Source organism: Psittacula echo, assembly GCF_963264785.1.
Source record: "Psittacula echo genome assembly, chromosome: 11".
Classification (NCBI taxonomy): domain Eukaryota; kingdom Metazoa; phylum Chordata; class Aves; order Psittaciformes; family Psittacidae; genus Psittacula; species Psittacula echo.
Window position 1 is genome coordinate 1,521,136 of NC_137746.1, and position 121,896 is coordinate 1,643,031.

Sequence of the window (121,896 nt, forward strand, 5' to 3'; positions counted from 1 at the left end):
CAGTTTGTGGGAGCTGCGGAAGTGACCGCACAAACTCTGTGCACCACTTTATTATATATTAATTATATATATTATATTATATTATATTATATTATATTATATTAATTATATTATATTATATTATATTATGAAACTTCATGTATGATTATTCAGAATGAGAGCTTCCATAGAAAGTGTTAAACCGTGTTCTGGGCTGCAACCCCAGAGCATGAGCTGCAGGTCGAGGGATGGGATTCTGCCCCTCTGCTGCGCTCTGGTAATCCTGGTCCAGCTCTGGGCCAACAGCACAAGAGGGATGTGGAGCTGTTGGAGTGAGTCCAGAGGAGTCCATGGAGATGCTGCGAGGGCTGGAGCAGCTCTGCTCTGGAGCCAGGATGAGAGAGCTGGGCTGGGGCAGCCTGGAGAAGAGAAGGCTCCTGAAGGGGAGACCTTAGAGCAGCTCCAGTGCCTAAAGGGGCACTGGGACTAGGTGATGTGTAAGGTCCCTTCCAACCCAAATATTCTGTGATTTTATGATGATTCTGTGAAACCCAGTGAGTCAGAAAGTTGATGTAAACCCATGCTGAAAAACAAGGCCACCTCAGCAAGAACCCACCAGGGCACCCACAGAAACTGGCACCGTCCTAAGCCACATTAACCAAGGCTTGGCCATACATACCACTACCTATCCCCATCACCAACACCCCATCGGTGTGCTGACACGTGCCTGCACCGCCATCCGCAGCGGCGTACCCGCACAGGCAGAGAAGAGGCCTGCAACATGCTGCACTGCAGCTGAAGAAAACATGAGATGTTGGCCAACTCCCCCGAGAGCACCATCAGATCTTTCATATCCACAGAAAGCAGATGGCATCACAGATTTGAAACCTCAATCCAAAAGAAGCACGCGTAGGAAACCACACAGAGATAGAGCCTGGTTTATTCCAAGAGGTTTCTGCCTTGAATGTTGCACTGGTGAAGAGACTTCCCAGCTTGTGTAACCTTTATATTCTACATGCGCTGTTCAGCTATAGTCAGCCTTGTACAGAACTACCCACATCAGTCCCTATGGTTGATGAGGCTTAAATATATCAGCTTTAGCATGAGGAAGGCTGAATCAGCCCCCCTGGGATTCCAAGCTGCAAATTCAGAGTCGGAAGCATTTAAACCTGAGGACATAGGTTTGAACTACTCAGTCATAAATACATGCCCTGATGCTCATTATTCAGGGCCATAATCAGGTTGGACGTTTCCTTTTTTTTGCCTTTTCAGGAGTAGATAGCTCACTGCTGCCTTAGTGAAATGAATGGACATCACAATTCTCATGTTGAAGGAGAGGCAGAAATCATAAAGGATTTTAGCCAGGAATAACCTCAAAGAGCAACTCCTGAGAAATGCTGGAGACACAAGGAGAATGCACGGTTCTTGCAAAACAGGTACCTTTGAAGGAGCTGGAATGCGAACTGCAGGCACTGACAGCCTCTCTGGTTTCACCTTTCCACAACATTCCCCATTTGCACTAAGAATCTCCCTGCAGTAAGAAGCCGTCCTGCTGATATGCACGGATTTACTTGCCGTTGAGGTGGGATTATAGCCGTAAGGCTATAGCCACAGTGGTGATTAGCTGTGCACTGATTGACTCGGACATCGTAGACACTAAAATAAGAAGCAACCTGTAGATGCCTTCAGGAAGATGCTGGAATGTATCCTGAAGAAATGGGGAAGCAGTTTGTGTCAAAGCCATTCTGGGGGTAGCTGGAAGCAAACCACGGCCTAATTAGGCCATGTAGTTTGAGCAAGACTAATTCACGAGGGGCAATGCAGTTTCTTCCAGCTGCTTTCTCTGTGTGTTTGATTTTCTTAGGTGGGGAAAAGCTGTAGAAAGATGACGCTGTGGTTATAGCGCATGACTGGTTTTGCTTTCATTTCCCTCATGGGTTTGGGCACATCATTTCATGCCTCTGTGTGTTTTGACTCTTCTTCCAGTGCAAAGTGTCTTTTCTCCCGAGAGATGTTCTGAAGCTTGAAGTCATTGTTTTTCATTGACTTCCGCATGGGATGTGCTGTGGAAGTATTTGAAAGTGACTGAATGTGTTACAGAATTGCAGTAGAGAGTCTTCTGAAATCACTGTACAATAACACTGTACAAGCGTTCCTTTAATTGTTGGGTACAACTGAGCAATAAAGGGAACACTTTTCATCTACACTTTGTAATAAATATTGAACTCTAAAAGCTAAATAACAAACCCCAGAGGCAAGGTGTTTTAAAGCTAGAATAGTGAGAAATAAGCAGGACACCCTGTGTCAGGGCCTCACCACTCTCGCAAGGAAGAACTTCTTCCTTATGTCTCATCTCAATCCCCATGAGAGCCTCATCGGGAAGGGACTGGCATGTGTGTGTGTCCTCCAGAGCTGCCTGCTCGTGCATCAGATCAGCATGTTGGCTTGTGGTGACCCCCCAGCAAACTCCTAACTGGGATTTGAGTGTTCCTGGGAGAGCTAAGCAAGGAGTGAGGCTTGCAGGGCTCCCTTCCACATCTGCCCAACATGGAATCTTGTTTCTCCTTTTCTTATAAATAGAGGTGGGAAGGTAAGTGGAACATGCTGGAGCAGGGAGAGGTGACAGATGGTGGATATTAAAAAGGCTCTTTGATTGCAGGATTTGGCGAGAGGGGCCTTTATGGAGATAATTTTTTAATTGTTGCTTTTTTTAGGGAAAAAATCCCAGTGCTCCCAAGCAGTTCCCAGCGAAAGCCCTGGTCTCTGAGCACTGTTAACTCTAATCACTTCGACACAGAGAGAAAGAAAATGCTGTGCTTGTTAGAACTCCTTGGTTCAACTTCTTCTGCAGAGAAGTGTTTGTTTCCTTCCATCTGCTGCCTCTGCAAGGAAGGAAAATCAGCCTGCTCAGATACCAGGAAGTTCTTCAGCATTTGCACAGCTAGCTGGAAATGCAGAAACAATAACATGCATAAATTATCATACCTAAAAATATCCTGCTTGCCAGTCACACATATAACCCAGCCCTGGAGCGACTCCTAAGTAACATAAGACTGCATAAAGTATGCACATACACGGGATGTGGGCAGAACGGGGCAGCTGTGGCGGCAGATGCACGTGCCTGGCTCTCTTGTACCATTGTAGTTTCTTCCTCTCATCAAAACATGTTTTGCTTTTACTGGGAGCTGCTGGCTGCCTCCTTCATCTTTGTGCACTGTATCTGCCAAAGCCACTTGCACAGGAGATTAAAGCGAGAGCCAGACCCTTTGTGATCAGCAGAGTCCCCCAGCATTTAAACCAAATCCATCCTGACATTGGGGCTGTGTGAGCAGTGTGGTAGGATGCTGTAAGGCTGATCCTCAAATGCCACATTTCTCCTTGGGGGCAAAGTACTGCAGAGGCAGGGCAGGGATGGGTGATGGGTGTTCGAAGGCCGCTCTGGCAGCAGACAAACCCAACAGCCCCAGGGCAGGACACGGTTGATGTCCTACTGCTCTCTGCTGTGGGAAGTCCATCGTGTCTCTTGCAATCAGCTCCTATGTGCTCCATGTCTCCAGTAGTTTCCCCACGCACGTTTCCATGGTAACGCCAAGCAATGTGATGCGGTGACTGCAGGATTGAGGTGCTGGTGCTCTCTCCCTTGCAAGCCCTGCACCAGTTCTGGCTCTGCACACCAGAAGCTGCAGGTGAGCTGCAATAACTGAGTCTGTGGTGAGAACTGTGGTTCTTCACCACAACTCCCCTGTCAGTGTCAGGTCAGAGGCCATGCTCACCACATTCCCTGCATGCCGTTGGTGAATGAACAGCGTGGGATGTGTTCAGACCTCAGGCAGGTCCCAGTGGAGGTACAGTCCCGTTCAGCTCAGCACCTCAGTCCTGTGCCTGCGGACCCACCAGTGCTGCAATTCCTGCCACTGTCCATGGGACCAATCCCACCAACATGGGAACTGTGGAAATGCTGTTTCACCCAGAACCAGAGCCCAGGCTGCGCTGCACTGCCACAGCGACGAGGGTGCTGCTGTCAGCTCTTCACCCATCACCACAGCCACTGAAAGACTTCCCTGCCTGCTGGCCAACCAGTGCTGATGCACACACATGGCACTTTCAGTTCACTTAGTCTCTGTAGCCTAAAACTCTTCCCATGACTAATCACAGTCTGGCTACAGCCCATCACACCCTTCCTTTCTCATCCCAATGCAAACCAAGCCAGGATTTAGCACCCACAATGAGACCCAGTATGAGGAGCACTGAGGCAGCCAGGCCGTTTGCATTACTAAAAGCAGAAGGCACAGCCCGGGCTGGATCCCAGCACAGTAATCGGTTATTATGTATCCTCCTGATGCAAGTGAAAAGCTGTCTAACTGCAGCAAGAGCTTTGACCTCAGCACCCAGCCGAGACCGCAAGGAGAGGCCGGGCACGTTTCCACCGCGGTTGAAGGCAGCCGGAGCCAGAGCAGAAGCCAGGTCTTTTGGGGGTCCCGCTGTGTCAGGAGCAGCACAAGCGCCCGCAGGTCATGGGTTGCTCATTGTCCCTGCAGCTGAGGACCCAAATACCCCCAACCTGCCCTGAAACAGTCCCTACAAGGTGTTTAAAGCGTGACAGCTGCTCAGTCCTGCCCAGGGCACAGCTCATGGCTTCGCTTTAGGGATCACTGAAAGACACCCAGAGCGGCTGAAGGACCGAGTCGTGCAGATCCCTGCAGTGACAGGGACCCCTCAGCAGAAGCATGAAGGAATAAGGATGTTTTACAGAATCAGACTGGTTTGCGTTGGAAGGGACCTTAAAGCTCACCCAGTCCCAACCCCTGCCACGGGCAGGGACACCTTCCACTAGAGCAGTTTGCCCAAACACTTCATTACTGGCTGTATTTAACCACTTCTGCTCATTCTAACCCTAAATCCCGGCTCTGTGGGGGCCGGGCCGCGCTCGGACCCTCCCGCGGGGCTCCTGAGGCGAGCAGCCGCCGTGAGGGGAGGAGCGGAGCGGGGGGCGGCCCTGTTGGCGGTGCTGCTGCCGCGACGCCGGCTCTGGTTCTGGCCCTGGCCCTGGTCGTGCCCGCGGAGGGGATCGCGGGGCGGCGGCAGCGGGAGGCGGCGGCAGGTAGGTGGGTGTGCGGGTGGGCGAGCGGGGAGGCGGCGGTAAGATGGCGGCTCCCGTCAGCGCGGCTCCAGTCAGGTCGGCTCCCGCCCCACGCAGGCGGCGCCCGGCCCCGCCATGAAGCTGGTCATCCTGGAGACGTACGCGCAGGCCAGCGAGTGGGCCGCCAAGTACATCCGCAACCGCATCGTGCACTTTGCGCCCGGGCCCGGCCGCTTCTTCACGCTGGGGCTGCCCACAGGTGGGTGCCGGGGCCGGGAGCGGGGGCCCTTCCCTCGTCCCGTCCCCGGCGCTGAGGCGGCGGCTCCCCGCAGGCAGCACGCCGCTGGGCTGCTACAGGAAGCTGGTGGAGTACTGCCACAACGGGGACCTCTCCTTCAAGTACGTGAAGACCTTCAACATGGACGAGTACGTAGGTGAGTGACCGCAAAGCAGAAGTGTTGGTTCTCCGTGACCTGTTGTGCTCTGTGTGTGTGTCTGCATGGTGTGAAGGTCTGAAGGGCCTGAGGAGGGGCTGATGTGCCCCAGTGCTCGGTACCGCAGCCGGACAGTGGTGTCAGCACACGGTGGGTGCAGAGAATCCCACCTGCGGAATGTTCAAGACGGGAGGGATGACATTTGTGTTGGCCATGGGAGTGAACAGGACAATTCTGAAATCCATATAAAATATCATCAGAGAGCTGGAGCCAAGCTGGAGAATAGAAGGCTCCGTAAGGGGAGACCTTAGAGCAGCTCCAGTGCCTAAAGGGGCTGCAGGAAACCTGGAGAGGGGCTTGGGACAAGGGCCTGCAGGGACAGGCCAAGGGGAATGGCTTTAACCTGCCAGAGGGCAGACTGAGATGAGCTCTTAGGCAGAAGCTCTTCCCTGTGAGGGTGCTGAGGCGCTGGCCCAGGGTGCCCAGAGAAGCTGTGGCTGCCCCATCCCTGGCAGTGTTCAAGGCCAGGTTGGACACAGGGGCTTGGAGCAAGCTGCTCCAGTGGAAGGGGTCCCTGCCTGTGGCAGGGGTTGGAGCTGGAGGAGCTTTAAGGTCCCTTCCAACCCAAACCAGGCTGGGATTCTATGTTCCTATGAAATACTGAAGGGTATCAGGTGTCTGGTACAATACACACTGGACACTGCTGTATTTTACCTGAACTTAGGTACTGATTGACTAAGGATCCCTGCAATCTGGTGCAATATTAACTATCACCTTTGCTTTGCGATTATAAAGGTCACTTTAGCTTCAGATGTCTGACAAGGACCAACGTGTTACCTTGTGATTGCCCTCCTGTAACAATGAGCACTCCTGTTGAGATAGCACAGAACTGTTTCATTTATGAAGCAAGCTGTGCTGAAACAGCCTCTTGAGAAGAAAGAGTACAGAGAGATTAGTGACAAGCCTAAAGTTCCAAAGGTGAAAGACACACAGGCTAATTATTTGCTAACGCTGCTTTTGCTCTGGTCAAGATATTTTCTCCGAAAAATCCTATCAGGCAGCATTAGGGAACAGGCAGTCCAGGGAGGGTTTATAGCACTCAAGGTAGTAACAGATGAGGCACAGTGCATGCCTGCTTTCTGGAACATCTGCTGCATGTTAAGATGAGCACATACAGGAGCTCTTAGAGGAGCTACAGTGATTGATTTTAATTGTGCTATTTAAGGAAACAAAACCAATTCGTGGAACTTGAGGGAGTCACGAATGACAGCCAAAAGCAGAGCTCTGTTACTGCAAGGGCATAGAGGTGGCTTATGTTATGGGTGATACTCTTTCAGTTGGTCTTAGTCCTGTCCATGCTCTGCTGTTTCCAGGTCTCCCGAGGGATCACCCAGAAAGTTACCATTCCTTCATGTGGAATAACTTCTTCAAGCACATCGACATCTCGGTAGAAAATGTTCACATTTTGGATGGGAACGCCCCAGATCTGCAGGCGGAGTGCAACGCCTTCGAGGAGAAAATCAAGGCAGCTGGAGGAATCGAACTCTTTGTGGGAGGTGAGGCCCAAAAGACTGATAGTCTCTTAACCCCACTGGCAGGAAGCGCTGCCTTCCTCCACCAGCTAGCCCATGTACTGGCAGGACTGTTCATGTGCAGTGCAGTGGATCTGCAGTGAAAGCCACCCCATGCTCATTGCCCTGGGCACTCGTGTGCTGGCAGCTTTGCCTTCCAGTGCACTGGTCCCCCCAGCTGAAGTATTTCAATCCAGTAAGTGTTCAGGAAAGGATCAGCAGGAGAAACAGGCAGCGCTAGAATTGCACCAAATACAAAATGTATCGGTATTGCCAGTGCTAGCAGGACACTGACAGGAGCAGTCAGAGTCCTCTGAGCGCAGAGGAGCTGAAGGCAAGCTTTTCCCATCAGTTTGCCTGAGGATTCTGCCATCTGCTCTGCTCCATTGCTGTCCCATTAGGGACTGTTAGGGAAGAGTCTTTGTTGGCTTCAGAGGGGCTTTTACTGTCATTGCTACCAGAAGCTAATTTGAGCTTGGGCAGAAAATGGCAAGTGTTTTTCTCAGATGTGTATCTGTTCCTGGAAGCACTGAGTGTCCCTCTAACAGGAGTGCTGCTGTCTCTGCTCCCCATGACAACCAGTACAGCCACTGACCTTCTCAAACTGTCTCTGTCACAGGTATTGGCCCGGATGGTCACATTGCCTTCAACGAGCCTGGGTCAAGTTTGGTATCCAGGACACGAGTGAAGACCTTGGCTATGGACACGATACTGGCCAATGCCAGGTTCTTTGATGGTGACCTCTCCAAAGTCCCCACAATGGCTCTGACGGTTGGAGTAGGCACGGTCATGGATGCCAGAGAGGTTAGGAGGAAAGCAGTGACTCCATACAGTAGCTCTTGAGCAGGGCTTCCTGGAGCAGCTGAAGATGATTCGGTTTTGGAGCTGCAGTGCACCCTGCTGGTGTAGGCCAGCTTATGCCTTTCTTGCTGCAGACAGCTGAATCGTCTTGCTCTACTAACAGTTAGGTTTGTGTAACCCTGCAGTACGGTTGTTATCCACAGGGAGCTAGGAAGGTTCGGGAGGATGTGTTTGATTAAATATCTCACCTGGGGAAATAACTACAAGAATCACAGGTTGACTTGATGTTCTACCAGCAGATCATGAAACCTGGGACAGCTTTTAATGGAGTCTGTACCTCAACTTCATTGACAAATAAAATGCAGCCAGAACTGTGATACAGTGAAGTGCTTCTGTGCAGGATGATGGAGTTCTCCCCATTAGGGACCAGGGCAGCTGTCTTTGTTCAGCAGGTGGGGGTGTGCTCTGAAGACATCTTCCAGACCCTAATTGCCATCTTCTGTGTCTTGGGGTCCAGGTGATGATTCTTATCACAGGAGCTCACAAAGCCTTTGCTTTGTACAAAGCAATTGAGGAAGGTGTCAACCACATGTGGACAGTATCTGCCTTCCAGCAGCACCCCAACACTGTGTTTGTGTGTGATGAGGACGCCACGCTGGAACTCAAAGTTAAGACTGTGAAATACTTTAAAGGTGGGTGTTCGATCAGGCCAAGCAGCTGTTGTATTTAGTTTTTAAGAGGCACAAACCATGCTTTCATTAGATGTTGCTGATACTCAACTCCCAAAGGAGTACATTTCTTAACTGTAACAGCTGAGGTGTACAGCAATAACAGAAGTGCAAAGGTAGATGCTTAACTGCATGGGAATGAGAGCAAAGGAACAGGGACTGTAGTGACATGTAATTTCATTAGCATCCAATGAAAGAGGATGTTGCCTCATTATGTCTGCTGAAGTCATCTTTTTACTTCCTCCATCAGGTTTAATGCTGGTTCACAACAAGCTTGTGGAACCGTTATACAGCATGAAGGAGACTGGAGAAGAAAGAAGCCACTCCAAGAAGCCATACAGCGATTAATATGACTGTTCAGAGCAGTGCTGAACCAGCTTTCCTGCTGCAAACCAGCTGTGAAAGAAGGGAATTGCTGCATAAACTTGGATTTGTTCCTAAATTAGCAAAGTGATTATGTGCTGCTTCTCTCCATTAAAAACATGCCCAACACCTGCCCTGACTAACCAAATATGGATGGATCCAGTGCACTGCGTTCCACAAGCTTCTGCCACTGCCTTGTTCTCTGAAGGTAAAGTCAGTGGAGAATGAGCTGTTTCCCCCATGGAGCAGCTCTGCTTGTATGGACTGAAGGCTGCAGAACTTAAATATGGAGAGACACAAAAGTCAGTGTTGCAGAAACCAAATGGGTCAACGCTTTGGGATGTATTCCTTGCAATTAGGTCAAGCACCTGTGTGTCATTCCCTCCACAAATCACCCTGAGATGCTCAGACTGGATATAAGGAAGAAACCTACCCTGAGGACAGCCAAGCAGTGGGGCAGGTCCCCCAGAGGGGGCTGTGCAGTCTCTGTCCTCAAGAACATTTCAAGACCTGACTGGATAAAGCCCTGGCTGAACCCTGCTTTGAGCCAGACAAAGCTGAAGCAGTAAGTTCTCTTGCTGCCCCTTCCTGTGCTTTTCCTGTTGCTAGAGGGAAATGCCAAATAATCATAGAACAGTTAGGGTTGGAAAGGACCTTAAGATCATCCAGTTCCAACCCCCCTGCCATGGGCAGGGACAGCTCACACTAAACCATGCCACCCAAGGCTCTGTCCAACCTGGCCTTGAACTCCACCAGAGATGGAGCATTCACAACTTCCCTGGGCAACCCATTCCAGTGCCTCACCACCCTTACAGTAAAGAACTTCCTCTTTATATCCAATCTAAACTTCCCCTGTTTAAGTTTTAACCCATTACCCCTTGTCCTGTCACTACAGTCCCTAGTGAAGAGTCCCTCTCCAGCATCCTTACAGGCCCCCTTCAGATACTGGAAGGCTGCTCTGAGGTCTCCATGCAGCCTTCTCTTCTCCAGGCTGAACAGCCCCAGCTTTCTCAGTCTGTCTTCATACGGGAGGTGCTCCAGTCCCCCTGATCATACAAATAAGCTTCAATGAAGAACTGTTTCCTCTGGAATTACAGAAGTCCCACACTGCTGGACAAAAGCCTGTACTGACAAGACCCCATGAATTCTGGAACTTGATTCCTGGGTTTCCTATCAAATGTCACCATGTGAGGGCCAAGACAGAGAGGGCAGCATCTACTCCCTCCATGCAGAAGTGCTGTAAGCTGTTGCTCTGTGATAGAACTTTCTACACTAAATGTCTTAAGTTTTCTAACCACTCACGTTTGTACCTAGTGCTCAGTTTCACTGTGCTTATGAAACACAGAACAGTTGCTGTGGGTCAGCAGGACTGGGAACACAGCCTTTGAGGAGAACAAAACCTTCAAAGCATGAGAAAGAGCCGTCATTTTGCGCAAGCTTTCAGTAGCACCTAGAACCAAAGCTGTAATGAAAGAGTCTGGTAGGAACAGCCACTGCTGCTCCCTCCTTCAGGCCTCGACCAGTGTTTGCTGGCAGGTTTCCACCACACACCTGCTGTGCTCCTGTCCTGCCATATAAAAATGGCTCTTAGGCCTTTAAAGGAGAAGGAGGTCACAGCTGTCTGCCCAGTACCACAGTACTTGCACATAACCTAATGCTCCTTCTGTGCATGCAGAAATGGTGGTGAAGTTTACAAGAGAGGAGAAAAAACAAGGAGGAAGTAGCACCACAGTACCCAAGCTGCCTGCCCTGTTCTGTCTGTGAAGATGGGTTTGGGGTTATCTGTCCTGCCTTTGCAGCACTGATTGTCCTATGAGTGCAGTCCCCTCCTCAGAGGGTCTGTTCTCAAGTCCTAAGTGCCCAGAATTCACACACGGTGGTGACCACATCACCCCTCTTCCCCTCCATGCATCGTTTGTGAAAGCAGAGGTTTCACTGCAGCACCTTCAAATACTCCCCATTGCACTTGTGCTGTGGTGGCTCTGGCAGACCTCCCCAGCCACAGCTTTCCATTCCAACATACCCTCCAGTGTCCCAGCTCTGCCCTCAGCCCACCTCTGTCCTGGCAGAAGGGATGTGCCTGGCTTCCTGTAGGTTTGAGAGCTCCAATACCATCTCCTCCACTCAGGCAGGAAGCCAGGCTTTAAGCACATTCCTCTCCTTGTCACAAATATTCCCATCTGAAAGCAGGCAGCTTCTGGAGTTAAAAACTGTGGCCAGAGTGGAAACTACAGTGGGAATTGCAGCTCAGAGCTGGTTTCACCCTCTGCAGTAATCCCAGTGTGGCATCATGAACAGCCACCAGGTATCCGGGGCTTGGATCTCAGGGAAAACTTGAGCTCTTTGGATGCGAGGTCACTCTGAACATGAACAGCCAAACCCCTCAGCAGAACACACCCCGTGCAGGTTCACCCTAGAGCTTTGCACCAGCCCCACTCTGCTCTGTGTCATTCTGCAGTCCAGTGGCTCAGCCCCATGGCACACAGGAGCCAGCAGCCATCACCACCCAGGCACAGACCTGCACTGCCACAAACATGCCATAACAAAGACAAACAGGGAGACAACTGTGTTTGCTGTCTTAAAGTGAATTTAGTGCAGGTGAAAGGTGCAGGAAATACAATTTAAACCATACACAACATGACTTTTCCCTACACACTGTTGCACAGCCTAAACCAAGACAAGATCCGCTCTTATCAGCTCGTGTTTTTAATCACTGCCACTTCCAACAGTGCAGACCCCCCCATCCTGTGCAGAGGGCACTAAATCAGTACTCGTTTTGGCCAGGTATCTGAGTATAAATTTATTTACTATCAATCAAAGCTGAGTGACAGGAATTCACCTTGAGCCTTTAAAGAGCCTCCCGATGCCTGAGTTACCCCCAGCCCCTGCTCTTTGATTTGAACCGATGAGATGCAGTTTTAATGTCAACATTTTTAGACCATTCTGCACATGGAAAAACTTCTTCAAAGTGAGCAGTTCCCCCCAGCACTCACTGCCATGCTCCCAGCACCACTCACTGAGCTGCCAGGGAAACCATTTGGAGTTTGAAACAGTGTGAAGTGCAAGAACAGTGGAAATAAGGGATCTAGTCCAGAAGCAAAACTAGCAACTAATCAAATCTCTTTTATGAAGAGTTAGTAAAAATAAATTACTTCATCATCTGAGAAGGGCATTTCGGTATCTTAAAGAATTCAACTTATTCTCAGCTATGTATCCATGAACATGTCCTTCGGTGTCTGACTGATGCTTTCCACCCTCTCACTGGCCACTCACTTGGGTCAGTGCCTCAGCACTGGCAAGATAAGGAGAAGCAACACAAGTGAATTCATATCAACACTGAGACTACTGACTGGCTGCACCTGCCTTTAACAATCGAAAGGATTATCAGGGCTTTCCACAGTGACCCTGACCGCAGGATGGGTGAAATGCTCTCCTTTGGTTTTGGCCACAGCCTCTGAAGGGTGAGGATCCTGCAATGGTACCATTCTTGTATCACGCAATAGAAGGGGAAAGCAGACAAACTTGACATGAAACTGGAAGCACCCAATTCTGGTTTGCTCAGTGTTGTTGCTAGAGAGCTACTGCTCTTCATCTTCATCTCCCCAGTATTCCTCCTCATTAAGCATGGCTTGAAACAACCTGCAAGGCAGCCAGCAACTCACATCAGGGTGTAAAAAAGGTAAAACACCTACCAAAAAATACCAATCTAAATGGGACAAAAGCCACAAGTTTCAGTGTCTTCAGTATCACAAACCACTGGTGCTGCAGTGCCCCAGGTTGATCATCATGATCTGAACAAAGCTGCTCTGCACCTCTGCAGCACGTTAACACCAGAAAGCAGGGAGAGGCTCTGCACTGTGAGGGTGATGAGGTGAACACGTACCTGTTGAAGCAGGGGGAGGATGGATCATTGAAGTGCCTGTACGGGTTCACCCTTGACAGAGAGCCCATGCAGAGCCAGCAGAAGTACTGCATGCAGCCCGTGCATGTCATCTTGTTACACCCATCCAGTTTCTATGGGGAAGAAAACAAGAAATGGCAATAACCAAGTCTCACTGTGCCAGTCTTCAGGCCTGGCTCTGTTTGGTAACAGTCCTTAAAGCCCCTCAGCTAAGGAATACCCTGTACCCTGGCTCCATCATACCCCTGACGTTTTCTCCCTGTTGCAAAGGTCTAGGAGCTACAATCACAAATGGCACATTGGCTCTAATAATAATCACCATCATCATCATGCTGGAAATCAGCATTTTTCCAAAGCTATTTGTATTTCCTGGCTGTTGTTGAAATAGCAGTAGCCTGAAACACATGGAAAACAAAGGGATCCACAAGGATCCACAGAAAACCTGGATCATTTCAGTCCTGGAGTCTGAACAATCCCAGCTGCTGTATTTACTCAAGCCCCTGAGCTCCAGAAACATCACCTCCTTTCCCATACAACACAGAAAGGGAAAATGCTCTCACCATTTCCTATCAGTCTGCCCTCCCTGGTGACCCTGGATCCTACAAACCCATCTCTGTCCCAGCCTAAGCACACAACTGACTTCATCTGAGTTTGTGTGCAGAGTTACTACGACTCCTCCACCTCTCCCCTCCATGCTTACCTCTATGTGAGTACCACAGCAGGGACAGGCCTTTGAGTTCTTTTCCAGCCATTCTTTACTCTCTATCTCCTCAAGAGCTTTCTGAATCACCCGTTTGCCGTAGCGTTGTTCCAAAAACCTTTTAGTTGCCTCATCTGCTTCTAAATATTCATTTCGCAAAGCCATTAATTTCTCTGGGGAGTAAATCAAAACCAACCCAAATAAAACACAAAGGAAATAAACCAGGTTTTGTCAGATATTACGTAAAGGAGGCCAGCAAGTGACAGTATAAATACTCTCAAAGGGAACTAACATAACTGATTAAAAAGCAAGGAAGACATTGGGATACATGAGAATATTAAAACCTCTCTACCCCAAAATTCAACAGTTTTACTCTGTTATACTTTACATAAATATATTTACACCATTATAAAACAGGCCAGTCAATGGACTAGTCTAAAACATAGAATAAGCTGAAACATGGGAATGTTTTTTCTGAGCATACACTTAATGAAACTTTGTCACAGGATTCTGAGGCCAAACAGAGAAGCATCCCCCGATTCCAGTAACAACGGGAAGTGGTGGACTCACAGAAAGGGCAGGAAAAGGCAGAAGTAAAATTACTGTTGCCCTGCTGTGGCCTCTCAGCATTTGGCAATCAGCAGTTCAGGAACCCCCTGAGCTGTGAAGCATCTTCAGAGGACTAATCCTTAATTGCCAGCAGCAGAACAGCTCCAAATGAGACTGATCTTTGGGGAAGCTCACGTGGTGATGAGTGTCTCTGCTTAACTGCTGACTTTCAGTCTTTTCTATGCAAATCTTAACTGCTTCTCACTCCATTTCTGAAACATGAGACTCACCTGCGGTGACTTTACAGGGGGAGACCCCATGGTAGGTCATCTTACAGAGGGTGCAAAAGGCATAGTTGCACTGGGAGCACATGGCCATGGTGCAGCCTGGTTCCTGCATGACGGGGGTCTGGCAGCACGGGCGAGGGCAGTACACCACGTCTGCCATCAGGTCCAAGCTTGACTGCAGGAGCAGGCGGTCGTAGCGTGCAAAGAGCTGCTCTCCAACCAGCTCCTTCACCTGAACAAAGACTACAGACAGATCAGATGCGCTGGAAATGCTGAGCCTCCTACCTGCAGCCACAGTGAGGCAATGAAAGGACCTGCAGCTGGGGTGAATCTGCTTTGCATGCCCCAATAGCTCATAAAAAGACTTTTAGAAATGGTGTTGTCATGATTCATTAATGAAAGGAAGAGCATGCAGCATGAAAAGCAATGGGACATTGATTCAGGCCTCTGACCGACACCAGGGTGAGCAAAGTAGGCAAAACGTGTGGAGTGATCCAGTTTTAGCTCAGATGCCCCAGCCCGGCTCAGAGGATGCAAAAAGCATTTCCCCGGATCTGTTCACAGAGCTCCCCAGGAAAAGCCACGCCTCATCCTCTGTAATGATGGGTAAGGGAGCAGAACGCTACCACCACTGCTCACACACTGCTATTACCTGGCCTGGCGTGGCTACAGAGGAACACTTGGGTTCTGGGCAGTTGAGGCAATGGACCTGCCCGTCCCTGATCTGGATTTCAAAGTAGTCCTTGAGGCACGCTTTGCAGTAGACATGGCTGCACTCGGTGAAGTGCATGCACTCACTGCCCAGCTTCTCACAGAAGCAGATATTGCACAAGTACATCTTGCTGTTAAAGCACTTCCTCCTCTGGGCCTGATCAAAGTCCAAGATCTCCCTGATCAGACTCGACAGTGACTCCACATCCTGCACGGCTCTCGCATCCATGACTTCTTCCTCAGCTGCAGCAGAGCCTGCTGCACTGCCACAGTCCTCAGCACCGGGAGGGACCAAAGGTGTCCTGCTCTGCCCGCTCCCCTGGGGGCACACTTTCAGCTCATACGGGGAGGAAATATTGAGGTAACTCAGTGTTTCTTCCTTCAGAAACTGCATCCAGGCAAACAAGACCACGCAGCCTCGATTCTCTTCCCAGACATTGTCCAAGTGCTTGCAAAGGGCACTGAGCTAGGAAAGGAAAGAGGATTCCAGATTTCAATAGTTCTGACAACCCATTCCTGTTTTCTTCCCCTCCCATAGTCCTCCTTAGCCCATGCTGCCATCTCAGCCCCTGGAGCTTTAAATATGTACATAAAATACAAATACCACATTCACAGATGCGAACCTTCAATCCTCAGAACAGCAACCAAATTAAAACAAGTAGGAAACAGAAGAGCCAACTGAAAAAGCAATGTCATTGCTTATAGACCTGATATTTTAAGACCTTATATGTTGTTGTTTAAGGCCTTAGAGCAGCTTCCAGTGCCTAAAGGGGCTACAAGAAACCTGGAAAGGGGCTTTGGACAAGGGCCTGTAGGGACAGGCCAAGGGGAATGGCTTGAACCTGCCAGAGGGGAGACTGAGATGAGCTCTTAGGCAGAAGCTCTTCCCTGTGAGGGTGCTGAGGCGCTGGCCCAGGGTGCCCAGAGAAGCTGTGGCTGCCCCATCCCTGGCAGTGTTCAAGGCCAGGTTGGAGCTGGAGGAGCTTTAAGGTCCCTTCCAACACAAACCAGGCTGGGGTTCTATGATTGCCTTTCGTTTCCCCTCTCCATTAACACCTCTCAGAGCACTGTTAATTATGAACTTGTTCATGACCACAAAAGCTCTGTTAAAACGTTGTCAAACCTGGGCCTGAGAGAGCCATTTTCCACTGAGGGTGAAGGCTGGCGGGGAGGTGGAGGGGTAGTCTGGAGGGAGCTCGAAGTTCAGCACGAGGGGCGGCAGGAAGCAGACGCTGTACTCGAATCCACCTGTCTGGAGGCTGCCTCCGGAGCTGCCTGAACCTGAGACGACACCAAGAAGTGAGAACTGATGCCCCGGAGCTGCTGATGGCAGCACTGGGGGGGGGGAGGCAGGATCCCATCTGATAAATCTCTGGGCTTAGAATTAATTGATCAACACTAAATAACAAAGTTTCACGGGGTTGTAGCTACCCCATGAAATCAGTGACCACCAGAGCTGTGAAGTACCGGATCCTGCACAAACTGGGGACTTGGGAAGACAGAGCCCCAGGGAAAAGGAACAATAAATGAACTCGGTTATTCCACAGAAATCCTATGATTCATCTGTACTTTGAAAGGTCCCCAGGGAGGCTGAATGCAGGAGGGTGAAACCCCTACTCCAATACTCCAGCACAGCACGGGGCCAGGGTCCCTGCCGGTCACCAGGGTATCCCTGGGTCACGCCTGGTTCTGGGATAACACAAAACGTCTCAACTCACCACTCACAAACACTTTGAAGTTTTGGGGCAATTCCAGGCAAATTCTTGTTTCTCCCCCTTGGGCAGACTCAGCTCTCTTGAACTCATCTTCATCATAGATACTGGCCAGCGCCAGCAGCTCATCCTCCTGAGCTTCTCTGTCTTCTGAAGACATTGGAACCTCCTGTGGAGTTCAAACCACTCTTCAACACCCACCGAGTTAACGCATCCTATTCAAAGCAATCTGGGGTCTCTGTTTCACACTCCTGTAACACTTACAAACCCAAGCAACAGATGTAAGAGTGTCAAACAGAATTAAGCTTTCTTACAGACTGAAGGATATTGATGATGGTATAAAAGAAACCCCCTCAACACTGAGAAGTCAAAAAGCAAATGGTCTCTGCCAGTGGCTGAAACAGACCTGCTGCAAAAGTGACACAGGGACACTGAGTTAATGCTTGAAAGAAACCCCGAGGATGATGAGTCAGTAGCAGCATCCCTCCTCCAGTCTAAAACGAGCAAACAGCCCGATTTACGATTAAAGTTATTGAAGGCAGTAATGAGAAGCTTCCGCTCCTCCACAGGCACCTCGCAGGTGCCCTCCTGTCCCCTTTCAGTTCTTGTTTAGGGAAACAAAGCCGCGTTCAATGGATTACCTTGTCCTCACCACGGCGCGGGGGCAAGCGGCAGGTGCCGGTCACGCACCAGGGGCAGCGGCGGCGGCAGCGCAGGGTCCCTGCTCATTCCTCTGCGGCACGGCAGCTCATGGGCTTCAGCTCCGGTAAGGCACGAAAACCGCTGAGCTCCGTGGTGCGGGGTCCTGGCTCCGGTACCTGCGGGCAGAGGAGCGCTCACAGGCACTGAAGCCCTCTCCGTGCTCTCATTGCTCCATTGACAACCTGAGAGAGCTGGGCTGGGTCAGCCTGGAGACGAGAAGGCTCCTGAAGGGGAGACCTTAGAGCAGCTCCAGGGCCTAAAGGGGCTGCGGGGAACCTGGAGAGGAGAAACCCGCATTTTCAGGCCGTGCCTTCCCCGCGGCTGTAGCTCATTCCCACCCCGCCCCGCCGGGGGCTCTACGGCCGCCGGGGTGACCGGAGGCCCGGCCCCGCGGCACCCGAGGGGCCTGCTCCCCTCCCCGGCCCTGCCCGCAGGCCCCCTCCGGCCTCACCCTGCCCCTGCTGCGGCCTCAGACGATCATGCCCAAGGCTCAGCGCGGCGGGGCAGTCCCCGCGACAGGAAGCAGCTGCCGGGAGGCAGAGCCCGGCCCCGCCCGCCGCAGCGCCCCCGGCGGCTGGGAGGACCCATAGCGCCTGGCGAGACCAGCTCGGGCCGGGCGCGGGGATAACGGCGCAAGCCCCCCACCGGTACAGAGCCCCGGTCCAATATAGAAACACGGGGCGGTCGGTGCTGAATGGGGATGGGGCAGCCACAGCCTCTCTGGGCACCCTGGGCCAGCGCCTCAGCACCCTCACAGGGAAGAGCTTCTGCCTAAGAGCTCATCTCAGTCTCCCCTCTGGCAGGTTAAAGCCATTCCCCTTGTCCAAAGCCCCTCTCCAGTTCTGCTTCATTAAAGGGGTCTGAATCAGGGTCTGGCAGCTGCAGCTTCACCCACAGCAGCACAAAAGGGATTAAAGGCTTTGAGCTGTGCCTTGCACAGGTGGGAAGGACGCAGCCCTGCCTCTGCATTGCAATCAAGAGCTGGAGAAGGTGATGGGGTAGAATCCAGTGCATTTATTTCTTGCAGTATCTGAATGGGTGTTCCAGGTTTGGATTTAACAGATACAAATTAATGTTTGCAAGATTAATGACAATCAGTACTAGAAGCAAATCATTGCATAAAGTTCATAGAAAAGAAAAAAAAGCCAAAATGTGTCAGGTCTTCCTTTTCCTGGGGAAAAAAAAAAGCCAAACCAAACCCCAAGCATTCCAACTGAAGGCCTCATGGAAGCAAGCATATCCCCATGGAAGCAAGCATATTCCTTGGAAGAGTTAGGAGCAAGTCAGAGCCAACGCTCAGTGCAGGCAGCAGAAACACAAGTATTCACTCTTTCTACTTGCAGCTAATTTCATTAGAGAGAAGCCTACATTGTCTGATCAGGGGGGGTGCATTCATGGATCCACAGGAGCTCCTCCTCTCTGAATGGATGCCAGGGATGCAGATCCATGATGTGAGGGTACCCATTAACATGATGGTACCAGGCCCTGCTTTGCAACCTCGTGTAACCAGGTGCTGTTGGAGTGCACGAGTCAGCTGAGCAGTGTTAACACTACAGCAAAGGTTAGTGATGGAAAGGCTCTGCCTTAGCCTCTGGTGGGAGCTTCCCCCAGTCCCCAGCAGCTCCCACACCAGAGGACATGGCACCGAGTGCCACTGTGCCACTAGGGAGGGGAACTGAACAGAGAACCACAGACCAGGGGCACCTGCAGGTAGGATCCTAGAACAGTGCTGCTGTCTCACCCCTCTACATCAAGGCCAACTCACCATGGACACTACAAATAGAGAATGAGCTTAGGGCTGTTCCTAAAGGTCTAGTAAGAATACCAAACACTTCTAAATACAACCATAATGGCAAGAAATGCTGCTTATCTGAGCAAGACACTGAGCATCAGAGTTGACGCACTGACCGAACCTCTCCAGGAGTTCCTACGTGCACTGTGGTATGCACTTCCTTCACTCTGTATTCAGAACATACAAAGTTGACAACTTAAAGCTTTATTGTAGTTCGCCATAATATAAACAGGTGCTGAAACTCAGTCAATGTCCATCTCTGGAAGCTTCTTCTCAGCAGCTGGGGGGGCAGCAGCGCTCTGCTCGGTGGTGGGGGCAGCGGTGTTGATTTCACCCTGCCCATCCACAGGTCCATTGGGTTCAGGAGGCTTCTGCTCCTCCTTTGGGAGCTCAACTTTGGGTTTGGGTTTCCGGACAATAGGATTGCAAATACTTGTCAATTCCTGGAAATCAAGTAAAACACAGTTAGAAGTGGGTTTATCCAACAACAGCTCTACTTCAACCTGTTGCTCAGGTGAACTTTGCCACCAGCTAGATACTTGAGCCACAGGCAGATGCTCCCCAACAATTAAGAGATTAACACCCAGTCACCAGATTTCTTACCTTAGGGTCTCTCTGAGCACGACAAACTAGACCAATAATCAGAAAGATTCATGGAAATGAATTATATACGAAGACTTACTTTAATCTTGGCTTGTATGTCCTTAGCTTTTATCACTGGGTCCAACGTAAGACTTCTCTTGTTCTGGAGATTAAGGTGGTTGTTCATCCACTCCGTAGCTTCATTCGTGCTCTTCTCCACTTTCGCCACATCTGCTTCATCCAGGTGGTCATACTGTTCATCCTGAAACAGCAAATCAGGAGTAGCTGTTCAAAACCAGTATTTGCACAAGTGAGCTGCATGCTGATCTCCCCAGACTTGAGCTCCCACACACCAGAAAGACCCATTGAGCCAGGAGGCTTTTGGGGCCAGCAGAGCAGTTCAGCTTATCACCCACAGCTCTTACCAGAGAGCTGAAGTCCATGAGGAAATCAACACCTCATGGACTTAAGAGACTGTCAGGTTTTCAAGCCAACATCCACTTTTGAAAATACAGCCAGGAGGGTGCATCAGCTTTCTGAAGGAACTTACTTAAAATGCAGAAAAGATCTGTAGCACTTGCTTGTATTTGCCAGAAATTCAATACATAAATACCTTTGCTCTGAAAGCAAGAACAGTTTTCATGTACTGCTGAATGTGCTTCCCTAATTCCTCAAATGCTTTTGGTCTTTCCTCCGATTCTTGGTATCTTGCCTGAATAGGCTGACCCAGAGCCTGAAACAGAGAACAGCAGGTATCAAAACCCACACAGCCATGATCCTGCACGATCTGACAGGGTACATCAACACTTCTGAACCCCTTGGAACTTCTACTATTCCCCCTACTTACAGCAAAGACTGAGTCTCCCTCAACCCTGCACTGCTACAGGTTTACTGGAGACCTGGTTCCTCATGTGCTTATTAATGAGCAAACTAAGCAGCTTGTTAGCAGTGTTCATCACTGCATCAGCAGAGCTCTCATAGCTCCCCACCTGAACAAAGCTCTCCACACTCCCACTGGAACTTACTGCATCCAAGAACCACTTACCTTCAATTCCACCAACTTGTCAATGTAAATTTGCTTGGGTTGGTCTTCACCATCTTCATAAAGCCAATTTTCTGTATCCTCCAGCTTCAGTGTGAAACTGTTTCTGTCCTGAAGCAACCACACAAAACAGGTAGGTGAAATATTCTGTTAGATGGTATTAAACGATGCTCAGAACCTTTCTGGAAGGGTTACAGTCTAAAAATGTGGGAATTTGTTTGAAACTCTATTTTAATGAGAAATCAGATATCCTTCAATATGGCTCTGTGGTGGAGACCAGGGCTAAGGAAGAACCCTCCATCACAGTTTATACCAATACTGTCACACAGAAGCCTATTCCCCCCACCTTTATTTTTCTATTCACATTTTCATCAGTTCACAAGCAAGCCTGAGAACAGACAAACTCATCTTTAGTGAGGGAGTGATGAATCCCACTCAACTTGGCCCACTTCTGACTCTGATGGAGCTGCCTGGGCTCTACAAGGCAAGGCTCCCACTGCCATCAACAGGCATCCAGGCATGAGTTTGCAGAGACTCACCGGATTACCAGTGTCTCCTAACTCAGTTTTATTAATTACACACCAAGCTCCATTAGTACAACAAGGAAAGCTAATTAATAACACCATGAGATTTTTAGGGCAACCTGTCCAGACACAGGTACCCACATTTAGTCAGACCAACCCCATGATTTTGTGCCCAGGTAGGGCTGTCTTTGAGGTTTTTATTCTTTACACTACCTAAATACTGACGAAGAACCGGAATAGAACAAGATGCATGAAAAGCTTAAAGCCATTGTGCACATGCACCTAGTCTGTTTCAGTCTCAAAACATACACTCTGATAATACCTTAATTGATGCAACTGCTTTGGAAGAGAACACACCATGTATGCTGGGTACTACCTGCTGGTACTCAGGCCATATTTAAATAGTTATCTGCATAGCCAGAAAGTTTAAAAGCTATTTCTCCTCATTTAAAGTCTGAAGACAGTCTAGGTAAAGATAGCATCTGACACAGCTCACAGGTTATGACAATACAACTGCTGATTGTAGTGAAAGCCATCAGAAGATACCAAGTAAGCAATACTTACATCTTCATTAACGAACTTCTCATAAATACCGCAGAGTTTGTCTCTCATATCATACACATATTCTTCCACAGCATTCTTGGCATCATTCCTCTCCTTCTCTAGTTTATCCTGCATTATCATTTTACCCTGTGAATGAGTTGTCAAGTTAGTTAGCCAAAAAAGGTAGTTATTTAAAATATACTGCTAGGATACCTTAAAAGCTTAACTTCGACTGAAGATTTTGGAATAGTGTGATTTACAGAACTGTTCTAAACACAGCACATGTATGAAGATTCACGTCAGTTTTGGTGGGATACCCAACAAATCTTCCTCTGGTTGAGGAACTTTCGCCCTGATGGCAGCAGCCATTGAGCACCTTTAACTGCAGGTGATCTCAGAAGTAACCAACCTGTGAACTGACTTTCTGCAGAACCCCTCTTCAAGGAAAGTTACAGCATTGACTAATGGGAAGAAGATATCTTTACCTCACCAAAAACGCATGAGCCTTTCCATCTTTCCTTGATTATCCTTATCCATTAACCATGTTCAAACCGCAGAATTTCTGGAGCTCAACCAGTGAAATGTTAACTTTAGCAAGTAAGAGTTTACCTCGTTCTCAATGAATAAGTTCAGCATATCCTTCCCTATCTGCCACACCAACTGGTTCTCAATGGGGAGGTCCACAGTGGTTGTCTTTACTTTAGCCTTCTTGGCTTGAGGTGGTTGATCCACTTTCTTGTCTTTCAAGTCAGCCTGAGTAGTCTGCATTAAAGAAATATATTCAAGGTAAGAACATCACCAGCCAGTTCACACTGAGTATTCAAGACTAATAATAGAGAAAGTACAATTGAGTTGGTGCACCTCAGCATCAGAGCTACATACTACCTGTCATGCTGACAGTGCAGCTCCTAGTCAGAGGTAGTGAAGGCAACTACTGGCTTTTCCTAGGCACACTGAAAACACCCCAGCAGTGTAGTCAATAACTTGATACTTCTCTAGTATTTAAGTTATGGAAAGCTACACAAAGAGGAGAGTTCACTCATTTTATCAGTACTAGAACACTTGCCAGGTCTGCAATTAATTATCCATGCCAGTTATGCACTTCCAAAGCTCTAATCACAACGCAGACTACCCATACATTCAAAGTTCAGCTTCCAGAGCTATGACAAAAGCAGCAAATACACTTCTGGAAGATTCATAGGAATATGTAGTGTGTAAGTGTATCCTGTAAAACAGAAGTCTCAAATGTTGACATTACCTCCATTTCTTCTGACTCAGCCTTATTTTCAGGTTGGGCCTGCTGTTGTTCTTCAGTCTTCTGCTGCTCTTCCTGATCTATTTGCATCTTCTGAAATTCATAAAGATATCCAATTTGACATATTAAACAAGGCATATGCAGATCACTGCTTCAGCTCCTGGCTGCTCACATCACCTAGTGCTCTTTGGCAAAAGGAACAGAATGAAACCTAGAGTCTCAAGACATAAGTTACAAGCTTCTAATCTAGGCAAGCAACAGCTCCACAATTAGGAATTTTATTTATACCCCACAGTCCTGGCATCAAGCGGATCTGTCACTGGTGTAACATACTTCAATTAGTACTTGATCACATCTTTATTTTAGTTGTTGGAGGTATCTACTAAATCCTTACACAAGTATTAGAAACTTCCCAGAACTTAGAAGGCTGATTAAGCACAACTGGCCAAGTACTAAGAGCAACAGTCTACTACCTCTTCCTCTTTTGCATGCTGGTCTGTTTCCATAGGCTCTTCATTGTCATCAGATTTATGAACCTCCACTAAAGATGCACTTGAGACACTGAAGATACCGTGGATATTTACTCTGACTTTGACTTTCACTTTTGAACTGGATCCATCTGTTTGAGGAGTGACCTTCTGAACCAAGAAGTGAGCTAAGCAATCCCAGAGAGAAAAAAAAAAGATACCATTTGATTAACTTAATCACTAAATGTGAAGTAAAACCTGACTGTTGCTGACAACGGATCACTGCAATGCACTCAAGAGGGTATCAAATCCTACTCAAGCCAAGCAAGTCAATTTTTTTACTCAGCAGTGCTAGGATACACAGCTATTAGAATTCTCTATGGTGTGCTGTAAAACAACATTAAAGACAGCGTAACTCTCAGTGCACCACTTTCAGGTTTGTTCCAACATCAGGATGATCTTTATTTAGCCTATTTGTCCATAAACTTCGTATTACTCCACTCATCTTACTGTAGACCCATGACTTTGGAAACCTATCCCCACTGCACTTTCCAGACTATATAATCAGCCAGAAGTCCTGAAACTTTTACATAGCCATTAAGAAATGATTAAAGAATGGTCTTAACCTATAGCAGGATCTGGGTAAGGCAGCTCCTTGGGACAACTGTAGTATGCCTCCAGAGTAAAAGGCTCCTTTCTGTAGAAGGTGAGGACCTTAGAAAACGGGGAAGCATGGTTCTTGGGAAAGACCTCGCAGTCACTGCAAGAGAAAACAGAGCAATCCTTCAGTGCATGGCTAATGAATCTGATGAAGTTAACAAAACTTTTCTACATACCCTTATTCCTTACAGAAAAGCTTCTTTAAGAAGTGACAAGAAGAGTCTCCAAACCTTCTAGGTTAGAGTAAGGCCAACAGCCATGTAGGAAGTGCTAAACTGCCCTCCATTAACTTCAGAAAAAGTATCAGCATTTGATTTGTTAACTGAGCACTGCTCTAGAAGCATTATTTACTCCAGTTGTCATCATTCAGTTTTAAGCTGTACATAATCATGCAAGCAAACTGAACTTCTTTTTACCTTAACCCCTCCTCTGCTGGTGAATTCCATCGTAAAGAAATAGGATACGGTATCAAATCTGTGATAGAGAATTCCCTCACTTTGAAAGCTGGAGATAAAATAGCACACTGAAAGAACACAAGAGCCATGTTAAAAACATTCAACCTTCAGGTGAACAGTGACTTAATTCAGCAAGTGGCTATTTATGCAGCTTCATACGTAGATTTACTTTAGTTAAAGGGAAGCTAATAGCTGTCCTAATCTGATCACTCCAAAAATAGAAATACTCAAGTTCTGCCTTAGAGTCATGTTGTTTGGTCTGCTATGGTTAGGCTACTGAAGTGGGTTTTGTGCCCACATAAGAGATCAGGAAACCTCAAGTAAAGTTACTTTCTACAATGAAACAGTACCAGGCTATCTGCATACCCTAACAGAAAACTTTCTTTAAGCAGATCCGTACAGCTCATACCACTGACTGAACAGAGCTGTAACCACACGTTAAACATTTGGAAAGTGAGGTGACCAGAGCAAAATTAAAGTGCATTCAAGATACAGTAGCACTAGTAACTATTATTTACTACTGCTTAAGCCATTAAAGTGGCTGATTCCAGCTCAGGACACAGATTCCCATTAGCAAGAAGCTAAGCTTTCATTCCCATCCATGTTATTAAGCAATTGCTTAATATCACAAGTTTATCAGTAGTGCTGTAACAAAAAAAGGTTTTCCCCTGTTTAACTTGGGCCCCCAAAGGAGCCTGGAAGACAAAACGCATGAGCTTTATCAGACTACCAATTCCCAACCACACTGAAACATGCTCTCTGCTTCACTTCAACAAGCTACACTTATCTTCTGATTTGGCTTACACAAATAGCACAAAGGAATTGCTTAAAGCTGCTATTCTCATTCTTCCAACTGCTTTCCTGAAGCTTATTTGAATCCATTCTAGGATACACAAGAAGTATCCTTCATGCTACTTGTGGACCCTGTCTCAAATACTTGTGATTTCAGTAACAATACTCAGAGCTAAAACAAACAGCACTTGTTACCTGCAGCGCACACCCTCGTGCCACAGCCTCATCTGCATTCAAAGTTGTACTGACTTCTTTGCCAAAAAATTTACTGATCTTCTCTTTTACAGCGGGGATCCTTGTGGTACCACCAACTATCTCTACTGCATAAATATCCTCCTTCTTCAACTCTAGAAAGGAGTCAGACATTAGTTTTTAGACTGTTTTACATGAATATGCTGACATCATAAACTAGATGTTTACACCAACCATTACTTAAGCTTGTTGTCTATGTTTCCAAGCAATAAGACTTTCAGATGCTTACCTTGTGTGAAAAGGTTTAAAGCTTGTAACTGCTAAGCAAGAAATTGTTAGCTGTGCTAAATGCACCTGTCTGAGCCTTATCAAGACCCAAAGGAAGCTTGTGATAAGGATGTCTTTCCTGTATGCAGAACACAGAATGCACGATCACTTACTGGCTTGCTCCAGCACACTGCGAAGGGGTGGCTCTACTCTTGCAAGCAGCCCATCACACATCTCTAAAAATTTGCTTCTGTTGGAGGAAACCATAAATCAAGCTATAGCAAACCAGAAGTTAATACTGCAAATACAATAGGATGCCAAACCCAGAAAAATGCCGCTGTAGCTACATGCTGCAGGGTTTTCCCTCCCCCAGTCCTAGTTTTATACTTACGAAGTAAGTTCTCCCACAAACTTTGCTCTAGTAATCTAGGCACACTTGCAACACTCACAGCCCTTCCTCCTAGCTCAAGGCCACTGGCCAGCCTCTAAACATCATCATTCTTAGCAGCACCCCCACACACACTCTCTTACGTTTCCACCTCCTCCCAGCCCTAAGCACCAGCACTTCATACTAAGCTTGAAGTGCTAAGTTTCTTGATTGAAGCATTGTGAATGAAGCTTCGAGTATAAGCATTACCTGTTCATTGTTCCAGAGACATCTATGTCATTCATGAAGCACTCTATATTCATTGGGAGGTCAGAGGCATTCGCACTCATCAGCTTTTTCAGCTTCTCACACTCCTGGGACAGCCTCAGCAGTGCCCGGATCTTGGACTTGATGTCCAGTTTGTATTTCTTGCCAAATTCTTCACAGAAGTATTCAACTAACATCTCATCAAACTTCCTGCCTCCAAGTGTTGTGTCAAATGCCGTAGCAAGAACCTTAAAGAAATGGAACTCTTCAGTAATGGCACAGTTTCTCATTACTCAGTGACACCAGTTAGCAGTTAACATCAAAGCATTTCTTTGTTTCAAATATAGTCAATTTGAAATTAAAGCAAGTACCACAATGTTACTGCTGAGGAAGAATTACACTGGTGCAGCCACAACAGAAGAATCCAGTACAGGTCATTTTTCACTCTGCCCTTGCAGTGAGGAGTTTCTTTTGATAAGCCTCATCTAGAATCCCAACCTAGTCCAAACAATAAATCTCCCATAATAATGTCCAAATAAATGTCCCATACTCAGCTTTCACACTTCAGACACTGCTGGCAACAACTAAGCTATTCTATTCTATTTCAAGGCAACCTAAGTAGCAATTACATTACCAACATCTGCAGTAACAGATGTACACATCCTGAGATGCCTTTGGTCTTCTTTTAAAGCCTACCAAGTCTAAGCCATGAGCATCCTGTGCCTGTTGTAGCTGGTATCAGATGTGTTCAAAGTGCTGTTGGGAGACAGAACCACCATTACCTTGGACAAATTCTGGCACCTTCACAAACATGAGACCCCTCTCTGAATGGCAATTTTCACAGGAGAAAAACCCCATGTACCAAATGCTAAAAGCAGCTTTGGGCCCCCAGCCTTCCTATAGCAAGGTGACAACTTTCAGAGGCAATTTAGGAAGCTAGGGCAAGGCTCAGCAGCACAATCTGTTCAGTAGCTTGTACTGTAAGCACACCATCAGTTCCCAAATTCTGCTCAGCCACTGCCAGTTTGAGTCATCTCCTAGATTAATTTTTGATGCCTCATAAGGCCAGAACAAGCTAAGAATAAAACCTGGAGAGAATAAATGCTATTAACTCTCACAAATAGGTGCTCATTTCTGATGAGGGGATTATCTGCAAAGAACAGCTGTGGCCCATCCACCCCAGCTGATTCTGCACTTTAAACATGTTGGACCCGATTTTTTAAGGAACAGAAATCAGTGAAGTATCCCATTATTCTCAATACACCTCCAGACTAGGTTTGGCCTCTACACTGTTTTAGCTGCCTTGCTGCCCAGCTCTCCATTCTATACTCAGAGGCATCCCTTCCATACTTCTGTGGTTACAGTGTTTAAATCAGAGAAACACAAAGTAGGTCACATTTCTTTACAAGAGAAAACAGAACTTCAACAAAACCAATGCTTCCAGAACTCTTGCCCTCTCTGCATTTCACTGCCCTGTGCTTGAAAGTTTAGGTTTGTTTCTCCAACAGATTCAGTTACTGGAACTGCAAAAGCCCAGACTGTAATTGTAAAAAGGCCACTAAGAAATGCTGAGAACAGTAATGCTTTGGCAGCTCACACTGTAACTTGCTTACCTTCCACTCAAAGCTTAGAGTAATTAGAATGTTTTTGCTCTTTCACATGAGCCCCGCAGTTAATGTTTAAAACATGACACTTAAAGCATCCTAGGAATGCCTGCTTTCATGCTCACTCTCATGACTGAACTGGAGTATTCTCTGAAAGCAGCATCCAGTCAGATATGATAATTTCTGACTACACAGTTTAATTCAGGCTTTTTATTCTTTGCCAAAATCTGCTGATTAAGGCATGTTTGCTTCCTCCACACGCTACTCAAAAGCTCTCTAGTTCCCTGCCCTACTTTTAACTCCAGACAAAGAGCAACTTTAAGAGTAAGAACTGAGCTGTCTGGATGCACAGTGTAAAGACAAGCAAGCTTGCCTGTCACAGGCCCTGTACGCACTGGTGAATATTGCTACTGGTGATTAAAATGGATGCAGAACTGATTGTTTACTTTCAGCTTTCCTTTGTTGAATGCACAAACAGAAACTTGATATGCAGAATGCCCCATATCCACAAAAACAACATTCCGTGGCTTCTCTTCCAAGGCAGGCAGGTCTTGCTTATAGATCCCGTATGCCAGGGCAACTACACAGAGACAAGAAGCAGAGACTGTAGTCAGGATATTCAGTTCCGTAATTCCTTAAGTGAGTCATCAGTAAAGATAATCAGCATTTCACCTTCATTTTCAAGCTACAGAAACTGGTTTCTTGTTAAACAAAATTCCCACTGCTAAAGGGACATGGAAGAATATAAAACAACATAAGCCCCCCCCAGTAGCTGCATCAGAACAGGTACTCAGGAAATATCTTTATGCCTCTGTAAAGCAATGAAATAACAGAACAGAGCTCAAGGAACTTTATGATCAACTAATACATTGTAAGTTTACAAAAGCAGCAGTAACTCCAGAGGACACAGACCACTGACAGATTACAAGCCCTTTTATCTAATACAACTACAGTATTAAGCAAGGGAGAGAAAAGAAGATGCTACCTGCAGTTGTTTCATTTATCAGTCTCAGACAGTTGAGACCAGCGATCTGTGTAGCATCCATCACAGATCTCCTTTCTGCATCTGTGTAGAAAGAAGGAACCTGCAAGATGATCAGATATCCAATATAAGCATTTAGAATAGCCACCTTCAGCAAACAGCTGAAGTGTCTGTAAAGAATCAGTATAGAGCACACCTGAGGTACCCTGCAAATTCAGTGTTGGCTTCAGTTGAGACAAAGTTACTTCTTGTAAAGTTTTTTTCACCCTATGTCAAGCCACTCATTTTAGGAGCAAAGAACCAGAAACAGGTATCAAATATTACTTATGCTGCTGATTAGCAGCATTTTAAGACATTTCGCCATTAATGAAGTAAGTCTAGAGTTGAAGAGATGGGAGAAAGATTCATTTTAAACGGAAAAGACAAATACCTGAATATTCAAGTCTCATGGGCAATTTCATGCTGCCATCATTTCAGTTTATGATGCCAACCAAATAGGTAAGACCTGGTTACCATCACATACTTACAGAAACAACACAGTCAACTACAGGCTTCTTGAGCGCATTCTCAGCAGTCTCTTTTAGCTTGGTAAGAAGCATTCCTGTCACCTGTTCAATAGTAAAGTTTCTTTCTTCTTCCATATACATGGCCTTCAAAAAAGAATCGTGCACACAGGTTACACTACAGCACAACCCACGAGCTACACACATAAGTAACACATGCAAGAAAGAGCCTTTACTAAAAGCAAGCTCAGACAGTAATCTAGCTCTGTACAAGCTTCTCATTGAGGGCCTGGCTCGTGCACAGCAATTGTGAGATAAACACTGGAATGCACATTTCAATTCACATACACAAAGCTGCTCTGCACATTTTATGGTTTAACCCCAATTTGTAAGCAGTGCCTAGGATATCCCAGACCAGCAGGGATGAGGGTAAGTTCATCAATTATTGCTAAAATCCAAATCAGAAGATCAGCCGTTGTAGAAAAGGACCAATTTTTACCATTTCAGCTGAAGGACTAAGCTGACTTCTCACACCTTTGCAGTATCTGGACAGTAGCTAAATAAGTCCACTGGTCAAGTAACTTGTCTTCCAGATTCACCGTGGAGGGAAAGGTAAAAAGCACTGCTACAGCTGTTGGTGTGGGCTTTGCAAGGCAGTGAAGCTGTATAACTAAATGCAGTCTCACCTAACACCTGGAGAGACCATCTGCATTATTAGCCTTTCATTCCCTATTTGAGATTTTCCATTCACAAGAGAACAGAAACTACAGCAAGGAGATTTCAAATAAAGAGACTAAAGGGGGAGCTTTATCAGTTTCCTCCTCTGGCTCTTTTTCAAATCTGCCAGACTTACCTTGATGCCAGTTGAGCCTGTTGGCAGCTGGACAAGTTCATAGGCAAGGCTTGCTTTTTCAGCTTGAACAAAGGGATCTGAGAATGCACGACCATGAAATCTTTTAAAACTTTGTACTGTATTCTTTGCATTTGAAATAACCTAGAGGAAAAGAAATCTTTAATACGATATGTCAGGGCAACATCTGAATTTCAAACAGAAGACAGAGTTTTGTTCTCATGCCTCTCCCACCAGCAGAGCTTTGTCATTTGTATCTTGTATCAGGGCAGTTGCTAGAAGGCACCTTCCCTCTGATCACTCACGGAACCTACAGGAATTTGAGATTTAAAATAAAATGTATGCTAGGAAACTGAGCCAAGATTCTATCAACATCTGATTAAAACAGTACTCCATTGTCACAGTGTAATTGTAAATGTCAGCAAAGTGTCCTTCCCCTTTACCTGTTTCCTACACTCCACCTTTCTATCACAGCACAGCCAGTAATTCCACAAACAAAACACGTATGTTGATGTAAACTCCAGTTCAGGTTCATCACATGCACGTGACAGTTAACACAGGTATTCCCACAAAACAGTTCAAGGACATGGTCATGAAGCTTTAAAAAGTCAAGACAGCCCCAAGATGCTACTGTCAATTTGATTTAACTGACAAGTCTTTTATTAATAGCAGAGATCAGTGCAAATGGAGAAATGAAAGAAGTTACAGCCTGTTTTCACATGGTGAAAGTAAGCTTGTTTAATTCTTTAATTTACATTACAGCAAGACACCAGAGCAGTTCACTGAGCAGACAACACTGTACCATGTAACATTTACCTGTGATGCAGTTTTAGTCAAGTGTCTATTTTCCTACATAACCTGGGTTTGATGTTGTATAAGTTTAGTTTCTGCAGGACATACCTCATCTCTACTGGATCTCTGTATCAATGCTTTTCTTTAAGCTAAGCAGACACTCAATCCCAGAAAAAACATCTGTATTTAGTTCTAGTACAGTTGTTCTGTTCTTGAATAACATGGTTGTGTCCAGTCATTTTTGTATTCTAGATAATGAATCTTCACCCATCTCTAGGTATTTTAGGCTAAGAAAAACCAAGTGTTTGAATAGTCACTTCCTGTAGAGGACTTCAAAGAAAAAAATAGTCACATTTTATAGGGGTTTCACAGCAACACAAGACATGACACAGCAGGAGCCAAATGTGAAGTAGGACAAGTCAGCTTCACTTTTTCTGTGTCCTTCAATCATATTTACCTACCTACACCAACAGACACTCAAAGCATAAGCAAGAATGCCCGAGACAGACGTCTAGATTGTAACTCAACCACAGAGTCAAGAAAGATATATTTACACTCAAGTATGACCCCTTTCTGCCAGAACTATGCACTTAATGGAATTCCACAGAATGCAGTCACATAATTAAAAGCTATCATAAGACACACAAACTAGAATAAGCTAAGGTAGACTGAAGCACTCTTTGCTTTCTAGGTTGCAAATGTAAATTCTAATTAGTATTTATCAGCATTTCAGAAGAGGGAAAACTATGTATCTTTTTTTTTTCCCATACTTCATCATATGCAATGATCAACCCTGAGCTTCCTACCAAAGATGCCAGAGCAGCATTACATGCTGAGCAGCTGAATTCAGCTCAGCTGTTCACACATTACGGAGACACCAAGATGCCAGCTCAGAGACATCTGTCACCTTCCCTGATCAAACAATACATCCTGCTCCTCAGCTACTGACTTACCCAACCTACACACTCACCTGGCTTTTAGCTGCAGCACCAATAGAGCGGTTCTTAGGTCCAAAGGATATACATGACCTGTAATTAAAGGAAAGATTGACAGTAAGTGACTGGTAGAACTGCACTGCTTATCTTGTTGAGAAACACTGATAATATCACAGATTATAAACAGTATTTGGTCTGTTGAGGAGCTGGTCACTCACTGCAATATATGCACAGAAATTCTGTGAATTCTGGGAAGAAACAGGAACTTTCAGCTCAGTCAGAACAATGCTCTGCACAGCAGCACAGCACTGAACCCAAACTTAACTCATGCTGCTTCAAGCTGTACATCTATATAGTAACTGGGGAGACACCCTTTAACTCAGTAGTTATGTATCTAAAGCCACTCAAAGATAAGTTGTTCACTAATAATACAGGAAACATTCAACTGTTCAGAAGACATACAGGAAGTAAATCAGGTATTCAGGAAATCATTCCCACATATCTGTACCAAATGCTAACTCAAATTTTCAGTCAGAAAGCAAACCTGCAGAGAAAAATTGGTGCTTGAGTTTCATCTGCATTCACTGCAATAATACAGATTACAGAAAGAAAAACCATACTTCATGCCAAGCTACTTGTGACAGCCTGCAGGTCTGAAAAACACAGAATAAACCCCCTCCATTCTGGAGGGATTCCTGCTCCTATTAAGCCTCTTTATTTATATACTTAACAAAATTAAATCCAGCCCTCCAATCCAAGTTCCTCATACCACTGAGGTAAACTAACTGGGGAAAAAAGAATGCCATGAATCAAGTAGATTGTTACTATTCACACAACATTGAAACAGCACAATTCAACTGCTCTCTGTGCAGCAGGTCAAGAATCTGCTTTACAACAGGGTTCTGCCACAGGGCTGCCACAAGAAACAGATTCCATCCCAGCCTGAGGTTTAGAACTGGCCTGTCAAACAGAAATGGTCAAAACCAGAACTGAAGACCACAGTGAGATAATTGCATTGGGTTTGTATCTTCTTCCAATTTATGAACAGCTTAACAACTGAGGCAAAGCCCACCCCAAAGCAATGTGCTGCAACAGAATTAACACTTCTGAATGCATCTGTTGTTATCTGAAACAACTACTCAAAGGATCAGCTAAAGTGAGGAGGTTCTGTGCTATGCAACCCCTAAGGTCCACACTAAGGGTACACAAGCTGCAGAGCTTATGGTTAAAAAAACCTCATGAGCCCCAGGCTGGAACTTGGTTATTAATTTACTCTGGGCTCCAGAAAGGAATTAAAGACACGAACAGGAATTGCTGCTTTTCTCCTGGACGACAACAAGATATCCAGCTACTTCACTGCTAGGCTCACAAGCCATCAGCCCCATCCACCACAAATCCACTAATAGAGATCACAGAACTCTCAAAACCTGCCAGACTAAAAACTCAAAGCAGAAGTCTGTCTCAATAGAAGGAGACGGCACAGTAATCAAAGATATGGTATCTCATATTATGCGCAGGGAATAAAACCCTGAGGTGCAAAAACAGTCTTCTTGACTACACTTTATGAACAGGCAGGCTTCTCTGAGGAGCTGCAGTGGGACAGATGAGATTGTTCCCAGCTCCGTTCCTTCCCTTTGTGCCCATCCCAGCCCTTCTCCTCTCAAAGCCTCAAGCAGCCATATCAGGCCCAGGACAAAGCTAAGTTAAATTGCAAGAAGGAAGGAAGGAGGAGGCAGCCTCATTCCCCAAATCAGTTTACCACAGGGTCCAGGGTTAACTCATTAAATGTGAATTAGACTATTACACGATTTACTGGGAGCTGAATAACTAACCACAGCACCTAGAGCAGAGTCATAATCACACTGAAGGTCATCACAGGTCTAATGAAGCAACTTAAGCAGAGCTCTGAACTTCATTAATGCTCCTGCAGGCACCACTTCACACTCCCACCTGCTTCCACTTCCTCAGATGATATCTCCTGTCCCCTGACAGCACATTTCCTTTACAGTAAAAAAACCAGCACTCAACACCATAAGCTCAGTTACAATTTCACTTTCATCCTACAGAGATAATGGACGACCTCCCTCTTCCCCCCCATTTTTACCAGCTTTCTCTCTACCACTTCTCCATTTTAAGAATATTGTATTCAAAGACAAACATGTTTTGTGCTGCTTTTGGATAAAGTTCCAATTTCACAGGATTCTGGAAGAATCCAAGTGCAGAGCTGAAAGCAGATTCAGAGAGAACACCATTGTGCCACTGCACTAAATACAGTGCATTCAGCAGGGTTTACTTTACTAAAACAAACAATGACAATAACAGATACCTAAAAATCCTTCCCAAAACATGGATGTCATCATAGCAAATAGCCTTTAACCCTGACCATGAGCAGACTCCTGAGGAAACCTGCCACAACACCTTGCATGACTTCCCCAGAGCTCCCGCTACAGAAACACTGAGCAGTGGCTTTTTGAACCAGGCTGTTTCCAAGCCAAAGTCATTAAGTATTCCCTTTACAGATGGGTTTGCTCACACAATGGTTTCTGCATTCCCCCAGAACAGTGCTTGGAGATTAAGTCCTGTTAAAAACTCTTTTTATCATTTTCATTTTCCTTCTTTTTTTTCCAATTTCACTTCAGCCCTTCATAACTGGATTATTTCCTGAAAGATGCTTTATGCCAGGTCCTTCATACAGCTTCAGTGAGCCATATGTGTATTCTTACCTCAAATATATGCGAGCAGAACTTCGACTCCCTGAGGGACACATACCCAGAGCTTCTAGAAGAGGGCTTTGAAGTTCTTCACATTAACTCTTTTCCTAGCACATCTAACCCTTAAGCTGCCATGTTACTGACAACACATCAGAGACTATTCCTTACTCTAGCATATGGTACCAGATTAAAAACTTCCTTCTCCATTGATTCATTGCTTAGAGACAGCAACAGGCAAACAGAGCAGAGGTATTGTCTACTAAGAAGCAAGATCATTTTACTCCTCTTGTCTTTATAAACAGATGTGAAGGACCTAAAAAACCCCCACCTAAGACAATGTAGCTACCTCATTAAGACAGCTATTTACTTCAGCATCTACTTAAAATAAAGCTATGCTACAACGGAGAGTAACTTTTAAGAGAGCTTTCCAAACAGTTCCCTCCAGGTTTGAGGCACTGGAAGGTTTCTTTTCCATCTTTATTTTGCAATTTATTCTTAGAGTTTTATCCCAGTTCTGCCTCTCAGAAAGTTTATTAAAACCAGGCATCACACAGTGCTCCTGAGGCAAGTGTTGGGAGTCCTATTTAGAGCAGCAGAGTTAGAACACACCACACACGTTGTGAAGTGCGATCTGCTTCAAGACCGAGTTCACCGGCGAACTACACTATTAGCCAGGCCCTTTTCCGAATAAAAGGAGGTCTGGCTCCGCTGCTCACATCCCCCTTCCCCATCACTTGCCTGGTGGCTGGCTTCAAGTGAGAGTTTAAAAGCCTCAACACGAGCTCAGCGTTCACCTCCGCAGCCCGGCTGAACTGGGGAGAGAGAGCCTGAACTGCAGAGGAACAGGCAGGAATGCTATCAGGGATGTCGGAACACGGTGTAGAGATTTATTAAGAGTTAAGCTTTATTATTTCCAGCAAAGATGTGGTTGGCTTTTCTCGTATTCACAGACCCAGGTCCTTCAGTCCTCAGCCCTGCCTCAAGGAGCACACGCTGCTCACACTACACAGGAAGCAAAGGAGCAGCGAGGGGCACCCGCAGCTTTTCTCCGTGCCGGCCGCGCGGTACCGCTCGTTTCCTATCGCGTTTGTATGGCAAACCCACTGCCCCCAGCCCCGGCTGTCTCCCGTCCCGGCACACCCGGGCTCGGCGGCAGCGGTCCCTCCCGCTGAAGGCCGCCGCCTCAGCGCGGCCCGCGCCCCACTCACGGCGTGCTGCGGTCGCTGTACTCATTGGCGATGGTCTCGATGCCGCCGGCGCGGGCCACAGCAACATAGCAGCTCTGGAAACCCAGATCGATGCCCACCACAGACATGGCTGCGACACGAAGGGGCGACGGCGCCTGCGAGGCAGCGGCGGGGCTCGGCGCGGTTAAATGCGCGGCGGCGGCGGCGGGGCCTGCCCGAGCGGGGGCACTTCTCGAAGGATCCCGTCGGGCCGCGGCAGAGAAGAGAGCGCGGGGAGGAGGCGGATCTCGCGAGACTAACGAGAGGCGCGTGGACCGCGCCCGGGGGCGGGGCTAGCGCTGGCCACGCCCTCAGCTCTGTGCGCGCGCTTTTGCTTGGGCAAAAGTGAGGGGTTTTGTGCCCAGATTGCCTTTAGGTCTGAGGCATCACAGGCACGTTCGTGCCTTTCAGTGCCAATAGGAAGAACGTTTAAGTTAAGCTTTCCATTTTCCATATGATGTAATCACCGGATGACAAGGGAGGGGGCTGGGGGCAAAGAGCGTGCTTGTGAGAGTGATGGAAATGGATCACAGCTCCCGGAAACTAGGGTGTTGCAGAAAAGGACCCAAAATCCTGAGAAATTACCTTTCATTGTTCTGGGCCAGTGCCATTCACGTGCACCACGGTGGTGGTTCTGCCTCAGCGCCCCCAAAATGGCAGTGAAACCTATCTTCTGGTTTAGCAACCTCGAGTACGTTATATCCAACACATAAAGGGGCTGCAGGAAACCTGGAGAGGGGCTTGGGACAAGGGCCTGTAGGGATAGGACAAGGGGAATGGCTTTAACCTGCCAGAGGGCAGACTGAGATGAGCTCTTAGGCAGAAGCTCTTCCCTGTGAGGGTGCTGAGGCGCTGGCACAGGGTGCCCAGAGAAGCTGTGGCTGCCCCATCCCTGGCAGTGCTCAAGGCCAGGTTGGACACAGGGGCTTGGAGCAAGCTGCTCCAGTGGAAGGTGTCCCTGCCCGTGGCAGGGGTTGGAGCTGGAGGAGCTTTAAGGTCCCTTCAACCTGTTTGGAACAGTCTGGGATTCTGGGATTTTATGACACTTCCCGTTTGGGAATGCTTTTCATGCTGAGACAAAACACAACACAGCAGTGTAATGTGTTATAAACACGACGTTCCTCCATTCCCAGCTCTGTATTTCCATCACTGCTCCTTGTCTTAATGATCCAGAAGAGGCATGGCTGAGAAACTCAATCCTGGGAGCAGGAAGGGCTCGTGCCCAGCAGCAGCCCTGGTTGCCGTTCCTGGCAGGGAGCTGGCTGACGCCGCTCTGGCAGCTGCCGCTGCGCCGGGAATTGCATCACGGTGCCAGTGCCAGGGTAATCATGAACGGCTCAACCTCGGGCGTCCTTGAGCGTAGAGCGAGGTGCCAGGGAATGAGCCCAGCGCCGCTCCGCAGGGAGGGTATTGGAAAACGCAGCGAGGAGAGCATCACCTATTTCCCCTTTTCTTTCTGTTCTTCACTTCCATCATCGAAAGGAAAGACCCTGCCAGCGTGAAGGGACAGGAGCAGCGAGCCTGGTGTCAGATGGGACATTTAATCATTGAGACACAGAACAGTTAGGGTTATGATCTGTGTCCGAGTGCTGGGGACAGGATAGAGGTGGGAGAGTAGGGTCCCACCAGCCCAAACAGAGAGTTCTGGTCATCACATACAACCCCCTGGCCAGGGGAAATAGAAAGAAATGAAATCAGAACTTGAGGTGTTGTGATGTATTCATCTGAAGTGGAACAGAGCCCATCATTCTCCCTATTCTCCTCTATTTTCTGGTGTACGAAACATGAAGAGACTGGCATAGATCTTTCTAAGAAATAACTGGGATTCAATGACAACTGGAGGACACACAGCTTATCCTGAACTCTTGTTATATATATTATTTGATAGAGCTTTATTATTTCTTCCCTGGTGAAGTCTGGTTTGCAGGAGAGAGCGACTCTGAAATGAAACAGCAAAGTAACTCAAGGGAGTGGATTTTACCTATGAGTTTGACAGTTGTTGACTTTTGAAGGCATGATAAGTAGCTGATACTGTATATGCTGGGGTTTATTCTGTATTTGCTTTTTTGGTATTTCATAATTGCATCATATGGTCAAGACTTTGAGAATTCAGTTGTGTATTTGATCAACTACTGCTATATAGAAGAAAATTTGAGTCAGAGAATGTATACAAATGTAGTGATAACGTGGCCTAAACCTCATGGCTGTTTCTAAGGAAGAAGTGATTTATTGTTTGTAGACTTGATACAACCTCACTACTCTGAGCTGCAAACGGGCCTTCTGTAGCATGACAGGTATAATAAATAGTTAATCCTCAAAAAACATGGGTATAGAATAAAATGGGAAAAGACTGATGTGTTGCTGTTCATTTGTCTGTTCTTCAAAGTATCTTCATCGTGCTTTCATCATTCAATGGAAGTCTACTTGATCGGTGCCTTGCTCAGCCCTGATCTCAGTGTGCAGCCTCCAGACTTCCCCAAAACTTATTCCTCTGGGGAGCTTCACAGATGCTTCCTTGTCTGGAAGATGAAGCATCTCCTTTTCCTGTTATCTGTATGTGAAACAGAGGCTTGATTTCAGAGGGAGCACGCACACACCACAAATCCATGGAGCATCTCAGTGTACATCCTCCATCTTCAGACTGTTTACAGCGGCATGTCTCACAATTCATTAACACCAGCCAAACACGAACATTAATATGGGCTTAAAATAAGTCCTAGCTGATATCTGTCACAGGCTATTCTTTGGGCAGCTGTAAATAGCCATTGCATGTCACCTAACGCATGGTTCATAGTGCTATTCTGGGATATTCAAATAGGAATGGGCTTTGCAATCTCCTCAGCTGAGGGTATCTGGAGTATCATGTTGCCCCGAGCTCTGATATGAATCATACCACATATAATACCCCAGTTCTGAGAAAATCCCACCTCTTTGTATGAGGAAGGTTGCCCACGAGCCATTTTCACCAGTTATCTCATGAATTCGCAGTGAAATAAATACTGAAAACATGAATTTCCCTCTAATCTGGTTCCATAGCTTTCCATCAAACTTGAACTACAATTAGATTTCATGTGTTTATGAATTAAGCCATCACAGCTACTGAAGTACCAGAGCTGGAGAATTGCCCAGCAAACAAAACCCAAACCAACCAACTGAAAATACCCCACAGAAACACCACAAAAGCAAATGATAAAAATGAAGGAAAAAAGGAGGAAAACCAGAAACAAGGAGAACATCATTGGCAAGTGATGGGCACTAGAGCACCAAATGTGTAATCTAAAGAATATATAAATGTTTCCTGAAACAAGTATGTGCTTCTGGATGTTGGGTATTACACAGACATCATAGTTGTATAATTAAGTCTATATGTTTATGTTTAAACTATACTTTGGCATACGCTTCCTGAGTAACAGCGGAAATCAGGACCCCGGGGCAGCCTGCCCTCATGAATGGGTTTTAAACATACAAGCCCCTGCTTTCTCTATCCAGACTATCCACAAACCTCCCAGAAGTTGCAGTATTCTGTGTGATGTGCACACACATTTGGCGCAGGTGACAGCCTTCCCCTCTCATAGGATCCCAGCCTGGTTTGGGTTGGAAGGGACCTTAAAGCTCATCCAGTTCAAGCCCCCTGCCATGGGCAGGGACACCTTCCACTAGAGCAGGTTCGGTTGGGACTATGTCCCACACCAGCCATCAGCCCTGGCCCCTCCACCTGCCACTGTGGCTCCTTTGTACACGAGGGTCTGCTGGCTGCCTGCCCGGGGAGGGGAAAAGGCCTGAATTAGCAATAAATCAAGTTAATGCATTCCAGTGCCATGTTTAATGATGTAAGGTGCCACAAACCGCACATACGGATGACGTCCCCGCTACGTTGACGTGCTTCACGCTCCATTCAGGCTCTGTTGACACACAGATCCTCAGCATTCCCTGACGTGAGCTGTGGAGCTAAAAATAGGGCAGAGTTTTCTAGGCTGGAGCGGGAACAGTCACCCAGCAGGCACTCGTTGAGGTATAGGCAGAGTAACAACACCCCAGCCCCATAGCAACGCTGCACCAAGGCTACCCCCTCTAGGGAAAGGGTGCTCATCTCAACTTCACAGATCATAGATTAAGTTCATTTAAATGTATTTTAATAACAAAGCTTATTTTTTACTTTCTGTTTCAATGGGAACTGTTACAGATTTTAGGGATGCCCTATCCCTTTCAATGTTTTTTTACAACAGCTGCCCTACTGAAGGCTGATCTGATTTGAGGCTCAGATTTGGGGTCCCTTCACATCACTGTCAAGTAATGGTTCAAACTGGCATTTCTGTCTTTTTTCTTTCAGCTTTCTGTACTACCCTCTAATGGTCTGTTTAAATGGAGGATACCAAAGGAGACTGGCACTATGCAAGCCTGGAAATCTACTACATAGAGCCAGAGTCTGCTCTCAGTTATTCATATAAATATTGAGTATCTGCATTGATTTCATGAGAACAGACCTACATCCATACTCATATTAAATTATATATATTTAGACACTTTTATTTTTGCCAGATCTTCTATTGCCTTCACATAGTTGAAACAAATACTTCTTGTGACTCTGCCAGAAGACCCTTTTCACCATGAAAATATCATATGTTCAGCAATTTATACTGCAAGGAAAGTGTACAGAAGAGGGAATGAGGGAACCCATCTTTGTTTGGGAAGTTATGAACAGGAGAACAGAACTGAACTATTTTGAGTTTCTGCTGCTTTATTTTATGCCATTTTTCTGCTTCTCACAAGCAATCATCTGAAACACCACAACAGATGGGATCTCACCTGGAGCTCTCTACCTTGATGTGCTAAAATATGCTCTGATGAGGCTGCTCACTGAAATGCTCCTGATAGCACAGTGTGAGGAAACCATCAGTGCAGTGCATGGACAATGCTCTGGTGGGAAACAGGAGCTTTGCTCTTTATAGCACTTAAAAGGGACCAGCAGCAGGGTACCAGCTGGGTGCTCGAGGTTCACTGCAGCAGATGCTCGTCTCACTTGGCTGTTCTGGTTTTGCTTTTGTGATGAAGAGAAACACTGGGAGCTTTTTCATTGTAGGTTGGCTGTGTTTTAAGGAAAGCTCTGTAGGTAGAGGCAGCATCTTCCATTAGGCCAGCCAGTGTTATAAAAGGTAGAGAAAACGCTCCTAACTACCCGATTCAGTAAGTGCAGGTGGATTCAGACCCAGCCGAGGCATGCAGCATCCCAGCACCAACCCAGACTTCCTGATAAACCACTTTCTGTTGTGTCCTGGCATAAAGCTCAGCTGCCCTCCTCTTGGATTTCAGTCTGGAGCCGCACTACAGGTGTGGCATTGTTTCTTGGGAAGAGTTAAGCTGCTATCTGGAAATTCAAACTCCAGGTGCCCTGGCAAAGGAATCACATCAGGAAATGCTTTAATTAGAGAAATAAAACCTGTTTGGGGGAGATCGCTTAATTTCTGACAGACATTTTATATCACAGGGAGTGTCAAAGCTTTTCCTTTTTGTTCTGAATCAGGAAACACTGACAACAGAACAGAACACTTCCCAGTACTTTACACTGTGTCTGTAGTGCTCAGAGATACCTGAGCCAAATTTAAAAGCCAAATTTCTGTGCCCAAAAGTAGTGACAAGGAATTTCATGTGAGCTTGTTTCCTCCACAGAGAAGCAAATCAACCTGGCCAACTTTAATGTGTTACCTTAATGTCCTACTGTGTGTAAACTTGGAGTTACAGAAGGTACAACTGCATGGAGGCAGGAAATCCTAGACAGGAATGATTTAAATCTATTTACTGTATTCCTTATCACTGAGACTTTTTTCCCAGCCTACAGTTTCACTGGAACAAGGGTCTTCTGTGTTTCTGTCCCTCCCCTTTAGTCTGATGCTGAAAATGACAGCAGCTTTACATAGCCACTCGATAGCCAGTGTGGGTTGGTTATTTGGGTGGGGTTTGTGCTTCGGTTTGGGTTTTAAATGATTCCTGTCATTTCTGTGTTCAATTTGAATTGGGGTTTAATTTGTCATTGTCTCAGCGCAGAGCACACAATGTGACCAGTAACGGGAGTTACCCCTGGCAGTGGGGTTTTAGCCATTTCTTCATGGACTCAGCTATTCTTACGCCATGAAGAGAAAGCTCTGATGACATTTTCCAGCTTCACGTACAGACCCTTAACAAATAGTGTGGTACCTTTGTTTCATGAGCAATGCTTGCATAGAGAAGTGCTGGGGTTGGGAGCAGAGAACGGTCTCTGAGCAGCTGACACAGGCACCTCAGCCTTGGGCCACTGAACCTTCAGTACTTCCCCCCTGTTTGTCTCCTGTGTGTCCCCAGACCTCCCCCCTGTCCTGCCTAGAGATGGGCACACTTTGGACAGCAATCTCCCTGCCCAGCATATTTAGAAACAGGTTAATGACGCTGCACCTTTAAATAGTACCCAGCGGGCAGAGGCAGATTTATGGGCACAGGCAGTTCATTGAGCAGCTCCCTGGACCCGTCTCCTCGCCAGCCAAGCCAGCGCCGTGCAATGACTCTGCACATTCAGCCCACAGAGTCTTGAGGTCGCATCCTGCGGTGTGATCACCAATGCTGTGGGGAATTGCCTTGGAGTGAAAGAACAGAGATTTCAGGCTGTAGGAACGCATGGAGTCTGAACTCACACCACCACTTTCAGACTCCTCAGGGAGAAGGATTTTAAGGGGGTTGTTCTACTAAAAGATGCATCTTTAAAGCCTCTGTGTAAGGAAAAGCCCCTCCACTGCATGGTGTACACCAGCAGTCTTGCTATACTGGCCAATAAAGGCAACTGGAGTTCTGCTGCATTAACCTTAGGAGAGTTGCACAGGGGTTGGAGGCAGCAGATGTGAAGTAAAGTGCAGATATTGCCATCAGGAAGTAATTTACTCCAAGATTTTAAATGATAAATGGATCAGCAGGCAGGAATTTATTACAAAGCATGGATTATTATAAACAGCTGTCCTTGGCTATTTTGTATTATAAGGGAAATTTCTCAGTCCATCCCAAAATAGGGAATTCTTCTGTCTGATCTTCTCCATTAAAAGTGAGATGCCAGACATCAAAATTTAAATGTTGAGGCCAAACTCTGCTGTGGCTGTAACACCAGACACCACACATCAGAACTCAGCTCAGGTGCCAGAGATCATTAATCACAGGTTATTGTGGAGCATCATCCAAAGCATGACAATGATCAGGTACTGCAAGAAGAGACAAATATAAAGGAAACCATGTGTATGGGAACAGCCACTAGCATTAGATGTTACAATTACAGGCTCTGGAGACAGAAGCTACCAGCATATTCAACAATTAGTCACCTGGTAGTTAATCCTGATGAGTTGGTGTGTTTATGTCTAAGAGAATCTCTCTTTCTCCTATCTTCCCAGTGTGGTATCTAATTGGTGCCGTTGTACCCAGCAGATGCTGTTACCATCCCTGTTGTTACAAATACTGGGTGACACACAGCAGGGAGTGCTGGCTCTGGTATCTCCTGGCTGTGACCTGGTGGAGCACCACCAGGGGTGAACCACCTCTGCCACACACCAGCTAACTCATGACCTGGATACTCATTGCCTGAAAGCATCAGATTTTTGTGTGACATATAAATATAGTTTTCTTCCCTGTGAGGGTGCTGAGGCACTGGCACAGGGTGCCCAGAGAAGCTGTGGCTGCCCCATCCCTGGCAGTGTTCAAGGGCAGGTTGGACACAGGGGCTTGGAGCAAGCTGCTCCAGTGGAAGGGGTCCCTGCCCATGGCAGGGGTTGGAGCTGGAGGAGCTTTAAGGTCCCTTCAACACAAACCAGGCTGGGATTCTGTAAGTTTATACATCTATGAATTGGTTAAAAGATAAAACCTGTTCTCACGCCTGTTACATTCCTCTTCTTTCTCCCCACAAATTCTGTCGTACTGTGCTCCCACCTTGTGTCTTGTCTCAAGTGTGAGTGCCTCTCAGCATGGGCTGTCTTTTACCCTATTCCTACAGTTCCTCACACAGCAATGATCCAACTGGTACAGTTGGGGTCTATTGAACTTGTAGGAAGACACAACGTGTAATTGAATAACACCAACCCAAGAAGCGCATTCTGAAGAGCTACCTCACTGTTACTACAAGTTGGTAGCAGTTCATCTATTTCACTAAATGTAAATGTTCAGTGGAATGCCCATTTATTGCCAATAAACTGTCCCTGTGACAGGAAAGTTCTGAATTAATGCTGGAAATGGTTGGTTATAAAGTATTCCCAGGATACTAGCAGCAGGAGTAATTGCAGTTCAGCACTAAGAAATGTTTTGTGGAGGATTTTTGACATGAAATGTAAGGTACCGTTTTAAAACTGATCCCATGAGATAACAATGAGCGCTGATAAAGCCACATTCCTTGCTTCCCTCATCCAGGATATTGGCTGCTCTACTTGTGCCAGCTGGCAAAGCTTCCCAAGGGGCTGCCTGCCTGGTATGTGCCATCAGAAAGCTCCAGCCGCTGCTGCTCTCCTGTGCCCAGACCTCTCCTCCCACGTCAGAGACTATAAGGAGATGATGTAGGAGCCAAAAATACTCACTGCTGTTGGCAGAGCTGGGGGACTACGGCCTCTTGGGCTGAATGGAGCAGCAGAAAGAATCCGCCTTACAATTCCTAGATGGAGCTGAGCTGTATTTCCTTAAAATCAAGTACAGAACACATCGGGTCAGCATGAGCACAGCATATCGGTGTCCTCAGGTCCTGAGACTGTTCAATGGATGATTGAGCCATGGTTATGTACCAGTAGAGAATTCATCTTCTCAATTATATTGAGATGTCTTTTCCTGTCAGTGTGAGGTACATAAAAATCTGACCTGCTAAAAAGTAACATCAGTAAATGCTTGCATTATCCCTTCTGAAATCTACCTCTTTCTATCACTGTTTTGGAGCCTTCATGTTACGACCAGAGCACTCTCAGGCTGCCTGCATCTCTGTTGAATTATTCATGTGGACTAATGAAGATGAAACGACCCCAGTGTCCCTGCGGTCAGGCCTGCTCCATGGCTGAAGCAGCTCGGAGGTGGTGCCCTGTGGCAGGAGAGACGTGGATCCTCCTTCCACACCCTCCCTGCACGCTACCCTTCTGCCAGCTGCCCTGAGCGCCCAGCTATCCCCTGGCCTTGAACACTGCAGGGAAGGGCTTCTCTGGGCACCCTGGGCCAGCGCCTCAGCACCCTCACAGGGAAGAGCTTCTGCCTAAGAGCTCAGCTCAATCTCCCCTGTTCTGGCAGGTTAAAGCCATTCAAAGGGCTGCTCTCCATCCGAATCTAGAGATGGGTTGTCTCAGTCACAGCCCGTTCTGCTGCTGATTTGAGGTGTTTAAGACACATCCATGCTAAGAAAACTTAACATTTATACAGTGAGGGTCAGGTTGCCGCCAGCCTGTGACTGAAGGGAGGGAGAAGCAGCGCAGCAGCCGCAGTCCGCGGCTGGGCGACAAAAGGCTGAGGTGGGACCGGGCGCAGCGAGGGTCGAGCTCCCTGAGGAGACACTGGCCGCTGAGCCATAGCGGCCGGTAGCTGCGGGGCTGACGGGGAGGCAACTGGTGGGGAGGAGAGCGCAGGAACGGGGCGGCACGGACCGGGGCCATGAAGGACCGCCCAGCGCGGCCCGCCGCCGCCATGGCAACGCGGGAGGAGGCGAGGCGAAACGGGACGCACCGGAAAGCGCGGTCCCTGCGGCGCGTCCTCTCTGGCCGCGCAAGCGGTTCCTCTCTGTGGCAGCCGCTCCGTCCCCCAATGGGAGGAGACGGTTTACGTCATATCCTGGCATGCACCGCGGTCGCGCCTTTCTTTCCGGTGTGGCCGCTAAGATGGCGACTCCCATGCACCGCCTCATCGCGCGGAGACAGGCGTGAGTGCGGCGGGCGAGGGCCGGGGGTCCGCGGGGAGCCGGGGCGGGGGTACCGGGCAGTGCTCAGCGGCCCCCCCTTGCAGGGAGGGAGCTGCGGGGAGGCGGGGGCGGGCCCCGGAGGAGCGGGACCGGGGGACGTCCCGGTGAGGGGTCCGGGCACTTTCGGAGGCGCTCCGCACCGGCGGGCGGCTGCGGCTCGTCCGTAAGGAAGCGCGGCCGCGGTGAGCCGGTGGTGACAAGGCTGCGGTGAAAGGAGGGAATAGGAGCGGGGTTGGGGAAGGGGAACGGAGAGGGAGGCTTTGCGCTCTCGGTGCTAACGGTCCTCGGCAGCGGTGCGGGAAGGGGCTGCGGGCAGGCGGGGCCGCGCCGTGCTGTCAGCGGTGGGTAGCGGGTGCTGGGGCGTACGGTCACTGGTGTTCATCGGGCTTTCAGGAGTCAGATGGAAACAAGAGTTGCCAGCTCGTGTTATGGTGTGGGTACAGAACTTAGAAGGCAGTAAAAGCATAGACAAGGAAGCAAGTGTCCTTTACTCAGATACGCATATTGCACCGGAGTAATTCGCTCAGTACTAAAAGGATCTGATTGGAGAACACTGAATGAGGAAAAGCCAACATTTTTGCTTGCTTCTGTTGAGTACAGTAAATGCCTGCGTTCCGCTGCTATGTATTGGTTGCGTTGGCTTTTTGTTTATTGCTTTGCTGTTTGGTTTGGGTTTCTGTTTTTTTCTTCAGAGTAATTAATTTGTCGTGTCTCAGTTTTCAGCGTGTTTGGGTTTTATGGTCTGATCACAAGCGCTGGCTGGAGCATGGAGAACTCCTGCATTCTCTTGCCTTTTTCAGTGTTCAGTGTAATCTCTTTCCTAGTTTTTGCAGTGGAAAGTAGCAGAATTTCAATGGGCTTGTGGAATGCTTGCTCTTCTCAGTTGCTATTTTATGAGTCAAGGAATTACTTCTTCTCTGGTTATGTCTCTCTCTGCTTGTTGGGTATGTGCTGTGTTCTTAATGTGCCAGCCTTTGCCTCCAGATCATGGTTGTGGATCCTGTTGAAAGTTTCCTTCAGTCCCTGGTTTCCCTTAGTGTTAGAACTTGTCAGTGCTGATGAGGCGTTACAGCTCTGTATGTGTTGAGCCTGTTGGATGTTTTCCTGGTAACTGTTTTGAGGCTTGATCCTTATCTTTTTAGCTTGCCCAGAGTTGTCTGCCCTGGTCCCCTGAGTAGTGCTAAAACCCTGGCAATAGTGAGCTATGTTATTGTTGCCTTAAAATTCCATTCTGGCCCTATGGAGACCGGTCTGGGCTGGTCTGAGATGGAAAAATAAGCACTTTTGGAGGTTTATGTGTTGTTGAAGAGGGAGTTTTGTCATTCTGCTGATGTGGACCTCTTGTGGCAGGGCCAGAAGTCCAAGGTAAAACAAAGCAAACCATTCAATGACGTTGGGTTTTTGTTCATTACCAGATACCTGCTTCCTGTCCAAGTCTGAGTTCATTGTGCAGTGTGGGTTGTGAGTAATTAGTTTTGTAGTGCTGATTTAGGTCATTAAGGCAAGACGATGAAGCCAGATATTCTTTGCCTTGAAAGTATTGAATGCTCAGAACAAGATTCCCTTCCAGATACAGTAGAACTGTCATGAAAGCAGATGGTAGAGCTGAACGAGCAGTTCACACCTTGCCTTGAAAAGCAGCATTCCTGTTGAGAGGAGAATACTACTGGTCTGTAACTTGGTGCTCTCTAAATACTAAATGAAGAGTCCAGGAGCCTCCTCCCAGTTAAGCCAGGGCCGTGAGCTGCAGAGTTGAGATGGGCTGGTCTTGGAAAGCTGGTGTCTGCTTTCTGGAAGAAATGATACAGGTGGAAATAAGCTCCAGCAGTTGCAGTGAACGCCTGTGGGAGCTGCAGGGTCGTGATGTCAGTGCTGGCTCTGGAACTGCTTTGTGGTTCTGACCTTGAGCCAGGTTGCTTGACCCATGTGCGAGTTTCCTTATCTGTGAAGAAGGGGGCTGGCTGGGAGAAGATGGCAAAGCAGTTTCTGCAAAGCTTCAGAGTAGTGGTATAAGAGCTGGAACATGGACATAGAGTTTTCTCCCTTAGCTGGCTTTGAAAAAAGGTCAAAGGAATTTACAGCAGTGTGAGAACTGAAATGCGGATGTAAAATGCTCACTAATCCTTCAGGTGTTGGGGTGGAACAGAGCAATACGTGAAGTCTTGCTTGCTTTACATTGCACAAAGTCAGCAGGAATCTGATTGGGTTTATGATAAACCTTCTGCCAGGCTTGGATCGATCCCAGCAAGTTCAAATAGGCTACAGCCAGGAGCAGCTCTGAGTCCTGGGCTCTTTGTGAGGATTTGGCAGTTTGGTACTTGGGTGTGAAGCAGTTTCATTGCCAAATCCTAGAACTTGCTTTTTGCTAGCTGTGTTCTAAAATAGAGCTTTGATTATGTATCTGAACCACATGCAAGTACACTGCAGACAGTTTGCTGCTATCCAGTAATCATTCCCAATAGCTGGTGTACACATATATCCTGTAATGCTAAAAACTGCCAATTGAGTTGATCAAATAGAGGCTGCAAGTTAGCTGAGCAGCAGCTAGTGTAAAGCTAAAAGTGAAGTTCAGGTGCAGTAGATGAGTATGTTGGCAGCTGATGTCTGTAGCTCAGCATTCACTGCTTTAGCAGAAGACTTAAGCTGAAGTTTTGGAATAGAGGAAAAGTATCTCTGTTCTCTTTCATAAACTGTTGTATGAAAATGCTTTAGTAAATGGGAATGTGTTTGCCCAAATTCCATATGTCTATGGTGTTACTGTTCTTGTCCAGATTTAACCTAAAAGCTAAAGTACCATGAATGTCTGCTTTAATCATAACTACATAAAGCTGGTAAGAATCTGCATGATGTTTTCTCGATAGGCAGAACAGACTTGGAATCAGTCACTTAAGCAATTCTGCCTTTTCTAGGGAGGCAAACAAGCAGCATGTAAGATGTCAGAAATGTTTAGAGTTTGGACATTGGACGTATGAATGTACAGGGAAGAGAAAATACCTGCACAGACCTTCGAGGACAGCTCAATTAGCAAAAATCCTTAAAGAAAAAGAAAAGCAACTATTGCTGCAGCAAAGGTAAGTCCTCTCCTGAAAGGAAGACTAAGGGATGCTTAGGTGGGAGCAGATTTTAATCCTGGTTAAGCTGGGCTGGGTTCACAGTGGTCATATAATCCTAAACTCTCTTGAGCACCTTAACTGTGCTATGAGGGAGCCACTTTCAAGGATGAGGCTTGTTCTTCCCGGAAAGAACAACTTCCTAGGGCGTGCTTTTACTCTTTGCATAGCTTGCTTTAGAGGGTTATTTCTTGTCTGCAGAGAACTTGGGTCTGCTTCAGAGTACTCGTGTCATCATTTTTAAAGATCTAATAGTGAATCATTAACCAGAAAGCAAACAGAGCCTAATAAGGTTAATATTTACTTTTTGACAACCGCATACGTGACTTTTCAGCATTAACTCATTTCAGCAGTTGTTCTAGGATCCTCCTATTTGCCCAGTGTTGATCCCAGGATTGTGATGGATTTTATGGAGGTCTCACTTCCTGATGCCAGTAAAGCACATTGCTCACCCACCATGAAGTGGGAGTTGGGAAGGGAGGTGAGAAGATGCTTATTCCTCAGCGATGTTACTGCACCCAGCCAAAGCCAGGACGGCCCAACTCTTGGGTATGGTTCTGGAAACAGCCACAGGGAAAGCAACCAAGTGCTGTGACTCAGGTCTGATCTGCAGGGGATGACTGACCACTCTCTTGTGTAACCCCGGAGTAGTGAACTCCCGTACTCACTCAAACATTAAACGCTAGAGGGAGGCATTGCCCTGTGCCACGCCAGCCCGGGTTACTCATCCTGAATGAGGTCCTGTCTCATTAAAGGTGCTTTGCCATCTAATTCCTTTTACTTGCAGTGGCTCCTCTGACCTGTGAAACACCTGGTAACCTGTAGTAAGGGCCTTGATCATACAAGGATTATAGTGTTTTCATACCATATGTTTGAAAATAAAAAATGAGGAAAAAATCTAGTCTTTTCTGGCATACAAAAGGCATTGGGTACTTTTACTGAGCTACAGCAGAGTTTACACTGTTTCTTTTTTCTGCCCTTTTCTGGAGTCTTTATCAACACACTCTGCTGTCTGATCTCTAAATGAAACCTATTTGCATGTTTTACTTCTATTTTTGCATATTTAAGGTGGCTTCTAATAATAGGTTTCAGTTGAGGAAAAAGTATCCTGGTTCACAAGAGAACATACAACTTCCTCCTTGTATATCGGAGCATATAAAGTTTGTTGTAAGGGTCTGATGAAGGACTACTTGAATCCCACATGTTCCAGGTTGATTGATGTGCTGTGAATCTGCAGTGGATTGAGAGGAGCATGTGCCCGGTGGGTTTGACTGAAAGAATGTTATAAAAAAACCCTTAAAAATGCAGAAGTGACGACTGGTTTTAAACCCAAATCCCCGGTGTTTTGTTAAAAGAAACTTTCTTCTGGGCCATTTACCACTGACACTTTCTGTGAGTGTATGGATACTTGGGCATAATGCACGGGGAAAGCCACAGGCTAAGGCAGGGTTTTACCCTTTGTTTCAATCAATTCATTTACTGTTAAATGTGGGTATACAGAACTTTTTTGCATCCCATCCCCAAGTGTTGTTGTCCATATAATAAGAAGAGTAAAGAAGAGCACAAACTTAATGTGGAAAATGAGAGGTGACTTGCTGCTTTTTGTTGTGTTTTTGCCTTCCTGATCTGTAGCTGCTGTTGTTTTCTGGTTTGAACAGTGACTGAACCAGCCGCCAGATGAATTTCAGGCAGTGGGGCTCTGCCAGTGAGATGCCAGTTTCCAAGAGTTTAAATTCAACTCCACTGTGCTGCTATGGATTTCATTTTCCTGCTGTATTAATTAAAGCCATTGTTTTCCCCCTTACCTAGCACTGGAGAAAGTACTGCGGAAAAGAAGGCCAAGAAGAAAAGGTATGTGTGGGCCGGGGGTGCAGTGTCTGTGTGTGACCTTGCTCTGGTGTTGCAGCAGGAGCAGACAAGGGCTGTGTGGGGAAAGTCCACATTGCAAATACAGTTTAGATTCCCTTGTGTTTGGCTTGTGGCAGACATTTGCACAGACATTTGCTCCTCCCTGTCCAAAAGCTTTGTCCTCTGCTTCTGTCCCTACTGAATGTCCTGTCTCTACGTGATCCTGCTTTAACAGTAAAGATCTTGCCATTGCTGCCTCAGAGTTCATCACGTGTGTGTTAAATGCCTGTGTGAGGAACGGCACACTGTCTGCTAGCCTGTAATCACTCCACCTGCCCAGCTTGCTCTTCCTTTGGTGTTCCTTCTCTTCTCATAGCAGCTGTCCCTCTCTGAAGCTTTGCCCAGAGAATGAAATAAACCATCAAAACTCCAACCCTAACCCCATACAACCACCTCAATCCCAAAGCAACCCAAAAGCCAGGAAATAAACCTCCCCCCCACCCCAGGTATTCATTTGAGCTGAGAACTTACTGACATTATTTCTACTTCACTTTGCTTTAATGCTTCCTTGGGAAGTTGCTGCTGCCCTTGTTAGCAGAACTGTTTGGGACCAGCTGAACCCTGGCTGTAATACACATGCTGATTGTGTTGGGAGGTTACTTGTGGGGGGTGCCTGTACAGCAGCAGCCTCTTGCATTGAACTGACTGTTCTGTGTCTCTAAATCTGATTTAAGGCAGATATTTAAGGACCAGGCCTCTTGCTTTGTGGGGCAGTCATTAAAGAAGCTGCAGCAGCTATTTTAAACACGCCTTTATTTTAGGCTCCCAGGTGGAATGTGGCTTCATTGGAATGCTTCTTGGTGAGTGCTGTGGTGCTGCTGTCAGAGGCTGTTTCACCAAAGGCTCCTTTCTCAGTAGTGTCCCTTTATTGTTGGAGTTACTCAGGACTGGGGAGGTCAGAAATTAACTGATTTCTAACCAGTGTAGTTCGGACCTCTTCCTGCCTCAGCCTTCTCACCGGCTGCATTGGCATAAGGATTCTCAGAGTATTGAAGCTCTGAACCAGTGCAGGAATGAAAAGAGCAAAGGGATTTATGGGCGAGGGGGTGGTTTGGTCCCTTTTTCCTTTAAACTTTAAAACTCTTCCCTTTGCATTGTTCCCCTGTTTTTATGCAAGCACCAAACCCATCAATATAAACTCCTTCCCAGAGAGTTTGCTCTTTATATATTTATGATGATACAGGAAGAATTAAATATGGAAAACTCAGCAAAGGGTCACCACTGAGTGTGGAGGTTTCAGATTTAAAATGAAGAAGCAGAAGCTGGGGCTCTGGCAGCACTGGTGAGCACTAACCTTTTCCATAGTGTCTATTTGTTTTGATATAAACAGTAATAAGTAAGCTACAGGCTTAACCTGAAAAACAGGATCTGCTAAAGAGCTCTTGTACGATCTTGTGACCTCAGGTGACATGGAGCTCTCTCCTGGGTGCCTGTTGGCTCCAAGCTTTCCATACTCTTTGGTTACTGACTGGAAGCCCACTTTATGCTTGGACCACAGAGAAATGTGCCTGTCAGAAGGGTAGCTCATGCTTTAATTCCCTCCTTTCTTCAGGCACCCAGCTGTGATTGTCCCCAGAATGGTGGATGTGATTTGTGTTTAAAATCACAGTCTCAGAAGGCTGATAGCGTCTGTTACAAGATGCAGCAGTTCTGCAGTTGGTGCATGGGATCATAGGAGATGTTAACGCTTGGAAACTTGTTTTGAAGAGAATAAGTCCCTGTCTGCTGGACTTCTAAAGTGGTGTAATAGATCCCCAAATCTCAGATGTACCAGCCTATAGCATCTGGAATGTTACATTACCTGTCTGGGACAAGGGCAAATAGGTGAATTTTACTTGCTCCCATCTCCATCCTCTTTCTACCAACAGGCCACATATTGCATCACCTGAAAACAAGTATCTGCTTGTTTATTCCCTCATAGCTTTGTCTCCTGCTTTTCTCCATGAGAAGCAGTATTACGTGTTAAATCCTAATGTTTCAGATTCCAACCTAAATATTGGGGTGTATGGACTGCTGCTATGGATTCTGTGGAAGGTGCTCAGGAAAAGAAAGAGGATTCCCTGAATGAGTCTTGCCCGAATAAACTGGTCTCCACATCCAGTGGAACGCTTTGGATTGAAGCTGCTGGTCCCACTTTGGTTTTTTGTTTCCTCATCTTAAGGCTGTGTTTTCACAAACAATAAGCCGGTATTTAACCAAATTATGGCTTTATCTTTCATAAACAGCCGTGGTGTCTGCACACACAGAGATAACATTGCAGATGTATTGTAAAGACTCCAGTGGTTCACAGTGTAACGCACGTGTCTGGATTTGTCAGCTGATGTGATGAAAACAACATTACTTTTTCTCTAACAGCCTTAGCAGAGGCATTTCCTGAGTTGTAATATTTATCCAAACCCTCTGATAAAAACTGCTCCATTAATTTTCTAATGGAGATGTTGATCTTGAGAACAACAGCCTCAGTAAGGGCTAAGCTCGGAAAAGAAATACAGAGGCTACAGAAATCCTGTGGCAGTGTTCATAATTCTGTGTATCTTGGATTGTTTCCACCCCTTCTCCTCCACCTCAAACACAAGCATCCTGTAGTGGCAGGTACTTTGGGTTCTTTTGCCAGGAGTAATCTAAGAACAGTTTCTGTTGAGTACGGTTCTGACGTTTGAGAAATCACTGACTAAACTTCCACTGGCTTTCACACTCGCAAAGTCTCCTTCTGCTGTGGGGTGCTCAGGATGGATTTGTTAGCTTTTCCCTGAGGCTTCAGTAGCTGAGGACTCCCATGCTTCCCCTGCAGCCTCTGCCTTCTCTAGCCAAGCCTGTAAAGACACTCCTCAGTACTATCAACAAGATCCTTGCCAGCTTTCAAACCTCACCTTTTTGTGTAGTCCTGTTGTGGCTTAATTCATGCATGTGGTGTCACAAAAAAAGGGCGGGGGGGGGGGCACAGGACTTTGTCACAGATTGTCAGGCCTGGAAATTTTCAGACCACATCATTGGTCTTGGGGTTACAACCCAGTCTAAAGAGCCCTGTGTAATGATGCTGTCTCCAGCAGGCCTGCTCTCATCTGTGTTTGCTTGCTTTTAGATCTAAAAGTGTGACCAGCTCCAGCAGCAGCAGCAGTGCCAGCTCAGCTAGCGATTCCTCATCAGACAGTGAAGATTCTTCTACCTCCTCTTCTGATGATGATAGTGACAGTGACGAGAGCTCCTCTACTTCCTCATCTTCTCCATCCTCGAGTAGTTCCTCCTCCTCTTCAGAGTTTGAATCGGATTCTAGTTCCTCCACCAGTAGCAGCAGCAGCACAGACAGTAGCTCTGAAGATGAGCCACCAAAGAAAAGGAAGAAGAAATAGCGTGGTGCAGGGTGGACCTGATGGTTAGTGAGTGGGAACACTCTGCCAAGATGTCTTCAGCACACGGCTGCCAAACAGTTTAACCTGTCAACGTTTCTACTGCTGAACCTTTCTAAGTGTTTTGCGTAGCTGTTCATAGGCCATGGGAGGTGTTAGATGGCACGTGAGACTTCCTGAAAGAGTATTTTTGTGGTTTATCCTTTTATGGAAGATTTTACTTTTTTAGTTGAAAAATCTATCATCAGATTTGTTTATATGAGCTAAGGTCCAGTCACCTGGATGTTTACATGCTGGAAAACAAAAGCTTTTAACTGCACATCATGCTGTGCATAATCCACTACTACTCTGTTCATGACAGCTTCACTGATGGGTAGAAAACCCTCTGACTATTCAGAGCAGGAGTTTCATGCTGCTGCCTGTAGAGCACTGTTGTTGTGGAAACTTGAGTGTTGCACACAGAGGGCTTTCATCTGGCTGGTAACAAACGTGTTAGAGACACCGCTGAGCTTTTCCTGAGGCTTCCAGGTTGAGTCTTAACTGCAACATAAAACTAGTGTTCATGTGTTAATGATCAGTATGCTACTCACTGTACAGAGCTTTTTGTCTTTTCAACTCGCCTCTTTCCTTAGCTCATGTGTTTGTAGTAATTCGTGAGACCCAAAGTGTCTATTGCAGCAGGGTGTGTGTGAGGAAAGGAGCAGTGCACAGGGGGAGAGTTAGGACTGATGCTGCTTTTAGGAGTTTCATCTTTGTGCCTTTTTTTGTAAACTAAATGTATCCCAGTGAGAGAAGGGCTTCAGTGGGTGTTTTTCACAACTCCACTGGCTTTCTATATTGAAATAGGGTCAGTAAAAACAGAGAAACAGTAGTGGCAAACAAAAACGGGCACTATTTACAAGGAGGTAAGAAAAAGGCTGTTTTCACTGGATGCTCAGTAAGGAGTCGCCTTTAAATAGAGTTTCCCAAAGGAACGTGTTTCCCTTTTGATAGTTTTACAAAAACCTGTTGTGTGATGCAAGATGGTCATGTTGTTGGGCACGTGGTGACTGGTGTTAGTCTGCAGTGTCATCGGTCCATTATCTTCACGTGATAGTGTGCACGTGTCTGTGAAAATCTGGCATGGGAGAAGCAAGTTAGCGCAAAATCAAAACAAACAAAAGCAAACCCCAAACATCCTGTGCTGCGGAACAAGTAGTGCTGGTTGCACAGTGAGAGTTATTTGTTCTTCTGGTGGTTTGAAGCAGTTGGCATTAAGCGTTTGTGATGCAGTCTCCTGGATTTCTTATTGTTGCAGTGCCCTTTTCTGGGGAGGGGGTGTCACATGTGGAAGAATTCTTAAATCTCTTGTTTAGGTAAAATACAGTAACTAAAGTATTTTTTATATTTTTATGGACTAAGTAGTGTGTAGAGTTCCTTTGGAATAAAGTGTGCTTATTTAAATGTTTGATATGTATGTTGTGTTCGTCTGTAATCATTCCTGTTTTACAGAGCACTCTGCAGACTGTAAATAAAGTTAGCAGAAAATTGTTTGTTGTCTTGAGTGAATGTACCATTTAATGGGAAAAGTTAATAAATTATTAAACAGCAGTTGCTAAGTTCATGCTTACTGCAAAGCCAAAAGCGAGTAATACCTTAGTAAAGTGTGTGTGTGTAACCCCTCTGGAGCGTTGGACTGTGTGTAGTGCAGGGTTAGGGCCATCTCCCTGTTCCAGTAAGCCATGCGTGGTGACTGATGCTGGTATGGTGGCAAGCTCACCCTCTTCATTGTATGGGGACATGCTATAAAGAGCCTGGGCTATAGCTGGGTCGATGCTGTGCTGGATGGCAGCAGCGTGGGTATGCAGGAGGACTGCGCTGAGGAACAGGCGGTGGTTGGGAAAGGAGAGGATGAGGTCAAGGCTCCCTTCGCTGTCCTGTTAAGTCCATGCTGTATTTCATTTCTTTAATGCTGCTGCTGTTCTCATGTAGATGGTTTTGTTGGAAATGCATCACTTCACAGTGTAGCATTTCTCCACATTGAGTTCTCTGCCAAGGGAAGTTAGAAGCTCCCAAGCCCTAAAGCCAGTCTCTAAATTCGGAGGGTTGGGCTCTTCATGCATCTGTTTGTTTGTGTCTCCCTTGGACAAATTGGGTCCATTCACAAAGACAAAAGGAAGTGCTTGTGTGTGTTAGGTCCTGTCAGCAGGAGCCAGGATAAGGTCACCTAATTACAGCTGAGGCTACAGAGAGCTTAATTTAACCTCTGGTCTGCTGTTGGGTCACAAGTGGAGATTCAAAGACGTGGCTTACTGCTTTCACGGGCTCTCCCACACCACCAACTGCAGATTGAGTCTGAGACCATCAGTCCCTCTGTACTCGGATCTTTCAAACATTCCTTTAAAGCTGCCTTTTCTGGTTGCTTTGTCTCTACATACTCTTATTTTACAGAGTAATCCCCCCAGCCTATCAAGAGCCTTACCCGATCACCTTCCCCATGATCACACCCTGACAGCTTGCTGGATGTTTTGATTCAGTTTTTATTTTCCAATGGGAAGGGTATTTCTTTAATTACTGTCTTCCAGAGCTCTAGGCCAAATACAAAAGATCATTAGTTTTGATTTAAACCCCACTTACTAGAAATTGTGATATTTACTAAGCAGTTACATGAGACCTGGATAGCTCTGAAGAGCCTCCGTTTAATCCCTCCAATTACAAGCAAAGCTGCCCTTGCTAATTGAAGGGAAGCAATTGATGGGAGTCTGGCAGAAAAACAGCCTCGGGAAAAGGCATCACATTTCAAGGAGAAATGCTGTGAACTGGAGCAAGGGAGGGAGGCAACCTGATGATCTAGTCCAGGTCTGTGTAACATCAAACATCTGTCAGTCAGAAACAGGTTTTAGGACCCTCAGTGTTGCACAGTCTCTTGTGGATTGATTATTTTCTTAGGGAGGACTCTAATAAATAGGACTTTTGTTATCAGGTGGATTTGATTTATAAAGAAACGATTCCATGTATTTTAACCCCATGGGTTTAATTTGCTGTATGAAATCGTATTCGCCCGAGCTCTGCCTTTAACCAGACCCTGAGACACCAGTTGTCAGAGGCAGATCTTCATTAATTGAGATGCGTGTGTCTGCGATACAAATCACAACCACAGATTCACAGACGGGTTTAGGTTGGAGGGGACCTTCAAGGCCATCTGGTTCCAAACCTGCCATGGGCAGGGACATCTTCCAGTAGAGCACCTTAAATAATACCAGAGTACGCTTGGCTGCTGAGACACGGTGCGTCAGAAACGTCACTGCCAGAACATGGCCTTATCGACACCAATGAAACCGACAGGAAGGATGTGTCGTCTTTTGCTGTTCTGTTGCTTGCAGCAGTGTTGCTCCCTCAGAGGAGCTGCCTCTGCCCTCCCTGCCCCTGTGAAGCAGGGGAGTCAGAGCTGTGTTTAGTTCCCAGGTAGGTCGGGTTCCACCCCAATTTGATCACTCTTTGTTGCGGTGCCGGCTGTATTTCAGCATCACAACAAACTTGATTTCACTGCCAGTAAACCAGTTACGAGCCGTGTCAGACTGGCTCTGGGTTTGAACTGTTACCGAGTCATTTTACAGTGCTTTTTGTATGATGGGTCTCTGCAATCATAGCATCAGAGGCTGTATTTTGGTTCTGGAGTTCGTTATGCCAAGGGAAAAGTGCCATTTGGGTTGTTTCCCACCATTCTGTTGCACTTGAATTATGTATTCCAAACAAATGATGAACTATTTCCAACAAATAATGAACTCTTTTGAAAGCATAACCCCAACGTTCCCGTACATTTCAAGACCAGTTTATGTGGAAGAAGTAGGTTTTGTTTGGATTTTAATCTAATCTAAATGTTTATATAGCACAGCTGTATGTTTATTTTTAAAGGAGCCTCTCCTGGACATGATTTTAAAGCCCGTTCCGGAAGCTCGGTACCGCTGCAGGTGTACTGCGGGTGCGGGATCCCCAGTGAACCGGGTTCGGTCGCATTCAGGTACCTATCGGTTCCTCTCCATGGGCTCGGGTGTCGGACGCTCCCTGCCGCCGCAGCGGGGATGCCGGGTAACAGCAACGGGCGATTTCCACGCCCGAGCACCGCAGGCCCGCTCCCGCCGCCAGGCCCCGCTCCCCTCACACCGCTCCCGCCCCTCCGCGCGGGACCGCGCGCACACCCCGCCCTCGGCCGCCACGTGACGCACGCCGCGGGAGGCGTGGCTGCGGCACGCCCCGCCCCCCTCACCGCGGGGGTCACGTGTTCAATGAGTGTATTCCCCCCAACCGTTCCCTCCCCCCGCCCCGTCGGTAGGTCACGTGAGCGGCGGCGGGGCTGCGGTGGCGCGGGGGCTGCCGGGTATCGCGAGTGCCCGGCTGCGGGAGGAGCCGCGGCCCGGCCCCACGGGCGCAGGGACGGAGGCCGGACCCGGCGAGGGGCGCAGGGCTGCCCAGGCCGACGTCGCCGCGCCGCCAGCCCGGCCCCGTCCCGCGATGGAGCGGCGGGACCCCTGGGGAGCCGCCGTCGCCTCCCGCCTGTGAGCCGCTCCCCCTCCCCCGAGCCTCATTCCCCGCCGGGGCCGGGCCTGCCCCTGCGCTCCCCGGGCTGTCGGTGACTCGGCGGCGGCGCCCCCGTTCCCTCGGGCCTCCGCGCTTCCATACGCCCCCCCCCTCCCCAGTCCCCCCTTCTCCCCGCCCGTCGGGCCGGTGGCGGCAGCCAGGAAATGGTCCGGGCCTAGCGGAGCGGCGAACGGAGGTGAGACGCGGCCGGGGGTGGGGACGCGCGGGGACAGGCCCGCCCGCCGCGACCGGCACCCCGCCGGCGGGGGGGATGAAGGGCGGGATCCCGGAGCGGAGCGGCCGCCGTCGGACCCCGCGCTTCCCCCCCACCCCCGGGCTCGGAGCTCTCCCGGCCGCAGCCCGGCTCCCCGAGCACCGCCCCCACCACCCCCACCCCCCCCCGCCTCGCCGGGCTGCGGCTCCGGGCGGGCGGGAGCGGCCGTTCCGCGGCGCATCTCCCCCGCTCCTTACCGCGGCTTCCCAGCACGCCGCGAGTGAGACGCCGGAGGAGTTACACACCCGGAGGGCGCGGGGGGGTCTGTGCCGGGCCCGCCGCGTCCCTCCCGCTGGGGAGCAAAACCCGGGCGGCCCCGAGGAAAGGGACGTGCGGGGCGGTTCGTGGAGCCCGTGCATTCCCTTCTCTCGGCCTTTGGGTTCGGTCCTTTTCCAGCAATTGACGTCAGGGCTTTGTTCCTTCCCCTTTGCTCCCTGCGTTTTAGGCCCTGAGCTACTCTGGGGAGATGCAGCGGGGCAGGATGGGTGCTGCGGTGGCCATAGGAAATGGCCCTGGGTAGGTGCTGCCGGAGGTCAGGAGAAGGGAGACTCCCGGGGTTCCTGACACACCGTCATCGCATCCTCCTTGTGAGTGACGAGATGTAGTTACGTAAAGCACCGGCCCTGGTGAGGACCGTGTGGTGCTGTGTAGTCAGAGGAGCCGTCACGTAACGTTTCTGGAGCCGGGGCTGACGTGTGCTTTGGGGTTTTCAGTTTTCCAATGAACAGAACAAAGCAGGAGAGTGTCGAGAGGGGTAACGCAGGTGTTGGTGCTTTCACTTGCTGGGTCTTTCATTCGCCTCTTGAAAGGAGAAAGTGGTTAACTTTGTTTCAGGGGAAGACTGAATGCTTGTACCTGTATCTCAAGTACAGCCTGGAAAGAGTGCTGCTGTGCAGGTGCGGGTCCCTCTGTTTCACAAGGCTCATTATGGTCTTGTTTGATCATTTACTTATGAAGACAGAAGGTTTTAACCGTTCCTGTGTTCCCATTGCTGTCACTCTTTTGCCTCTGGGTGAGCTGAACAGGCGCTTCCTCAGCATCCATAGTCTGAAACCAACTTGTTCTGCTCAAGTCTGTGCTGTTGTTTGTCACCTTACTGCCAGCTCCCTTTTGGCTGCTGAGCTTCCCGTGGGTGAACTTCTGGTTCCTGGTGTTTCTTTGAGACTTGTGGGAATTTCTGTGAAGCGGCTGGAACAGGGAGCTCTGGGCCCCGGGGGCAGGATTGCGAAACTCAGAGCACAAGTTGTACCCTGGGTTTGACATTTTGTTATCACCTCCAATGAGAGAAACATTATTAAACCCATAGTGCTACTGTTGTGTCCTCTGCCTGGGCACAGTGGGATGTACACAGCCCTGTAGGTGCTGTAGGGGGGTGTTATACTGGAGTTATACAATGGTTTGTAATGGTAATTGTGCAGCTCTTGTTGAAAAGAAGGAAAGAAAATGTTACCCTTTGGCATTATTAGTATCTTGGCTTTATTAATGTATCACTGTTAATTGTAAAGACTTCCTAACTGCTTTGCAATGGGTTTGCAGCTTTGGGCACAAGCAAGCTCTCCCCTGTTGAACACTTTTGACAGTGATGAAAGAAAACTGTACATTTCAACTCTAATCTCAAAAGCAGGTTCAGGTCTCTGCTATTTCCCTTTAACATCTCTGCAGTTTTGTTTTCTGACTTCTCTCCTGTGCGTCAAACATAGACTGAGCCCCTGGGGTAGGTTTTGTGCAGGAAGGCACAGAGCAGCCAGAAAAAAAGGAGCTCATATTTGTGTGTTTTACTTCCCAGTTACAATGATCTGAGCTTGATAAAGCATGATAAAACCTCAGTGGACTATTACTTGCATGTTTAGGTTGTCTTTTTTGGTTAGCTGGAAGATACAGATGCTTTTGTGTGCTTATGACCCAACTGTCTAATGGGAAGGTGCCACGTGTTTTTATCTGCAGAAGCCATCCACTTTGTGTAGCTCGGGTTTTGTAGATAAATAGTTGCAGCAGAAATCTGTCCTGACTTCACAGTTGGTAGATAATAAGTTGGCACTAGTTCCTTCTTCCTTTTCTAGCTCACGGCTGCTAGCAAGGATGTGCTGCTGCGCTTTATTTTCCACCATGGCTGCTCCTGGATGTCGGATATGACTAAAGGCAGACGTGACTTGTGTGTTACTGACAAGAGCATGGTTCACAGTGTCTTCTGAAGCAGACAGGGGACTCTGTGAACAAGTGATGGTCTGTCCATGTCCCTCTTTGTATTTTCAGTGCTTCTGAAAGTTGTGCTAACTGCTCATAACCACTTCTGATGCTTTCCTTCCTCCTCATCCTCTTGTTCTGTCGGTTTTGTAACCATTGCTGCCCTTACCCTTTGCTCCAGATCAGCAGCAAGGTGTGTGTAGAGCTGGGAGGAAGGTTAGTCCTGGCTGGGGTCTAGCTGGGTGAGGATATAGAACAGCCTGGAGACTTTAGTGACTGAAGTTTCTTTTCTGCTGCGGGAGCTGTTCATGGCCACATCATTTCAGATTGTTACTGGTATGTGGTTTGTTCTACAGGCACATTTCCTTTCTGCCATGTTACTAGAATCTCAGTTACCTTCAACAGAGGCTAAGAAATAACTAAACTTAAGCCCACCTCCCTTTGTCATTCGATGTTAATGTCTGTCTTGGAGTTTGTATCAAGAAAGAAGCAATGTTGGTGTCATCTTTGCTAAGCAGTGAGGAAAGAGCACCTGAAATTGGGGGAAATGGAGAGGGTCTGTTTGGAGCTGAGTCAGGAAACTTTACAGGTTACATTTAGATGTAACGGGTGCAGAGCAGGGTTGGGTGTATGTAACATATCTCGCTAAAATGTGTTAAAATAAGAAATCAGGTTCATAGAATTGCAAAACTAAAGATGGAAGAACTTACCTGGCCATTATTCTTCTCTGTAGCTACTAATGACTAATGAGATGCTCTCCAGCTTGTGAAGTTACAGGGTCTCTGTCCCTGCTTAGGAAGTATAACTGCACAGACTCGCGCTCCTTCCTGTCATAAAGCTGTTCTCTGCTGTTCTCCTGAGTGTTTCAGGCAGCTCTGCCCTCTTACTGCGTGTTTTCTCCTCTGGGAATCCAGGTTTATTCCAGAGCTCTCTGACATGAAAGGCTGAAGCTGTCCCTGAGTCCTGCAGAGGTGCCCAGCAAGGCGCTGCAGCACAGCGCTCGCCTCCTCCTCTGGGGCTGTGCCAGCTTCGGACGTGCTGTCCAGAATTCCATTTCCCTGTAGCTGTGATGTTGCTTCATGCACTTGTGTCTGATCTGGTGCCTGCCATCTCCCTGCGCTCCCACATCCTGACTTCTTTCCAGGTTTCTTTCTCCAGCTTTGTGTTTCAAACCTCGCTTTTCCTGAATGGAGTGATCTATATTTTCTCCCCAAGTGCATTAGCTTCAAGATGTCGTGTCCCTTGTTCTCACTTGAGTCCTTAGTTCTTGCAGGTGAATGTAAAGCCTGGTTTATTAACTGACAGCAGCACCAGGTACCAACAGGGAGAAAAGAAAAATGTCTCCTTGTGCTTTGTCCTGTGCAAACACTGAACAAGAGAAGTTCTGCCCTCAAGTCCTGAACTAATTTTCTTCTGTTAACAGCTCATTAGCAAAAGCTTTCCTGCACTTTTCAGTTGAGCTGCCCCTTCCCAGCAATACCTCCCTGCACTGCTCATTGCTCCCTTTTACTGAGCTGTTTTCTTTTAGCATTTGCATCATAACATTTACTGATTATTTACTTGGCCCATGTTGTTCGCCATCTTTCGGAATGACACAAATGTAGAGTGTACTTTTAGTGTAATCCTATCAGGGCTTTGTTTTCAGGAGAGACGGTTCCATCATCCCAAGTCTCTCCCTGTGGATAGGTGTAGTCCCCTGCAGCCTCACTGGGCTTTCTGGCTATTCATTCCCAGTACTCCACTGGGGACAGAGAGACAACAGGCCAGAACGGTGCTGAGGTTCTTCTCAGCGTGAGCCCTGTGTATATTTGCCTGCAGAGGGTTGAGGCATCCCCTGCTATTGGCAGTTCCCAGGAGCAGCTTCAAGATGTTTGTCTCTTGGACTGGACTCAAAACTTCCCTCGGGTTTTAGTGGCTTATTCATGGAGGGGCAGAAGCAAACCTTGGGAACGTGTGTGCCCTTCTGGAGCTCTCAGGGGTGACTGCTGGGGTTGGGAAGAGCGGTGGAGAATGTGTCAAACCAATGTGGATCCCTGAGCTTAGTGCTCTGCAAACTCCTACTGCGTGTGGTGTTGAAGTGAAGGCACCAAGGGTTGGTTTGCTGTAACTCTGTTATCTCCAGGAAACCCAGCTGGGTCCTTGGTATCTCACCATAGTGGAATCACACATGGATTTATTTACAAACACTTCCCAACTTCACAAAAGCCATAACAGAATGTTTAAGTTTTCGAAGCGAACATTGGGAACGTGGTGTTTCTAAGCAGCGGTTTGCTGGAAAGCACACTTCAGAGAGGAGGAATTGTTTAAACCTGTCCTTAGCTCACATCCTAAGGCTCCTCCAAGGTAAATTGCTCCATATTAGATAATTCCCTCAACAGTTTTGGTTCTTGGTGACGTTTCACACCACCGAAGGGTCTCCTCCTTTCTCACTCAAGTGCAGCAGGTCCCTGTGAACCTTTGCCTCGAGTCTGTCATCAGGCAGCAAGGTGAGAAATGGAAACGTGCTTCAGACACAGAAACCAAATAAATATGAGAACAGAGCAGATGTTTTGTTGCTCTTCTGGCTGTGCATGGTGCGGAGATAGCGAGGCTGCAGGCACCTCCCCATGGATAGACACGGGCTCGCAGATAAACGTGCAACCAGCCTGCAGCCATAAAAGGCAATGTTAGTGTAACTGGTCCTCCAGCATCGCGGAACCCGCACACAAGTTGCGGTACTGACCCCACAGGCACTTGTGTTCAGTGCTTTTCTGCTCTTGGTGCCTTAGGGCTGTGTACAACAGGCACCCGGACTGCACTTCCCTCACTGCGATCCTGCTGTCAATGTCTGCTTTTCAGTTAATATTTAATGCTTACATCGGTTCTCTGCAATATTTGGGTATAAACTAAGCTTCAGACTACTGACCATTTACTCCCATGTATGTCACCATCTGTGCTGGCATTACTGTGAAGGCTCAGTGGCTGATCTGGCTTGCACACCTTTGTAACTTCACCTGTATTCTTTGGTTTCTGCATTTCATTTCATTTCCAAAAGACATTAAAGAGGTCTCAGTGGTGGAAGTGCTTAAATGGTTTTTATCAGGCTTTGATGTGCGCAAGTCCTGAACGTGAGTAGGATGAGAAGGTAGGAGTCCGCAGTTATCTTCCTATGGTTTGGCTGCAGGGGAGCTAATGGCAGTGGGGAGGAAATCTGGAGAAGGAATTCTTCCAGCTGCACAGGAGCAGGCTGTGCCCATGTGCTGAGAGGCTGGCCTGGCAAACAGAGAGCTTTGGCTGGGATTCAGGGAACAAAGGAGAGTTTATGACCTTTGGAAGGAGGTCGGTAGCAAGGTCAGTAATCCAGGGGGGAATGGTCAGTGACCTGCTGCACCGCTGAGACACACAAGTGTCTGGGGCCGGATGGGATCCACTCCGGGGTGTTGAGGAAGCTGATGGTAGCACTCACTGAGCCTCCTTCCATCCTCATCACCAGTCCTGGCTCACAGGGGAGGTCCTGGTTGCCTGGGGGTCAGCAAATGTGCCTGTCTACAGGAAGGGTGAGGAGGAGGATCCCGAAGGAGAATCTATCAGCCTGATGTTGGTGGTGGGAAGCTCATGGAGCAGATCATCCCGAGTGCTGTTGTGTGGCATGTACAGGACAACCGGGCAATCAGGCCCAGTCAGCATGGGCTTGTGCAAGGCAGGTCCTGCTTGACTAACCTGATCTCCTTCTATACAAGGTGACCTGCTCGGTGGATGAACCGGCAGCGCAGCCAAGAAGTCCAAGAGCATCCTGGCTTGTATGGGCACCAGTGTGGCAGCAGGGCCAGGACAGTGACCGTCCCTGCACCGGGCACTGGTGAGGCCGCACCTCGAATCCTGTGTTCAGTTCTCATTCCCTCACTACAGGAGAGACATTGAGGGGCTGGAGCGGGGCCAGAGAAGGGCACCGGAGCTGGTGCAGGGCCTGGAGCACAGTGTGATGGGGACCGGCTGAGGGACCTGGGGGGTTCAGTCTGGAGAAGAGAAGGCTCAGGGGGGACCTGATCGCTCCCTACAAGTGCCTGAGAGGAGGATGGAGCCAGGAGGGGCTGGGCTCTGCTCCCAAGGAACAAGGGATGGGACAAGAGGAACCGGCCTCAAGCTGCACCAGGGCAGGTTTAGATGGAGCTGAGGAACAATTCCTGCCCCAAAGGGTGCTCAGGCATTGGAACAGGCTGCCCAGGGCAGGGCTGCAGTCACTGTCCCTGGAAGTGCTCACACACCATGTGGCCCCCAGTGCCTTGGCAGTGCTGGGGTAAAGGTTGGATTCAGTGATCATAAAGGTCTTTTCCAACCTGAAGGATTCTATGATTTTTCTTTTCCCCTAGAGGAGAGAGTAAAAGCAAACCAAAAAAGCCGCATCAAAATGGGGATGTATCTTGGGGGTGATGCGCTGTAGTTTGTGATGCGCTGTATCTTGGGGGTGGTGTGCTGTAGTTTGGGGGTGATGTGCTGTGTTCTGTGGGCAGAGCAGTAGCCAGAGTTTCTGGAGAGAAGAGAAATCCTCAATCTGCCAGTGTAATTTTCCATTGTCGTTAGCACAAGCATTTCCTTAGTGCAGGGTAATTAAAAACTGGCTTGGTCAAAGTCCAGATCTGAAAATTGAACTTCAGGAAAATGGAACATGGAGAAATGGGTTAAAGGACTTAATGGAGCAGCATGTTATAAATGTAACTTAGCGAGTTGTGCTGTGTTTGGGCATAAATAAGAACAGTAACCTGATGGGAGGAGCTGAGATTGAAAAACACTTTGGGTAAAGTTGTCCTGATATTACTTTGTTTGTGTGACTTCAAGGCCCTTGAAGCATAAAGATTGGCCAAAAAGAGATGAAATGGACTCATGTTTTTTCTCTCTTATGTCTTGTTTTGATGTGCTGGGTGGTCCTGTATGGGAAAGAGCTTACTGATGGGTTTGTTTGTGTGTTTTGAGTAGGTTTCTGTATATTTGGGTGGGTGGGAGCTGGCGGTTTCTGTTTGGGATTTACCATTAAAACCTTCCAGTTCTCATGTGGTTTGTGTCAGTGGCTCTGGTGTGTAGCACCTGCAAGCCAGGCTGGCTGTGGCCGCTGGACCTGCTTTATACAGTGCTCTAAATTAACTGGTGAAGTTTGGGAACCACTGTATGTAATTTTGTCCTCATGATGCTGATAGGATAAAGAGCATCATATTAAAACATTGATCTGACACAGTGAAAACTATGCTGGAGATAAAGGGTGGAAAGGTTCTCCTGGAGCAGTGATGACTTCCTCTGAGATATCTGCACCAATTATGTTTAATAAGGGGAAACATGCAGGTAAGAAGTTAGTGCTGTGACACATCCTTGGCCAGTGATTATGTTAGCTGTGTTTTACCAGGCGAGTGCTTTAACAAGGGCTCTTTTTCCCCCTTCGTGATTTTCTCTGATTTTTCTCTTTTTCAAGGAAAAAGTTGTGCTCTTTTATGGCCACGTGAAGCAAGAGCCTCCTGCTGAATCCGTGCCACGCTGATTTTTTGTTTGTTTTAGTAAATTGTGGGGTTTTTTTGCCAAATGTAATCCCCATTTGCTCTGCCGATGCTGAGGGAAGCACTGCTGATGATGGGGACTTGTGTGCTTGCTCCTCCCGCTCTCTCTTCATGGCACGTGCCCACATGTGTGTATTCCGGGGATGTTAAAATCCATTCAGCCATGATTTAAAACTAAAGTTGGCCAAAACCTGGTGTGGTTTCTGTTTCAGAGGAGTGCAGAATTGGGACCTTGCTGGTTGGTGTAATGTGATTTCTTGCTAGCAGGAGTGTACTCTGTATTCATGCAATTTATTTTAATCCATTATACAACTTAATATACTTTTTTTACATTATTATGTGTAAGTAAATAGTGAATTATATGCTAAAAAATTAATCCCTGCTTGTACTTAGCAGAATTCAGTCAATTCAGCCAACAGTAAGGAGCTGGCATCCGTGCCAGGTGCCTAAGGCAGCAGAACCCTTTCATTGAAGCTAGTTTGTCCACCATATCCCTGGAAGCTTCAGCACTGAGAAGCATTTCGTGTTCTGTAGCAGCTGAAAGGAGCTTTATCTGTTAACAGAGACATTATCAGGTTTAACTTTGCAACAAGCTGACGCGCTGACAGCCTCCCTAGGAACCGAGCCGGCCCGTTGCATCGAGTGTTTTGAAATACAACTGAATTTTGACAAGGCTTCTGCAAGGTTGCTTGTGGTTTTTGTTAACTTCACCCAGCACAAAGCTCAACGTCTTTCTCTGGTGGCACGATTCATTGAGCCTCACTCACTTTAAAGTACATACGTTGTTATGATTCCATGTTTTGTAGTTTCATGTCTGTCAAGTCTTTTAGCTTATAGCTCAAAATGTCTTAGGACCAGCAGTTCAAAACCAGCTTGCACGTCACCTTTCCTGGTTATTAAATGCAGAAGTTAAGGTTTTGGTGTGCGTAGGCACCATTTGATTCCCAGCTTCCCTGCCTCGGATACAGGATCCCTGGGAACAGGGAGCAGTGCGAGGCGTGTTCTGTCTGGGATGTCTCTGGGGGCTGGACCTTCTTGTGCTCCAGCCTGGTAGACCTGTGAAGAGCACGACTTTAGTTTTAAGCCCACATCCAGAAAAGAGAGGAAAAGCTGTAAGAACTTTGGGGGGAAACAAGAAAGATCTGAATGTCTTTAGGGAAAGAAAGGTAACATTTTAATGAAAGGGTTTATATAGTTCAATTAACATTTATCAACTGTTTTCCTGATATTTCCCTAAATGTCTCGGTACTCGGTGGTTGCTGGAGTTGTACCATTTTCCTCAATCTGCTTCCAGGGATTATAAAACGCAGGTGGCATTTTATAGGTAGGATGAAAGGTTCAAACTTTCCAGCTGTTTTAACTAGTGTTTGTTTGGAAGCAGTGCACATCAAAGCTGTGGTTTTCCTGCTGCATTTCAGCTTGCCTCTCTAGATAGTTCTGGTCCCTTCCTCTCGCTTCCAAATTCGTTTTGCTTTGTCTGCACATTTTAAACCCTCCTCTGCCCTGTGGGTTTTCCCAAAGTTTAACTCATGGGTGTCTCCTATCGTCACTGTACTTGCATTTAAAAAGAGTCTTACGTTATCAGGAAGTTACCCAGGTCTTGGAGCTCTCGTGTCTTCAGACCAATAGCGATGCATTTGGTAAAATTCCTGTATACAGGAAGGGCTGAAAACTGGGCATTGGAGTTAAAACTCTTATTCTCTCTTTTCTGGTACTCAGAGTCGTGGATCAGGTGTTTTCCTGTGTTTCTGAACAGGGTTAAATCATCAGATGTAGTTCCTTAACTCTGCTGACCTGCTCTCCAGCATCCTCCTCCTCTTGTTTCATCAGTTGTAACCACAGTGCTTGTTGCAGACAAAGTCTGCCTGTGACACAGTGATGCAAAAAACACAGGCTGTAATTCTGTGAGACTTTTGTGGATTTTGGGTGGTTTGTGTGTGTTTGTTTGGATTTTTTATCGTTACTTTGCTTTCAACAGGTCACTTATTCCTGCTCTCTGATGCTGATATGACTGGTTTGGGGACCACGGGGCATTCAAACTCAGCTGTGCTTAAAAATAACCCTCCCCCCAAAATACTCATTTTGAACCTGCACAGATTTCCCGCATTCAGCTGAACCAGCTCCAGGAAATGCTGTGTCAGCACAACCAGGAGAGTGGTGCGGGGCAGGAGCTGCTTTGGACCAGGGACCTGGCACCGCAGCCGAAATACGCAGTCCAGTTTTAAAACCTGCCTTTGCTTTAAGTGCCAAGTAGAGCTGGGCACAGGATGTTTCAGAGCCCCAAAATACTTCATTACTGATGATCGCGTGGTGCAGATGCAGCAAATAAAAGCTGTGTTTAGCAAACAAGCTGTGCTTGAAAGAGCAAGGGGAAGAGGTAGAGATGCTATCGGTGCTTACACGGCACTGTCATGTGGAAGAGACCTTCCTGCTGCGAGTACTTGCAAAAGACCCAAGTGGTTTATGCAGTGGCAGAATGTATCTCAGCCCCTCGTGTTCATTTGAGTGCATTGTGCAGCGGAATGCCTGCACCTATGGTGGGATGTGCAAGGTAAATGTCTGGTGGGGCAGTGCAGGGAGGTGATGGTTCAGTAAGGCAGGGAAGGGCAGTTAAACCTGGGTAATGCATCTGATAACCTTTCTCTCCTTGTTTTTAATGTAGTTCTGTTAAGATAGAAGAAGGAGGTGAACCTTGAAATGAATGGGATTTTTCCCTTTTGCCTTTTCACTTTGAGTTTATATGGCACCTCATTAGAACAGTCTGCTCCTTCCAGTCTTACACAGAGCACATTTATCAGAGAACTTATGTGAAGGGAATCTTTTCTTGGTCTTAATGCCACAGAGTTCATAGCACTCAAATGTCATGATGTCTTTCATGAAAGTAAATTAACGTGAGGAAGTTAGAACTATAATAGCCCGATTAATGTTGGATGTCTGAATAACTATTGCTTAATAAAACTTAAACATCAATTGTCTTGGCTTCAAAGTTTAAACAGAAGAACAAGTAGGCACAGGAATTCCTTTACTAACTGTGCCCAATTAAACTGCAGAATATGGTTGGGAAACAGTATTGGAATCTGCTTTTGTTAGCCTGTGTGGACATGAAGAGATTGCATGTAAAGGTTTTGTGTTTGATGGTCCATTGTTGCACTGTGGGGCTATAGTATCTGCCAGCGATGGAGAATGGAAAGGGTGAGGAGAATCTTGTTTGAGTGTGAGGTAGAATTGGGCTGAAGTTTGTTGAGATTTGAGAGAGAAACACAATTGTGTCCCCAGTGAAGGGCAGGGCCCTGTTGAGCTCAGTCTGCACTGTAGGGTTTTGGTCTTGTTATCTTCCGAGCTGTAGGATGTCAGGACTTGAGCTCCAGATGATGTCAAAAGGAGCATCATGGCCTTGGTTTTAAGACAGCCTCGTATCCTGACAGCAGTTTTGGTGATGGAGCAAATAAAAATGTAAAAACTGGGAGGGCAATGTTGAAATCTGCTTCTCCTAACAGCAGAGATGAGCTTTACTCCTCTCTGTGGGCTTGGTTATCAGTAACAAGAGTATGCGAAGGCTCCTCTGTCTTACCTGACTTGGTCCTGACTTGGTGTTGCGATCGCTGCAGAAGGTGACACTTGTAGTAGGTTGTGGCTTTGCTGTGTCACTGCTTTCAGTCTTAGAGATGCTTTTCTCCTTTGAGCATCAGTAGTGCCACTGTTGGGTCGTTGCTCTGGGGGATCTGTGCCATCTGCCTCTGCAGTTGCATCAGTGGCAACTGATGGAGGAATGAACCTTGTGTCCACCGAGAGGAGGAAAGAGCAGGGAATTGTGGCTTCCTGGAGTTCCCCATTGCGCTACTGTTGCTGGAGAGACAGGACAAAAAGGAGGGACTGAAGCTCATGTCCTGTCACAGCTCTGCTCTACGAAGAAAAAGGGCTGGGAACATTTCAGTGTGAGGTTATGGGGGCAGGGGGGACCAGATGTTTCATTACCATGTAATACTTTAGCACAGAGTTATGACATTTTAAAGAATGGGTAGTTTTGGGCCTTTTAAGATCTCTTTAGTAAATGACATCAAAGCAGTCTTGCAAATTCCTCCTGTATGTGAACAGTTTAAGCTATTTCGGTAGTATGTTTTAGAAATGGACTTCAGACATGGTTTTAAATGAGCTGGATTGCAACTGCTGAAGTTAGACATTGCCTCCTTAATTTGGCTTCCAAAACCCAGTTGCTGGGTGTTAACATTTACCTTGGCCACAATGCAGCCCTTGCTTCTGTGTGCTGAATCTCCTGTATGGTGGATAATACACCCATTTCTCATCTGAACCTCTGTAATGAAACATTATACTCACAGAGCCTCTTTGGTTCTAAAGGCTCCCCAAGTCCTTTTTCAGCAGTCAGTGTTGAGTTACAGGTGATGGCCATAGTTCTTTTATCCATCATCGTGGTGCGGTGGCTTCTCGCATACAAGATGCTGGCTGGTACATGATAACCTGATACAGTCCTGCCGGATGAAGGGGGAGTGTGACAGTTAAAACTGAAGGGCAGGATGTAATAATCAGTCGCTTGATGGAGATGCTGGAATTACCGACGTGCTCCCATAGACAGTTCTGTGGGTTCTTTTCCAGCTAACGGTGGGGAAGGATTTGTGCTCATCTCCGCACAGCAGCGGCAAGTCCAGGCACATCGCGCTATCCCGGGGATTTCTGCGGTGGTTGGGAGCTGGGTAGGAAGGAGAAGTGCCTGCAGCAAGCTGAGAGCTCTGCCCTCCCTGGGAGCGCTCAGCACACATTAACCTGACCTAGGCCAACTCGCTGCTTTTGGTTTATTTGGTTTAAAGCTCTCCCACGCTCACAGTCCATACAAAGGTGCTCACATCCAGCTCCTGCAGGACCTTGGGAGTGTGCAGAAGGAATCCCTGGCAGGAAGGGTGGGATAGGAACATTGATGTTTATATTCCAGAAATGAGAAACGTTTACATTAATGTGACTCACAGGTTTATATTTGTGTCGTATTCCCAATACAATCATGTTTGTGTTGTTATTCCCAATAGCTCAGACCTTCTAATGAAACCTTGGACAGAGGAATAGCTCTCTTCTGAGATGGAGCTCTGCAAGGGTTCATCCTCATCAAAATATCGAAACGAGATTATGGCTCAAGCTGCTTTATGTTCATGTACATAATCCTGCTGCATGAGCCTGCCCAGCAGTGAGTTGATTGAAACTGGGGTATAATTTAAGAGTAGCACTGGTATTCCCAACCTTTTCCTGGTGGAGCAGATGCCGTTTGCAGCTGGAGCCACCCCAAACTAAACACCCCTCCCTTGGCACAGAAAACCTCTGCGGTATTAACCAGAGCTGAGTGAACTGCAGCCTCTGTGTCAAAAGGTACGAGGGGGAGAAATAAAACAGAAGAGCTCATCGTTTTCGGGAGTTGTTTTTTCCTGTTTCTTGACACATAGGAGTATTGAATTCTCTGTAAACTCTTGTTCTTGGTTTTGTTCCTTACTTCAGTGTTCTAAAACTCCATGAAAACTGCTCTAATGATCTCAGAGCTTCTGTTCTTGCAGCGCTGGGGCTGTCCTTCAGCAGCATCCTGTTTGTACTCCTTTGTGCAAAGCTGCATCATTTTAGGAGGAAATGTTTTATTTTTCTCTGTGTTTTGTTTCCCATAACACAGAAAGCAAGAAGTTTCCACTACACATTCACTGTTATGTGGGAAGTATTAACTAGTTCTTGGTACCTCCACAGTGTGGTCCTGGGTTGTGTGCTGGTGGCTTTTGTTAATTTTGTTGTTGGGGGGGCAGTTATCTTTTAGTTCCTCCTTTTTTAACAGCTCTTAATGTGAGTGCATTTGCAATAGGAGCTGGCAGAGGAGCATTCTAGGTTTGTGTATGTGATTTGGTTTGTGATGTGTGTTGGTAGTGATGCCATAGTTGATGCACAAGTTGGGAGAGGCTTGCCATGCTCCTTAGCTATATGGCAGAAGCTCTTCCCTGTGAGGGTGCTGAGGCGCTGGCACAGGGTGCCCAGAGAAGCTGTGGCTGCCCCATCCCTGGCAGTGCTCAAGGCCAGGTTGGACACAGGGGCTTGGAGCAAGCTGCTCCAGTGGAAGGGATCCCTGCCCGTGGCAGGGGTTGGAGCTGGGTGAGCTTTAAGGTCCCTTCAACACAAACCAGGCTGGGATTCTGTGGTTATGATTCTATGTTTAGATGCTCCCTGATGTTCATGGTAAAAAGTAAGAAAAATACTACGCATAGGTCACAGGTAGCTCTGGAAAGGAGCTGGATGCAGCATTGAGCAGTTTCTGGTATATTGAAATGCCTTCTGAAAGCACCATTCCTTGGTGCAAGCGGGTTTCCAGCAGTTTTATTCCCTCCTTATAAATAAGTAAATAAATGGTGTGTGTTGCCCGTGCCCCTTGCAGCAGGGTGTGCCCTGCACGGAGCTCTAGATACTGGTGTGTTCTCTCTGAAGGCTTTATCATTCATGGCCAAATGCTGTCAAACAGCATTTGTGTTTCATCACAGCCAATGAACCAGCCCTGGGTAAATGATCTGTTTGGTTTCTCTTACTTATGAAACCAATTCAGATAGGAAAAAGCCCTTGGGTTAAGTGAGGATGGCTTGAAGGAAGTGAAGGTGTGGCAAGCACGCTTTGAAGACCCACTGATGGCTGTTTGCAAAGTGGTGGGTTTCGGTCCCTTTTTGATGGGTTGCAAGTGAAGGGTTCCTTGGGCAGACCTTCACCTGTGAGGGTTTTGCGTTATGGTGTCTGGGAAGATGGGGAGATGCTGGTGAACTTGTGCAAGGAAGATGTGGTTCAAGAGGCATGCGAAGGAGCTGTGAGTCCTGTGCCCGTACCCAGTGGCTGGCCACATTCCCCTCTGTGTTGCCAGTAAAGCTTTGGCAATGTGGGAGTATTGGTTGGTTCCGTTTAACTGGAAGCGTGGTCCAACAGACCCGTACCTGGGATGTGCCCCAGAGCCGAGGGAGCGGGAGGTGGGAAGCGGGAGAAGGCAGCAGCAGGCAGGGCAGCGGCAGCGCTGCCATTTCATAACACACGATGCTGATTGCTTTAGTGAGCGGCAGCCAAAGCCGTGCCCTTTTTGGCTTAGGGATGAACAGAAATACCAAATGGGATTTAGGGAGATGTTGGAACGAGAAAGGAAAGTTGCATTTCTGGTATGGATGACTCGAATGACACTCGACTTGTTCATGTGCTCAGCACATCTAAAGCCACAGTTAACAGTGGTTAAGGAATATGCACAAGTGAATTCAGTGTCTGAAGTTTCTGTGAACTTCCTGATGAATTTCCTGCTTTCTTTCAACTCTTTGTATTGAGCTGGAGAAGGGGCATGAGGCTTGAGCAGGGTCAGATGTGTAGTGAAGTCACGCAGTAACAGAGCTGTGCAGAGCGCAGCGGGGCCAGCTCTGCACAAATCATGACTCAAAGGCCGCAGAAGTCCAGAATCAGGCTCTAAAAGGGGAAACGCTGCGCTGTGCTTTGGGCTGCTTTCCTGGTTTCTGTTAATTTTTGAACTTGTTGTTCCCCAGATGTGGAAATTCAGGTGACTTTGGCCCTTGCTGCAGTTCGGTCTCCCTTAGCCTGTCAAAGGCGGTCACACTTTCCTTCAGGCTTCCTGGGAAGAGGGAAAGGGAAGCGATAACAGGATCCTCTTGATAGGAGCCGGTACAAGGTGACAAATTCATCTTCTACTCTCAGGCCTGGTGTGCAGGGATGGAGGAGCAGAGATGCTGTTCCCCAGCCAAGAGGGTGGGGTAGGGGCGGCAGGAGCTCGCCTGCACTGAGCTGCTCCCGGCTGTTTTATCTTGTGGGAAAAGCTTTAAATCCGGGGAGTGGGTGTGGAAGTGGGAGAGGGAGCAGCAGTTCTGCCTGCCTGCAGCCCCGGCTGTGTCTGCAGCGGTGCCGGGAGCAGCCACAGGGCAGAGCTTCCCATCAGTCAGCATCGAAACCTCGCGAGAGTCATAGAACCCCAGCCTGGTTTGGGTTGAAGGGACCTTAAAGCTCCTCCAGCTCCAACCCCTGCCACGGGCAGGGACACCTTCCACTAGAGCAGGTTGCTCCAAGCCCCTGTGTCCAACCTGGCCTTGAGCACTGCCAGGGATGGGGCAGCCGCAGGGGAGCTTCCTTTTCATGCCAATGTGATGTGGGGCTGGGGTCTGCTCTGATTTGGTCATAAAACCGGAGGACTGGCAAATAGCACCAGTGATCCCGCAGTCAATGTGAGACAATGGATTTGAAAGGTTTGTTACAAGTGGTCTGAAAACTTGGTTTTGCAATTTCCTTTATGCTGGAGGTAATCGCCAGCAGTGTTGGTTCAGCAGCTTGGTCTAGTGCTTTTCAGAGTGCCTCTGCTGCTTGCTTCTGAACCCAGGCACATTTGTCCTCTGTTGGGTTTCATGGATGTGGAAGATACAGATTTGACTGGGAGCTTGCCTGAAGCATGGAGTAAAGGAAGCTCCACTAGCTTCATTTATTTACACCTTTAATGCTAGTGTGATTTTAGTAACATAGTACATGTTGTAGGCACTTAAAGTAGTAATTTAGAAGTGATTTAAAGTAGCGATCTCTGAGCAGGGATTTAGAAGATTACACACAAACAAGTCTAACTTGAACACATTCAAACTGATAAAAAAATTAAGAGTTATAGGAAAAATCGAAACCCAATCCCCAAACAGTCAAAATGACTGCCCTTAAAGGTATTTATCATTTACTCTGTTACAAAAGAGTGGGGAGGAGTGGTAAAAAGTGATTAACTGGTAGAGCTCTGATGACTAATTTTACATTGACCCGGCAGGTATAGCCAGATCAGCTCTGGTTTCGCTCCAGTTCCAATCTCAAGTGGATCTTTGCTCCTTTCATGTGACAGTTTTGGCACAAGTGGTTTCTGCCTCAGTCCCAAGAGTTACAGTAAAAGTTGATAGAATTTTGGAAGATGATGCTTGGCTCTGTAAGAAATAGTGAAGGTCTTTGTTGATATTTAACCCTCTCTTTGTAAAATGTAGGTGTAAAGTTCTCGGTTAATGTTGTAATTAAGCGTATAGCTGCGTGCAGTTCACAGTGTGCTGAAGTCAGAAAGCTGCTCAAAGACAGGCTACTTCTATTCCTTGCCTTACATTTTGCCTTTCATAGTAAAATGGATTGATTCAGACTGTTCCACTTGGCTTTAACTGGTCAGTATCCGGAATTAAATCAGATCTTTTCTCTGTTAAATCCTACATGTATAAGAAACTGGGCTGCAGTGTGAAGAATAAGCTTGTAAAGCTTCCCAGTTCTATAACAAGTTTGCCTTTAACATCAGAGTGATCCGGGCAGTTTGCTCACCCCATTCCAGCATAGGGGTCCCTCTCAGGAGGCAGCCTTGATGTTCACTTGCAGTTGCATGAGTTATTGTGAGTTTATCCTTTTTGGCATCCTCTTAGATGCCACTCTATTCAGAGTAATAGACAAAATGAAGCTAAATTAATAAGGAATTACAGTAAGAGGCTAAAATGTTATTAAGGTGACAAAGACTAACAGTTTTGAAACCGGTTGATAGGCTGAAGTGTTGTTCAGGGTGGAATGACTGGGTTTGTGCAGCTCTCCAAGGCGTGCTGGAGCAAAGAGATAGGTCTTTAAGTAACCAGGCAGCTGCCTAAAACCACAGAACGGTGCTTTTCTGAGCAGATGATATTTTCCTTTTAGACTGCAAATTCTATGGAAGAACATCTGTTTCTTTCCTGGAAGCACCTACCATAGTGCTTGCAGATCAGTAAAAGGCACACGTGTAAATCTCTCAATACAAAGCATAGCACATGCTAAAGGAGTCAGTACCACCTGATGTAGCATCGTATTTACTCCTCTAAGTCCCAGTGCTTTATCAAGCTCAGAGGGAATCCTTTCCAGCTTTCTATTTTTAATGTGGTGCATCCCTTTGACGTGTCTCTGTTAAGCAGCAAGACCAAACTGCAGAGCAAGATTTATAAGAGGGGAGATAAGGAGGTTTTTAATGTGCATTTTTGCAGTAGGAGGACACTGTATGGTCTAAGGCAGATTGTGCAGTATTGCCAGAGCTCCCCTGAAATTATTGCTTTGGGTGGAAAGGTCTTTAGGGAGGAAGAGAGACCTGGAAACAACATCAAAGCTTGAGGTTAGGATCTGTGGCTGAATGGGTGCCAATAAATGTATGTCAGCAGCAAAAATAAACTAAATCTACAGCAGAAATCAGGCAGTGGATGGGTGGGGGGAGAAGAGAGTAAAATTCAGAACATCTGGGGGATGTGGAGGAGCAGAAGTGTTTTGGAGATGAATGGGAGATGTACAGCGTGGGCTGGAATAGCTAAATGATTCAAGCAGGTGAAATAGCTTCTTGCCTGAGGACTTTGAGAGGTTTTTTCACCCTTTTTATTCCTGCATGAGCTTTCCCTGTCAGTTGTGAGCTGCAGGTTGTGGGTTACAGCTCCCCTAAGCATGAAGTGCCTTAACCTGGACAGACCACCTTAACGTTGTGAGGAGTGAGGTCAGCGGGGGGGTTCCTCACTGCGGTCAGTCTCTGGGCAGAGCAGGTCCCGGGGCTCACTTGGGCTCTCCCATCCCTCCCCTTCCCTTCAGTGATCAGCAATTCTTTGTTTGTCTGCAGCAACATGAACCGTGAAGACCGGAATGTGCTGCGAATGAAAGAAAGGGAAAGGCGAAATCAAGAGATTCAGCAGGGTGAAGAAGCCTTCCCACCCAACTCTCCTCTCTTTGCTGAACCCTACAAAGTTGTGAGTTTGTGCACAGTTCCTAGAGCAACCTCGTCTTCTGAATTCATTTTTACCTGTTGTCTCTTTAGATCCACAGCTCTTACATCAACCAAGTGTTTAAGCAGGCCTTGAAAATAAGGATGGACGGTTACTAACCAGCCCTGCTGGCAGATTTAGTATCTGTCTTATCTGTGAAGGGGTGGCTGCTTTGTAGGGAGTGAGAAAAGGGATGATAAACCCATAAATTTCTTCCCCTTTCTTCAGCTTTTGCCACAGTGACTCAGAACAAACTGTCCATTGTGCTCTACCAGATTGCTGCTTTTGGGGTGCGTTAGCCTGTTGCTAAACTTTCTAACCTTCAGGCAATGTAACCCAGAGCTGGGTAAGTTCAGAAAGAGAATGTTTAAATAGGTTAATTTTAGATGCTGAAATGCCTGGTGCGACAGAGGTATCAGCTGTAACTATAGGCCAGGAGTTTGTATCTGATTTTCCAGTTTGTTTTGAAGGAGTTGACTCTGCACTTGTACAGCTTTAAGCCTGTGCTGGGTTTCCTCCCAGGCCTGCTTTGCTGAACAGAGCTGGAAAAAATAACCTAAATCTGGGCTAGCTAAAAAAGAACCATTTCAGATTATATTTAGGTATTCTGTGCTTGATAACCAAATCCCACACGTATGAAGTTAACTGGAGCTGGTTGGGATGCATGCGGAGTGGTGCAGTGTACCTCATTTGGAAACCAAACTGCTTATGTAAGAAAGAACCCTTCCAACTGTTGGCAACAAGAATTATGCCAGGATAAATAGCAATTAAAAATGAAATACAGAGCTGAGGTTAAGCCGATTTTATTTTACTGTTAATTAAAAGCTTTTAGGGCTGCTGCGTTCTCTGATAGAGAAATAGTCTTTAAGGCGACAGGAAGCACCTACAGCTTCTAAACTTGCATCCAGCTCACCAGTGCAGTATTTGAAGCAGTGATCAGTGCTGTTTCAGCCGCTCCTGCTGCTGAAGTACATATTTTCCTTATGTTTCAGGGAGTTAAATTACTGCTTTAAGAATTAAAATGGGGATTTGGAAAGAATGGCAGAAAAAGGCTGATATTAGCCATGATCTTAGCCCTGAAATTCAGTTTAACTGCAGTAGCTGTCAAATCAATGAACTGAACATGAAGTTGTGACTTTTTTAAAGCATTGTTTGTTCCAATTCTTTCCACAGACCAGCAAGGAAGACAAGTTGTCTAGTCGGATTCAGAGCATGCTTGGTAATTATGATGAAATGGATGATCTTATAGGAGACCGCTCAGTGCAAAAGCTTGTTGGAATCCCCAAACCAACCGTACCATCAGCACCAGATGACAAAGCAAACCAAAGTTACTTTGGTGATCAGAGACATAATCCCAGCTCCCATCAGAGCAGCAAATGGACTCCTGTAGGACCAGCACCTAGCACTTCCTCACAATCCCAGAAACGGTCCTCAGGTTTACAGAGTGGGCACAGTGCTCAGCGCGGCAGTGGCAATAACAGCGGCAGCAGCGGCCAGAGGCACGACCGTGACTCCTACAGCAGCAGCAGCAGCAGCCGCAAAAAAAGCCAGCATGGGTCTGAACACTCCAAACCACGTTCTTCCAGCCCTGGAAAACCATCTGCTGTTCCTTCGTTGAGCTCCAGCCATTCAAGATCTCATGGAAGTGATCACCACAGTAAAGAACATCAACGTTCAAAGTCTCCCCGGGATCCTGATGCCAACTGGGACTCTCCCTCTCGTGTACCCTCATTTTCGAGTGGACAACACTCTAATCAGTCTTTTCCACCTTCACTAATGTCCAAGTCCAGTTCAATGTTGCAGAAACCCACAGCGTACGTAAGGCCAATGGATGGGCAGGAATCCATGGAACCAAAGTTATCTTCCGAACACTACAGTAGCCAGACTCACAGCAGCGGGGTGAATGAGCTGAAGCCTAACAGCAAAGCACATCTAACCAAGCTGAAAATCCCTTCTCAACCACTGGAGGTAAGTTGCTGTTGGTTTCCTGGCTTCTTGAATGTGAGTCCCTTTGGGCTGGGATTTTGCAGCTCCTTTAAAATCCCAATCTGCATAACGAAGATTTAGTTTTTACTAAACTCTGGGTTTGTTGTTACGTGAAGCATCTTAAACTTAGGCAGTGAAGAACTGGATTTTAACAGGGAAATGCACAAAAGTAATTGGATTTTCCTTCTGCTGCTTCCATGTGGATACTGTGATTTTTATTCAGTAAAGGCTCTGAGACATTGAGAAAGGCTGACTTAGCTGAGAGGCTAATCTTTATAGAGTATTTCTGTAGTCAGAAGGTAGTGAAATAGTGGGATATTCATAACTGTTTTGCTAGGTTAGATACATACGTTGTTGTTTCTGGGGGCCATGTTGCCTTAGACTGGTGATGCTGTCTGTGTCTATCAGGTTCCCTTTTGAAGCGTGTAACTGTTACGAGATGTGATCATTAACCTTCACCTAGGGAAAATAAGCAAAGCCTAAAGCACACTGAATTGACCAGGGTTCAGAACGTTTATCAGTTATGCTGGATACAAAATACTATCGGATTGGCAGCTTTTATCAGCTTGGGAATTCTTGAGTGGTTAAGGCACAGACTGAGTGCAGCTCACTGACAAGGAAAGTGCCTTTCTTAATAGAAGTGTCATTGCTTCTCCTGTTTAACTGCTTGAATTATGGTAGAGAATTGAGCTAGAGAAAAGCCTTCCTGGGACTTCCAACAAATAGCGAAGTAAGATCCAGGACATGGGGAAGGGAATTGGAAAAGAAGTGATTTTGTTATTTGTGAAGACTTGACATGCTAATGCTGGTGCAGTGAATGGTGGTGTTGCTTTGCTCCCTTCTGCTTGTAGCAGTCAGGGGGCAGGAGATTCATAGTGTCATAGTTATTGCTGTTTTGAGATTCAGGCTGTGATTCTGTTTTGCTTCGTAATGCAGTTTGTCATGACTGTGTGTTTGTGGTCATGCTTTTGAGTTCAGATATTACCCCTGGCTTCTTCCAGGAAATGATGGAAGCTTTGTATGGTTCCCCTTCCTCTCTCTCCACAGGTTTTTAATATCCCTGACAGGCTGTGATCTCCTTAACTGTCAAGTGAAAAGTAAGAGAATATTGTCACAGCTTTCGAGATCTCATGTATTTGATTTTCATAACTGGCTGTGACTCATACCACGAAAATATGGATCTGAGACTAAAATTAATGTGGATGAAAAGAATTAGCACGGTCTGTTTGTATCTAGAGTCCATATGAATCATGCCAAGGATTGAAGTTTATTTTTAACTGTTTCTAGCCCCTGGGATCTTTTAAGGACGATTTGCTTTAGGAGATGTTAACCCTGACTTTTGATTTGTAGGCATCAGCATCTGGTGAGGTGAGCTGCGTGGATGAGATTCTAAAAGTAAGTCCTCTGTGCTTTTGTTCCTAACTTATTTGTTCAGAATACAAATGTTCCTAAGGAGGTGGAAAGTACTCAGCAGTTGAGTAGTGCCTTTTAAATCGACTTGGCTGCAAGTCATTACAGGAGGGCTCTTCAATTACTCCTCTAGCATAGGTTGGCTGGGGAAGACTGAAAGCGGAGCTGGGCTCTGGGCAATGCTGGGTGTGCACATCATCTCCTGGATATCCTCACTGCATTCCTGTTCTTGCAGGCCACCTCCCTGTTAACCAGAATTGCCCATTTCTTCCCCCAAAATACAGTCCTTGTTATCTTTCCGATTATGGTAATTCTTCTGGTACCCCATGGCAGAGCTTTCCCTTCTCTTCTACCCGGGTTATTTTCTCAAGTCTTCATGTCATGTGTCTACTCCATGGTCCTTGGAGACACCCTGAGAGAGCACTTTCCTGCTTCAGGCATTTGATTTTCCCCTTTTCTCCTCAAACTTCATAGGTTTCCCTTTCCTAGGATTCTTCTTTCTACCCCTGCATCCTCCATGTTCTCTTCACAGTCTGAATTGATCAGACTCTGCCTTCTGCTGCAGTTTATGTTCAGGCCAATCCATTTTATTGATTTATGCTTTCTGCTTGTTATTATGTCTTGACTCGCTGTTCTCATAGATAGCAATTTAAAATTTAGCTTTACGTGCAGAATCCTTGTTACCCGTTTGGCAAATAAAGCTTAGTGAAGTGTGCACAGTGAGCTGGAAATCGAGAGGCAGGGTTACCAATTGAGTCAAGACTGTAACTTGAAATCTTTGCTTTAATTTTTGTTAATAGCTTTCCTTTTTTGTTCTGGTTGTAGGAGATGACCCATTCTTGGCCTCCTCCACTGACTGCTATTCATACACCATGCAAAACTGAACCGTCAAAATTTCCTTTTCCAACAAAGGTCAGTGCTGTAGCCAAACGCTGAATGCTGTTGAAAGAGTAACTCTTGTTAAAGAGCAGGGTTTTGGAACTCTCTTAAGTTCAATTCTTTATAGTTCTGGCTTTGTTTCAGTGCTTTGTATCTCTTTTATCTTGCTTCACAACAACATCGGTCAGCAGTAGCCTCATGAAGAATGCCATTGGTTTTCCTCTGCTTCACGCACCCGGAGCAGCGAGCAGGGATGTCAATAATAGCACTTTCATTTTTTAGTTTCCTAAATTCAAACCTTCTTCAGGATAAAGCTTGAAAATGCCATTGAGCCTTTTGCCCTGCAGGGAATCTTTGCACCATTTTGTGTAGAACCAAGCAAGCATGTTTATCTCCATCTGGTAGAGTAAATGCTAAGAAATTTCAATGTACCTTTCTGCGTAAACTGAATTTTCCTCATCATTCTGAAGTCCTTTAATAGTGCTGTCAGGTCTTATATGGTCAATTACTGAGAATATGACTAGAACAGTTTAAAAATCAGATGTTTTGCTAAAGAAATTTTCAGACTCTTCCAGAAGATCCCTCCCCAACCTCCCATGTACTGAATAACTACCGATGTGTTTAAGCTATTAATTCTAATGAGAAATCAGTTGTTCTTTGCTGCTGTTGACAGCACAGGGCACATTTCCAGGAGACCTGCTGGAGCTGACACCTCTGAGGAAGGAATTCTCTTGCTGGCTGCTTGCTGCCTTCCCTGGGGCCGGGTCAGCAGCCCCAGCTCCAGGGTTTCCCAGGCTTTGGTAATGATTTGCCTTCAAATCCAGCTCTGCCGTCTGCAGTGCCTGGAAGCTGCTGGGTAGGTAGGGCAGATAGCTGGGGGTAGTGACTTCTGCAAGCACAGCTCAGCTTGCTCTAGCTGACTCATCCAAGACTTCATGGTTTGTTTCCTGTATTTGCTGATTACCAGAGCAAGATTGAACTCAACAATACAGTTTTATTCCAGACTTAACATATCTGAAATGGATTGGAGTACTCCACCCCTAACTTGGCATAACTTCAGAGTGAAGAAATTACACTGTTTGTCTTCATAATAATTAAGACTACCCTTTTCCTGGCCAGACTGCTGCTCTAGAGCATAGCTTGCTGCTCTCAGCTTCCTCTTGGAAGCAAATTACTCCCCAAAACAGAACAGTTCACTAAGGTATGTTAGGAAGATTCTGTCATTGAGGTCTTTAATGTAATCTGTCTGAACCGATTGGTTTATGTGAGTTCTTCAACACCAGCTTCTTTCAGCCAAAGGTTCCACGTCTCACATTGTATGTGCACATCCACAGGACTCCCACCAGCTGGTGCTAGGTTAAACAGGTCGGGTTCCTGTGCTGGGTAATACCCGAGAGCCATGGGCACTCCTGGAGTCATCCCATTTGCATTGCATGCTCTGTCTCCCTGCGTCTTCCTCGCTTCTCTCCAGTGAGCTGAAAATGGAGACCAAGCCATAGAGTTCTCAGCCTTCCTTTTAAAGGAGTATCTAGAAATAAATCTCCTTGTCTATTTTCTTAACTGTAGATCAATATTAATCTTGCATATATTACTTTCAGTCAGGGTTTAGTTGCTGTGTGCTGTAAAACAGCACTTGAAATAGTTCCTAACCTTTATTGTAAAAGAAAGAAATTCCACATCTTTCCTCATCGATGAAGGTACTTCACTGCTTTGAGTATTTATTGCTGAACCTTCAGGGAAATGCTCCCCTTCACTCTCTTTTCAGTACATTCGCTAGAACTGCTTTTGTCTGCGTTTCTCTGGTATTTGCTCAGTTTGGGCAGAAAGGAGGTGTGCAGTGATAAATGTGACTCTGTGATGCAGAGAGAAGCTACGTAAGATTGCACGGTGTTGTTAACGCTTGAACAAAAAAGGTAGGTTGTGGGGTTTTGAAGCGATCAACCCCGATTGTGCTGCTTCACCCTGTGTGCAAGAAATTCCATTTATGGCTGCTCGGAGTCTTCTGACTTTGCGCCAGCTTTTTCATTCTGTGGCTGCACATCTTAGCCATGGAGCTCTGTCAGATTCTCTCTCAGCATCCAAAGCCTATAATTTCCTCTGCCTTTCCCCTCTGTCATTCTTGGCAGCAGCATCTTTGCAGGATTCCAGCGAGTTAGCGAGCCATAGGCTTGTGCAGTCTGGACCCAGAGCAGGAGTCAGAAAGCAAAACAGAACAGTGGTTTGCTTTAATCAAGCAGTACTGTTCAGGGCAAGCTCATTCTCTGTGATACTGCACTCACTTCATTGGCAAGTAATGTGCTGAAGTATTTCACAGCATTCCTCTTGTGGGCAGAAGTTTGGTATGTTTTGCCTGCACACATAGAATTCAGCTCCCTTTGGTGAAGCAATGGGTTTTCTGCTAAGACTGTTGGGATAGGATCTCTTTCCCTACGTGTAGATAGTGAGTAGCTTGAAGGAACTGACGGGGGCCTCTCTGGTTACTATAAATATATCTAACAGTTGTCAGGAAGTCTTTGAATCAGGAGATGAAAATTCATGAAAATAGGTCAGGGGAGGTTTTATGCAGAAAATGGAGATTCCTGAGTCTTGATAAAAAGTGTTACTGGGGACCCAATGCTATCATTTTGTCCTGTGCAACTTGATTAAGCCATGGGCTCGCAGTGAAAACCTCCAGAGACATGGGCATGTTTGTAAGATCATAGAATCACAGAACAGTTTGGGTTGGAAAGGACCCCAAGATCATCCTGTTCCAACCCCCCTGCCATGGGCAGGGACACCCCACACTAAACCATGGCACCCAAGGCTCTGCCCAACCTGGCCTTGAACACCGCCAAGGATGGAGCATTCACAACCTCCCTGGGCAACCCATTCCAGTGCCTCAGCACCCTCTCAGTAAAGAATTTCTTCCTTAGATCCAATCTAAACTTCCCCTGTTTCAGTTTGAACCCGTTACCCCTTGTCCTGTCACTACAGTCCCTGATGAAGAGTCCATCCCCAGCATCCTTGTAGGCCCCCTTCAGATACTGGAAGCTGCTCTGAGGTCTCCATGCAGCCGTGGATACGTTAAACCCAGCTGTTAGAGGGTGGAAGTTGTCTCTTTCAAAGCAATGAGAGAGGATTGGCAGGTTTTGTCCCTGCAGACCCGAGCAGTGACTTGGAGGCATCTCTGGAGATGAGGACCCTGTCTCCAGGTTTATTCAGTGTCTGCTCCTTGTTGGAGTTACTGCAGAGGCCCATGCTCAGATCCCTCAAACTGCTGCAATACGGGAACGTCTGAGAAACAGAAATGAGACCTGACCTCAGATTTCAAGCATTAAATGGAAAATGGGGCTCCGGCCAAGCTGGTAACCTGCGAATGAGAGCTGGGTACCCCATGGCCATTCTGTCCCATTGGCCAGTGCTTTTCTCTCCACAGTTTTTGTGTCAGTTTTCGTTTCTTGCTTAAGTGTCTTCCCTATCAAACCTCAGCAGTCTGTTATACTTTGGTTAAAAGGGTTTCCTTCCTTTAAGTTGTTTTTAATGTCTTCTTTGTGACGCAGGCCTTTCAAATGTGCAGCTATAAATAACTGGAGTTGAAAGGAGAGCTTTTTTTTAAATCTCTGAGTTTCTTAAAGAAATATTTATTCAGAGGCAAAATGGATGGCGAGAGAGTTGGAAAAAGTTGCACATCTCAACATAACACCTCGTTAAAGTGCACTTCACTGAAAGGCTGCTCTGTGCCTTAGAAATGGGAAGTTGACTACAGCGAGCAATTAGGCAGGTGTTTGCTGCAGGGTTTGTGATACACGTACTGGTAGGAGCAGGGCCCGTTCCTCCTCCTCTGCTCACCCAGTGCAGTTGCTCTGTAGATGTGGGGTTTGACACCGTGTGGTCTTAACCTCTTTTTTGACTTGGAGCTTGTCAACTTCTCTAAGGTGACAGTGGAAAAAGGCAGTCAGGGAATCGTGCTTGCACTCTTTGTGTCTATGTAACAGGTGACCATCAGGTTTTATTCTGAAGGATGCGTAGCTGTTGCTTTCCACTGAAGTCACAAGGCTTCTCTCCAAGCAGCTTCACTTTGCAGGTTCATTTTACTTTCATTGCCCCTTCCTTTCAGTTAGTAAAGATTAGAGGCGTTTGCAGTCCTTTATTACAAGGAAAGTTCCCGATCAAGTTCCCTATCAACAAACTACTTGAGTGCATTATTGCAGCTGCTTTCACGCTTGAAATAAAAAGCCAAAGGAAATAAGAAATACCCAAGTGAGCTCTCCTGTGCGGAGAAAGCTTTTGTGTGCTTAAAAAGCCAGATTTTGTAAACTGTGCCCGTAACTGCTGCATGTCCCTGCCTCAGCTGGTTGGGAAAACTGGGTCACAGCTTTACCACAAATCCTGGAATTCATTGTTGAATTGCAGTTCTGATTTGCCACTGCCAGAGCATTTAAGCAAGAAGTGTGTGTATAACATCATGAATTGAGCCAAAGATTTTTGAGTTAGATTTATGGGGCCAGCATTTGTCCTCATTTTAAAAGGAGGTCAGGAAGGTCCTATTTTAAAAGGGCATTCGAGCCTAGAAGTAGGTTTTCAGTAACTTGGTAGCCTTTGCGTATTTGTTTGTTGAAACAGTCTTGTAGGGTTTCAGAAAGCAATTGTATAAGTGCTAACGTTTGCAAGGCTTTATCTTCCATGGCTTGATTTACAGGTAACAGATTCATTATATACCAAGGGAAGCTGCATGTCCTTGTTTACTGGCTTCTGTACAAGTGACTTGTCCAGTCACATGAAGATGTGGCCTTTGCAGGGAGGAATGACATGGCAGCCAGCTCTGCTGGGCTGCATTCGCCAGGGACTGGCTTGGAGATCGAGTGAAAATACATAAAACTAGCAGCAAAGCTTGTCTGAGTATAAGGAAGATAAAGAAAAAGCTACTGAACAGCTCCTCTCTGTGCAAACATACATGAAGACGGGGTTTATGGATGTTACATAGGGGTTTTGGTGTTTTGGCTATCATCTAATATAACTGCATGTGGCCCTTCTTAAAGCTAAGCAAGTGCGAAAGCTGTGCTGAGGATGAGGAGTTGGAAGTGCTCCTTCCCTGTGCTGGCTGGGTCTTGAGGGCTGGTGAGAGGTGCTGGGGCCCAGATAGCAAATCCCTCCTGTATCCTTGGGTGTTTTCTGTAGGGGTTGGGTGCCCTCGTTTCAGTTGAAAGAGCAGCTTGCTTCCAGCATGGCTTTTGATGTGTTAAAATTCCTAGTGAAAACCCACTTGTGATCTTTTATTCCCTTAGGAGTCTCAGCAGCCCAGTTTTGGCACGGGGGAGCAGAGTAAGTATATGAAACTTCCTGTAATATGTTCAGTGTTTGGGTTGTGATTCACTTTTCTCAGCACCTCCTGCTCTTTAGAGAATGAGACTTTCCAGACTGGTGTTGGGATGGAGTCTCTGTTAAGAGTTTCTTTACTTTCTCAGGTTTTAACTTCTTAAACAATTGCTTGGTTCTGTTGTGATCTAGAAAGCTGTAACTGAGTTGCAAGGTTGTTATTGTCTTCTAGGGAAAAAACAGTGGGTTTAATTTGTCATTTGTTCTAATTCTGGAGAAAATACCTCCCTCTGTGCTTCATGGGACTGAAAATAGCGGAGTCCTAAACCAAAACACCCTGTAAAAAAACCAGCTCCCTGCTTGGAGATATGCTGGAAACTGAGATAGGGCTCATGCTTACGTTGCAACCTCACTGTTTGTTTTCACTCTGTTGTTTTAAAAGCAAAAGCGAGGACTGGAGAGGAGCTCGTACAGTGGTAGGCTCAGTAATAACATTGAATTTCGTGCCCCAAAATGCATTTTCAGATTTCAGACAAAAGCAGCTTTAAGTTCTCTTTATCGTTGGTTTGAATATTGCTGGAGTTAATAACAGCACAGGTAACTACCAGGTAAAATTGAGTTAGATTTGCACTGTTCCCTTCAAAAAGTCTTTCCTTTTCCTCTTGAAGTGATTAAACAGATTAAATAGTGAAAGAGGAATGGTTTAATCTTAGATATTCCCATGCAGCTTAATCTGAGCACCTATTACCATGGGAAATTAAGGAAATAACTCAAATCCAGGATGCTAAACCATAGACTGTGTTAGAGGAGCAACTGGTCTTGAGGGCTGTGAGTGAAGAGGCAAAGTTAATCAAAACCGAGCACCAGTTTTCAACTCCTGTTTGAATTCTTTGGGAAGCTTTTGACAGCCCTCATTCTAGTTTCTGTTCTACCCTTAGCTATTTGCCAGAACGAAAGAAAAGGGAAGGAAAAAAGCCCCAAACCTAAAAGCAGATCACATCCGGATGTATTCCTGCTTTAAGAATTGACTTCTGACTTTGATTTCTGGATGTGAAGATTGGTCATTTACTGACAAGCTGCGTAGGGACAGGCTGATTTATATCCTGTATCCTGCATGTCGAAGACAACAAATTAATCCTGATAGAAACAAAACAGCTTTCACACCATCAATGACAAATTGTGTATTGGCTCAGACAGCAATGATTTAAATCATTTTCTGGAGTTTCTTGATTCACATTTGCTGTATTTAGTATTTTGTCTCTGTATCCACTCACTTCTCCATTTCTTTTGGTCTGTTGGAGATTGTACCTTGTGTCAGTTACTACTTTCTCCCGTCTACTCAGCTCTTCCTGGTTTCTCTCTGTCTGTATCCTCTTGGCAGCTTTGGAGTGCCTTGTTTTGCTGGCTGAGTTTTCACTTTGCCTTTCTTCTTTTTCTTCTTCTAGAACGTTACAATCCTTCATCAAAAACCTCCAATGGTCATCAGTCCAAAGCGTAAGTGGCTGCTGCGAAAACCTTTCACAAACAATAGTTGGATCTTAAGAGACTTGGACAATAGCGGTTTCTTTCACTAGGACGTGTCAGCTCTTGCACAGACTCACATACTTCTGCTTGACTGGCACAAAAAGGGGATCATGGTTAAGCAGCCATTTTCTGGGACATTAGACCAAGTATTGCTCACTGGAGTGAGTAACACACACCCAGTGCTGCCTTTCCATTCGCCTGGCTTCGTGTCAGTTGTCAGGATAAATGTGTGAGAGTGTGGACCTTGGAGTCAGCTTGGGAACCACAATGGTGTCAGCATATAGGAATGGGCAGGATGGGACAGGACTTCCCAAACATGCACATTGCAGAGCTGTCAGCTGGAAGCAGCTTGTGGTGACAGCACATATAGACAGGGTGGGAACTGGTTTGTGCTGGAGGAGACAGTGATGTGTGTTTGGGATCTAGATGAGTTTGTTCTGCTCAGTGTCTGAACTGACGGACATTTCCATTAGTTACACACAGACCCAATGTTTTACTTTGTCAATCATGAGCTGGAATTAAAAAGGCAGGTGGAATATTCTAGATGGCTGTAGTGCACCTTTCTCACACCTGGAAATCAATACAAGCTGTTAAAAGATTGTTTCCAAACAAATATGGCAAAGAAAATCAATGTGTACCAGCTGGTTGTATGTTTAAGGAAAGTGTGTGTCGATTCTGAAAACTGAGTTAACATTTGTTGTGATGCAGCCACAGATGAAGTCTGGTTCTGCTTGTCTGTGCACATGTTACAGTGTTAGCAAGATTAAAAAGCCTGTGAGGAGGGAATAGAACAAAAAGAAGCCCCCTCAGTTATTGTAGACACACAGTCAGTTTGTTTAAGATGCTCACCTGCAGCCAGCTCGGTGAGTGGTGGAAATGCAAGTTCACCATTTGGCTTTGCTTCTGTCACAGCAGTATAGGCCAAGAGGAACTGTGCTATTCCTAAAGCTGAGGGCTGTGAGAACATCTAAGAACAAGAATTAGTGTTGGACTGGGATGCACAGGAAGAAAGCTGAGATGATGTTTCCTGTGACAGTCCAGTTTTAAATCAATAAACCCCCCTCAGTGGTTGTGATCTGGTCAAAAGAACTTTAAAAAGGGGAGAAATGCATCTTTTGTAGAGGGAGAGCAATGAAACATTCCAGAGCTAGATGCTAGAGGCTGGTGTTCCTTTTCAGGTCACCAGTAGAGCAGCTGGGCTGTGAAACTCGGATGTGTTACACTTCTAATCCTTTCTCCTTTTCTTTTTCCAGATGTGAATCGAACCAGACAGAGTAAGATGCTTCATTTCTCTAATCAAAGGGGTTTTCAATATGCACAAAAGCCCTGTAGTCTTGCTTGGTGTTTTCAATGTGTTCACCTATTTTGTGTTGTGAAACAGTGTGTGCATGTATGACTACCATCAATAATGATGGCTTTGAATAATAGTAATTACGGCTTACAACAGTTGCAGTGCTGCCATGAGACAGGAAACAGCCCCTAGTGTTAGCTTCCTTCATTCTATTTAAAACAGTATTCCTGGCCATTGTCTGTAAGTTAACTCCTCCTGCATCAGTAAACTGTGTCCAATTGCCTTTCTGAATTGAACAGAATGGACTAAGGAGTCTCAGTACCAGAATCCTGATTCTTCTCCAAAGAATGACTAAACTCACCATTCTTGAACGTTAAATGCTAGAATGGTGCCTTGTGGATTTCACCCACGCAGCCTGCTCTGTAGTATAAACAATAGCATGTTGAAATGTAGAAGAATGCTTTGAAAGTAATTAAAGTACACGGAAAAACTTGTCTCACTTTCTCCCTTTTACTTAGCATGTTGAAAGATGACTTAAAACTTAGCAGTAGCGAAGACAGCGATGGAGAGCAGGTATGTTCCTTCAGTCAGAGCTTCAGAAATAGAGCAGTGTTCAATATTCCACCAGTGAACTGGGCAGCTTAAGAGGAGGTTTGTGATTAAAAACCAAAAACCAAATGGAATGTTTTTAGACAAACCTCCTGAATGTAAACTGGGGGAAAATTACCTCTTTTGTGGAAACAGTATGCTTGGATTTAGAAAACCTTGTTTTACTGATTTCAAATGGGCTTTCTCTGAACATAAAATGTCAGTAGTGTGCTTTAAACATATGGGGTGGCCCACCATTTAAAGGTAGAACCTTTCATGCTCTGCCACTCCAACTAAATGATATAAATTTCTGTGCACATTAGTAGCTTGGGACTGTGCTTGGGATAATAAGGGATGCTGTACCTGTAACCAGGAGTATATCGCAGCACCTTCATTTTGTGGAAAAGTCTCTTTTCTCCTTTTTGTCAGTATTGGTGCAGCTTCTGCCAGAAATGGCATTTAGCTAAATGAAAAGTCCCTGGAGGGTCTGTGCTACCCTGCAGTGAGCCATGCTCCTCTCCTGCTCTTTTGCTGCCTGTCCCCAGCTCTAGTACTTGATTTTCTTCAGGTGGAAGGCCCTGAGATAGTACATTCAGTTGGTTAATTCCTGCTACTCTGGCATTTGGGGATATGTTATAATATATTGAACCATCTCATTCAAAAAGATGAAAACGTAGTGAGTGGTGGAAATAGGAGCTCTTAGAACTGCAGTCAGAATGTGTGGGACTCCGAGATGATAGATTTGTGGTGAAAACTTGGAGAAAACAACTCTGGTTTTCTGTGTAAATGCAGACAAATTTACAGTGCAGCAAGCACTGAATTAAGATGCTGTAAAGGCTCTCAATTGATGCTTTGCAACTGAAGTGTATGTACAATCCTAAATAACTTCTGGAAGTTTCATGCTCCTTTTCTTGATTGCAGGACTGCGATAAGACAGTGCCAAGGAGCACACCTGGAAGGTAGGCATTCCTGCTGCATTGCGCAGGGAGAGCAGGGGCTGATGTTCAGCGCTGTCAGCACTCCTGACTTCTGAATTTCATGTCTGTGTTTCATCTTGTGTTAAAGCAAAAGGCAATTAGAATTGAACCGGTGATTAAACAGCATAGATGCTGCTAACTCCGCTAACCGCTTTGGGAAGGGGGGAAACAAAGACTGGTGTTTGTTCCAGTGTGAACTGTGTTCAGTTATGTTGAATTTTCTGGTTTGTGCTAATTAAAACACTGCATTTTATTCTTTCTAATGCAAGAATTCTCGGCTCTGTTTGTGCCTTGGGTGGTGTTTCTTGATTTTCCCTCATTTTTGTTTTCAGTAACTCTGAACCTTCACAGCATAACAGTGAAGGAGCAGATAATTCACGGGATGACTCGAGCAGCCATAGTGGATCTGAAAGCAGTTCAGGATCTGACTCTGAAAGTGAAAGCAGTTCCAGTGACAGTGAAGCTAATGAACCATCCCAGAGCGCATCCCCCGAGGTAGGGTTTGACATGGATTTGGGCTGTCTTCATTGGCTGGGCATTAATCCTGAGTTTTAGAAGCAGAAAAGAGTAATAAAATCATGGGATCGTTTTCAAGATGAGCTGTTCTTTTGCTGAAGGACCTGTGATTGGACATGGTAACAGTTCTCTACACAAGCACACATTTGAGGTTTGAATTTGAGGTGCTTTTTGCCACCAATTACCTGTTGGGGAGCAGAAGTTAGATATGGCAACAGCACCCTAAAAAGCTGCAGGCTCTTAGTGTGAAAAGCTGTGGCAGCAAATACTGCCTGTTGCTAGCAGCTGCTCCAGAGGAAGGGAAAAGAAGAGCTGTTATTTATTCCTCTATTCATCAACCTCTATCTCATTCCTTGTTTATCTCTGTTATTCTGGTGTACCCCTTGCTTGGCCTGCAGCGTGTTAACAGCTGTGCCATGGGAAGGATGGGAGAAATGTGAAATGCTTTATGTAATACTGGGGATTTTGTTTGGTTTTTAGCCGGAGCCACCACCAACAAACAAGTGGCAACTGGATAACTGGTTGAACAAAGTCAATTCACACAAAGTATCACCAGCTTCTTCCGTGGACAGCAATATTCCATCTTCCCAAGGCTATAAAAAGGAGGGACGGGATCAGGGCACAGGGAGCGGATACGCTGATCAAAGTGGATCCAAGGATTCCATTTCCTCTACACCGGGGCGAGATTCCAAACCCACCCAAAAGGGCTCGGAAGGCAGTCGTGGCAGGCAGAAATCGCCTGCCCAGAGTGACAGCTCCACACAGAGGAGGACTGTAGGTAAAAAGCAGCCCAAGAAAGCAGAAAAGACATCTGTTGAAGAGCCTAGAGGAGGTCTTAAAATAGAAAGTGAAACCCCAGTAGACATGGCAACAAATATCCCTTCCAACAGGCATAAGGCAGCCACAAAAGGCTCCAGAAAACCCAATATAAAGAAAGAGCCCAAATCTTCCCCTAGGCCTACAACAGAGAAAAAGAAATACAAGGCTTCAAGCAAATCTGCCCAGAAATCCAGGGAATTCATAGAAACAGATACCTCATCCTCTGATTCAGATGAAAATGAGAGCCTGCCTCCTTCCTCACAAACACCCAAATATTCTGAGAGCAATAGGACTCCTGTTAAATCTTCCATGGAGGAGGATGACAGCTTTTTTCGGCAAAGAATGTTCTCTCCTATGGAAGAGAAAGAGCTTCTTTCACCACTCAGTGATCCTGATGAAAGGTACCCACTCATTGTGAAGATTGACCTGAGCCTCTTATCAAGAATACCAGGGAAGCCTTACAAGGATGCTGACGCACCCAAAGTGGAAAAGAAACCCGTGCCAGAGAAGCACACAAGAGAATCCCAGAAGCAGCCATCTGACAAGAGTTCTACAAAAGGCAAAAGGAAACACAAGCAGGTGATGATTTTGTACAGAGACTTGCCTGTGCCTCAGCCCCTTAGGGCATCACTGCTGGTGTCACACATGCATAGCCTAGCGATGCAGTTCATACCTCAGTGCGGTGACTGAGCAGTTTAGGAGATGGTTTTGTGTTGTGTAGAACACATGGATCATCCCTGTGGTGGTAGAGACTGTTGGGATTTTCCTTTGGAGTGAAAAGGGGAAGGGAGAAGGTTGCACTTGCAGCTGGAGCTCATGGAGGTAGCACAGCTTCTGTACCTGTGAGCACTGCATCCTGCCCTCTCATGCCTGCACTTGATCTGGCACAGCCCTTGTTGCACTGCAGGCCACCTCAGGCAGCTGATCCAATGGAAAATTCACCTGGCCAAGAAAAAGGTGAAAGCTGGATCAGCTCCGTGAGCCAGTGAATCATGCAGCTGCATAGTGCCAGGACAAGGGATGGGGCAGAAATGGGCCTGGGGCATGGCCGCAGCAGGAACTGTGATCTCAGGGGTGCTGCTCTACTGGGAGCAGAGGGATCTCTCCATAATGATAGTTAATATTTTGCAAAAAAAGCATTTCATCTTCTCACCTATAAATAAAAAGCAGTAATGCCTGGGGGCAGTGAATGGACAGGAATCGATGGCGAGCTGAATAGAAGTGATACTCTTGAGAGGGGGGAATGGTGAGAAGAAGTTGGCAGTGTAATCTTAAACTGCTTTTAGAAACCTCAGAATAGAGACAGTCTGTATAAAGAGCAGACCTGTCAGAGGGACTCAGTGATCCAATAAATGTTTACAGCTTCCTGGTTTCCATGCAGTCAGTGCTGTGCAGCCCTGGCCTGGGGGGTCAGAAATGGGATTTCATCCTGGAAATTTCATTTTGACAGGGATTTGTCAGTGCCTGTGAGACTGTTGACATCTGGACTCAAAGGACTACGTGGTTGTGTTCTTCCCTGTGAGGGTGCTGAGGCGCTGGCACAGGGTGCCCAGAGAAGCTGTGGCTGCCCCATCCCTGGCAGTGTTCAAGGCCAGGTTGGACACAGGGGCTTGGAGCAAGCTGCTCCAGTGGAAGGGGTCCCTGCCTGTGGCAGGGGTTGGAGCTGGGTGAGCTTTAAGTTCCAAGCCCAAACATTCCATGATTCCATGTTTCTGTGATACTATTCAGAGAGTCATTTGAGTCTCCAGAGGAGATGGATAATTTCAGTTAAACCAGTTTTCCTAACTGAGCAACCTAAGAAAACTTGGCCACTTACTGAGATGTGTGTTTTCAAGGAGACCTTTATTCACTGTGTTGGTACTTCCCATAGTTTATGGTGATAACATGCTTGTGCTAAAATGAGCAGCTTGGCTGCTCATTCTTTTATGCAGGTTGGGAATTCAGAATCCAGACTTTGTTTTCAGTTATGTTCCAGTATTGGGGTCTGGTCTAATATTTGATATGGAGTAGATACTGTAGGGCATATCCTTGTCATCTGTACCTATCTTGTACACTGCAAAACACTTGCTAAATTAAGTCTCTTTATGCAACATTGCCACTGTCAGTGAAGCTGTAACAGTGGACCTTTGCCTGGATCTATTTCTTGTTTGCTTTACTCAGAACGAGGATGAGAACAGAGCCTGTGAAAGCAAGAAAACAAAACTGGAAGAAAAAGCTCCATCAGGACACAAGACTTCCAGCAGCAGGGAGTGAGTATCTCAGCTGTGTTTTCACCATTGAGGGCTCAGGGTGATTAAGGAGAAGGGTGCCTGTCTTCTCCCCTCTCCTCCTTGCCTCCTCCCTCCAAGTGTTCCACATTATGAAGCAGTTGGTAACATTTCAGTGTTTCTTACCCTTCAGACAGAATTCAGTTTCTCCTGGAAGTTGGTGGAAATTAATTTCCATAACCAAAACCATTGACCATAGGCGGTTGTTTTACTTAACACGAGTGAGGTAACCTCTCACGTGAAGGGTTGGTGTCTTATGGAATCAATGCTTCCCAGTTTTACTCTAATATACAGCTGGAGGTTGTTTTGTTTTAGAAATCAGCTGTTTCTGCAGATTTCCAGCAAAACCCAGCTTTTTGATCTCGCAAAATCTGTGCATTTGCATTACCCCACTCTGATAATTCTCCATTTAGCAAGTGTAAACTGCAAATAAATGACTTAACTGGCTTAAATGTGGTTTAACCCCAGCCGGCAGCGAAGTACCAGGCAGCTGCCCGCTCATTGCAGTCCCCCAGTGGGATGGGGAGGAGAATTGGGAAGTTTATTAATTGAAATAGAATACTAATAATTGTAGTGAAGAGGGACATAACCAAAAGGGGAAGAGAAATAAAACTCAAGGAAAAACAACCAACCAAGGGATGCACAAGACAGGAGCTCACCACCTGCTGACTGATGCCCGAGCAGTGATTGGGGTCTCCCCAAACAATTCCTCCCAGTTTCTAGGCTGATCATGGTGTGATATGGTCTGGGATGTCCCTTTGGCCTCCTGTCCCGGCTGGGTCCCCTGCCGGCCCCTTGTGCCCGCAGCCTCCTTGCTGCCGGGGTGTGAGAAGCTGCAAAGTCCTTGACTTGGTGTAAACACTGCTTAGCAACAGCTGAAATACCCGTGTGTTATCAATGTTATTCCCACACTAAATCCAAAGCACCTAGGAAGAAAAGTAACTCTCCAAGCTAAAACCAGCACATTGCATTGTATGGGAAGCTGATGGCTTTAAGATTTGGATCCGTGGATTTAGCCTCACGTTTGCTTGAGAGAATAGCTAAGGCAAGTGTGAGTTACACAAAAGCAAAGTAACGCAGAATTAACAACTCAGTAACGCTGTTTAATCCTCCTTCAGTTTTTTGCTATTTCTGTAAATTCCCGTGCTTTTGGGCTAGCTGTTATGCTGTGTATTTCTTGGTCAGTGTTAACTCCACAGGAAAAAGTAAGGGTTTTTTCCACTGCCTTTTCAAGCTGCTGTTTCAGATCAAGCAGCTGAAAACTGGTATAATTATGTCATGGAAAATGTTTCTGTATAGTGAGTAATGGCCAAATTACAAATAATGTGAGAAGCTGCAGCACATCAGATGCTAGAAAGCTTGTTTGCCCATTCTGAATTAAACAGTGTCTTACTATTTGTTAGGAAACAGACGTAGAGTAAGTGGATGCATTTCTAGCTTGATTATGCTTTTTTACCTATTATTTCCGATACTTGTTTGACTGCCAGTGCAGTTATCTGAAGGACATAGAACAAAATGAAACTCTATTATCTTACAAAGGTAATGGGTAGAAACAATTATTAGGGGAATCCTGGAATAGCCAGCGTTAGCCCTCAGCAGCCAAGTAGGAGTGTACTGAAAGGCTACAATGAGAACGCTTTCCAGATGCCTGGGTTCCAGAAAACATTTATCTGGACCATCTTCTGTCTGAGCTGTTAGATGATGAGTCGGGAACAGACAGCCTGGCGCTAACGCTGGCATCCATTCCTTACATCCCAAGTGTTCAGGGTGGATGTTTTATGGAGAACTCTTGGAGGGGTGTGGTTTTATGGTTAGAACTTGTCTGCTGTGTGTTCAGGTCAGAACAAATGAGATGGGGAAAGCGAGTTCACTTTGGCTTCATAGGAACCTACTCACTGAGATGATTAGTCTCTTTCCCTCTGTATCTGCTTTGCCAGGTTGAACAATACAAATCTGCTTTGTTTAAAAAATATATCAGTTTTAAGTAATAGATGTATTCAGAATAATAAAGAAAAGGTGGGGGTTTTTTTTGGGGGGGGATGTGGTTTTGGTTGGTTTCATTTTGGGGTTTTTTTAAGGAAAGAAACCCCAAAGCTGAATTTGTTCCTTTGGTCCAGGTCCTCAAAGCCAAGTGCTATTAAAGAAAAGGATTTGCTGCCGTCTCCTGCTGCCCCAGTCCTGCAGAAAGATGCCAAGCAAGAGCATGGCTCCCGGAAGAGGACGGTCAGTCAGTCCTCATCCCTGAAGTCCAGCAGCAACCTTGGCAAGGAGGGCAGCGGTGGCAGTAAAGGCAGCTCGTCTTCCAAACAGAAGAAAACAGAGGGCAAGGGTTCTAGCAATGCTAAAGAAACCAAGGTAAAGGGCTTTCCTGTGCATGCCTCTTGCTATGCATTGCAGTTTGTTATGCTCAGTGTGATCTAAACAACAAATTGCAGTTCAAGTTAAATGCAATTGGTTTTGGATGTGCATTGTGTCGTGTCCTAGTGCTTGAGTACTTAGTCTATAAATTAGTCTATAGTCTAAAATATAAATTAGTCTATAAAAGTCGAAGTTTGAGAGAGATTGTGGAATACTAATGCTTATTCCTACCAAATGTGTTTAATCATCTTCTGATTCCTGGTGCTGCTTCTGTATTGTTGAATCTGTTAGTTAAGAAATATCACCAGAAAGCTGTTTACACAATGGTAAATGGAAGAACAAGGTTATTCTTGTTTCACTGGAGCAGACACAGAGATTGTCCTGATTTTTAAGGAGGGCAGGAGCTCGGTCCACTCTCAGTGCTAGGGTGTGAAGCTGTAACTCTCATTTCATGACACTGTGGGACCACAGATTATTTTAACCCCAGGTCGGGAATATGCAGCACTGGCTGTGGTTGGAGAGGAGAAAACATGGTTATAAATGAAGATGGTGCAGAAAATGGTTTTAAGATATTTAGGTTAGGGAGATATTTCAATATGGAATTTAAAAATGTTATAGGAAAATTATACTTTTAGGTCACTAAATTTAATGTGCCTGTTGGTCAGGATGTAAATGTGTAGAACTGGATAGATTTTAGCCTGTGAAGCCATCTGAGAGCGTATTGTAGAATAGCTGTGCTGCGCAGTTCCTGTTGTATAACCAGTTTTGCGCAGAGTGTTTAACTGGGAGGATTTCACCTTTCTGTGTGATTCCAGTGTGTGCTGCAGGTGCTGGTGTGGCTGCCTCCAAGCTCTCTGCAGCAGAGCCCCGGGGCCTGTGACGGGCTGCAGAAACTCCAGTAGCTGAAGGAGCTGCTAAACCTCAGTAGCTGGATTTGCAATGGGAAAGCTCAGAAGCAAAATCTAACAATGCTCAGGAAAGAGAATTGATTTGGGGAGGAGTGAAGCAGCAAATAGACATTAGTGATGGCAGAAAGCAACTTAGTCATCAGGGTGGAGCTCTTGAGCATCTGAACTGGGAGATGCTGTGCTAGTGCCAGTGGCAGTGCGGTGGGATCGGAGGAGCCTGGCAGGGCTGTGCGCATCGGTGGCTGTGTAAGGCACTTCCAGGAGCTGCAGATAGTGCCTTTACCTTACAGGCTGAGGCCTTGCCCTTTATTTGTCAGCATAGAAAATGTCCTGAAGCCAGCAGTTAATGTGTGAGATGTTTATCATTTTATTCTTCACATATGCTTAGTCATGCCTACTTAGTCAAGTAGTAAGTACTCCTCCTGCATTGCACTGCATGTTTCATTGCTGTTTCTGGCATTACAATGGCAGATAGCACATTGCTGTGCCAGTCTGGTGCCTTGCAACTCCAGGATCCTTCTGATAAGCAATAATCTGATAAGTGTAAGTTATGAAATACATCTATATAGCTGGCCTTTGGTCACGGTAAATCAAGAGAGCAGAAAACACATATGAAGCTGGGGAGCTGTTTTGTATTGTTTAGCAAATAAAAATGGGTTCACTTTTGTTTCATAGCACATTTGTAGTGTCCAGTCTTTGGCCTGAAGTGTCATGTTGAGCCAAAATTTAGAGGAACAAGGGCAGTGTGTTGTGAAGACAGCTACTTTTCTCCCTGATGATGATGGTTATTCTTCCGAAATACTCTTTTTCCAAGGCAAAGACATTCAGCTGAGTGTATTGTTGATAGAAAGGAGAAATCATAAATAATAATCATCAGCTCTTTGTTAGAGTGGAAAACCCGGACTTGGAAACAGACACATGGGAGATTCAGGCAGGGAGTTCCTGGCCTGGGAGTATCTAGAAAGCCTTGGCTGCATTCTTTCTTCTAATGGAGATCCCTTGGTGTGTTGGACTGAGGAGCTTGGTTGTAGCCTCTGTGCCAGCAGTAGATGAAAGCCCCATGGAAGCTGTGTTACTGTCTGTGGTGAATGGCAGCTGAACCAGCTGCAAAACTGACCTTATTGCATATAATGTATGAAATCATGGGAGGAATGTATACAACAGATGCTGTTCTTGAAGGCGAAGAACATGTAACTGATCTTTACATTTATTCCTTGGCACCCATTTTCCTTTCAGGAAAAGATTCTGAACAATTCATCCAGCTGCCCTCCTGTGTCTGCTCCGTCTGCAGAGAGCTCCAAGTCAAGAAGAGCAAAACTTGTTTTTGATGATAGGTAAGAACAGCAGAAGGTGCCTCTCCCTCTGTGGGGCTGAGGCGTGGAGCGTGGCCAGCTCCCTGTGGAGAAGAGCTGTTGTCTTGCTTCACAAAAGACCTTAGGTTACACACTCCTACCCTGGGGAGCTCTGTGATGTTTCTGCAGTGCTGTGCTTGTCTGCCTGCTCCCCGGGCCAGTGCCTTGGCAGACAGCACAGTCCTTGAGGAGGAACTGTAGCCTGCCCTGCACATTCCTGCCGAGCATTAGAGGACCATGCAATAGACTTAAATAGCTCAGGGCTCCTCTCGTTTTAAATGCTGATGTGTCCTTTTCACCTTACCAGGACACTGCTGCTACCTCTCTGCTGCTCAGTGTTTTTTCCTCATAGCTGTTCCTTAAAGAAAGAAAAAGAAAGGAGTTAAGTGCATTTGGTGATTTGAGCTACACTGTCAGTCATTTAGGGCAAAAGAGTTTATGGGGGTTTTTCAATCATTCCAAGACAAAACAGGGATGAGAAATGGAGATAACATCAAACTTCTTTTAAAAATGAATTCTGAATGTGTATTGAAGTATAGGAAGATCTAATGAGAGCACCCTCCGAGGAATGGTCATTGTGCTTTGGGATGGTGACATGGTAGAACCTTATGGTTTTGACTGAGACATTTTAGGATTTCTTGGGTCTAGAACTATTGGAGCTGATTTTGTAGGTATAGAATATTTTTAGTATTAACTGTTGCTTTTTAATTCCCTCAGTTTCCTGTAAGTGGACTTTTAAAAACATTGATTTCAAATATCTTTAATTCTTTGACAAGTAAGATAGTATGGATGGGAGAATTGATTTCAAACTTGAATCATCTCCTGAGTAATACATGAATATATTGAAATGTATAATTACACTTTTGTGATTGTCTTCTGCTCATCTAGGTGTGGGAGTCATTTAGCTTTGATTGCTTTGGGTGGCTAAGCAAAAGCAGTTAACACCTGAATGCAGCTATTCTGTATTACTATCATAATTTCCTCTTTCACAGCCTCAGTAGTGCCAGTCCTGGAGGCACTGGATGAATTTGTCCTCAAGTTTTGTGGTTTTTCCTTCTCTGCCCCTGTTGTTGGTCAGGGGTTTGGTTTGCTTGAGTGTCAAATGCAATAAATTTAACTAAGTCACATTTGTTAACTTGCTTGAAATGCGGCTTTGAATTACCTGAAACTAGAGAAGTGACTTTAAGCTATTTTTTACAGTACTGTAGCTAACCATACCGGTTACCTGTTTTGTCAGAGTGTAGCTCCTCTAACCTGAGTTAAACAGAGAAAATAGGAAACTTGACAACATGAAGAAATCTGAGTCATTAAATGCAATGTGATATGGCTGGGGCTGATTCCTTGTGTCCTCTGTTGCAGGACTTACTCAGCTGATCATTATTTGCAAGAAGCAAAGAAGCTAAAACATAATGCTGATGCCTTGGTAAGTAAATCTCCCATACTCATCCAGGGCTTGCACATTACACTGGGGTTTGTTTCCTGCTGTTGCCATTTTGCTGCCCTCCTGTAGTGCAGCTCTCTTGTGCTTCCTCTCTGGGTTTTGTCCTTAAAAGCTTTTCCCATGTGCTCAGTCTGACAGGTTTGAGAAGGCTGTCTACTACCTAGATGCTGTAGTGTCGTTCATTGAGTGTGGGAATGCATTGGAGAAAAATGCTCAGGAATCCAAGTCCCCGTTCCCTATGTATTCAGAAACTGTGGAATTAATCAAGTAAGCATTGCAAAGCAAATACAGAAGTCAAGTGGGTGGGAAGGATGTCTGGAAACCAGAGCTGGTAGGTGCACCGAAGTTGTGCCAGCTTTTGAGATCTCTTTCTCCAGTATAACTGCATCACTTCCCAGTTTGTTCCAGTTACTAAGGCTTAAAGTATTCTCATGAAGGTTGAGAAGCTTTCTGCTAAGGCTCTTGAAATCACTCTACAAGACGTAACACAAGAAGCAAACCTATTGCAGTTACTGCCTAGTTGGCATTTTGTTTAGGGACTGAGAGAAGTTTCTGAACTGGTGAAGACAAGGCAAAACTAGAAATTGATGAGAACACCAATGTTTGGTGATTGATAAATGATAACTGTCGGGTTTTTGTTGCTTACTGGCTGTCTTTGTTTGCAGATACACTATGAAGCTGAAGAATTACTTGGCACCAGATGCCACAGCTGCAGATAAAAGGCTAGCAGTGCTTTGGTACGTGTCTTCTGAACTTAGTACAATGCACTGTCCGACCTTAATGCCCTGATTAATATCAAGTGTTTTCTCTACATGAAATGCTGTACGACACTGAGTTCTCAGGTGGTTTTGAACCAAATATGAGTTTTCCACTTGGCTGTACGCAAAGATTACTGCTGTGTATGTGATTACTGTAGGCTGGGGCTGAAGGGATGTGGACAATGAAGACCAAGTCTTTGAACTGTTAAGGAGTAACTGCAGAAAGGATGAGGGTCCTTCCTGTGTGCTCACCCAGTGATAAGTCAAAATTGGGAGTGGCTGTGAAGAACTGGCCTCAGCAGGACCAGTTGGAGTCAGGCAGAAAAGGGAGACCATGGTGGGATGCATTAGACACTGTATGGCCTGAAAGGAGCAAGAAATAAATGAAACCTTTGTTTGGGAAGTAACTGACTGTTGTCTTCTAAGCTCAGCACTGGAAACTGATTATATCAGTAAAATCACTGAAAATTACAGTTTCAGCTTAAGGCACAGAGCTGGGTTTATGTCCTTGGGAATTTGAAGGGGGTCGTGGATTCTTGGTTAAGTTACAAGTTGAGAGGTGTCTTGTCAGAATTGGTAGAAGAAACACCAAGAACACAGCTATTAGGTTTTTGATACTCACTGGGTTGTGGTAAAGCTGACTTGAACTGTGAGCGTTGTGTTGTTCTGTCTTTGGGCAGTCTGCGGTGCCAATCTCTGCTATACCTAAGGCTTTTCAAGCTGAAGAAGGAAAGTGCATTGAAATACTCTAAAACTCTGACTGAACATCTGAAGGTAAGTGTGTGTTCTTAAACCCTCATCACGTTGAAGCTCTACATCACTTAGAATTCCTGAATCCAGTTTTCAGACTGTGAAAACCAAACCCAAATTGGTCTTTCAGGATTGTGGTGTTTGCAGTGGGATGGTTGGTATTTTTGTTACCCCTCTGCCATGAATTTACATGAACTCAGGGAAAGGAGATGAAGAGGCACATCCTCGAGTGTGTTTATTTAAATCAAGATGTTGCAGATGAGGAAAAACAGTTATGATGCTTCTCTAGTGTTACTCAGTCCTTAATGTAAGGAGCTTTCCCAAAGGAGCACTTGGGGATAGGTGACTCATGTCACTGGGTTTCTCTGAAGCTCCCAGCTGAGAGGAAATGGGATTGTCTCGTGCCTGACTTCTCAGATATTTTGAGACATCTTTAATTGTTCAGTGCCAGAAATAACAGATTTCTTCCCATTAATGGGCTGAAAAAAGCAAGATGTTCTCTAACATGTTGAGCAGAGGGCTACTCCAGTCCTATGTATATTTAGTGGCCTTTGTGTTGCTAAAATAATCCCTTAATTTATGCCTTAGTCATCAGTAAAAGAGGATATTTTCCTAAACGTTAATTCACTGGGACATGAGTTAGAATGTGGTTATTGCTTAATAGAACAAAAATTAATGTGGCCAAAAATAGCCACTTGAATGAGCAGATAAAGTGTGACTGGTGAAAGTACGGACATGAATCAGGTGGTGAATCTCTTTTTTATCCCAAACAGAATTCCTATAATAATTCTCAAGCACCGTCACCTGGTATGGGAAGGTGAGTAGGCAAAGCTGTTCCCTGTGCTTCTCAACCTGTAGCTAGTTTTCTACATAAACTCTGTGCCTGAGGTGCTCAGGAAGTGGCTTTTCACTCTTTAAAGTGTTGGGTGATAGTTCTGAGGGTGTAGGTTTTGATTCAGTTGTTTGTGTGCAGAAAGGCTTGGAAGACTTAAGGGTCAATGTGTCGCTAACACACAAGTCACTTCTCTCAGTGAGTTTTGTTGGTTTCTTTAATGCTTTTTCCACTCAAAACAATGGTTTTGTTAATGCTGCAAGGCCAGACTGTTACAAAAACTCTCAGAGTTGTCTGTTCCATAGTACAGCAATTTACTTCTGTTCTTTTAAGCCTAATGCTGGACCGTTGATCATTACTCTGAGTTGTGGGAGGGCACTTTGGATTTGCATCGTGTTACCTGAAGGTGTAGTACTATGGCTAAATAGTTACCATGTAGTTATAATGTTTTCATTGTTATTCTTTAGAGTTCAATTTATTTAAACAATGAATTTAAGATTTGATTGAATGAGGAGATGATGAGGTTTGGCAACGAGGTTTTGGCTGTGAAGTTAACACACAGGAATTGGAGGATCCTCAGCAGTTGTTCCCAGCTCATGCACTTCATGTGTTGTAGGGCAAATCCTGACCTCTTGATGTGCAAGGTGGGAGTGCTTTAGATGTGGGAAGAGAGCTCTCAGAGGGCATCTTACAGCATGATGTGCCCAAAGTACGTGTGTGTGTATACGTGTTTTACAATTGCCTGTTTCCTTTGGACAAGCAGCAAGCCCGTGGGTATGCCGTCTCCGGTCTCTCCAAAGCTGTCTCCAGGGAATTCAGGAAATTACTCTTCCGGGGCAGCCAACCCTTCAGGAAGTGGGTCCTCGGTGACGATCCCCCAGAGGATCCATCAGATGGCTGCCAGCTACGTCCAGGTTACATCCAACTTCCTCTATGCCACTGAAATATGGGACCAAGCCGAACAGCTGTCTAAAGAACAGAAAGGTAGGAGCTGGTAGGGGAGGGATAGGACACCAGATGTACCAGAGTGTGCTCACGGGCTTTGAACTGGGGCGTTGCAGTTAGTGGTGTGCAGGATGTTTAACCAGGTCCTCTGCAGAAGTGAGGTGGAAGGATGTGCACTGGTTTACAGTGAAGCCCCAGGCTGGTTGTGTGTCAGTTTTAAAGCCATTAAAGATGGGGGTTGGATGTGATATTTCCCATATAAAGGTACATGCATAGCTTTAACTTGTGTTTCTGTTCTTTTAGAGTTCTTTGCTGAACTGGATAAAGTTATGGGCCCTCTGGTTTTTAACTCGAGCATCATGACAGACCTAGTGCGTTACACCCGTCAGGGATTACACTGGTTGCGCCTGGATGCCAAGTGATATTTGGAACTGAAGGAATGGAAACTCAAACACATTTTTCTCGCTGCCTCTGATTTATCTCCACAACACTGTGTCATGTCAATAAGGAAGACTGCCATAACACATTGCTTAGTTGACACTAAGAGCAAAGAATGCTTTCACACGTCTCCCATCCTCATTTGTGTTTTAAGCCCAAATCATTTGGTTATTGGACTGCTTCAGTATTCCCGGTTTAAGTTATTTAAGTATTTTATAATTTGCTACATAGAAAGGAGTAGTTTTGCCGATCTGTCATGGGCAGATCACTGGAATTCCAGTCACAATCCAGGAAGAGTCCATTTAAATCCTATTTATTTGAATTTTTTTAATTTTAAGTTTGAACAGCCTGGTTTTGAGGCAGTTCCTAGTTATTCCCCAAATTTACCCTTTCAAGTACTTAGCAGAAATTAAACATAGACACTTTATTTAAGTACTTTGTGAGCTTTGTTACTCTGTAATGTCTTGTGGTGGTAGAGCCTGTAAAGGAAGTAGGGTTGATAGGTTCTAACGTGTAGGGACGCCATACTTTCCATGCCTAATGCCTACGAGTCAACTAATAAATGACAACTACAGATTTATTATTGCAGAATTTGTACTAAATAGAAAAGTTCCAGATATTCTTCTACGTATTAAGATACTTCATTTAAATGAATTATAAAGAAATTTATATGGAAAAGTATTTAGCTGGATCTGACTTGGATGGTTTTCCAGGCAGTTCCAAACATGGATTAACACTATAACAATCACAAAACATTACAGTGATTTGCGTTCAATGTGAGATCAAAGAAGTGGTGTAGGAATGAGCTTCAGCCCGGCAGGTGCGATGCAGACAGGAAAGGTTTCTGAAAAGGACAATCTTGTGCTTTTTTGCATCTCTTCATTTGAAATACCTTTTGTTTCCGTGCTTGTCGTTTCCTGACACCTCCAGAGTCGGTGAATTTTGTGGTGAACGAACCCAACAGCAGTTAAATTCCTACCAGAACTGTCATTTGCATCTTTTCCATTGACTGAGAAACCAGGAATCTTTAGAAACCGAGGTCCATTTTTTCCTTTTAGGGTCTGATAGGTGATGGACACTACAGGATGACAGTGCAAGAGCCGTCGTGGGGTGGGAGCACACCTGCTATTACAGGGAGAGTGACTGTTGTGATGCAGAATGGATTTAAAACTTGTATTTACCCCGTGCTGATGAAGGTCCCGTTAATGTTTGATGGCGCATAATACTCACTTGCAAGGGAGCGACTTGGTGCAACAGAAGTGGTTGATGGAGTTGCAGTTGCCTGCTCTCAAAAAGTGAAAACCAAAGTACCTTTCCACGCGAGGTGCTTGTCTGAGTTAAAGGTTTAAACTGCTACTGCTTTCAGTATCGCTTAGTGCCCCTACCATGTCTGGTGTGCCTTATGCCTTACTTTTAGATGAAGATTTTATGAACTGTTTACAAGATGTTTTACAGCAGGACCAGGTATATACTGTATGCAGTGGTCTTCTGCAGTACTCTGGTAAAATTCCATTTCCTTTCGAAAAGTCCTAGTGTCCGTCACACAAACTGACGTCTCATTGCGGTGGTCTCCTTCTGAAGAGTCCGACTCTGAATCCTTTGGAGTGAGATTGTGGAATGCTGCTTTGTTTTCTCTCCCACTTCACCTTTTCTTCCATACCAGACATGAACGTGCATGTTCAGGAAAATGATTGCACTAAAGTTTGTGTGTAGTTGTAGTTAAGTGCCAAACTCACGGCAACCTCGCGAGAAGGAATAGAATTCTACGCTCTCAGTACTGCAGTATGTCCTATGGGCTTTAAGAGTTTAGAAGTTTTGCAATTAGTAACCTACTAAAGGTAGCTGCATATTCGTAGAGCTTCCTTTGCGTTCCAGCGTGTTTTGTACTTCCAGAAAAGCTTTGCTACGTACGAATGGATGGATACATGGGCAACAGACCTGTGACTCTTCCCATGACAGCTGAATTTCCTCTTCAGGTCTGTTGGATCATCCTTTTCCTTGAATCACTGTGCAAGGTCATGTTTCTGTTAGCGTTTGCTGTTTGAGACAGAATCTGTACCCTCAGACTCCACATCTTGGCTAATGGGACACTGTCAACTCTTTTTCCTTTAATACTCTAAAGTGCCTAGCACACTTTTGACGCTATATAAAAGATACCTTCATAGAAGTTGCATTCATCGTTTCTTTTTTGTGTAGCGCTGCACTAGCCGGCATGGCTGCGTTCTGGCTTGCTCCGTTGTGCACAGGTTCCATTCCTGGTAGTGGGAATGGGCTCATCTCTGGGAATTATTTTTCTTTTCCTTAACTAGAGTCCCACAAATACCTTTTGGTGTCACGTTCAATTGGTCTCTTAAAAACGTATCGCTTATCCCTAGATCGGTGGATCTTAACGGTCTTTGAACAACCACAAGACGTTATCATAGGAATCAACCAGGTTGGAAAAGACCTTTAAGACCATCAAGTCCAACTGTTCCCCAGCACTGCCAAGGCCACCACTAAACCATGTAACTAAGAGCCTCGTCTGCATGGTTTGTGGACACTTCCAGGTACGGTGACTCCAGCACTGCCCTGGGCAGCCTGTTCCGATGCCTGACCACCCTTTGGGGGAGGAATTGTCCCTAATACCCCATCTAAATCTCCCCTGGTGCAGCTTGAGGCTGTTTCCTCGTGTTCTGTCACTTGTTAACTGGGAGAAGAGACCAGCCCCTATACGTCATGTCAAAATGTGGACCTGACTGGTTGAAAGTGTCCCACCTGGACAGTGGATTTTCGGGGTGGAATATCCCTGGAGCGCTGTCCCAGGCCGCCTGCCATACAGGAGATATTGGTGGTCTTATGAATTGAAAAGAAATGCCTTATGCATCTGTGGCTAGTTCAAACAGATAAACTTCCCCATTCCAAAAGCACACCTTGTTTTGGGATGTACTGTTGTTTCCGGGAGGAAAGTGATGTACTCTGTCAGATTCTGTAGCTAAGTGCTCAATAGGCTTCCATCCCTCTGTCCTAGTGCAGGTGATGGGTCTCACCCTGTTCTTCCATAGCGGTGACACACGTCACTGGGGTACCAATGCGCATCGCACTAGTGACAAACGAGGGAATCCTGAACTCCTGCCTTCCCAGATGATCCCCCAGACACTTGTCTGTTAAATACATATCAATGCTGTGATTTTAATTCCCTCGCTGACTGTGGTCCTAGTTGGTGAATCTTAATAATGGCTTACTCAGACTAGGCTTGCTCAGCTGTCAGTGCTGTCTGAATCCGCTCTCAGACTTCAGGGTCCTGGGTGATAAGGTGCAACCATCAATAAGTCTAAACACATATTCAGGACACCAGAGAGAAACAGCCCTAGACTTTTCTTTTGATTTAAAACTATTAGCCATAAAGCAGAGCATCTGGGTGGCTCTTCTTGGCTTTCGATGGCAGTATGCAATTTGTATTGTATGTGTCTTTTAATATATATGTATATATATATGAACTCAGTCTGTCCAAAGTATATGTTATACTTGTTTTTAGATTATGGTGCAACTGACTATATTGATATATTATTTATTGAGTGCTGAATCACCATCTTATTGGTGATAAATATTGCATATTATACAGGAGTGCAATGTATATTCCTTTAGATTGCTGAGGCTTGATTGCTGTGATCACAAAAAGATGCCCTCAACCGTATTTATGAACGGCCCCAACACACCGAGTCAGTACTTCATAGGAATTATGTAGCACTTGCCTGGGGCAAGTAAAACTAATGCCATAGGCACATCAGGAGGTGGCTTGCCAAAGTGGCACGCTGCTGGAGGAAGAGAGGCTACCTTTGCTGTATTTAATAGTTTACCTAACAGGTATTTGCTGTCACTGCAGTGTTTATGTTAAGGGATTGAAAGGGCCTGAGCAAGTCCAGTTTGAATTACCCACTGGGGAGTCAGCAGCTTCCAAATTCTTACATTTCTGACAAAAACTGTGGTCGGGGTTTCGGTTTCTCTGCCTGATGAATCAGTGTTATGGAAAACCCTGTGTTTCCAAGCAACAAAGCGAACGCTAGACATCTGCGAGAGTAGCCAAAGCTTTTGCTAGCCAACTCAGACAAATCCAGAGCTGTTCCGGGAGACAAATCCCCTAAATAGGAAAGTTAAACTCAGTCAATCGGGGAATCATGATCTGTGTCCAGTTCCGTTACTTTGCAAGGAACTGGGCTCCGCTGCCGGGGTGCTGTTTCTTAGAATCATAGGATAGTTTGGGCTGGAAGGGACCTTCAAGGGTCTTCTGGTCCAACCCCCCTGCAATGAGCAGGGACATCTTCCACTAGATCAGGTTGCCCAGAACCACATCTGGCCTGGCCTGGAATGCCTCCAGGGTTGGCTTTTGGAAGCGAGCGGTGCTGGATGGGAGATGAGGGCTGGTTGTGCCATCAGGATGTTGTGGTCTCGGTGGGAGCCCGGTGGAGCAGCAGCTCTGCCCTGGCTGAGGGCAACCTCAGCTCTGCTCCTGGCCGGTGCTCGGAGGGGTTGTGGATGCGGTGGCACAGTGTGGAGTTTCCCACAGGATGTCTAATGTTAATGCTTCATTTGGTTTAATTCCATCTGGAAGCTTGAGGAAAGCGTTTCCATTCCTGGTGTAACTCCACACATGCTGATGGAGCCAATACAGGCAGATTGGGACGCGGCATTCCTGTCTCCAGTTTTTATATGCAAGCCCGATGGCTGGTGCCGTGTTCCCCCTGGGCTGCGCTGGCATCCCACACCCCCAGGACTCAACTCTAAGGACCAGGCATGATTTTGCAAGCACAGTTCCTGACATTTGTATCTGGTCCCCCCCCTTTTAAAATTGTTTTAAGAAATTTTGTATATGGAGGATAAAGTGCTTATATATTTATTAAAACAAATCCTTTATCTTATTTGAAATTATTATTTGGTGAAGAAGGGTTTTTCTTTCGGGGGAGGGCTCGCGGGCGGGGGAAGGTTACTTTGAACCTGTCACTTATAAGTGAAGCCCTTATTAACCACTCGGAAAAGGTACTGTTAGTAACTAATGGGATGTCTCTGTTTTATGCTTTGTACATGACGAGTCCATGTGTTACATTTTGTTTTCTATCAGAGTATTTAGGCATCTGTCTTCAACCAAAACCTAAAAGAAGAAAACACAGACTGTGATTTTATTTGTTGCAATACATTTGAAATTTCAAAGGGTACTTCGGGGCTCAAAATTAGGATTTCTAAGTCAGTATGTGCATTTCACGTAATAAAGCTGTTAATGGTGAGCAAAGTATTATATACTAACTAGATTTTTTCCACATCTGTATAGTATATTCTATGTATTTTGTGGTATTGAGATTATAGAAAGTTTAGTGTCTGAAACATGCGTTTAATGTGTATTTTTAAACAAATTTATGGCAATTAAAATATTTGGAGAAAAGGGTATCACATTTCAATTTGTAAAGATCTTTTTAACTACTGTGTCATTAAAATGCTTTGTACAATGCAAAACTGTAACTGGAGAAACTAAGTTTAATAAATATCAAATAGATTTTCTGTATTAAACTTCAAAACCACTGTGCTCGTGTCTGATGTGCGGCTCTCCTCCTCCCTGGTACTGTGCTAAAGCAAACGTTTCTGCTCTATGTATAGCAAAAGGGAAACGGCAGTCAGTCTTTGTGTCCTGCACTGGTTGATACTGGTCTAATCAAAGGTGGTTTTGTTTCTTTCAGCCCTGCAAGTTAACGTGTGACAGATCAAAACTGGATTTTGATCCATTTATTTTAAACCAGGAGCTACTCCAGTGGCGAAAGTCAGTCTAGGACATGTATTAAAGTAAATTTGATTAGAAGTAATTAAAGGTAAATACTTTTCCTTCCAGTTATCACTGGATGTATTTGCGATATTAAAATGCTATCAGTATTATCAGTTTGTTTGCTCTCCCTTTCTAACAGGCCTTTATCTGAGGTGCTGATAAGAGTTCAGCTGTTGAGACGGAAAGGAGATAGAAGCGTGCTCCGCTTTGTGCACTTGCCAGCTTGAAGGATAAGTGTCTAAAGTCCAGTTTGAGCTAAGCACTGCCGCTTGAAACGCCAGCTGTGCACTCCCTGTACACTTTGCTCACAGGATACAAGGAGAACCCAAGGTAGTTTGCTGAACAGACGTTTTTAATTCACACTTTAAAAAACCAGTAATGAACCATTACAAAAAACCCAAACAAACAGGGGATGCACGGTCCTTTTATTGAGCTTGGCCAGAGCCATCCTGAGGTGTGCTGCAGAGCTACGGCCCTGGGTAGGAAACGCTCTCAAGCTCTTTAAAGTCCTTTGTCAGTTCCTGGGGCAGAAACATTAAATACACTTAGTGCTGGATCCACTGTCCTCGCTTCTGAAGGGTCAATAAATACTTCACTGTCAGCAGTAACAGTGATGGGTGGGCTTCAGTGGGACGGGTCACTCAGCAGCTGTTGTCAGGAAGCAGCGGTTCTTCCTGCAAAGAAAACCTCATCAGGCATTGCCAGCTTGGCCCTGGCCTTTGGAGCGCTCATGTTCTGCTCACGAGCTGTGCACTTTGCATTCCCCCCTTTATTCAGTTCATCTTGATTCATTTTATGTCCTCTGCTTTACATTACAGCTCCAACATGTGTGTTACACAGAGCTGTATGGTCAGGCTGTGGTGTAGAAATCACCCACAGCTGAAACCCTGTTCTATTGAGATCTTCCAGTAGCTGCTGCTACAGTTGATCAGTAGATCCAAATAGGTGTTGCAAATGCGCCCAGAATAGCACTCGGCTATCCTATCTTGTACGTAGAGCAGAAACTGGCTCTGTTCTACCCATCTCTAATTGCTTTCTGGTATGTGTAGAGTAGGTGCCATGCAAAATCACCTTTCAGCCACCAAGTAGTAATTGTGACTAATCAATTTAAGTAGACATAGTTGGACAATTTATTCACGTCTAGTGGCTTTTTATATGTAGTTATCTTTTAAACTGGGAGCATAAGTAAGCATCTTAAAGTGATTCATTTAGGGTAAGATACTGCTTTTAATTAATATGCTTTACAGTGAACAGAACTGCCTTTAAGAAGGATTCATTTTAAGATCTCTGATTACCCAAAAGCTGTCTCAAATCCTGTGCTCTCCTTTCAGAAGATGGGTTATCTGGGGTGGCAATGAAAGGACCAGGGGTTGTCATCAGAGGCACTCGGACTCTGCTCTGTTGGCATTGCTTCCAAAGGAGGTCTGAATCTATTGCCCCATCCCTATTCCTGGTATCTTTTTTTAACGCACAGAATTAACTCCATACCTCATCTGGGGAGAATAAGTGGGAACTTCTCTACCTAATATAATACTAAGTCACACTGAGCCTGAATGTGAATGAGGCTGTTACCTGCAGAGCATTGTAATGCATTCACTGTTGTCCCTGCACGAGGCTCCAACCGGTCTCAGCGAGACGCCTCTCCAGAAGGGTGTCATCCTCCTCTCTCTCACCAGCTGAGGCTCTGGTTGGCTCAAGGAAGCACAGTGTGTCTGGAAGAGAGTCAGGGTGGCTGTCAGAGCGTGCAGCAGCTGGTCGTTCTGCTGCTGAGCTCAATAGTCTTAAGTGAAGAACTTGGAATCTTTCTCAGTTTGAGCTCATAACACGCTCTGTTGAAGTGTAATTGCTTGTATCCTACCCCCACAGAAGTAAGAAGTGTAAAAATCAACAATGGTTTTTAATCTCCGTGGGAGGAAAGGCAGAACTACTGCCAAGTTACATCTCAGAGGAACCCAGTATTCACTAGGCAGGCTTTTTGTGACCATGAATGCTCTGAAGGAACTCTGCTGTCACCTCTAACCTCTGCCGGGTATTCTCATTCACGCAAATCATAACAGGTTTTGGTAAGTCTCTGAGCGCTTGAATCAGCACTGTAAATCCTTGTCTCTATTTACCTGACCGAGCAGCAGTGAGCAGAGCAAGGCGACCGCCAGCATTTTCCAACAGTGCATCTTCCCAGGGTGGGCTGTCACTTGGACCGCGGGACCGGCCTCGTGCGGAGGAGGTGGAAGAGCCCCAAATAGAACTTCCCAAGCCTCAGCTAGATTTTTATAGACTTCATTCTCTTATCATTGCATCAGCTGTCAGTCATTGCAGGAACAAAGTTCGATCCGGAGCAAGAGGGAATGACTAAATTAAGATCTGCTGCAGTGATCTGGTTCAAGGCCTGTCTCTCTGGCTAATGATTTACCCTCCTTCCACTTGTACTTTGTCTGCTCAGCTTACCACTTGTGCCAACTGTTCCTTCCTTTAAAACCTACCTAACGCATTACCAGAACCCTGTGGTGGATTTGAATGCAAAAGGGTGGCTGGCCCAAAGTATTAGGGTGAAGATCAAAAGCCATGACCTTATTTAACTTCTGTGAGAGCTGCAGTGTGTGCAGCTTTGAGTTTGTCAGCGCAGGAAGTTTTGTCTTAGTGAGCTTACTTGGAGCAGAGAATCACGTTTTTGATTCTGCTTCTCATTCATGGTACGTGGAAGAATGATGAGGAAGTTGCTTAACCTGCCTTGCCCCACACACAGCACTCAAAAAGCAGAAGGAACACTTGTCAGATAGGTTTTGGAATGTAAAATGTGTGTCGTACATGATAAATAACAGGCCTCTTCTCCCAGGGATCCTGATGTGCAGATGAAGATGATAACCTCTAAATGGTGAATCCCAACAGGAGAGTTTGCTGCAAGGGTTTCTGGAGCAGAATTGCTCCATGTGGCAAGACTGGGGCTTCTTTCAATGAGCTGTCGCTGCCACAGTCTGCACCTGACAGTGTAACTCACCATCAGGCTCCTAAAGGGTGCCTCAGCTCCCACTGATGTGGGTGAGCAGCTTGTCATTAAGAGGAATGTTAGTTTTTCCCATTGTGAAATGAGATTGCAACAGCCTGGAGAAAAGAACATTGAAGAGCAGCTGTGTGTTACCTCTTGCCTTCAATAACCCCTCAGCTTACGAGCACTGGGACAGGTGGGACAAGAGTAAGAGTAAGATCAGCCTGTACATGGACCTCACTGGTTCCTGCTCCTCACCTCAGATGTTGTGCCTCTGGCTCTCACAGCTCTCCCCTGTACACCCAACCTGCCAGGTACAAGATGTCTGAGATTGCAGGGTAGCATAAAGAGAATGCCAGCGGCTGGTTTGTGTCAGGTGGGGGGGGGGTTTGGAGCACCCTGTGTTTCAAGCTAAGTCACGATACTGTATAAAATAGTGAAGTCTGCTTTTGCTGAATGGCAAATACAAATCTGGATATAAGAGGCTGCCATTTTCAGAGATTGCTTAACATGGAGGCAGAAGTGCCAGCGTGGAAGGCAAGTTAGATTAAGATAATGCCATGTTGTCAGGTTCCTGTCTACAGATGATTGCCCCTTAGCCCAGACTTCATTGGGATTAAATAAAAACCCTTCCCAGCTTGTTTTCTACAACTGATATCGGAGAATTCGTTCTGATTCCTGCTGTTTCCACCAGGCACTAGCATAGAACAGAGAAAGGACAAGAGGCAGCAGCAGCAGCCTTCATCCGTGGAGCACAGCATGTGAGGTGACAGCTCCTTCAACTCTGATGGCGAGGCCCTCTCTATGGCATCATTTCTCAGCTTTTTTGGCTGGGTAAGACCAGTATTTGTGCCAATAAATCAGAATCCTTGTGTGTCCGTCTGGGTTACCGACGGCAGCAGCATGTCCCTTTCAGGCAGCGATCTGTGCGCTCTGGGCAAGGAACCGGGCAAAAAAGGTGAAAACGGAGCCAAGTGTTTCCACATAGACCAGGCTGTCAGCAAAAAGCCACAGGTTCTAACAGGAACAACCCCACGCTTGCTCCGTTGCCACTTCTAATATTTACCAAAGGGAGGTCAGAAATAAAGGAGATGACAGAAAGAATTCCAGACACCTTGTTCAGCCCTGACGTTCCCACTGGCGGCTGTCCCGAGTGCCACGTCTCCGGCTCCCTGCCAGGCAGGCCAGGCCCTGCAGTGAGCACGGAGACACCGGCACCGGGGCACGGCTCTGCAGGGACAGAGGACATCGTTTCGGCACGGTTGCGACACGAGCAAAGGGTGAGGAGGCCCAGCCTGCAGCCTGCTTGTTGCTGACACTGCAGCTGAGGGGATGGTGCTGGGAACGTGCTGCAGTGTTTGCACTTGTCTAGCAGCTGGTTTGGCCACGGTTCAACTGTCTGTGTACAGGGACAGAGACCGAGAGGAGCTGCTGCCCTTCAGCAGCTGCTGAGGTGGAATGTGCTGAAAAAGGAGGGTTTATGGAAGCTACCAGCAGAAAAGCTTGCACCAGGGCACCCTTGCAGCTACCCATCAACTGCTGCGGGGGCCATCAGAGGGCAGATAAGCAGGATGCAGGCTCATTGGAACAAGACCTCATAGCAGCCTTCCAGTATCTGAAGGGGGGCTATAGGGATGCTGGGGAGGGACTCTTCATCAGGGACTGCAGTGACAGGACAAGGGGTAACGGGTTCAAACTGAAACAGGGGAAGTTTAGATTGGATCTAAGGAAGAAATTCTTTACTATGAGGGTGGTGAGGCACTGGAATGGGTTGCCCAGGGAGGTTGTGAATGCTCCGTCCTTGGTGGTGTTCAAGGCCAGGTTGGACAGAGCCTTGGGTGGCAATTGTTTAGTGTGAGGTGTCCCTGCCCATGGCAGGGGGGTCGGAACTGGATGATCTTAAGGACCTTTCCAACCCTAACTCTTCTATGATTAAGGCCCTGTCCAACCCAAACCATTCCAGGATTTGTATTACTCCTGTTTATGCCGACATCACACTGCGCTTGGAGTAAACACAGGAGCAGTAGGAACAGCCCTAACACTAAGCTTAGTCCCATGTGCTAAGAGCCCCGACAGAATAAAGCATTCAGCTATAAAAACTGCATAATCTCCATCTTCCTGCAGGAAGAGCCCGAGCATCCTTGTCTTCCAGATAGCCCAGGACTGAGCACACCAAGAAATGAACTCAGGGGAACGTCACTCCCACACTGGATAAGATAAATTCTTGGTACCAGCTGCAGGAACAGCACAACAGGGAGATAAACGTATTGTTTTGTGTGGGGCAGGAGCCTGAGACAGTCAGCTGGAAGGGAAAAGTAGGATAAGGGAACCAGTTAGGTGTTTGGACTGTGAACAGTGAAGCTTGTTCACTTAAAGCCACAGGGTGAGTTTCTTTGTCCCATACTTCAGTCACTTTACTACAAGCAGTTGTTTTTAAGTCATCTTCAGGTATTCAATCGCCTTGTTTCTATGATTCTGTTACTACTAATCAATAGCAGAACCACAGTTAATTAATATAACCAGGTAATTTCAGTCACAGAATAGCCCAGGTTGGAAAGGACCTTGAGAGATTGTCTGGTCCAGTCTCCCATGGGAAGGGACCCGGCTGAGGCCACCTGGCGCCACGTCCTGTCCCATCTGTAAAACCCCCAGCTGAGGACACCCCTGGGGAGGTCGCTCCTGTGACCGCCTGTTCTCACGCAGGAAAAATCCCTTTCCTGCGCGGTGCTGAAACCGCTCCCGGTGCACTGTGTACCCGCTGTCCCTGCATGGGGCTCCTGGTGAGGAGCGAGCCGCTGAGCAGGGGTCGAGGTCCATGCTCAGCCCTGACCACAGCCAGCTCACACAGTAGCTGGGCTGTTTGCCGCTCACAGATCTCAAGGCCAGAGGCTGAAGCAGCAGCCAGTGATGGAAAGACAAACAGCAGAGAGGTAGGAGGTGTTATTTCAAGTCATCTCCAGCTGAAGGCACCCCCTGCTGTGTTAGTTATACTGAGAAATGCTCCGAGATAAAAGCATCCGAGCATACAGAACTTTACCCCGATTGATTATCTCCCTGGACAGAGCAAACCAGACCCAGATTTGATGATGCTCACCTTAAGCATCCCAAGACTCACAAGATTTTACGCAAAGTCACAGGGCAAAGTTTTATTAGACAAGACTTATCGCCTTCTTAATACCCTTCTGGTCATGCGGAGAAGCTTAACAACACCAAAGTGATAATACAGCGAGAGAACGACATCCGCGTTCACTGAATCACTGATCGTTTTCATAGTCAGCGGGGTTCTTCCTCTTCAGCCTCTCGAACTCTTGGGTTCCCCAGGAATACAGGAGATAGGCTGCCGCGAAGGCTACAAAGGAAAGGAAAGGGGAACACTCACAAGCAGCACTGCCATAAGCACAACAAACAGCGTTACACAAGGCTGCGGCCACACAGAGCCTGCCCCGTCCCCAAAGTGCCGATGCTGAGGGGGAAAGGGATAACTAACGGAGGGACCCGGTGCCGCTGTACTCACGGGGCACCACCTTGAAGACCTGGGAGCTGAAGCGGCGCCACACGTTGGGCACCCCGTGCGAGAAGACGTTGGGGAAGGCGCGCTGCTCGAACGGCGACAGGCTGTAGGTGATGATGTGGCGGACCCGCGCCAGGTTCCCGAAGTGAAGCCCCATGGCGCTGCCGGGTCACCTTCCCCCGCCGCCGCAGAGGAAGAGGAAGCGGAGCTGCTGCTTCCCTTTCCGGGGCGGGTGATGCTTCGCTCGTTCCTACCTCGCAGCATGGCGGATGGAGCGGTGCCTGCGCCATGCTGGGGTACCGCGGGGAGGGCATCACCAGCGCACGTAAAGAAGCCGTTATCCCGATCTGCTCAGAGCTGGAATAGCATGTCAGTTTTGGTCGCTGCTGTACAGGAAGGCTGGGGACGGGCTGGAGAGGGTCAGAGAAGGGCCACAAAGATGATCCAAAGGGTGGGACTGTGCAGCCTGGAGAAGAGAAGGGTCCTTAAGGGGAGACCTTAGAGCAGCTCCAGTGCCTAAAGGGGCTGCAGGAAACCTGGAGAGGGGCTTGGGACAAGGGCCTGTAGGGACAGGCCAAGGGGAATGGCTTTAACCTGCCAGAGGGGAGACTGAGATGAGCTCTTAGGCAGAAGCTCTTCCCTGTGAGGGTGCTGAGGCGCTGGCACAGGGTGCCCAGAGAAGCTGTGGCTGCCCCATCCCTGGCAGTGTTCAAGGCCAGGTTGGACACAGGGGCTTGGAGCAAGCTGCTCCAGTGGAAGGGGTCCCTGCCCGTGGCAGGGGCTGGAGCTGGAGGAGCTTTGAGGTCCCTTCCAACCCAAACCAGGCTGGGATTCTATGTTCCAATATTTAAAGGGCGAGTACAAAGCAGAGGGAGGCTCCCTTTTCATGAGGAATCGGGAAGGATGAGCACAAGTTACCCTTGGAGAGATTATAACTGGACATAAGAGGAAGCTTCATCACAGTGAGAACAACCTGCCATTGGAATGATCTCCCCAGGGAAGCGATGGATTCCCTAACACTGAACATTGTTAAGATCCAGCTGGACAGGGTGCCAGGACATGTAGTCTCAAGTCATGTTTGCCCAGAAAGGTTGGACCAGATGGTCCTTAATCATAGAACAGTTAGGGCTGGAAAGGTCCTTAAGATCATCCAGTTCCAACCCCCCTGCCATGGGCAGGGACACCTCACACTAAACCATGGCACCCAAGGCCTCATCCAACCTGGCCTTGAACACCGCCAGGGATGGGGCATTCACAGCCTCCCTGGGCAACCCATTCCAGTGCCTCAGCACCCTCTCAGTAAAGAATTTCTTCCTTAGATCCAATCTAAACTTCCCCTGTTTCAGTTTGAACCCCGTTACCCCTTGTCCTGTCACTGCAGTCCCTGATGAAGAGTCCCTCCCCAGCATCCCTATAGCCCCCCTTCAGATACTGGAAGCTGCTTACTGCTCCTTCCAGCCTGGGATTCCATGAATTCTATGAATCCCCTCAGTGAGGAGGGTTCAAACGCAAATGAGAGTTCAAAGACATTGAATATAAGTGGTATGCAAGACACGCATTTATTTCTCTTTTTGAATCTATAAGAGAACAGCTTAAAATAGACATCTGGTAGTTGAAATCCCTTCCCCATTTCAAATACAAAGTTATTCCAATAAAACAGTGGTATTTACATTTCATTTCACATTCCAGAAAGACACATTCCAGTGGCTACAAAAATAAGTGCTATGTTGTAAACACTGTCTGCTGACTCCATGCTACATCCCAAGGGATTTTACAGAGCCATTAGAACTACACAAACGCTATTCAGTTAATTACAGCTGCAACTACTTTGAGAATGCCAAAACACCCAAAACCCAAGTAAAACCAATTGAGGTTCACCCACTACCGACAAGTGCACTTGGTAGCTATCATGTCTTCATACTCTTTGTAGACGATGGAGCCATCAGGCTCTATGGTTAGGACGCTCAGTGGGCTGTATTCAGCAGGAACACAGGAGGGCTTGGGGACAGATGGGTCCAGTTTCTCATAGATGATGTTCTGCACCATGGTGTGCACAGGAGAGCCGTACCGGTGCCCGACCACCCTTGGGCAGTCACCTTTGCAGTACTGGGGGCTGTACCGGTGTGGTGCTATGATCCATTTGTCCCATTTGAGCTGGCTGAAGCTTAGGCGGAAGTTGTGAAGCTCACACTCATTTTGAGGGAACAGGAACTGTTTGAAGTACTCGCTCAGATCAGAGGGTGAAGTTGCTGGTGCTTCTTTCCCGTTCTCAGCTCTCCGCCGTCGAGAGGCCCTTTTGCCCTGTGAAGTCTCTTTTCCTTTGTCACCCGAAGGATCAACAAGCAGACTGTTCCTTTGCCTGGGCCGCACTGGGATTTTCCTTCTGTGCCTCAGTGAGTTCCACCTGTGGTAAGCTTGCTCGCTGGTATCATTCAGGTAAAGCAGAAGAGAAGGGGGAACCAGTGCCATGTTAACAGGGTTTTCCCGGTTAGTGCTCTGTTGTGGATCACCCATCAGACAAGTGAAGTTCACAGCCATGTGAATATTCCTCCTGTTAGTAGCGATTAGGGGCTGGAGAAATGAAGTCACATCAATCTCAACCCACTTGCGTTTTCCGACTTCAAAGTGCAGGCTAAAAGCTATAGCATGTGAAATGCTGGGGCAGACTTGGCCAGCAAAATCATGCTCCTTGACAAAGAGATGGCACGTGCACGTAACTGAAGAGGAAACAGGAACTGAGGTGTCAAAGGAGTAGAGCAGGACAGACTTGAGCAAGTGTTCCAGACCAGTGACACGATCCAGGTTGAAGAGTAAATCTGCCAGGTGAATGTCTCCTGAGAAGGGAAACAGCAATCTTGGAGAGTCAGTGAGTCTTAATATCCACCTAGACACAAACACTATCAGGTAATGGAGAAACAAAGGATTCAGCAGCAGATTCTTCCCCAGCAAACATACAAGGCAAGGAGAAGAGTCACCTTGCAATGAGATTCTGGCACTTGGTTACAGTGCTCTGTTTTTATGGCTTTGAAAACAGAGATGAGCAGCAGAAGGAAACATGGGGCCCATTGTGCCTAACCATCTTTCCTACTTTTCTCACTTTATCTAGAACTGATTGTAGTTTTCTCTGACTCAAAGCAAGAGGAGTCAGCCTGAAACATCAGTATCATCTAGAACATAGCACCGGTGGTGGCGTTTCCCAAACTGTGCAGAAGTCTGTCTAATGCCATTTGGCAAGAAGCAGGTTATGAAAAACTCCTGCAGTTTAAGAGAAGAGGCAGCTATCAACAGACATCAACAGCTCTAAAAATAAGACATTTTATATTATGCTGCAGGCACAGAACACATAGAAACCCCCATTTAAACCTCCTCAGCTCCTGTCCCTGCACACCTACCTTTCATCAGGTCCCTGGGGCGCTGCTTGCATTCAGAACACGGAGTGAAAAGCCGGACAGTGTTATAGAGGTGGCTTTTGTTAGCCTTTGGGATTCCCTCCTTGGTAGCAGACATCTTATACAGCCTCTTCATGTACCGAAGGGCTCTGGAGTCCGGCTGCAGCCTGGGGGCCTCACTTTCCCAGACCTGGTGTTCCCGGTCAGACAGCACCTTGAGGAGGGGAGGCAGGAGGGCATAGCCACGTCCCGTGCCTTTGGGCAGCCACAGCAATGGGTTGAGCTCGCTGCTGGTGTCCTCAGAGGCCACGCGTGCCCTGGGGTGAGGGGAGCACTGGATGCTGAAAGAAAGCCAGTGAAGGCAGCAGTAGAAGCAAACACAAGTCGTCCAGGTACCCGCCATGCTCTTTAGGGTCACAGCCAAAACAGTGCCTCTCCTAAAGCGTTCAAGTTAAAAGAGAGCTCCTGGGCCTGATCCCTTATATGTGTTGCAGCTGTAGAATGGGAGGGAGGCTTCTTTCTGATTAGAAACCAAAGACAAAGCTGTGCAGCTGGCTGCTTAAACCCCATACTGGCTGCATTTAGGCTGAAGCCTCTGCCCACGAAAGCATCATTATAATCAAAACCCTTACTGGGAGAGTTAACCTTTTTCACATGGTAAATTAAACAGCTACAGTGAGTGGCAGCCTCCAGAGGGAGCTGGGCAGACAAGTTAGCATCAGCTGGTCTAACTAAATCCCTGCTTGTGTGTGGGTAAAGTATATGAAGTTAATATTACTGGGTTTAGCAGTAATAAGCTAATAGAAGAAGCTGGGTTTCATTTTCTGTTAATGTATTTCTCACATTTCCTTCTCTATAGATCACAATATCCACTTGAGAGAGAAGTAACTATGAGGATAGTGCCATCATCCCAGCACACTGCACATCTTTGCCTCCAGTCTGAGGCAGGGCAGCCAGAAAGCAGAGTGCTTT

General features: G+C 46.4%; 8 protein-coding genes across 14 annotated transcripts; 3 read left to right on the forward strand and 5 right to left on the reverse strand.

Annotated features, from left to right (window-relative positions):
• Positions 1-5,194: 5,194 nt before the first annotated feature.
• GNPDA1 (glucosamine-6-phosphate deaminase 1) lies at positions 5,195-8,941 on the forward strand (the record flags this gene model as incomplete). Its single annotated transcript, XM_080627118.1, has 6 exons — positions 5,195-5,322; positions 5,396-5,493; positions 6,867-7,049; positions 7,684-7,868; positions 8,383-8,557; positions 8,844-8,941. The coding sequence occupies 6 exons, from the start codon at positions 5,195-5,197 to the stop codon at positions 8,939-8,941; spliced, it is 867 nt and encodes a 288-aa protein (XP_080483244.1).
• A 2,904-nt stretch (positions 8,942-11,845) lies between these two features.
• On the reverse strand, positions 11,846-18,045 carry RNF14 (ring finger protein 14). Its single transcript, XM_080627154.1, has 9 exons — positions 17,970-18,045; positions 17,458-17,634; positions 16,823-16,985; positions 16,228-16,385; positions 15,046-15,570; positions 14,397-14,625; positions 13,558-13,730; positions 12,840-12,970; positions 11,846-12,595 (listed from the first exon to the last, which is right to left on the reverse strand). Exons 3-9 carry the CDS (start codon positions 16,974-16,976, stop codon positions 12,535-12,537), a joined length of 1,431 nt encoding a protein of 476 aa, XP_080483280.1. The 5' UTR covers positions 16,977-16,985; positions 17,458-17,634; positions 17,970-18,045; the 3' UTR covers positions 11,846-12,534.
• Positions 18,046-18,520: 475 nt separating this feature from the next.
• HSPA4 (heat shock protein family A (Hsp70) member 4) lies at positions 18,521-36,516 on the reverse strand. Of its 2 annotated transcripts, XM_080627235.1 has the most exons (19): positions 36,309-36,516; positions 32,425-32,482; positions 30,666-30,806; positions 29,837-29,959; positions 29,313-29,412; positions 28,774-28,907; positions 26,727-26,971; positions 26,263-26,339; positions 25,826-25,977; positions 24,800-24,906; positions 24,350-24,483; positions 23,730-23,911; positions 23,260-23,349; positions 22,611-22,763; positions 22,023-22,148; positions 20,938-21,045; positions 20,506-20,625; positions 19,993-20,154; positions 18,521-19,753 (listed from the first exon to the last, which is right to left on the reverse strand). In XM_080627235.1, exons 1-19 carry the CDS (start codon positions 36,413-36,415, stop codon positions 19,553-19,555), a joined length of 2,520 nt encoding a protein of 839 aa, XP_080483361.1. In that variant the 5' UTR covers positions 36,416-36,516; the 3' UTR covers positions 18,521-19,552. The 2 variants fall into 2 exon arrangements, with proteins under 2 accessions (XP_080483361.1, XP_080483362.1); XM_080627236.1 differs by lacking the exon at positions 36,309-36,516 and having other exon boundaries at positions 30,666-30,742; positions 32,425-32,453.
• Positions 36,517-46,133: 9,617 nt separating this feature from the next.
• Positions 46,134-56,137, forward strand: ZCCHC10 (zinc finger CCHC-type containing 10). Its single transcript, XM_080627349.1, has 4 exons — positions 46,134-46,212; positions 49,161-49,322; positions 51,171-51,212; positions 54,352-56,137. Exons 1-4 carry the CDS (start codon positions 46,172-46,174, stop codon positions 54,617-54,619), a joined length of 513 nt encoding a protein of 170 aa, XP_080483475.1. The 5' UTR covers positions 46,134-46,171; the 3' UTR covers positions 54,620-56,137.
• Positions 56,138-58,950: 2,813 nt separating this feature from the next.
• Positions 58,951-110,793, forward strand: AFF4 (ALF transcription elongation factor 4; the record flags this gene model as incomplete). Of its 6 annotated transcripts, XM_080627471.1 has the most annotated exons (23): positions 58,951-59,369; positions 65,351-65,469; positions 77,778-77,904; positions 79,093-79,887; positions 81,256-81,300; positions 82,141-82,227; positions 87,459-87,495; positions 88,935-88,983; positions 90,267-90,287; positions 90,823-90,877; positions 91,814-91,851; positions 92,202-92,364; positions 92,866-93,783; positions 95,365-95,453; positions 97,589-97,826; positions 99,974-100,071; positions 101,449-101,512; positions 101,661-101,797; positions 102,196-102,267; positions 102,969-103,062; positions 103,812-103,855; positions 104,634-104,854; positions 105,119-110,793. In XM_080627471.1, the coding sequence occupies exons 3-23, from the start codon at positions 77,782-77,784 to the stop codon at positions 105,235-105,237; spliced, it is 3,507 nt and encodes a 1,168-aa protein (XP_080483597.1). In that variant the 5' UTR covers positions 58,951-59,369; positions 65,351-65,469; positions 77,778-77,781. The 6 variants fall into 6 exon arrangements, with proteins under 6 accessions (XP_080483597.1, XP_080483594.1, XP_080483595.1 ...); XM_080627468.1 differs by lacking the exon at positions 65,351-65,469 and having other exon boundaries at positions 58,957-59,151; XM_080627470.1 differs by lacking the exon at positions 65,351-65,469 and having other exon boundaries at positions 59,235-59,369.
• An 885-nt stretch (positions 110,794-111,678) lies between these two features.
• On the reverse strand, positions 111,679-113,212 carry LEAP2 (liver enriched antimicrobial peptide 2; the record flags this gene model as incomplete). The annotated part of the gene is made up of 3 exons (XM_080627304.1): positions 111,679-111,715; positions 112,614-112,753; positions 113,156-113,212. 3 exons carry the CDS (start codon positions 113,210-113,212, stop codon positions 111,679-111,681), a joined length of 234 nt encoding a protein of 77 aa, XP_080483430.1.
• Positions 113,213-117,164: 3,952 nt separating this feature from the next.
• Positions 117,165-117,714, reverse strand: UQCRQ (ubiquinol-cytochrome c reductase complex III subunit VII). The gene is made up of 2 exons (XM_080627237.1): positions 117,539-117,714; positions 117,165-117,373 (listed from the first exon to the last, which is right to left on the reverse strand). Exons 1-2 carry the CDS (start codon positions 117,690-117,692, stop codon positions 117,279-117,281), a joined length of 249 nt encoding a protein of 82 aa, XP_080483363.1. The 5' UTR covers positions 117,693-117,714; the 3' UTR covers positions 117,165-117,278.
• Positions 117,715-119,416: 1,702 nt separating this feature from the next.
• Positions 119,417-121,327, reverse strand: GDF9 (growth differentiation factor 9; the record flags this gene model as incomplete). The annotated part of the gene is made up of 2 exons (XM_080627247.1): positions 119,417-120,369; positions 120,928-121,327. 2 exons carry the CDS (start codon positions 121,325-121,327, stop codon positions 119,417-119,419), a joined length of 1,353 nt encoding a protein of 450 aa, XP_080483373.1.
• Between the last annotated feature and the right edge of the window lie 569 nt (positions 121,328-121,896).

What these genes read in the sequence shown, in the direction of transcription:
- ZCCHC10 (XM_080627349.1), top strand. Translation starts at nt 46,172, where the DNA reads ATGGCGACTCCCATGCACCGCCTCATCGCGCGGAGACAGGC. An exon ending in CTCATCGCGCGGAGACAGGC is followed by an intron (nt 46,213 to 49,160) that starts GTGAGTGCGGCG and finishes TGCCTTTTCTAG; the next exon opens with GGAGGCAAACAAGCAGCATG. An exon ending in CAACTATTGCTGCAGCAAAG is followed by an intron (nt 49,323 to 51,170) that starts GTAAGTCCTCTC and finishes CCCCTTACCTAG; the next exon opens with CACTGGAGAAAGTACTGCGG.
- UQCRQ (XM_080627237.1), bottom strand. Translation starts at nt 117,692, where the DNA reads ATGGGGCTTCACTTCGGGAACCTGGCGCGGGTCCGCCACATCATCACC. An exon ending in GGTCTTCAAGGTGGTGCCCC is followed by an intron (nt 117,374 to 117,538) that starts GTGAGTACAGCG and finishes TTTCCTTTGTAG; the next exon opens with CCTTCGCGGCAGCCTATCTC.
- HSPA4 (XM_080627235.1), bottom strand. Translation starts at nt 36,415, where the DNA reads ATGTCTGTGGTGGGCATCGATCTGGGTTTCCAGAGCTGCTATGTTGCT. An exon ending in ACTTATTCATTGAGAACGAG is followed by an intron (nt 22,149 to 22,610) that starts GTAAACTCTTAC and finishes ACTCATTCACAG; the next exon opens with GGTAAAATGATAATGCAGGA. An exon ending in ACATACAAGCCAAGATTAAA is followed by an intron (nt 19,754 to 19,992) that starts GTAAGTCTTCGT and finishes CTTGATTTCCAG; the next exon opens with GAATTGACAAGTATTTGCAA.
- RNF14 (XM_080627154.1), bottom strand. Translation starts at nt 16,976, where the DNA reads ATGTCTTCAGAAGACAGAGAAGCTCAGGAGGATGAGCTGCTGGCGCTG. An exon ending in CTTCAAAGTGTTTGTGAGTG is followed by an intron (nt 16,386 to 16,822) that starts GTGAGTTGAGAC and finishes GTGTCGTCTCAG; the next exon opens with GTTCAGGCAGCTCCGGAGGC. An exon ending in TCCTCCCCCTGCTTCAACAG is followed by an intron (nt 12,596 to 12,839) that starts GTACGTGTTCAC and finishes GCTGCCTTGCAG; the next exon opens with GTTGTTTCAAGCCATGCTTA.